This window comes from Kogia breviceps, chromosome 7, assembly GCF_026419965.1.
Source record: "Kogia breviceps isolate mKogBre1 chromosome 7, mKogBre1 haplotype 1, whole genome shotgun sequence".
In the NCBI taxonomy this organism is placed as follows: Eukaryota; Metazoa; Chordata; class Mammalia; order Artiodactyla; family Physeteridae; genus Kogia; species Kogia breviceps.
The window spans coordinates 47939897-48084075 of NC_081316.1; the positions used below are offsets into that span (position 1 = coordinate 47939897).

A 144179-nucleotide genomic window follows, 5' to 3' on the forward strand; every position below is an offset into this window, starting at 1 on the left:
CACTGGCTGAGTGTTGAAGCCTGAAAAAAAGGGAGAAGTCACATCTCACCTTCTTAGAAACAAAGCAGCTCCTTTGGAGCCACACTCAAAGGGAAAACTTACATAAAATCATGGATGCAACACATTCCCAAGTAAGAAAGAAGCCATGGGCTCTGTGATTTTCAGATAACTAGGCAGCCTCGTTTAGCAGTCTAAGGGGGTAGTTGGGGTCTTATTCTACTGTCACTGTCTATCAGCTGTACCTTGTCACTTGGTATCACTAAATTAGGGCAGATTAAACAGAAAGCAACCTCTCACTTTCTGCCCAAACCCTGATATGGAAGATATTGATACTCTGAAACGGAGGCATCTCCTAGCCAGAGATCACAAAATAATTGAAGCACTCCTAAGTCTTAAGATACTGTTTGTCACAAAGATTCAGTTCATATGTTATCTTTAACTTTTCTGAGATGATCCAATTTTGTTCTAACCTAAAAATTGCCACACATATCTGATTAAATAACATTATTACTTAGTCTAAGATGACTGGGTCACATGGGCTAAGGCAAAAGAGACAAACCTTGGTGGAAATTTAAAAAATATAACCGAAGAAAAGGGCCATTGGTTTAGTTCCCTTTGCCCAGTGTGTTAGTTCTGGTGTGAAGAAGTTAAGAGAAAACCCCTTTGTTTTAGTCACAGAGGAGTTATGTAGTCAACGGGAAACTGCTACTGGAGAGATGGAGAGAGTACATGATAAATAAATGTATACTGAATGAATAAACATGTTATGGATCCAAGGAAGATACACAGGTAAAAAAAGAATTCATGCTTTTTTTTGGTTGTTCAAAACTTTTATTTTTTTTTGGAATATTTATATTTATGCTTTTGTCACTATCCACAATGTGGCTTTTTAAAAAGGCCTGAGCCACTTTGCGGTTCTCACCCCAATATAATCATCATCCCCTCATTCTTAGAATTCCTTTTCCCTGTCACTTTGTCTTTGTGTGGCTTGTATAAAATGAGGACCCTGGAAAAGAACACTTCCTGTGAACTTGAGAGACTAGATGAGCAGTGCCCAGCTCAGCAGGACCAGGGAGGTAAAACTAGCTGGAGAGCAGATACGTTATGATCTGAACCAAGGTATATTGTGCGCATGTCTGAAGGGTCGTGCTGACTCACCAGCAGCATAAGGAATATGCAGGTTGACCAGGGTGAGGTAGGATGGTCCACAGGATTGTGTGGATTGTGGGAGGGGGCAGTATATAAAATTCGTGGATTAAACACCTACCTACTTCCTGAAAATGGCCTACGTTCTAGAAAACAAAGATCTAGGTGTCTTGATTTTTTTTTTAATTTACGAAGATTCAAGACACTAATATGTTCATTCTTACAGTTTACAATGAAAGCAGATGGCTATGGTGATGCAGAGAAGACAGCTGAACTGCACCAGTATATTAAGACTTTTAAATGAAATTCTGAGTTACCTGACCTTATAAAAATACACATTAATATACTAAATACTGCACAAAGATCTAGGATGGGGGAATATTTAAAAATACATTTCTCTTGGATCAGCACCAAAAATATCATTAGTTTTCTGTACAACTTGTGACAAGTTTTTCAGTATAGGTAAGTTAAAATGATTTGATAAAAACCACAAACACCACGGAACTCATTAAAGATATATCCAATCAACTTTCAAATACATTTTGACATCAAGGTCAGGCAATTCACTTGGAAGGATATTATCGTGAGTACCACTGAATTACTGTCATAAGATTTTTGATGTCAACTTTGTATGATGGGGACATTTCACATCTCACACAAAGGAGGCACTGGGACTTAGAAACTTAAGAAAATTATTAGAACCATTAAGACTGAGGTGAAGAATTTGTGCAGCCTTCCACAATTTCAAAGAGGTAGTGATAGATGCTTGTCCTCCTGGCGATGTCAAATGCAGTTTCCTCCAGGTTGTTCTTCAGACCTGCTTTGATGTAGCGGTTCATCAGGAGGAGTTCAAGGGTATCTTTGCTGTCTCTGTTCCCAGCAGCAAGATGTAAGGGGGTCAAGAGGCCTTTTGTTTGGGCGTTGATATCTGCATCATGCTGCAGTAAGAAAGAAGCCACTCTGGTGTTATTCCACTTACAGGCACTGTGCAGGGGTGTCCAGCCATCCACAGTCACCGCATGAACATCTGCCCTGTGTGCAATCAGCTCCCGGACCACGTCTAAGTGTCCGCTGTAGGCTGCTCGATGGAGCGGGGTGTACCCATCTTCATCTCGAGTGTTCACGTGGGTGGCCTTTTCTGAAAGCAGTCTTCGCACTGTGGTCAGCTGAGAAGAAAATAGATCTTTTACAAACCCAACTTGAAATGAAACAATAAGCAAAGAAAATTAAACCGTTTAGTGGTGTTAGATTCAATTAAGTTAAATAAAAACTTCTTTGTTGGGCTTCCCAGTGGTGCAGTGGTTGGGAGTCCGTCTAACGATGCAGGGGACACGGGTTCGTGCCCCGGTCTGGGAAGATCCCACATGCCGTGGAGCGGCTGGGCCCGTGAGCCATGGCTGCTGAGCCTGCGCATCCGGAGCCTGTGCCCCGCAATGGGGGAGGCCACAACAGTGAGAGGCCCATGTAACGCAAAAAAAAACAAAACAAAAAAACCCACTTCTTTGTTAGCAGATGACTGTAAAATAAAAAATAAGATTTTTTTTGGGGGGGGACTGATTTAACAATGAACAAGTCAGTGTTAACCATAAACTGTTGATCCTAAGAATATGATTCTCTGAATACCAAACCATACATTTATTCCTGGTCCAATGAAGGCTTATTGTATAAAAGTTATAGTCCTAGATGAATAATACAGGCTAGAATTGTATTAATATTTGATATTTCATCTGCGAAGAAAACATAGTAATGGAACAGACTGATCTTTCTGTAGTAGGATTACCACACCAATATACACACTGTATAAAACTTTAAAAAATACCTACTGTATAGCACAGGGAACTCTACTCAATATTCTGTGATAACCTAAATGAGAAAAGAATCTAAAAAAGAATGAATATACGTATATGTATAACTGAATCACTTTGCTGTACATCTGAAACCAACACAACGTTGTAAATCAACTACATTCCAATTTTTTAAAAAAACTTCTTTTAACAGTAGAATACAGTGGTAACAAGGAAGTCGAGATTAAGGAGCGCAATTCCTTCTAACTAAAACAACCTCAGATACATGTTTTCAGGAAGTGATTTTCAGTTTGGTCTGCGGACCTCTGGTGGGATGCAGTCTGCTCTTGACGTAAAAAGTTATCCAAAAATGTAAGACCATTTAAGTTATTAGTTTATTAACACAGACATGGAGGAACTTAGTAAAATAAGATGCAAATGGCAAAGTGGGAAGAACAGACTTTGGCTGTTAAGCAGGGTCATCCTACTTGGACGATCTTGGGCAAATTAATGTTCCTGAATCTCAACTTCTTACTCTGTAAAAGGGAAGAATATGACATATCTTATAGGGATACATGAGGATTAAATCAATAATGTAGCAAGGCACATGGTATAGTTGGCATTTAATAAATGTTAATTCCCATCCTCTTTACTAAATGATACTTGTCTTTAGGATGATCCTAATGACTTAATATAAATGATTTAAAGATATAGATGATTGCTTGCTCTCTTTATAGTTAATTATTCTTAAAGCTCCCCAAAATACCCATATGACACTTCGTAGCTTACTATGTGTTTCCATGTACATTGCCTCTGTATAAAACCCTGTTATGAAAGAAGCAGGTATTATGATGGCCATTTTTACAGATAAGAAAATAGAGGTTCAGAAACAGTAGGATTTGCCCAAAGTTACAGACCAAAGCAAGATTCAGGACAGGTCTTCTGGCTTCCAATCTAATACTTTTCCTACTAAATTAAGGTTTCCTCTTTAACTGTTCTTTTTTTTTTTTTACCCGATTTTTTTCAGCAGCCCAAAGAAGCAATTTGCTTGGATTTTTTTCCATTTTTTTTTCTTGCAATTGATACCACTCTTCAGTTTTTTCATCTTGCTCTTCATCTTCATCAGAATTCCCTACCCAGAGACTCTGGGTGCCAGTGGGAATAAGGTGTCCATGTGTTTCTAATAACTCAAGTTGGTTAAAGTGTTCAGAAAAGTCCAAGGAGTTCTCTGGGTCTGGTTTTCCATCATCATTTACTTTCTCTTTTTCCATTTTTACTACTATTCTAAATACAAAGCATTTCAAACGCCAGAGTATAAATAATCTTTCCAGAGATGAATTATGTCTGCTTTATTTTATTCATCAAGATCTGAAACACAAACACAAAAATTAGGAGCAAAATGGTTAGAGGCTTTATCAGTAGCATAGATGTCTTGCAAATACACACAAATAAACCCTGTCTAAACTTTTTTGGTGTTTATTAATACCCTTCACATTCATTAAATATTGGAACTGATAGATTTCAGTTACCTTTATTTTTAATATTGTTTTTTCTACTAAGTCAGTGGTTATAACTATTTTGAATCTATTGGTTCACATACTATATTGCATTATGCTAACAGTGATTAATGCTTGAAGCTTTTAAATTATAACTAATAAAGATAAGCACATTCATGATTTTTATAGACTAGACACACAGAAGCTATAAAGCAGGAGCAAAAATTTTTAGTTCCTTAAAAACTACTTCCAAGAATCAGAGATTCTTAGAGATGGAATAGCCCCCAAAGGACATGTGTCCCAATCTCTCATCAATGCAGATATTTTTATCATGACATCTGTAATAATCAACCTATTTCTACTTTAACAGTTTCAGGCTTAGGAAAATTCATTGCTTTAAAAAGTAGTCCTATTCATTGACGGACAACTATAGTTCTTAGTTGGCTTCTTGTTTTGAAACAGAACTTTGGCTGTCATTTACTCCTTCATTCAACAAAGATGAATAGAATGCCTGGTATGCACCAGTCTCTGGGTACCGGGATTCAATAATGAACAAGATCCACGTCTTAACCTTAAGAAGCTTCCTGTCTCATCAGGGAGATTAGCAAAGACAGTGCTTAAGTACTAATGATAAGACCATATCTAGATATGATGAATATACAGGAAAGTCATAATTAACCCAGTCCTCAGGGAGTAGAGAAGGCTTCCTGAAGGAAATGATATTTATTCTGCTAGGCTGCCATAACAATTTATAAACCGATATCAGCTTAAAGAGTTATGCAGCATATTAAACTTTAACCAATTAAACAAAATGAGAATAATAGATATTTAAAAAATATTTCTCAGCTTCCCAACTATATTTGTTGAAACCTTACCAGTCTTTCATGACTCTTCTCAGATGTTGCCTCCTTCATTAAGTCTTTCTTGAGCCTCCAAATTAGATCTCTCTCTAGTTTCTACTTTTTTGTGTGCTACATACTGTTTTATTTCACCACTAATTTTGTTCTTGTTTTAGTCTCTTAAAAGATTGTAAGCTTAAGGATAGGGACTATATGTAACTTACATTTATGTCCCACTTATATATAGCAAACATTAAGAAATATTTGTAGAATTAAACAGAATTAAAGCCCTATCACTTGATTTTGCTTGGAAGGGATTCTGAGAAATTTGAGAGTTAGTCGTGTACCCCTAAGATACTGATTTCTTTCTACCTAATTTTCACGAGCTTTAATTGATACAATCCTAATGCATCATTAGATTTTATTACTACTGCCAAGAGCATTAAAGTCAAGTTTAAATTTATCACTCATGACCAGTACCTTCTCTGGACCTGTTACTTTGTTGCACAATGAAAGGATTGTACTAAAGGATTTCCAAAGACTGTCCAACTTTACAGAGTCAATCGAGAAACCCTATCAGAAAGGCTTTATGTTCTAATATTTTCACTTTTCTCAAACTATTCTCCGAACCTTGCGATGCAAAAGTGATCACAAATCTACTCATTAAACACTTTATTAAATAAATACCAGTAAATACTGTATAGTTCACTTGTCATTTGTATCAACCACAGTAACATTATAGCACAGATCTTATACCCCCCTTTACTTTTCATAAAAACTCTTTTTATAATTTAAATTTACTGTTCCAGGTAAAATAAATTACATATAAAAATTTCTTAATGGATTTAATTTAAAAAGTCAACCCCAGGTGCATCTCCCTGATTCAGGACTTAGTAAGAGCTGATCAAGATACCTACTTGATGATACTCCACCAAGAACTAGGGTATGTTTTTTAAAGATCACATTCCATAAGAGATCTAAACTATGTTAACTCTTAACAACTCAGTGACAGGTGGGGCCGTAAACCCCATTTTACAAGTGAAGGCGCTGAGGTTCAGATAGATTAAAACAACTTTCAATGGAACTAAAAGCCCAAATATTCTAATTCGAAGTTTCACATTGTTTTTTAATGCACTCTATTTTACTGCTGTCAGCACAAAGCAATGCAGATGTGCTGAACCCGGGATCCAGGCAGACAATAAGGGGACGCAGGGAAAGGCTTGTAAACTGGAGTCCGAATGCTCAATCTCTGGGGAGTGGAGGTGAGGGAGAAGACCATCAGTCCCGGCCCTCCAGCACCAGCTGGTCACTTCACAGGCCCGGGAGTCGCGTCTGCGGCCTTCCGAACTTCTAAGAGCGAAGAAGCTGCTCCAGCCCTACTTAGGACCCACGACGCGGCCCAATTTGCAGGGCTCGGCAGGGCTCGACAGGGGACCCGCCCCTTTGGGCCCAGGAGTTCTTAGGTGGCGCCAGGCGACCAGGAAGCGTGGCCCCGGACGAGAAAGACCTACCCACCTTAGAGAGGGGAAAATCGCCGCCGGAAAGCTCGCTTCCGGGGTTCGTCCCCCGGGCTACTCAGGATTGGCTCCTGTATGAGGGCGGGTCCTCGCTGCAACTTTTCCTGTTACCTTACGGCAGTCGGCAGCCAATGAGAGGAGTTGAAGCGCCTACGTCGTTAATGAGGTATCGCGAGAGAAGGTGGTGCTTTTTCTCTCCCGCTTAATTCAGGTTTATGGCCAAGCAGCTCCTCTGTCGGTAATGTTGCTTTTCTTCTCACGAATCTCCCTCCTTCTTCCTGGGTAAAAGACAGCCTCGGGTCCCAGGGTGGGGCTTTGGAGAGTCCAGATGTGGGGTAGTTTAGGAGTAGCTTTCTGTATCTGCAGGATCGCGGGCGGAAGCCCAGAAAGGATTGACTCTGGGCCGAGTAGGCTCGGGAGAAGCCTGGGAGGTTTCCGCGTTGCGGTTTCTGAGGGTCCGGTGGTGCGGGACTGCTGAGGCTTAGAATCCCCACCGAACCAGGAATCCGGACGTGGGAGGAGTCGTTCCGCGGTGGCAGCCTCTCCTCCCCAAAATCCTGGACATTTTCCTTAAACCACGTGTTTCTGCTTATTTACACTAGCTTTATTTTAAACTTGGACCCAAAACAAGCCCATTCCTTTAAAAAAAAATTGTGTTTAAGCAGGAAATACAGGGTCGCCTCATGCTCCAGAGTAGCCCATGCATGCAACTTAAACATTTCTGCACATCCAAAGTTCGTGTGCTAAACCAGAACTATTGGGTGTGACCCTTTTTGCCCATTCATTTAACAAACATTAGCTTCCCATGGGGCATAGGAAGGGAAACAGGAGAGGAGCTTAATCATAATGGTGAAACTAGAGTGTCAGTGGAGATATTTTTTTGTTTTTTTTAAGCTCTGAAAATAAAAGTATAGTAGGTGCTTAATTGAAAATGACACTTCCAAAATTGCCAGTCTGCTTTTAAAAAATGTGTTTTAAATAATATAATTTTGTTTTAGAATTTGGAATCGAGTGAGTTTTCTGACGTGTTTGAGCACAGGACCCAGGGGTACTTGGAGAGAGAAGTGGTCCTGGAGGAACTGGACTGATCATAGAAATGAGTCCTGCAGATGCTCTGTAAGCACCTGTCTTCCGAAGTCGTCTTTGTTGCTTTGGGTTTCTACAGTCTATCAACTATGATAACCATAAAAGAAAACTTATTTAATAAGTTATGAGTAAATAAAGACCTTGCCTCTGAATACAAGTGTTAGTCATCAAAATGAATATATTGAATGGTTTACAATTCATGCTATATGTTTCTTAACTAAAGATAATATGCGGCTGTAGATTGGGGTTTTGCAGTAGGTTGGCATATTGCTATATAAGTTTATGTTCTTACGTTTTGTCTTAAACTATTGAAGCTATAAATATGCTTGAACTAAGTCTTACTAGCTAATGCAAGGTTTTTTTTCTTAATTTATTTTTGGCTGCGTTGGGTCTTCATTGTTGCGGCGGGCATTCTCTGCTTGGGGCGAGTGGGGGTTGCGGTGTGCAGGCTTCTCATTGCCGTGGCTTCTCTTGTTGCAGAGCTCGGGGCTCTAGGTGCGCGGGCTTCAGTAGTTGTGGCGCATGGGCTTAGTTGCTCCGCAGCATGTGGGACCTTCCCGGACCAGGGCTCCAACCCGTGTCCCCTGCATTGGCAGGCGGATTCTTAACCACTGAGCCACCAGGGAGGTCCTAATGCAAGTCTTTTAAAGCAGATTTTTAAAGAAGTAAATTGCTTTAGTACTGAATAAATTGGAAATGAATTTGACTAAAGTGAAAATAAATAAAAGGACTAGACAAAGTTATGTGGAAAAAGCTTCAAACTTGGAATCTTTCACCCTTGTTTTAATTTCTTTTTATCTATCTGTCTAATCTATCTAGGCTGCACTGGATCTTCGTGGCAGCGCACCCGGTCTTCCTTGCCGTGCATGGGCTTCTCTAGTTGCGCGCTCTAGAGCGCGTGGGTTCAGTAGTTCCGGTATGCGGGCTTAGTTGCGGCATGTGAGGTCTTAGTTCCCCAGCCAGGGATTGAAGCCGGGACCCCTGCATTGGGAGCGCAGAGTCTTAACCACTGGACTACCAGGGAAGTTCCCTTAACTTCTTAATTAGTATTGTGTAACTTTGGACAAGTTAGCAAGCCTCTAAACTTTGTCTCCATTTCTTCATTTGTATAATTGGATTACAAGTGATTTTCAGGGCTTCCCTGGTGGTGGCGCAGTGGTTAGGAATCCGCCTGCCAATGCTGGGAACGTGGGTTCGAGCCCTGGTTGGGGAAGATCCCACATGCCACCAAGCAACTAAGCTAAGCCCATGTGGCACAACTACTGAGCCTGCTCTCTAGAGCCCATGAGCCACAACTCCTGAGCGCACGTGCCACAACTCTGAAGCCCACGCGCCTACACCACGTGCTCCTCAACAAGAGAAACCACCAGAATGAGAAGCCAGTGCACCGCAACGAAGAGTAGTCCCTGCTCTCTACAACTAGAGAAAGCCGGCACCCAGCAATGAAGACCCAATGCAGCCAAAACTAAATAAATTTTTAAAAAAATGACTCTCAGATTAATTCTCATATTTAAGTAAGAGTCCTCAAGGGAAAATACCTTACAAATTACTATGGAAGTCTGGGTAGTAATGTGATCTGAAAGTATTCTGACTTACCTGTATGTATATAGCAATCAGAACTGTGCATATCATTTTGAAGTTTCTGAAGAGAAATTTTTTCTGGAAAATTCTCTTATGTATAAAGATTTGAATTTTGGAGATATATATAAAAATTTTTTTGAAGTTTGTATGGTTTAGTGAAAACAGCCTGAGTGTTAATACTGGGTTTTAGTTCCATTTCTACCATTTTGTTTCATGATAAATCAGTTAATTTCTCTGTATATAGCTTTCTAGTTTTTCAGAGATAACAATACTTAACCTGTTTACGTGTGGGAGTTGAGATGAGATCAGGGATACCAAAATATTTTAAAGACAATTAAAAGTTATATTAAGTTTAAGAGAGAATTAATAACTCATATTGCTGCTTCACATGAAAGTACTTTTGAATACGACCAAATATAAATGGCACTGTAAATTAGTTTTGTTACTTGGCCAAAGTTATTAATGAAAAACTAACTTTGTATGGAGAGCAAGCTTGCTCTTCAGGGGCCTGGATGTAAGTTACTAGTATATTAGGATAAAAATCTACTTATAAAGTAAGGGGAAGAGCTTTTTAAATTAACCAGTTAATTCTAATTTTCCTGGGAAAGTGCAAAGTAGATAAATAACAAGTTTAGATACTGGGATCAAATCCTCTTGGATTTTTGTTGTGGAACAGAGCAGGAAAACAACCAAGCTTTCAAATCCAGGTTACATATCAGTTTATGAAACTGGTTGTAATGAGGTTATACATTTCTGAAGCAGTTACAGAACCTTTAAAAAATGTGTGTACATTTGTTCTGCTTTGTATTAGTGGTAAGAAAACTGTGACGTTAATGGCCTGTTGAATGCTTCAAATTTTTGAACCTAGTTTAGGGCTAGAAAAATGATTTTACGTCATAACTGCTATTATTTTATAGATTTAGGTTTCAGTTTGCTTGAACATCCTTTTAATGAATTATATTGATGTGTTTCTTCTTTTTAAATACAGTGATGATGAAAATACATTTAAAATCTTAGTTGCAACAGATATTCATCTGGGATTTATGGAAAAAGATGCTGTCAGAGGAAATGATACGTTTGTAACACTTGATGAAATTTTAAGACTTGCCCAGGAAAATGATGTGAGTTTAGTTTGCATTTTTGAAATTTCTACCAAGTTCCCTTACTCAGCTTGCTCTTTTTCCTTTTAAAGATAGAGGTTTGTTTTATAGGCACCTGTGCTCACACTGCCTGCTTAAATATCAGTATACTGAAGGCCCAAAGCAGATTTTGTGTGCTTTATTCCCTGAATTCGAGTAGGAGCTATTTTTGTAAATAGTCTGTAAAAATTTACAAATATTTACAGTGTTTACTGAGTGCAGTATCCTGTGGCAGTTTCTATTTGAAATGTAAAGGTGACCGTCATAGTTTCTACTTTCAAAGAACATGCAGCAAGCAAATCAGTATGTGAGATATGATAAATGTCAAAAATGCTCAGATGTAAGAGCCATAGATTATAAACAGCATTTCCTGGGAGTTTGGAGGTAGAAGAGATCACATTTAGATGAGGATAGCAAGATGAGGTGAATGAAGTGGCATTTAACTTGGGCTTAGAAGGCTGGTAGGCTTTTAATGAGTGAAGAGCAAAGAGAGTGTACACCTCCCGTGAAGCAGTAGGAAGGGCACAGAGGTGAGATGATTGGTCCATTAGGGTTAGAGCAGCTGTTAGGCTCACTGGTAGGTCGCGTGTTAGAAAGCACGCTGAAAGACTAGAAATGTGGTTTGAGCTGCATCAAGAGCTTCAAATACCAGATTGAGGAGTTTGTATCCAGTTTAATAGAGAGTCTTCTGGCAACAGAGTACAGTATGAAGGCAAGATAAGTTGGAGGCTTTTTAAAAGTGGTGCCATGGAATGGAAAAGAGGAAGAAGTGAATGCAGGAGATAATACAAAGAGAGGATTTGGATACTTTGATTGGTTCGTCAGTCGTAGGGGGTGGGGATGAGGGTGAAGGGGATGACGGTGACTCTGGAGTGTATTATGTTTGGGTAGATGGTGGTATCAATAATAGAAGTAGGTTTTAAATAAGGAAGATTTCTTCCTTCTTTTCATACTTCCTTATAACATCCTTCTTTATGTGGGAAGGTGATGAATTCTGATTGAGACCATTTGAGTTGGAGATTCCAATAGGACATTCAAGGAAACATTCCAGCAGACAGTTGAAATGTCCATCTCGAGCCCAAAAGACAGTTGAGGAATAAACATAAATTCTGGGGACTTGCAGACTTCAACCTTGACTTTTCCTCAGAGTTCTCTTCAGTTTTTCTGCAAGTCCTTTGATTCTTATTCCCAAATGTATACAAGTGGAACCTCTCTACTATTTACTACCTTCATGTCTGTAAACTTAGTCCAAAACTTTTGTCATGTTTTGCTGGACTGCAGTAGCTCCCCTTAGGTTTTTTCACTTCCATTCTTTCTACCTACAGTATTCAGCATAGCAGCCAAAGTGAACTTACAAAAATCATGTCAGATCATGTCACTCTGCTGCTTATAATCCTCTAAGTGGCCTTCCACTGAATCTAGAATAAAAATTAAACGACAAGGTTCAGTGTGATCTGGCCCCTGCCAGGAGACTTCATCTCCTTCCACTCTGCCTGGTTGGTTTGTGCTTCATCCATACAGAGATGTTTGTTCTACTCTGGTACCTCTGCATGTCTGGTTCTCTTCCTGCTCAGAGCACCTTGATCTTGCCAGGGTTGACTTCTCAGTTCTCAATTCAAGTTTTACCTTTTGGGGGGAGGTCTTCCCTGATGTCTCCAAGCACTCTTATCACATTACTCATTTATTTTTTTTATAGCACCACCTGAAATAATTTATTGAATTATTTACGTGTTTATTCTCCGCTAGAAGGTGAACTCCATGAGAATGAAAAATCTTTTTTGTTTGCTCATGTGTATCCTAGTACTTAGAAAGGATCTGGTAAGCAGTAGGCACTCTTATAAATGTGTCTCCTTTTACCCTGAGGGCAGAGAAATTTACAAAGGTCTGTTTCCTGCCAGAGAATCCTGTCCTTTCTTTTCTAACTCTTAGGTGCTGCAGTATTTCTTTCCCTGAGCACGAGCTCTTTTTTTTTTTTTTTTCCTTTACCTTGTCCTTGCCTTCCCTTCCATTTCCTCCTGTTTCCCCTTCCTGCATCCTTTAATCTTTTTTTTTTTGCGGTATGCGGGCCTCTCACTGTTGTGGCCTCTCCCGTTGTGGAGCACAGGCTCCGGACGCGCAGGCTCAGCGGCCATGGCTCACGGGCCCAGCCGCTCCGCGGCATGTGGGATCTTCCCGGACCGGGGCATGAACCCGTGTCCCCTGCATCGGCAGGCGGACTCTCAACCACTGCGCCACCAGGGAAGCCCCATCCTTTAATCTAAACTGCCCCCTCCCACCTACAGCCCCATACTGGTATTTCCAAATGCATGTTTACTTCCCCCCATCATTTGTGTTTATTATTTCTTCTTATTGAAATCTAAATTCTTCCCAATATTTAAGTCCTCTATTTTGTGGGCCTGTGCCATCTAACCAGCCTTATTTCTACTCTCTAGTTCTTTGGAATCTTTTTTTTTTTTTTAACTTTTAATGTTGAAACAATATTAATCTTACATAAACATTGCAAGAATAGTACAAATAATTCCTTACCCTTCAGTGAGATTTTCCTACAACTTTACTACATTTGATTCTTCTCTCTTCGTAAACACACACACGCACTTTTTCTGAACCATTTGAGAGTAAATTACATATGCAACCACAGTGCACTTATCAAAACCAGGGAATTATGTTGATTCAGTACCATCATGTAATTCTAAGATGCTGCCAGTTGTCTCGACAAAGTCTGTCATAGCAGTTTGGGGGCAGGTCAGTGGTGTCCAGATCCCAATCCAGGATTACATTTTGCATTTAGTTGTCATGTCTCTTGTAATCTGGGATATTTCCTCTGTCTGCCTTGTCTTTCATGACCCTGACATTTTTGAAGAGTCCAGGGTAGTTACTTTTGCAGAATATTACTCAGTTGGATATGTCTGATGTTTCCTCATGAGTAGATTCACTTTGGGCAGGAATACCACAGAAGCAAGTTGTGTTCTCAGTGATCCCTGGAGTCACAAACCAGTTTTTAAAACTATTAAAAAAAATTTTTTTTTGCTTGTGGTAAAATACACGTACCATAAAATTACCATCCGAACCATTTTTAAGGGTACAGTTGAGTAGTGTTAAGCACATTTGCATGGTTGAGTGACCAATATCCAGACCTCTTTAAATCTGGTAAAAGTGAAGCTATATCATTTAAACAACTATTTCTTTTCCCCCCCCTCCCCTGTAAAAATGTTTGTTTGCTTTGTTGTTTTTTGCGTTACGCGGGCTTCTCACTGTTGTGGTCTCTCCCGTTGTGGAGCGGAGGCTCCGGACGCGCAGGCTCAGCGACCCTGGCTCACAGGCTCAGCCGCTCCGCGGCATGTGGGAGCCTCCTGGATCGGGGCACGAACCCGTGTCCCCTGCATCGGCAGGCGGACTCTCAACCACTGCGCCACCAGGGAAGCCCTGCTTTGTTGTTTTTGTTTTGTTTCTTCTATGCCTTGGATTATGATCATTTTCTCCCTTTACTCAAATCATGTTTAGTTTTAGAGACCTGGCTTAAATCCCACATTTTTATTGAAGTCTCTTTGACTGTTGTCAGGGCAGAAGTCTTTTCCTTCTTCCCTTCTAAGTTCCCTGGCTGGTCTAATAATTAAGTTGACGTAAGACAGATTAACAGGGTAAAAACAATTTTCATATGTATGGGAGCCCCACAAAAATATGAGACTCCTCAGCAGTGAAGTAATTGAGGCTTATCTGCCATCCTGAGCTGAGGAGAAGGGGAAAGGAGTCTGGGGCTTTAAAAGGGGAGGAAGACAATGCACAGGAAGGTGAGAAGATCACATGTTTGGTAAACAGGTTTTTGCCATGCCATGCGATGTCTTTCTGATATCAGAAATTATCTCTGGTAATAGCTTTCTTCCTGGCACATGCCCCGCATCCAAATTCTTTTAGGCAGTTTAGAGAGAGGTAAAAAAAAAGCTTTTCCTGACTCTGCTGGGTCTGAATTGCCTTCAGCTCAAAACAGTCCACATTGCCAAAGTGGTCCATTTTGTGGTGACATATTCTGCTGCCCTCACTACTGTAGCCCATGGTGATCTGTATTGCTGGGTTCTTTTGTATAATTAAAAACTTAATCAAGTTTCTTTAAGTAGATTGTGCACTTTTGAAAGTGTGTTGGACTTTCTTTCTGTGTGATTTCCCTTCTCTCTGGTTGTTCCTGAATGCTCTTTCTCGAAATCTTGTTTATCCTTCATGGTGCAACTCACATGCCACCATGTTAGCCCATTCTTCCCGGACGTTGTCCTCAGGTGAAATTCCTCCTCTCAGGTGGAATTAATTGTAATGGCATCTCTACTCCTGGTTTGTTTATATGTCTGTTCTAGTGTGTGTCAGAGTCTGACTTACGTTTAGATGCTTAGCAGTTTGTCTCTCCCATTAGATTTTGAACATATTTAGGATAGGGAGCGTATTTTATTCATCACACTCAGTATAGGGTATGGCATGTTGTCTGTATTTAATGAGGGCAGCGACATGATATATTTTGTAGATTGCTATTTCCTTAGCTGCCAGTGCCTGTAGGGACTCTAAATAATTGTTGAATGAATCAAGTGAATAATTTGGATTGAATCTGCTATCCCTTCCATAGGTTTTATTAAAGTGCTAAGTTTATGTTTGATTTGGATAACTTTTTAAAAAAGAAGTATGATCACTTTGGGTAGTGTGAGTTAGAAACTTGGTGTAGTAATTTGAAGATGGCCTTTTTGAAGGTGGTCTAGGAACCTAAGCTGAAGTCAGATTAATAACCATATTGAGAGGCCCTTTAACTAAACAAAATATGAAACTTTAAATCTCCACACATAATAGTATCTTTTACAAGATTTTTTTTCTATCTCTTTGTACTATAGTTTAAAAAACTTTAACTATAAAACATACTAATTTTCATACTATTTTCTGTTGATTAGGTGGATTTCATTTTGTTAGGGGGTGATCTTTTTCATGAAAATAAACCCTCAAGAAAAACAGTACATAACTGCCTCGAGTTATTAAGAAAATATTGCATGGGGGATCGTCCTGTACAGTTTGAAATTATCAGCGATCAGTCAGTCAACTTCGGTTTTAGTAAGTAAGTATATTTAAATGCTTAAATGAATGTTTCCTTATGATATTGAATATTACATGTATGTATAATATATAATACTTTCTGTATAAGACACATGAACACGGTAACAATTAGCCATTTTACCTTCACTATAAGCTATTTTCCTTGGTAAATGTAGTTCTTTGAATTTTCTGTACATTGTTGTATTAAATTCTATTTCCCTAATTAGACTGAGTAACTTCTCAGATTTCTTTTGTACATTTGGTATCTCTTCTGTTCATATCCTTTGTCCATTTTAAAAATTGGGATATTTTTGTCTTTTCCTATTGAATTTGTAGGAGTTATTTCTAGATATTAAGCCTTTGTTAGGCATGTATTTTTTCCCAGTCAGTGGATTGTCTTTTGACTTTGTTTACAGGGCCTTTTGATGACAGAAATATTTAATTTTGATGTTCATAGTCAAATACGTTATTTTTTTTCTTTAATATTTGTACTTTTGGGACTTATTTACAATATCCACCTAGAACCCCATGTCATAAAGGTACCCTGTTTTTTCTTAAACATCGTACAGGATACCACATTGCATTTAGTTGAAATGGTCTCAAAATCTCCTTTTGCCTATGCCAGTCTTTTCCAGACAGACACTGACACTTTTGAAGTGTACTGGTCAGATATTTTGTAGAATGTCTCTCACCTTGGGTTCTTCTCATGATTAGACTAGGGTTATTGATTTTGGGGAAAGAATATTCTTTATAGGTGAAGTGCCCTTCTTAGTATGTAAGGAGTAAATGCTATCAACATGGCCTGCACTGGTGAGGTTAACCTTGGTCACTTGGTTAAGATGGTGTCTTGCAGGTTTCTCCACTGTCGAGTTACTATTTTTCCCTTTCCATATACTGTTTGTTAGAAGAGAGTAGCTAAGTCCAGCCCACACTCGAAGAGAGGGCGTTAGGTTTCCCTTCCTGGAGAGAGGAAAGAGTATCAAAGAATTTATGGGCATGTTAAAACCACTACAGTAATTAGTAAATATTTTAGGGGAGGCTATGCAACTATTCTGTTTCTCTTTAAAGTTTGTCCAATAATTTTAGCATTCGTCAGTGGCTCTTGCCTACAGCAGTTTTAACTGTGGTGTCCTAATGGTGATTTTCTAAACATTTCCCACATTCTTTCTGCATTTATTAATTGGGATAGTTCTGTAAAGATTTGTCCCTTGTCCCCCATTTCTTTATTTTAAAGATTTGTCCTACTGTCTATATCAGTAGGAATCTATTCAATTGTTTATATCAGTATGAACTCATTTTTTTTCCTTTGAATTGTAATTTAATACTATTATAATCTATTTTGTTGCTCAAATAAATTGTTCCAGCTTTAGCCATTGGGCACTCTTTCATACCACCTCTTGGGTCCTTTCAACATGCTGTCATCTTTTTTCCCCCCTTTTTGGCACTGTAAGATGCTCCAGGCTAATTTTGTATTTTCTTTTCCCTAGCTTTAGACTCATCCATTTCTTCAAGGAGTCTTGGTTCCTTTTGGAATGGTATTTGGAAGCTAGAATCTGGATGCTAGGCATGCACATGGCTATTGTCTTGTCACTGCTTCTAGGCTCTCTCAGTGCACAGAGCTTAAATACACACACACACACATTATACACGCATGTATCCATGTAAATGTAAAAAAATATATATATACAAAGTAACCCCTGAAGACAGACATAGCTATATTTATTTCATATCTATTTGTATATATATTTTTAAAAAATGTGTTTATATTGGGAGGTAAATTTTTTGAGATTTTTTTATGTAAGAAAATGGCTTTTTTTTTTTTTTGCGGTACGCGGGCCTCTCACTGTTGTGGCCTCTCCCGTTGCGAAGCACAGGCTCCGGACGCGCAGGCCCAGCGGCCATGGCTCACGGGCCCAGCCGCTCTGCGGCATGTGGGATCTTCCCGGACCGGGGCCCAAACCCGTGTCCCCCGCATAGGCAGGCGGACTCTCAACCACTGTGCCACCAGGGAAGCCCAAAAATGGCTATTTTTATCTTCGGATTGATAATTTGGCTGAGTATAGAATTGGATTTTAAAAGATTCTTGTAATCTTTAACATATGTCCTTGTTTTTAAGAATTCTGATTAGTCTTTACCCGTCTTCTATTCAAATCTAAAACTTCATTATTTTTAAATTGCTTCACCCACCCCATAGATTTGTTAACCTATTTCTTTGCTTACTGTTGCTGTTTCTTATGTTTCATTCCTTTTGTCTAGATTCAGTTTGCTTTCTGAAGTAACAGTTTTTAGTAGTTTTTCACTGCCTGTCAGTAAACTCTTATTTTTTGGTGCTTTTGAGGAGTCTTGCTATCATTTTAGTTGCTGGAAAAGCAGTATAACATAGTGCTTAAAAGCATGGATTCTGGTATAAGACTGTCTGAGGTCAAATTCTGTATCTGCCCTACCTTAGTTTCATTATTATAAAATGGGAAAAGAATAGTGCTAATCTTACAGAATTGTTAGGAGTAGCAGAGTTAATAAGAAAATTTCTTAGAATAGTAGCTGGCATAAAGAAAGCACTCAGGTAACCATTAAGTTTTTCTCATTGCCCTTAGCATTTTTCAGTCTTACTGTGACATATTTAGTTGTGAACTTAGTTCTATTTATCCTGTTTGGGCTACATGCATTTCAAACTAAGAATTTTTTTTGCAGCAATTTTGGAAAATTCTTATCCAGTATGTTTTCTGTTTCCTGTTCTTTTTCTTGCTGAAAATGATTTATATTTTACCCTGTTTTTAATATTCCCTATAACTTTATCTCTTTGTACTATATTTTGGATAATTTTCCCTCTGGTTTACTAGTTCATGTAAAAGATAGACCAAAAAAAAAAAGAGATAGGGAAACTCTGAGAAAAGAAGACTACTAAGTAGTGACTAGCTCAATTCAATCCCTATCAAAATTCCAATGGCATTTTTCACAAAAATAGAACAACCAACAGGTACGTGAAAAGGTGCTCAACATCACTAATCATCAGGGAAATGCATATCAAAACCACAATGAGATATCAACTCACACCTGTTAGGATGTCTATCATCAAAAAGATAAGGGAGAGGGCTTCCCTGGTGGCGCGGTGGTTGAGAGTCCGCCTGCCAATGCAGGGGACACGGGTTCGTGCCCTGGTCCGGGAAGATCCCACATGCTGTGGAGCAGCTGGGCCTGTGAGCCGTGGCCGCTGGGCCTGCATGTCCGGAGCCTGTACTCCGCAATGGGAGAGGCCACAACAGTGAGAGGCCCGCGTACCACAAAAAAAAAAAAAAAGGGAGAACAAGTGTTGGAGAGGGTGTGGAGAAAAGGGAACCCTTGTGCACTGTTGGTGGTAATGTAAATTTGTGCAGCCACAATGGAGACCACTGTGGAGGTTCCCCCCCAAATTAAAGATAGAATTAATATGTGATCCAGCAATCCTACCTCTGGGTGTATATCCAAAGGAAATGAAATCGGATCTCAAAGAGATAATCCGCACTCCCACATTCATTGCAGTATTATTCACAATGGCCAAGATAGGGCAATAACATAAGTGTCCATCAATGGAAGAAGGGATAAAGATGTGATTGATATATATATATGTGTGTGTGTGTGTGTGTGTGTGTGTGCAGATATATATGCACACACACAGCCATGTATATATATATATATATATATATATATATATTCAGCCATGAGAAAGGACATCCTTTCATTTTAGACAACATAGATGGACCTTGAGGGCTTCATGCTAAGTAAAATAAGTCAGACAAAGAGACAAATACTGAGTGATATCACTTATACAGTGTATGGAATCTGAAAAAGCTGAACTCATATAAATGGAGACTAGAATGGTGATTACCAGGAGCAGGGAGTTGGGGGAAAAGGGGAGATGTTGATCAAAAAAATATATAATTTTCAGTTTAAAAATGAATAAGTTCTCAGGATCTAATGTACAGCATCGTGGTTATAGTTAGTAATATTGTATTTTATACTTGAACATTTCTAAGAGAGTAGATCTTAAATATTCTCATTACTAAAAAGAAATGGCAATTATGTGACATGATGCAGCTGTTAAACTAGGTGTGTGTGAAGCTTGAAGTGGTAAGTAAGCTATAGTGGTTATCATTTTGCAATATATGAGTATCAAATCAACACATTGTATACCTTAAAGTTATACAATGTTACATGTCAATTATATCACAATAAAGCTGGAAAAAAGAAAGTATATTATAATGCTATAATAATTTAAAAAGTGGTGTGACTCATGAATTGATAGGCAGATAAGTGGAAGAGTATAGAAATTCTAGAAATAGCCACAATACATGTGGGAATTTAGTATTTGATAAAGGTGGTATCTCATATCTCCACAAAATATATAACTTATTCAATAAAAGAACTAGAAGAAACTGTTAGACATTTTAAAAAAAGATCTGGATGTGAAAAAGACTTTTCTAAGTATTAACACAAACCCAGAATCCATAAAAAAAAGATGGATATGTTTGTCTTTGTAAAAGTAAATTTCTGCATGGCAAGAGCCTCCCAAAGCGAAGTCAAAAGTCTGCGTTCGGGCTTCCCCGGTGGCGCAGTGGTTGAGAATCCGCCTGCCGATGCAGGGGACGCGGGTTCGTGCCCCGGTCCGGGAGGATCCCACGTGCCGCGGAGCGGCTGGGCGCGTGAGCCGTGGCCGCTGAGCCTGCGCGTCCGGAGCCTGTGCTCCGCCACGGGAGAGGCCACAACAGCGAGAGGCCCGCGTACCGCAAAAAAAAAAATAAATAAATAAAAAAAAAAAAAAAAAAAAAAAGTCTGCGTTCAACCAGGAAGAATATTTGCAACTCATGGCAAATTACTGTCTAATTTTCCCAATAGTTAATAGTTAAGTAGTTCTTTCAAGTCAATTAAAAAAAAAATCCATGACTTAATAAAAATTAGGTAAAGAATATGGACATAGTTCATAGAAAAGGAAATAAAGTAGCATTTTAGCATATTAAAAGAATATGAAAGATGCAAAATGAAGTACACTGATGTATTTTTCTCCTATAAGATTGATATAGATCAGTAATTCTCAGTCCTGGGTGCACATTATCGTTCCCTAAGAATCTTAAAAAATACTGATGCCCAGTCTCCTTGTCATTTAATCTCTCTGAGTGTGTCTTGGACATTGGTGGACCTTCAAAGGTTCCTAGAAAATTCTAACATGCAGCTAGGGTTTAGAACCACTGGCATAGATTGAAAAAGCTTGATAATGTAGTGGGTTGCCCAAAAGGTGCCTTCAGTTTTTAAGTAAAAGTAAAAGACACATTTTTCATTTGCACCAAGAACTTTATTGAACAATGTACTCACCCTTTTGTTCTACTACCTTCTGCTGTTTTTCAGGCAACTTCATAATTACATCTTCCCCAACCTTTTTTTTTTAACATCTTTATTGGAGTATAATTGCTTTACAATGGTGTGTCAGTGTCTGCTTTATAACAGAGAATCAGCTATACACAGACACACGTTCCCATTATCTCCTCCCTCCTGCCTCTCCCTCTCTCCCACCCTCCCTATCCCACCCTTTTAGGTGGTCACAAACCACCGAGCTGATCTCCCTGTGCTATGAGGCTGCTTCCCACTAGCTATCTATTTTACGTTTGGTATGTATATATGTACATGCCACTCTCTCACTTTGTCACAGCTTACCCTCCCCACTCCCCATATCCTCAAGTCCATTCTCTAGTAGGTCTGTGTCTTTATTCCCATCTTACCCCTAGGTTGTTCGTGACTTTTTTTTTTCTTAGATTCCATATATATGTGTTAGCATACGGTATTTGTTTTTCTCTTTCTGACTTACTTCACTCTGTATGACAGACTCTAGGTCCATCCACCTCACTACAAATAACTCAATTTCGTTTCTTTTTATGGCTGAGTAATATTCCATTGTATATGTGCCACATCTTCTTTATCCATTCATCTGTTGATGGACACTTAGGTTGCTTCCATGTCCTGGCTATTGTAAATAGAGCTGCAATGAACATATTGGTACATGACTCTTTTTGAATTATGGTTTTCTCAGGGTATATGCCCAGTAGTGGGATTGCTGTGTCATATGGCAGTTCTATTTTTAGTTTTTTAAGGAACCTCCATACTGTTCTTCATAGTGGCTGTATCAATTTACATTCCCACCAACAGTGCAAAAGTGTTCCCTTTTCTCCACACCCTCTCCAGCATTTATTGTTTCTAGATTTTTTGATGATGGCCATTCTGACCAGTGTGAGATGATATCTCATTGTAGTTTTGATTTGCATTTCTCTAATGATTAACGATGTTGCTCATTTTTTCATGTGTTTGTTGGCAATCTGTATATCTTCTTTGGAGAAGTGTCTATTTAGGTCTTCTGCCCACTTTTGGATTGGGTTGTTTCTTTTTTTTGTTATTGAGCTGCATGAGCTGCTTGTAAATTTTGGAGATTAATCCTTTGTCAGTTGCTTCATTTGCAAATATTTTCTCCCATTCTGAGGGTTGTCTTTTGGTCTTGTTTATGGTTTCCTTTGCTGTGCAAAAGCTTTTAAGTTTCATTAGGTCCCATTTGGTTTTTTTTGTTTTTATTTCCATTTCTCTGGGAGGTGGGTCAAAAAGGATCTTGCTGGGGCTTCCCTGGTGGCACAGTGGTTGAGAGTCCGCCTGCTGATGCAGGGGATACGGGTTCGTGCCCCGGTCCGGGAAGATCCCACGTGCCGCGGAGCGGCTGGGCCCGTGAGCCACGGCTGCTGAGCCTGCGCGTCCGGAGCCTGTGCTCCGCAAAGGGAGAGGCCACAACAGTGAGAGGCCCGCGTACCACAAAAAAAAAAAAAAAAAAAAAAGGATCTTGCTGTGATTTATGTCATAGAGTGTTCTGCCTATGTTTTCCTCTAAGAGTTTGATAGTTTCTGGCCTTACATTTAGGTCTTTAATCCATTTCGAGCTTATTTTTGTGTATGGTGTTAGGGAGTGTTCTAATTTCATACTTTTACATGTACCTGTCCAGTTTTCCCAACACCACTTATTGAAGAGGCTGTTTTTTCTCCACTGTATATTCGTGCCTCCTTTATCAAAGATAAGGTGACCATATGTGTGTGGGTTTATCTCTGGGCTTTCTATCCTGTTCCATTGATCTATATTTCTGTTTTTGTGCCAGTACCATACTGTCTTGATTACTGTAGCTTTGTAATATAGTCTGAAGTCAAGGAGCTTGATTCCTCCCGCTCCATTTTTCGTTCTCAAGATCAATTTGGCTATTCTGGGTCTTTTGTGTTTCCATACAAATTGTGAAATTTTTTGTTCTAGTTCTGTGAAAATTGCCAGTGGTAGTTTGATAGGGATTGCATTGAATCTGTAGATTGCTTTGGGTAATAGAGTCATTTTCACAATGTTGATTCTTCCAATCCAAGAACATGGTATATCTCTTCATCTATTTGTATCATCTTTAATTTCTTTCATCAGTGTCTTATAATTTTCTGCATACAGGTCTTTTGTCTCCTTAGGTAGGTTTATTCCTAGGTATTTTATTCTTTTTGTTGCAGTGGTAAATGGGAGTGTTTTCTTAATTTCACTTTCAGATTTTTCATCATTAGTATATAGGAATGCCAGAGATTTATGTGCATTAATTTTCTATCCTGCTACTTTACAAATTCATTGATTAGCTCTAGTCGTTTGCTGGTAGCATCTTTAGGAGTCTCTATTTAGAGTATCATGTCATCTGCAAACAATGACAGTTTTACTTCTTCTCTTCTGATTTGGATTCCTTTTATTTCTTTTTCTTCTCTGATTGCTGTGGCTAAAACTTCCAAAACTATGTTGAATAATAGTGGTGAGAGTGGGCAACCTTGTCTTGTTCCTGATCTTAGTGGAAATGGTTTCAGTTTTTCACCATTGAGGACAATGTTGGTTGTGGGTTTGTCATATATGGTCTTTATTATGTTGAGGAAAGTTCCCTCTGTGCCTACTTTCTGCAGGGTTTTTATCATAAATGGGTGTTGAATTTTGTCAAAAGCTTTCTCTGCATCTATTGAGATGATCATATGGTTTTTCTCCTTCAAGTTGTTAATATGGTGTATCACATTGATTGATTTGTGTATATTGAAGACTCCTTGCATTCCTGGAATAAACCCCACTTGATCATGGTGTATGATCCTTTTAATGTGCTGTTGGATTCTGTTTGCTAGTCCAAAACTTTTTATCTTTTTGAGCAAAGAACTGTTCCAGGTGCCTTTTACAGTCTTCCAGGGAATTGAAATTTTTTCCATTAAGAGAATTTTGTAAAGATGTAAATAAATGGAAATCCGAAGGTGCAGTGTCTAGTGAATGTGGCAGATGAATCAGAACTTCCAGCCAAGCTGTAACAGTTTTTGCCTGGTCATCAAAGAAACATGCGGTCTTGTGTTATCCTGATGGAAGAGTATATATTTTCTGTTGACTAAATATGGATGCTTTTCGTCCATTGCTGCTTTCAGTTGGTCCAGTTGGGAGTAGTACTTGGTGGAATTAATCGTTTGGTTTTCCAGAAGGAGGTCATAATAGAGGACTCCCTTCCAATCCCACCATACACACAACATCACCTTTGGATGAAGACCGGCCTTTGGTGTGGTTGGTTGTGGTTCATTTCGCTTGCCCCACAATTTCTTCCCTTCCACATTATTGTATATATCCACTTGTCGTTGCCCATCACAATTTGTCTTAAAAATGGAACTTTTCCTTACATTTAAGTAGAGAATCACATGCATGTGGTCAAGAAGGTTTTTTTCGCTTAACTTGTGTGGGACCCAAACATCAAAGCGATGAACATAACCAAGGCAGTGCAAATGATTTTCAATGCTTGTTTTGGATATTTTGAGTATGTCAGTTATCTCCCATGTGGTATAATGTTGATTGTTCCCAGTTAATGTCTCTATTTAATCGCTCTCAATTTCAACTGGTCTATCTGCCCAGGGAGCATCGTCCAGTGAGAAATCTCCAGCACGAAACATCTCAAACCACTTTTGACACATTCGATCAGTCACAGCACCTTCTCCACACACTGTACAAATCTTTTTTCTGCATTTCGGTTGCGTTTACTTCTTGAAATAATAAAGCATAATATGCCGAAAATGTTGCTTTTTTTCTTCCATCTTCAGTATTAAAATGGCTACACAAACCTTCACCAATTTTCATAAGTCTTTTTTTTTAAATGCATGCTGATATGACAGCTGTCATATACAATCTAACAAAATTGTTTCAAATGAAGTCAAAGACAACTAAGTGCTACTAGAGCCATCTTAGGGAAAAAACTGAATGAACCTTTTGGCCCACCCAGTATGTTGGTGGAGTAGGGGTAATTAGTCTCATGGATTGCCATTGTAGTATGAGTAAATCACACAACCTCTGTGGAGGGAAATTGGCAGTAGTTATCAAATTTACAGATGCACGCATTCCTTTTGACCTGACAGTTTCCTTCTAGATATTTTCCTATACTCTCACAAGGGCAACTTTGTACAAGATTACTCATGTAACAATATTTGTAAAACAAAAGGCTGGAAATAGTCTAAGGGTCCATTGATAGGTAACTACTTAAACACATTATAATAATCCATGCAGTGTCCAGCTAAAAAAATCACAAGGAAGCTCTTTATGTACTGATATGGAATGATTTATAAAGTATGTTATGTGATAAAGGCAGGGGGCAGAAATCTATATCTTGCTACCATTTGTTTAAGAAGGAAGATGTATTTATTTGCTTTACAGGTATAAGATATTTTTGCACAGATACACTAGAAATTCCTGTTATTTGCCTCTGAGAAGAGAAGCTTGGTGACTAGGGGCAGGAGTGGGTGGGAAACTTTAAGTCATCCAAGTAGTGAGTGATAGAGCTGGAATTTTTAATCTAGGTCTTTGGATTCCAGAGTAGATGTATTTCTTCCCCTTCCACTTCTACAAATAAAAACCTTTTATAAAGGCTTTCAAAATTTTGAAAGCCTATTTCCTATTAATCAGATATTCAGATCTTTCATACAATTCATAAGCATCATATATTTGTATGGTTTTCTTTTAAAGTGTAGTACTTTGAGATCTTTTGAAACTTGAATTGAAATGAACTGCTGCCTAGTATTTTATTTTTTTAAAGCTCCAAACTAGTGGTCATTTGCCAGCTTAGATCATCCAGTTTGCCTATAACTGTATTAATTTTTTGGAGGAGGATAACGGGGGAAACAGCTTTTGTCTCTTATAGAAACTTTTCTTTCTTTCTTTTCTTTTAAGGTTTCCATGGGTGAACTATGAAGATTGCAATCTCAACATTTCAATTCCTGTGTTTAGTATTCATGGCAATCATGATGATCCTACGGGGGTAATTATTGGGTTCTTAGTTTATTGAAATTTTAGAAACGATCAGTTTAGTTTGTCTTTGGAAAGCGTTCTTTCACTTCTTCCCAGCAATTTGTAGTCAGATTGAGTCAAAAGTTCAAATTGACTTTTTATCATTTATATAAGTTTTTATACTGCTTTTTTGATGATTTTTAAAAATCTGGAATAATAAATGGCATGTGACATACACATTTATTTCATAAGTGTCAAGGTTAACAATAAGTGACCAGGAGGAGGAATAAACACCTAACATTTGTATAATGCTTTTCAGTTTACCAAGGGCTTTTGTATCTCTTATCACATAAATCTCACCTGTAGGAAATGAGGGTTTCATGAACAGTTTTAATCGAAATTAGATCATCTTATTTTCTGTTTGATATGAAAGTACAGACTGTCCCTAGTTTATGAGCGTTCGACCTTAGATTTTTCAACTCTACAGTGGTGTGAAAGGGATATACATTCAGTAGAAGATGCACTTCGAAGTTTGAATTTTGAACATCTTTTTTGGGCTAATGATACATGGGAAGATACTTTCATGTGATGCTGGGCAAAGGCAGCGAGGCACAGCTTCCAATCAGCTACACGGTCACGAGGGTAAACGACTGCTACACTTACAACCATTCTGTACTTATACAGCCATTCTGTTTTTCACTTACAGTACATTATTCAGTAAATTACACAAGATACTCCATATTTTATTGTAAAAGTATTTATACTTTTGCCCAACTGTAGGCTAATGTACGTGTTCTGCACATGTTTAAAGTTAGCTAAGCTAAGCTATAATTTTTGGTAGGTTAGGTGCTTTAAATTTAAATTAATTTAAATTTTTGGTAGGTTAGGTGCTTTTTCGACTTAATGGTATTTTCAGTTTACAATGGATTTATTGGGCCCTAAACCTATTGTAAGTCGAGGAAGGTCTTTAATAATAGGGATCCTAAAATAATCTCAAAATATCTTTTTGTTTTATCTGGTCATTAATGTATTATAAATCACTACTTAGCTAGTCTTTTTTTCTCACCTCTTAAGAGGTCTCCTTAATAAGACAAGACACTGATTTCATGGCTGTTTTTCATTTTTCAGTGGACAAGACATCATAAGTTTTGATGAAAGGTTAACTTTGCATTTAGCATGTGTTTCCAGTCGCAGTGGGTCACTTGTAATAGAAAAAAGATAGCGAATACTTTTACTATTGTAATTTTGTTTTGAGAAGACATTATCCTAATCTAGGTTTTTGTAACTACTATATAAAATATACTTTTAATAAGTAATGATAGCAGATTACTTATTTTTAGATATACATTTATATTATTTGAAAATATTTTGCATAGGCAGACGCACTCTGCGCCCTGGATATTTTAAGTTGTGCTGGATTTGTAAATCACTTTGGACGTTCAATGTCTGTGGAGAAGATAGACATTAGTCCGGTTTTGCTTCAAAAAGGAAGCACAAAAGTTGCTCTATATGGCTTAGGTAAGATGGTTTTGTTTTACTATTTATGTCAATAAATGTTTAAGCATCTAGGAAATCAAATTCTGGAGTTAACTTTGCTGCTGTTTGGGGAAAATTGAGGCAAATCTAATTATTCCTTATGGGTGACTTAAAAAAAATGATAGAAGGTTTTGGTATAAATTTTTTTTAGTATTTTATAAGCACCAGTAGTCCTTGATACTTATTTTTAATAGCAGTTTTGGTGAAAAAATATTTTTCCTTTAGTATCTATTTAATTGTTTATTTTTTCTTTCTTTTAGACTCAGATAAAAATCCTGAACATTAGCATTTATAGAGTAATTAGAAAAACTGCATTTTGATATCTTGGAAGTCTTTGAAAGTTCTAAAGTTTCACTGTCCAATACAGTAATCATGTAGATACTGGGCACTTGAAATGTGGCTAGTCTGAATTGAGATATGCTATAAGTATAAAATACACATCAGAGTTCAAAGACTTAAAAGAAAATGTAAAATACTTTTGGTATTTTGGGTTGAATAAAATATCTTAAAATTAATTTCACCTGTTTCTTTCACTTGTTTTTAATATGGCTAGTAGAAAATTTAAAATTACATATTTGGCCTGTTTTAGTTGCTCACATGATATTTCTACTAGACAGTGCTAATCTAGAGCTATCATCTACAATGCTCAGAAAATTTGCTTTATCAGCTTCACTATCTTCAATTTATTTAGCGTCCAGTAGGTAAAAGCTTGTTTTTGCTAGGCTTTATTCCATATGAATGGAAGACTATTTTTAGAGTGCATTCAAAGGCTACTTTTTGTGTCTTCCTTGGACTAAGTTCAGTTTGATTTGTTTTATGGATGCAATCGTTTTATTGATTTTGTTGTGTATAGAGTATTATAAAAATTATACTTCATGTTAAACCAACCTTAAAGTACTCCAAGAGAAATTGAGAAAAAATTTCATGCTGTAGCCTCGACATAGTTTTTATTATTTTTTGAGTGACTTTAGTATAATAGAAGCCTTAGAAAATCTTATTTACCTCATTTCTCTTTGTGTATGTTTTTTAAAGAATAATTATGATGGTTTATTTAAATACTTTCTCTAGGAAGCTTCTCTAGGAAGCTTATAGCATTTGCCCAATTTACATAATTTCGCCAACAAGTAGAAAAGCATGGTGGCTATCTATATTTTAGAGATATGGAAAATGAGATTGAGGAATTATGTCTGATTTTGCAAGTGATAGAGCAGGAAGTAGAATATGCTTTTTTTAAAAACTACTAACATGTATTTTAATCACTGTAATGTTAGCATTCATATCTGCAGAAAATGGTTGATCCTCCTACTTTCAGACTAAGGACAGATCCCATTATGCCTCAGTCACTGCCAGAAGCAAACTGCTTCAGTCATCGATTTTCTCCCAAACTCTCATCTCATCCTGTTCTGTTTTCCTTAACTGGACTCTGTCTTTACCCTCCACCCACTCCTCTCACCCCAGCTCTGTATGCTCTAGAGCTCTTTTTAGTTAGCAAATTCCCTCATTTCATCAGTCTCTGAATGCTGCCTGTACTCTAACCCTCGGTGAAACTGAGTGGCCCCTGAAGTTGCCGTGTCCCACATAGTTCTCTCATGGCCTCTTATGGGCTTTAGGGCAGAAGGGGTGGAGGGCAAGTCAGTGTTCTCCTTGTTTCCTACTGACACCTTCTTTCCTGCCTGCAAAGACCCTTAAAGCTAATTGCCAACTGGCTAAACTGCCTTCTCCATTCCCTCAATTTTCTTACTTGCCTGCCTTCCAATTTTGTCAGTGTTCTCAGTGCTTTGACACCCAAGTAGATCAACCTTCTAATGCCCTGGATTTTTTTATGTCTTGGCTTTTTGTTCCAGTTATATGTTCTGCATGCCACCATCTATTTCATTGGCCACACTAGGAATTCTTAGAAGCTAGACATCTTCTAGCTCTCATACTTATGTGGTGTTGGCCTTTCTTCCCAGGCCTTCCCTAATCACTCCATAAAGTAGCAACCTTGTCCTCCCAGTGATAATGCCCATCTTAACATCCTGACTTTTTTCCCTTTTATAATATTTAAAATTGCAATTTTCATGTTTGTTTTTGTTGGCCTCTTTCACTAGACTAAGGTGATCCTTTGGGGAATAGTTATTTAAAAGTCATTAAATTATTAAAAAGCAGAGTATTTTTATTTAAAAGCATAATATACATAAGACTGTTATTATTATTATTTTTTGCGGTACGCGGGCCTCTCACTGTTGTGGCCTCTCCCGTTGCGGAGCACAGGCTCCGGACGCGCAGGCTCAGTGGCCATGGCTCACGGGCGTCTCAGCGGCGTGTGGGATCTTCCCGGACAGGGGCACGAACCCGTGTCCCCTGCGTTGGCAGGCGGACTCTCAACCACTGTGCCACCAGAGAAGCCCAAGACTATTATTTTTAAATACATTTTTAACCTCATCCCCTTTAATATCTCTTCCTGTGTATTTTACAATGTATATTTTAAATCAAAAGTACATATATACTTAGAATAAATAAAGGGAGAGTGGAAAACAATATTATTAGAAATTTTAATAAGAATTTGAGCATAGAAAACTCAAATTTTTATTCCACATTTTCCACATCTTGAAAGTATATATGCTTGACCTGGAAAACATTCTTCAAATGCAACTAACTGCTTAGTAGCTGTCAGGCATGAACCTGGAACATGTTCATTTGTAAATAATGATATCAGATTTCAAATATCTCTCTAATAGGAAAATGAAATACTCAGAGAAGCACATAATTTAGAAGCAAAACATATTCATTTTTTAAAACCGAGTAAGAAACCACTTTTAAAATAATGTAATATCCATTTCAGGATCCATTCCAGATGAAAGGCTCTATCGAATGTTCGTCAACAAAAAAGTAACAATGTTGAGACCAAAAGAAGATGGGAACTCTTGGTTTAACTTATTTGTGATTCATCAGAACAGGTAAAAGTAATCTCTGAAAATTTTTGAGTCAAGTATTGAGGTTCCCCAAATCTCTGTTTCCAAGCTTACCTATTTCAGTAAAATGCTCCTTATGCTTTGAAAGTTGTCAGTGCAGGATCAGGCAAGACTTCGATATTGCATTGTGTGACTACATCTTGAAATTGTTTTCAGTGTATATTCATACTTACAAAGAATATTTCTAGCATATGGATAAGGTATACGAAAAACCATAAAATGAATAATCCTAATTCAGAAATAACTGGAACATTACCAGTACTCTACCCCATGCCCTTCCCTGACCACATCTTTTTCCACAAACTCCAGAGGAAGCACTATCTTCAATTTTTATTTCATCTGTCCATAGCTTTTCTTTATTGTTTAATCACATACACATTCATTGTGAGTATTTTTAATTTAGTTTTGGTATAACTGGAACACCATACTTTATATTTTGCAGTTGGCTTATTTTGTTCAACATTATGACATTATGTTACTAAGATGCATCCATTTTGATGCTTAAAAGTGTAATTCATTTTCACTGATGTATACAGTTCAGCTTTCTCTCCTCTTAGTGAGTGTTTTGTGTTATTTCCAGATTTTTGCTTTTTTAAACCTTTTTGTTAGGAACATTCTTACAGATTTTTCCTGGTACATATATATAGGTGTTTTTCCAGAATATTAAATATAGCTAGATCAGCTTTCTTTTGTTAGTAGTTTTAAGAAATTTAATCTGTTGGCAGGGTGTAGGTTTGATTGAAAGGAATAGAGATTTGAAGAAGCAAGATTTATTATGTGATCATTATAGTAAAAAAAATGTGAGATGGTAACAGTGATGGTAGTGAGAATGATATGTAAGGGACAAAGCTGAGAAGTTATTAAGGAAGAATCTAAAGAGATTTGGGGCCTGATTATATAATTTATTATTTATTGAACAGATATTTATTGACAGCAGAATACTCTGGTACTTACTCATCACTGGTACTCAGTGAAAGAAAGGCTTTAGGGGGCAGTCTTATGTTGCCTTATGTGTATTCTTGAATAAACGGTGTGAGTTAAAGGAGGAGCAGTCCAGAGTTTTGATATGTGTGGTCTCCATATAACAAACTGGGAGTTTGTTCCTTCTCTTGTTGAGGGCTTTCCAGTTCTGCTACACTTTGTACTTTCCGAAGGTAGGGATAAGTCAGAAGGAACAATTATCAGCGCTTCTAAGCCAGAATGAAAGTTTGGAATGGCAGCATTGGTAAGGGGAATGGGTAGTATAATGTTGGTATGGCTGGTTGCTGGTGATGTTAATAATCTTGATCATTCAATTAAGGTGGTGTAGACCAGGTTTCTCCCCTGTAAAGGTCCCATTTTCTACTTTGTAATTCATAAATATTTTGGGAAAAATACATTGAAACTATGTGAACATCCTGTTTCAACTTAAACTTTTGCCCACAAATTTTAGCATCCATTGGTAGATCTTGTTTCCAGCAATCAATACTGTGGTGGTGTTTCTGATTTTTTTTCCCCTCATTCTTTTTATAATCATTAATTGAAATTCTTCTGTTAGGAAAATTTGTCCCTTCTCATTTATTTACTTATTCATTCATTCATTTATTTATGTTACTGTGGACTCAAGGATGTTTATTTCGTTCTTTGAGTTACAATCCAATACTTTAATTTTTTGATGTTGTTGTTTTTGTTGCTCAGATTGTTTCAGCTCTGACCACTGGGAGCTTTTTTACATTGGCTTCTATGTCCTTTCAGCATGCCCTCTTCCTTTTTTGTTTTTTGAGCATGTCCTTAACCTTCTAGTACCACAAGATGCTCCTGGCTCATCTTGTATTTTTCTCCTCAAGCCCTGGAATCAACCACTTCTCCAAGGAGCCCTAATTGCTTTTATTGGAGAGTGGTATTTAGAAACCCAGATGTGGCCCCTAAATGTGCTTATTGCTACTGTGGGTCTCTTAGCCCTCATAACTAGAGTTAAAGAAGTATATGTATATTCACTAATCCATGCATACATGTCTGTATGTATACATGTGTTAAAAAAAAAAAAAAAAAAACAAGCACGAGTTCATACTGATTCGAATCCAGCCCTACAGGATTCATCTTTGTCTTTTCTTATTTGTGACTTCTTTCTCTAACAGTTAGAAACCTCAATTGTATTATCTATGGTATGTTTACTTATTTTTTTCAATACTGGTTGACATAACAAAGTAATTTCAAAATTGCTGACCCATAGCCCTGTGAGAAACAAATTTGCCAGCTAGGGTACAGTGTTTGTATGTTATTTTAGTCCTTAGCCTTACTATATCTAGTCAAAAACACCACTTTCTAAAGTTACTTCGGTCAGTTCCTTTTCCCTTACCCCTTCATTGTGGTTATAATAGTTTTTTGGTAATGCTGTTAGGTTCATTTGTCATCCTCTGCATTTTTAGGTGCTTCTTTTGTTACTGTTTTCAGGGTCTTATAAAAAACAGGTTTTCTCATATTAAGCGAGAATTCTTGAGCCTTTTACATTTTACTTTATTTTCCATTTGTTTCTATACGTAGACCAGTTTCTTTCTCTTGCAGCAAAAGAAGGTAAACCCTGAGCAATTTTGTCATGCAAAATATTTCCACAAAGATGTTTTGATTAGCTTCTAGGTCACAAATCAGAGTCAGCCCACCAGCATAATCTTCCCTTTTCCAGCGCTCCATTAAAGCATAGTTACATCATGTCGTATTTGAGTTATTCTGCATTTCTTCAGTGATTGTGATAGGATCATAATGTTTTTTACATAAAAATGTTTTTTACGTAACTATTCCTAGATACATGAACTTCTCTGATTTCACTTCCTGCTCTTCCTTGCATTCATTCTGCTTAGCCACGCTGGTCTCCTTGCTGTTCTTGAACTCACTGAATACATTCCCACGTCAGCACCTCTGCCATCAGCTTATCCCTCTGCCTAGGACTTTCTTCCCAGGCAATCCTGATCCCTCCTCTAAGTTCTCTGCTCATTTGTCTCCTGTCAGAGATGCCTTCCCTGACGACCCTTTGTATAGTAGTAGCCTCCCTTTTCCATGTAATTTTTCCCTTTATATTTCTTTATAGCAACTGTCACTACCTGACAAATTATATATATATGTATGTGTGTGTATGTATGCATATATGTAAACATATTGTATTATTGCTAATGTCCCCCACTAGAGCAAGGACTTTGTTCATTGCTATGTCTTCAGTATCTAGAAGAGACCTGGGAAACCTGACACATAGTAGACACACAGTAAATATTTGTTCAGTGAATGAATGTCAGTTTGCCTTAAGTGAATGCTGGTTGAAGTATTTGAACACTTTTACTTAAATTCTCAGTGATATCAATCAGTATTAGGGAAAACTTTTTTTTTTTGTCTTCCTCTCTTTGGGTTTTCACATATCTTTTAATAATAGCAGTTAATCTAGGTATAAAATGAGAGTTTGAAAATCACATATTCATACTATATTTTATTTAATATTGAAAACTCTTCTCTGTGTAAGACTGACATTCTCACTATTTTTATAGTCAGTAAAAGAAACATGTTAAAAAAAATGATGGAGGGCTTCCCTGGTGGCGCACTGGTTGAGAGTCCGCCTGCCGATGCAGGGGACACGGGTTCGTGCCCCGGTCCGGGAAGATCCCACATGCCGCGGAGCGGCTGGGCCCGTGAGCCATGGCCGCTGAGCCTATGCATCCGGAGCCTGTGCTCCGCAATGGGGGAGGCCACAACAGTGAGAGGCCCGCAAACTGCAAAAAAAAAAAAAAAAAATGATGCAACATATTTAGAGTTTTGACTTTATTTTACAAAGCTTAGACTAAACTCACTTCCCATTTTTTCTGTACTCTGGTATACACTCAGACCAATTTATAGGTTTTTAGTATTTTTTTTTTTTTTTTTACGGTACGCGGGCCTCTCACTGTCGTGGCCTCTCCCGTTAAGGAGCACAGGCTCCAAGGCCATGGCTCACGGGCCTAGCCGCTCTGCGGCATGTGGGATCTTCCCAGACCGGGGCACGAACCCGTGTCCCCTGCATCGGCAGGTGGACTCAACCACTGTGCCACCAGGGAAGCCCGGTTTTTAGTATTTTTAGAGCTCATGCTTTTCTGACTTTCCCATAGGGGGAGTTACTCCTCTCTAAAGCCTTTTGTGATCTGCCTCTGTATGTAGAATTGACTGCTTTCTCTTTTGAGGCTTCTACTTGTCAGTGTCCTGCATGTTTGTAAACCCTTTGAGGGCAGGAATTAGATACTGTCTTTGCATCCCCAATCCCTTGAATGTTTCTGGCATATAGAAGGGATGTAATAAATCTTAGGTTAATGGAGAAACAAAGATCTATACAGACTTATTTATTATGATGTTTTTCTATATCTCTGGACATTTATAATATTTATTTTTAAAAATCTTGGCATAGGAGTAAACACGGAAATACTAACTTCATTCCAGAACAGTTTTTGGATGACTTCATTGATCTTGTTATCTGGGGCCATGAACATGAGTGTAAAATAGCTCCAACCAAAAATGAACAACAGCTCTTTTACGTATCACAACCTGGAAGCTCAGTGGTCACTTCTCTTTCCCCAGGAGAAGCTGTAAAGAAGTGAGTAATTATTATAGATTTTAAATCAATTTTAAAAAATTTGCTATGATAGTCTAACCATCTCTTAGGCTCAAGGTACTGATGATGCTGTTATTTATATGATAGATTTATTCATAAAGATTGATCATTCAATACAGTCTTACTGTTTGCCCAGACTTTAAGCTATTTTCAACAGGAGAAGATCCCAGTGGTATTAATGATTTTGTTGCTCATTAGGCCAATTCAAGGCTAATGTTTTCATTAACTAAATTTTAAGTTAGAGTGCTATAGGAAAAATGATGTATGAATGGATTTTATTTTGGGGAAGAAGAATGTTTTTTTCCTGTGATACATTAAGATTAAATTACTAAAAACACTTTAAGGGTGTTTTATAAATAATTTGTAGAAATTTAGAAATATGATAGTTTTGATGTGCACATTTTCCTGAGGAAGTTTGCAATGTGACTGTGCTTTCATTTCCCTCCTCATTTCAGACACGTTGGTTTGCTGCGTATTAAAGGAAGGAAGATGAACATGCAGAAAATTCCTCTCCACACAGTGCGGCAGTTTTTCATGGAGGATGTTGTTCTGGCTGATCATCCAGACATTTTTAACCCTGATAATCCTAAAGTAACCCAAGCCATACAAGGCTTCTGCTTGGAGAAGGTAATTCTTCTAGATAAAGGTCAGTGAGATCTACTTTAGTTGAGAGGTTATTTACCTTGAATTAAATACTTCAGTAGAGTAGAGGGAAGTCATTATATTTGTTACATTCTCATGAAGCCCATAAGGAACCACTTTGTTTTATAAATGAGTTCAGTTGTATCAAATTTTTTTCTTTTTCTTTTTTTTTTTTTTTTTTTAAATAGGGACTTCCCTGGCAGTCCAGTGGTTAAGACTTTGCCTTCCAGGGCAGCGGTAGTGGGTTCCATCCCTGGTCAGGGAGCTGAGATCCCACATACCTGGTGGCCAAAAAACCAAAAACACAGAACAGAAGCAATATTGTAGCAAATTCTATAAAGACTTTAAGGATGGTCCACATCAAAAAAAACCCCCCGAAACTAATGTCTTCCAGAGGGAGGAATTGTTATAAATAGAAGAAACTTTGTTTAATTAAGCCCCTCTCCCAGATCCTTTCCTCCTTCTCAAAAACGTATTTGTAATCTTTTCTCTCTTTTTATCCTGATTCAATAATTTGTTCATTTTATTAATGAAAGCAGGCAGTGGCTTTGATTGGAGAATGGCAGGATGTTATGGTAGATGAGGAGAACCTTAGCCTCTCTGATAATCTCTATCACACATCCCTTTCACCCTGAAGTCTCCCTCCAAATAAAATCTTAAAATGTGTGCTATGCACCTTGTCACTTCAGTGTAAGTCCCATACCTCCCACCATGCAGATTGCCATCCCTAAACCACTGTGGAAATTCTAGAGCCACTATGAAGTTGGGTGAATGAATTTAATAATATGGAACTTGACAGCTTAATAACATTAATTACTGACACTTATTCAGTTCTTACGCTGTGTAGACTCTTCTGCTTTGCGTTTTATTCTTATAAAAATCATAATAATGATAATGATAATTATCACTGATATTCATTGGTGGCGTATATATTCTGGACACTGTTGACAGCATTTTGCATTTAATCCACTGAACGATGCTATAGGTAAATAGAGTCTACCATACACATTTTATAGAAAGAGGAGCTGAACCTTAGATAAAGTAACTCACCCAGTGTCACAGCTTACTAGCAACATGTAACTCATATAACTGGAAAGTTTAAGAGTTTGCTGGTTTCAGAATGACTAGATCCAGAAACTCAAATTAAGACTGTAGTTTTCTCTGTTTCTGTGTGTAGTTCTGTGCCACCCAGTCTGATGGTTTCTGTCTTAAGCTTCACTGTAAGCAAGGCATTTTCACGTGGTGGCCCACAGACTTACATTGTCCTTACAGCTGAAAGAATCATTTTTTCCCAGTAGTTCCAAACCCCTAGCATTGAGTTTCCCTGGACTGAGGTCATGTACTTGTCCCTGAACCCCATCTCTGAGGCCAGGGAGGTGAGAAATGAATGGATTGTCTTGGCCTAGTCAGGGAGCCCAGGGTCTCTCAATCTTGGCACAATTGACATTTTACTGGGTAACACTTTGTTGTGGGAGCTTGTTCTGTGCATGGTAGGATTTTTACAAGTCCTCTCTGACCTCAACCACTAGATGCCAGCCGGTAGTACCTCTTCCCCCTAGACATGACAATATCTTTATTTTGAGATTGAAGAAATGCTTGAAAATGCAGAACGGGAACGTCTGGGAAATTCTCGACAGCCAGAGAAGCCTCTTATACGACTGCGAGTAAGTCCTCTTTAGATAAATTCAACTTTATGGATATTCAGAGGAGAATATTGTACAGTTTACATGGATTTTTTTGCAAAAGTACCAAAGAGAGTACGTATAGTAAAAAGAGCAGTCATCATTGGTGGAAAAAATAATAAAGCAGCCAGGATTTGATTTAATCATAGTTTCATTTTGATACGTTTGTGGTTTTTTTCTCTTATTTTTCTTATTTTCTAAATAGTCTATTGTACTTGATACGTTGGCTGTGCTCTCTGACTTCATCATTTACTGTTCCCTTCTCTCCCTCCCTTCCACACACTTGGCCTTCTTGTAATTTCTCAGATGCATCAGACATGCTCTCACCTCCTCCAGATCTGCTCAGATGCCACCTCAGTGGGCCCCAGCCTAATTAAGATTGCAACCCCCATACCCTCTCTCCAACACTCCTGATTTCACTTCCCTTCTCTACTTTTTCTTTTCTTTATTTCCCACAGCACATCCTCCTAACCTACTATACCCAATTTATTTATTTTGGTTATTTGTCCTCAGTTACAAAACTATCAGCTCTGTAGAAGCACGGAACTTTGTGAATCTTCTTAACTAATGTATCCAAAGATCCCAGAACAGTTCCTGACACATAACAAGTGCTTGATAAATATGTGGAAAGAATTGATAAGTACTTGAGAGTATTAGAAAAATCTAAGAAATTGAAGTGTTTCCTGTGCCTATAAGCCTGCTTATCTTTTCTATAATGATATATACAAACAAATAACAGACTTTTTTTTTTTTTTTGCCCCTCTGCCTTTCCCTTCTCCTAGCTCCTGCCCTTTCTGATTTTCTTTCAAAAAAATACATTGTCTGTATTGCTCATGTAATATTCTCTTCCTCCATCCACTATAGTCAAGGCTCTGACCCCACCATCTCAGGTGAAAAAGATGACCTTCAGTTGTCAAATCCAGTAGATTTTTGTCATCTTACTGAATCACTCTTTGGCATTCTCTACTATGAATGATGTTTGTCCCTTCCTATCTTTCAATTAGCCCTCTGTTCAGTCTAGGCATATGGTCACCTATAGAATGACAACTCCCAAATTTTGACCTCCAGCTTAGACCTCCTTGTTGAGGTCCAAGAGTCCTTCTAAAGCCTTGTACTTAAGGGGTGCAGCCCTCAAACCAGCAACATTGGCATCACCTGGAAAATTCTTAAAAATACAGAATCCCAGGCTCCACATTAACCCCACTGAATTACATTTTAAGAAGATCCCCAAGAGATTTATATGCACGTTAAAATTTGAGAAGCCCTGGGACATAGCGTGTGAAGGTAAAGAGTACATTCTAGAACCAGACTGCTTGGGTTTGCTTCTGGCTCTGCCACTAGCTATATGACCTTGAGCCACTGGGTCTCTTGTCCCTTGGTTGTACTTCATAGATTTACAAGATCTAAATGAATTTAGTAATCTGGCCCCTTCTCTCTATCCCGTTGTCATTGCTGTAGCTGAGGCCTGATTCTTACCTGGCCTGTAGCCGACTGCCTGACTCTGCCTCCAGTTTCCCCCTCTCCCCACCTCTAGCCTCTCCACACTAATGCCAAGATCATCTTTGGAAAATACGAGCTTGCATGTCTTTCCTGCTGAAAACAACTTAATGATTTCCTAGCTCTAACAGGAACAAGTCTATAAACTCTTGCGTGGCATTCAGAGGGTTTACATGACCTGGTCTAAACCCACCTCTTTGCTTCAACCTCATTTCCTGCCAGCACCTCCTAAGCTCCAGTTATACTGGACTAAAAGTTGCTGTTTTCCTAGGCACAGTGGAGTTTATTTCATTCTTTGGAATGTTCGCCCATGCTGATCCTGCTGCGTGGGATGCACTTCTCTCCTTCTTTCATAATATCCCCTTTAACACCCACTTAAAGCTTCCCCTATTCAAAAGAAGCCTTTCTCGACTTCCCTTCAGAGTCGTTGCTTCTTCCTTTGTGTCCTCAGTCTACTTTGTGCATACTTCTTCTTTTTTTTTTTGAGTTTGCCAAGAAAGAGAATGGCTTTATTACATCTCACTATCAGATGTAATAAAATGTTATATGTATGTATATATATATATATAATAATGTTTTATTAAATATCTTTTTAAAGTTTTTTTTTTTTTTTGGCTGCACTGCACGGTGTACATACTTCTTACAGCACCATCACATTCTGCTTGCAATTACTTCTTTACATAGTTTATCTTCCCAGTCAGCTTGTGAATTTCTTCACAACCAGGCTGCTGTTTTACTTATGGTGGTACCACTGGCCCTTAGCAGAGTGCCTACACATTGTGGACACTCAGTAAAGTTTGCTTAGTGAACGAGTTTTGCGACTTTTAGGAGCAGAAAATTACAGATAAAACTAGGCTGGAGCACAGCTGTTAAAAATGTCTGAAGAGTTTTGGGGAGGCCCAATAGCTTGAGCATTTGGCATTTTCTGTTTTAGAACATGGCAGCAGCTGTAGAGATGGTCTGGGTAACAGAAACATAGTTGCTTCAGGGGAACCACATAGTTCTCTTTATCAGGGCAGAAGGTCCCATGTGCCTCATCTATGTCTGCCTGATACCATTAGAACCAACCAGACTTGAATTGAAAATTGGCATTCCTTTTTCTAAACACACTAAATTATTAATTCATTAAGGAAACAAAAGAACAAATATTTTCACGTAAGTAGTATTCCAGAAGTACATTGTGTTGGCTAGAGGACGCTCACTGATTCACTAATACCGTGAACAAATGTATGTTGAGTACCTTCTTTCTGCATCCTGGTGGGCGGGGAGGAGGGCCACAGTGATGGTAAAATAGACGAGGGTTACTGGAGGTGGAGGTGTGAGCAGAGACACAATAAACAAATAGCGTATACATGAACAAAATCTTAGCTAGTGCTAAGTGTGATGAAGAGTGTAAGTGGGGTGGAGGTTAGGAGTAATCTGGAAAGGCTGGTGATGTGGTACAATGCTGATTCCCAGAGCATACTTTGAGAACAGCTAGTTTAGGAGAACAATTATATCTCTTAGAAAGAGATGTAGTATTTTTCTTTGTAAAGAGCTTGGTACCACCATAGACTTTTTTACAAAGAGCCTGCCTTGAGAGCAATTATTAGTTGTTTTATAAATAGAAACAGGCCCTCTGTACCTGCACTTCTGCATCCATGGATATGGAGGGCTGATTGAACTCTGCCATTTTATATAAGGGACTTGAGCATCCACAGGTTTTGGTGTTCTTAGGGATCCTGGAACCAATCCCCTGTGAATACCGAGGGATGACTGTACTGTGTTTTGAAGGAAGGTGATCATTTCTCAAAGCTCACAGACTAGCTTCTTTTCCTCCATGGATTTTCCCAGCATTTATTTTTGTCTAGTGTAAAAGCTTATCCCTACATGATAGACCAATTAACAAATGCATCTAGGGCCAGCATTTTGTTTTGGTAAAGAATCTTCTGGGGCTTCCCTGGTGGCGCAGTGGTTGAGAGTCCGCCTGCCGGTGCGGGAGACGCGGGTTCGTGCCCTGGTCCGGGAGGATCCCACGTGCCGCGGAGCGGCTGGGCCCGTGAGCCATGGCCGCTGGGCCTGTGCGTCCGGAGCCTGTGCTCCGCGACGGGAGAGGCCGCGGCGGTGAGAGGCCCGCGTACCGCAAAAAAAAAAAAAAAAAAAAAGAATCTTCTGTTTTAAAAGCTTTAAAAATTTTGTTTATAAATTTCACATCCTTTTCAGATGATATTCCTGGTACCTAGACTGCTGGTTTTATCATGGGGAGATGTAATTTTCTGACATTGTGGGAATTCTTACTGTATCTTGATTCCATCAAACAATGTTCTGCGTAAGCGTAAACCTTTGAAGTTTTATTTTCTCAGTAGAATAAATGGTATAACATCATCATGATCTTTAAAATGAACTGTGGAACATTAACGTATTAACTTAAAAGTATTACACATAAACATGAATACTGAAATTGGTGATCTGTTGTTTCCTAGCCTTCATAGCTTATTCTGTATTTCCAGGTGGACTATAGTGGAGGCTTTGAACCGTTCAGTGTTCTTCGCTTTAGCCAGAAATTTGTGGACCGGGTAGCTAATCCAAAAGATGTTATCCATTTTTTCAGGCGTAGAGAACAAAAGGAAAACACAGGTAAGCTAGTTATCTTTACAAATTAAAAAATGCTCTTATAGGCTTCACATAAATCAATCTCTAGTAAAAGTATAAAACAATAATGGAAAATGTTTTATTATGATTCTAATATCTCAGACAAACTGACAGTTGAAATAATTAAATCTCTTCTAAAAATTAGATAGCAATCATTTGTAAACTTGTGGATATCAGTAAAGAAATGAAGCTTTTTGTAGTTTTTTTAAAACGTGCTGCTGATTAACAACACACTTAAGAGATAAAGTGTTTAAATATCTATTATTTACTATGCATTATTAATGTTCAGAGAATATACTCTCAAATTTTGCAGGGCTAAATATTTCAACTTTGCAGTGTATAGTGATTTAAGAAGACTCCAGTCTTTTGAAATAAGAGGTGTCCCAGAGTATTAAAAAGATATGTACTTAAGGGCTTAAGTTTGATGTTTCTGATGATCAGATAACTAATTTCCAATTAAAGTTCATAGAAACGAATTGCCCTTATTTTAGCATTTATCAAAAACAGGTCATCTGGGCTTCCCTGGTGGCGCAGTGGTTGAGAGTCCGCCTGCCGATGCAGCGGACACGGGTTCGTGTCCCGGTCCGGGAAGATCCCACATGCCGCGGAGCGGCTGGGCGCGTGAGCCATGGCCGCTGAGCCTGCGCGTCCGGAGCCTGTGCTCCGCAGCGGGAGAGGCCACAACAGTGAGAGGCCCGCGTACCGCAAAAAAAAAAAAAAAAAAAAAAAAAAAAAACAGGTCATCTGACTGAAACAGTGCTTCTTCTTAAGAAGTATTGGTCCTTTTAAATACAGAGGCTCATCTCCTTAGAGCTATCGAGTCAGAATTTTCATAGAAAAATATGGCCCTTGTTTACATGTATGCTACCTTGATTTTTATTAACCCTGATTTAATGGGCTTCTGTCTTTCATAGTGAAATTGTGATCACAATGGTGTGTGCTGTTAATTCAGCCTGAAACAGTCATTTGGATGTTTAAATGGAGCTCATAGAATACTGTTTTGGGGGGGAAAATCCGTATCATAGAATGATATTTTTATGCTATGAATTTTAGCTGGTTACTTACTGATGGTGATTTACTTTAATTGTCCATCCTTATCAATTCCTTAAATTTTGGGGGTGTAGCATTTGTGAGAATGTGGAGTATAGAACCTAGTACCTTATGTTACTTGAATTTCATCCATTGTCAGTTTTGTTCTGATGATCCCTTTTTTGTTTAAACATTAATTGCTGAATGGAAACAATGACCCTTTTGTATATCTTATTGAAAGCATGAAATTGTGGTTTTGGCCCACTCTGCTACTTTAACTCCATGTGTGACATCATGCAAAATACTTAATCTCTGATGTTTTGTTTTCTTGTCTACAAAATCAGGATAATAACTGTGCCTGCCTCACAGGATTGTTATGAGGATTAGATGATAGACTGTATGTAAATGGTCTTAACATAGTGTCTGGCATAGTAAAATATAGTAATCATATTTATGAAGTAATATTAATTCTCCTGTCTTGAAATTCAAAAAAGATTTCTATTCACTTGTCCTCACCACTTTGTAAGAGGCATACTGAACTTTGTGCCTCTTTACCCCCTAAGCCATTGCATAAACTTTCCCTCTGCCTGAAATACTTTTTCTTTTTCCTTTTTTGCTTAGTAAGTCTTATTCATTCTGAAAGTCTTTTGTTTGTTTGTTTGTTATTTATTTGTTTTTATTTTTGGCTGTGCCGGGTCTTAGTCATGGCACGTGGGATCTTTGTTGCAGCAGGCAGGATCTTCAGTTGTGGCACGCGGACTTCTTAGTTGCAGTGCAAGTCTTGAGTCAAATGATAACTGTGTTTGCTATCTGCATGTTATTTTCAGCCTTCTTTGAGAAGAATTAATTTATTTCTTCTCTGTGTGTCATATTTTCTGTTCTTACCTCTGTTGTAGCACTTACCATCTTGTATTGTAATCATTTGCTATTATGGGCGGCATCCTGTCATTTTATCATTGTGTTTTCCACACCAGGTCACACACGCGCTAGACAGTTAATATTCATTTCCCTGAAAAAGGTTATGAGCAGAGCACCTACTGGACCCTATGCTTTTTGACTTCTTGTCCAGTATTCTTTTTATTCTGTACCTGCTGTTTTTTGAGACAACCATCCTGCCTAGGAATGCAGCAAATGTGCTTTAAACCTACTTCCCATTTGTCTCACAGAATATTAAAAAGATATGTGTTTAATGGCCAAGATTTAATTAAATTAGTAATTTCTGCTGTTTCATGAAGGACATTCTTATGTGAAACTGGCTTTTTGTTTTGTCTTGTTTTGAACTGTGAGTACGAAGTGATAACTCAGTAGAACTCAGAGACTCTGCCTTGACTCATCCCAAGGCACCAGCAGTTTTACCCATGACTGCTTTTGTATCATTGGTGCAAATATCAATACGGTGGAAGAGGTAAATAATGTCTTAGTATTATTATGAAAGTACGTTTGACCTTAAGCCCCCTGAACCAGTATGGGGGACTCCCAGAGATCTGTGGACCACTCTGTGAGAACAGCTCCAAGAGACATACTACTTGGAGATTTGGAAAAGAAATACAGGCTTTGGGGAAATAACTCTAGATATTAGCAAAAATGACATGTTTTTGCCTCAAAATTTACTGGGTTGAGCAAACTGACAGTTGATAAAGTTTGGCCATACCTCCTTCACTGAGAGCAACCTTCAGTGAGTTTGGGCACGTAACATTAAAAGAGAAACTGCTACTTTTTTTTTTTTTTCATGGACTTCTTTTTTCTAGGAGAAGAGATCAACTTTGGGAAGTTCATCACAAAACCTTCAGAAGGAACAACTCTAAGGGTAGAAGACCTTGTGAAACAGTATTTTCAAACCGCAGAGAAGGTAATTTCTTAGTTACAGTTCTCAGTTTGGATAATGGCTATCTTATAACAACAGATTTTAATTTAATATATGTGTAATTGATAGTTTAAACAAAATGAATCCTCAGAATGTCTCCATGAAGTAAGCAGGGTGACAGTTACATTCATTTATAGTTATTACGTATCAAGAAAAATAAGTACTTAATTAATGTTAGTCATTCATATTGTTATTACTGTGTCTATTATTGTCAGTGTTGCTATCCTTCTCTCTTTTTATCACTACTACCTAAGTCTGAATCCAGGATTTAATTTTCTTGTATCTGGATGTAATTTCAGAGTTACTTTATTAATAAGCCACTGGATGGTGAAGCTATTCTTATTTTTGTGGGTATACACCGCTTTGAGATCCTCTGGTTGTATTAGCTTCCTATAGCTGCTGGAATAAATGTCCACAAACTTAGGGATTTAAAACAACACAGGCTTATTACCTTATAGTTTTGTAGGTCAGAAACCAGACACTGGTCTCACTGGACAAAAACTGAGGTGTTGTCAAGGCTGTGTTCCTTTCTGGAAGCTGTAGGGAAGATTCCATATCCTCATCTTCTCCAGCTTCTGGAGGTACCTTTGTTTCTTGGCTCCGGGCCCCCTTCTTCCGTCTTCAAAGCAAGCAACGCTGGATCTGTCTGGCCGTCGTTTCCCCGGATACTTCTCTGTGACTCCCTTCTTCAGTCTCCCTTTCTGTTTTCAAGGATGCTTGTGATTACACTGGGCCCACCTGGATAGTCCCTGATAATCTCCCAGTTTTGTAGCCAGCTGCTTAGCAACCTTAATTCCATCTGTAACCTTAATTCTCCTTTGCCATGTAACATATTCACAGGTCCCAGAGATTAGGATGTGGACATCTTTAGGGGCCATTTTTCTGCCTACCACACTGGTTAACCTGCTGTCTTTGTCATCAGCTGCTATTTCTGGACTCTATGTCCCAGCCTCTCAGGCCTCTGCATTTTCACAAGTCCTGTACTCTACTCCTGTTTCTTGTTTTTACTTTGCTTTTTCTGGCCCTTAACATTTATCAGTATGCTTAATTACTGTCCATTGATTTATTTTGCTTTGCTGTGTTTTCCCTCCATAACTAGATAACTTTTTTGTCTTTTTCTCTGGTAAAATTATTCTGTAATTTTCCTTGCTTATACAGAAGTGTTTTGTAAGGAAGATACTGCATCCAGTGATTTATATGTCTCTTACAGAACGTGCAGCTCTCACTTCTTACAGAAAGGGGAATGGGTGAAGCAGTACAAGAATTTGTGGACAAGGAAGAAAAAGATGCCATAGAGGAATTAGTGAAATATCAGTTGGAAAAAACACAGCGATTTCTTAAAGAACGTCATACTGATGCCCTAGAAGATAAAATCGATGAAGAGGTGAGTAACTAATTTGGGTTGGAAAATCTATTATTTAGATAGTCTCTCCTTAAGAGTAGCTCTGAGTTTCTTTCTGGTAAATCACTAACTTCACTGATTTGTTTAGTTTCCTCATCTATAAAATTGAGATCATTAAGTGAGGATTAAATTAGAAAATGTCTAATAAGTGTCTAGAACACAGTCTCAAATATGATTGATACCCAGTGAATGTTAGTTTTGTTCCCCATAGCTAGTATATTCTCTTGAAGATCATGAAAGTGCTTTAAAATGAACCTCATAGGGTGAAAATGTCTGCTTATCTCAATTTTTTATTAAGTTTTGATTTTGAGATTTTGAATTTCACCTAGGAGATGCAGTCCCTCTGAGCATAAAAGCAGAGGAAAAGCTCTTTAGATTTGACTACATAAATTTTTTAAATGTTTGCATGTCAAATTGTCAAAAAACAAAACAAGAAGTTATCGACATGGAGAAAATATTCGTATGTGGGCAGAACAAAAGGTTAATATTCTTACTACATTAAAGGGCTCTTATGACTCTTAAGAAGAATATTAAACATTTCAACAGAATAATGAACAGAGGACCTGAATCGGTGGTTCATAAAAGAAATACAAATGGCTAATAGGCATATGAAACTGGTATTTAACCTAGGATAATCAAAGAAGCTCAAATTAAATGTATTTTTTTAATCTGTCGAAGTGGCAACAATTTGAGAAAGATACTTCGTACTCTGCTGATAGGAGTATCAGAGTTTGAACAGTTGCACTGAAAAGCATTTTTGCCTTCTTAAGCATGTCAAGAAGCTTAAGATTTGTCCTTTAACTCAGCTCTGGGAGATTTTCCTAAGACAATAATGAGATAGAGATTAGAATGGGGAGTAATTTATGTCAGTGTTATCTGCAGTGGGGAAAAGTTGGAAATGTTTTGGTAAAATAAATATTGGCACATACATAGTATGGAATACTATGCAGCTATTAAAAAATTACACTTTTGAAGAACATGGAAAAGTATTTTCAGTGTTAAGTGGGAAAAGAATTCCAAAGAGGTAAAACTATACACAATGTGATCCCAGTTATTTTTATTTTATATATGAGTGGGTACGTGTATGCAAAGAATGAAAGAAGATATTCCAAACATTATCAGTGGTTATGCTCAGGTAGTAGGATTGTAGGGGATCATTTTCTGTATTTTCCAAATTCCCTCTGAGCAGAAGAACAAAATGTTATTTTTAGAACTCATTCCCTTTTGCTTTTATTTTTGTGCTTTTAGTCATTTAACAAGATTCTTTTAAAGCCTTATGGTGTCAACTGTTGTACAACCAGTAATATTAAATGCCAGATACTTTCACAGGGAAGACAGATAATCCATACTCTAAAACCACTTACTCTGTGGCTCTGGATGTGTTAAGTTCATAAACTTAGCATGGGTGGATTTGTCAGTCAAGTGCCATAAATATAACATGACCATACCCCCTAAATGTAAAAATGCAAAACTGTAAAACTCCTAGGAGATAACATAGGAGAAAACCTAGATGACCTTATATATGGTGATGACTTTAGATTCAACATCAAAAGCACGATTCATGAAAGAAGTCATTGATAAGCTAGACTACATTGAAATTAAAAACTTTTGCTCTGCAAAAGATAACGTGAAGAGAATGAGAAGACACGCCACAGACTGGGAGAAGATAGTTGCAAAAGACACATTTGATGAGGGATTATTATCTAAAATATACAAAAACTCTTAAAATTCAACAATAAGAAAATTTTAAAATCCAGTTAAAAAATGGGCAAAAGACCTTACCAGACCAAGGAAGATAGTCAGCTGGCAAGTAAGCATATGAAGAGATGCTGTACATCTTATGTCATTAGGGAAGTGTAAATTAAAACAAAGAGGTATGCCACTAAACACCTGTCAGAATGGCCAAATTCCAGAACACCGACAACACCACATGCTGGTGAGGATGTGGTGCAGCAGGAACTCTTAGATTGCGAGTGGGAATGCAAAATGGTGCAGTCACTTTGAAAGGCAGTTTGTCAGTTTCTTATAAAAGTAAGCATACTCTTCCCATACTCTCCAGCAGTCGTGCTCCTAGGTATCTACCTAAAGGAGTTGAAAACTTATGTCTAAACAAAAACCTGCACATGATATTTATAGCAGCTTTATTCATAATTGCCAAAACTTGGAAGCAACAAAGATGTACTTCAGTAGGTAAATGAATAAGTAAACTGTGAAACATCTAGACAAGGGAATATTATTCTGTGCTAAAAAGAAATGACCTATCAAGCCATTGAAAGACATGGAGGAACCTTAAGTGACTATTACCAACTGAAAGAAGCCAATCTGAAAAAGTAACTTAATGTATGATTCCTGCTATGTAACATTCTAGAAAAGGTAAAACTATGGGCATAGTACAGAAATCAGTGGTTGTCAGTGGTTGGGCAGGGATGGGATAAGGGGATGAAAAGGTGGATTCACAGAGGATTTTTAGAACAGTAAAACTACTCTGTATCAAACTGTAATGGTGGGTTATACATGTATACATGTCATTATACATTTGTCCAAACTCATAGAATGTACACCACCAAGAGTGAACCTTAAGGAGTTTAGGTGATATGGAGTATCGAGTGTCAGTATCAGTTCATCAGTTGTAACAACTGTACAGTTCTGGTGGGAGATGTTGATATTAAGAGGGGAGGCTGTGCATGTATGGGACAGGGCTATATGGGAAATCTCTGTGCCTTCCTTTTAATTTTGCTGTGGACGCAAGCTGCTCTAAAAAAGTAAATAAATAAAACAAACCCTCCTTCCCACCCTCCATTCCCCAAATTGATCATCCACACCTGGAGTGACATCATGACTTTTGAGAGAGAGAGAGGGAGAGAGAGGGAGAGAGAGAGAGAGAGAGAGAGAGAGAGAGAGAGAGAGAGAGAGAGAGAGTGTGTGTGTGGTGTGTGTGTGTAGCATGGTGGCTAAGAGTATGGGCTATAGACCAGATGACCTTACTCACTATGGAACCTTCAGTGAAGTATTTAACCTCTCTGTGCCTCAGTTTCCTCATCTATGAAATGGGGATAATAGAACTTCATTCAAGGTTGTTGTGAGGATTAAAAGAATACATGTAAGCCCTCGGTACACTGGCACATAATGCCTGCTCAGTATTTTTACTCTGATGCTCATTTCTCTTCTGTGAATGACTCAGTGCTTTTGATATATCACATGCCACCTTGAGCACTGTTACATGCTGTGCCGTCTTTTAAAAAATATATTATTCCTGTATTTTTTCCCTTCTACTGAATCTTAACAAACATGCTGCTATTTCTTTCAACAAAACTCTGGAGCCTAGATCCTATATCCCTTTCGCTGTTATTCTATTTCTTTTTTCCTCTTTTATAGCAGAATTGCTTCACAGAGTTTTCTGTATTTGCTGCCCAGATTCTTTGCCTTCGTTTTTCTCTTAAATCCATCTCTTCAGGGGTTTTGACCCCCTCTTTCCAGTGAATTTACTCTTGTCAAAACACCAGTGACCTCCAGTGCTAAATCCATTGTCCATTCTCCATCTTAAATCTCACTTGACCTCTTCTTAAAACCTCTTTTCCATTGGCTTTTAGGGCTCTACACTCTTCTGGTTTTCTTCCCAGCTCATCGTCTGTGTATTCTCAGTCTCTGTTGTTGATTCCTCTCACCTCTCCAGCCTCTTAAGTTGAAGTCTCCAGAACTGGGTCCTTGGACCCCTTCTTCATCTACATATTCCTTTTGTATTCTCACCCAGCTTCTTGGCTTTAAATACTGTCATCTGGTGATGACTTTTCAAAATTCTAGCCCAAACCTCTCCTCTCAACTCAAGACTTAAGTAGCCAACAACGTGCTAGACCTTCCACTCGGATGTTTAATAGACCTCTCTAACTTCCAACATTCCCAGTCTGAATTGCTGAACCTTAGCCCCTGCTTTACTTGTAAGGTTCTCGTGGAAGCACAATTCTTTCATTTGCTCAAGCGATAAGCCTTGAAGTTATCCTTGACTCCTCTTTTTCTGTCACCTATATGCTGTCTGGAAATCTTTTAACTCTACTTTCAGAATATATACAGAATGTGACTATTTCTCAGCACCTTCATCTCTATCAGTAGTCCAAGGCCTGGCCATTTCTCACTTTGATTACTCCTGTTGCCTCAAACTGGTCTCCCTGTTTCTGCCTGTGCTTTTCCTCCACACTCTGTTCTGTCCTCAGCTCAGCTGAGCTGTTGGTGATCCTAACATAGTTTAGATGAAGTCACTCCTGCCTAAAAACAAAAGTCCTTACAGTTGCTCCCAAGGCCTTACTCAATGTGGTTTCTGTTACTTCTTCATCCTTATGTCTGCTCCAGCCCAGCGACCTCCTTGCTGTTTCTTCAACATACCATGCTTCTGCCCCAGTGCCTTTGCATATATTCTTTCCTTTGACTGGAATGATTTTCCCCAGTTATTTGCAAGGTTCATTCCCTACCTTTTAAAATCGTTGCTACCTTCTTGCTTTGCTACTTTCTCCGTGAGGCCTTTGATGATCATCCTGTATGTAGCCTCTCCTCAGCATTCTCTGTCCCTCTTCCTGCATTACTTTTTTCTGAGCACTTAACACCTTTTGCAAAGATTTCACAGGTTCACATATTTGAAAGGACTCATAAGACTCCACTGAACATACTCACTTAAAGTTTTTATTTAAAGGCAACTGATAACAGTACAGCAAGAGAAGGAGTACAGGCAGGCATTAGGGATCTGAGATACCAGGTGTCTGTTTCTCATGTCCTTATATGCACACAGCAAACCTGGGACAGAACACCAAGATCTGTGCAGAAGTTTCCAGGGAGTCTTTTATGCCTCTCTGGTCACATAATCAAACCATGCTGTCTTACTGCTCATGCAGGTTGAAATCCATCAGTAAATAATTTGGCCCTGGGACTGCCAGAGGCTCCTCAGAGGTAAGGATGGAGCTTTCTCAGTCTAGCTGTAAATTAAGTTGATCCTATACACTTTCTAAAATACAACATAACTTTTTATTTTGTTTCTTATTTTGTAACACACTTGCAAGCTCCATTGTAAGCTCACATTGTAAGCTCCATGGAGGGCAGAATTCTTGACCACTTTGTTCATTATTGTATTCTCAGTTCCTACAATAACACCTGGCACATAGTAGCTTGACTCAGTAAATATATGCCGAGTAAATTATTAAATAAATGGAGTTTATTTCTAGCTACATAACTATATTATAAGAGTTTTGTGAGCAGGAACCAGTAAAAAAGGAAACTTTGTATCCTTCATGGCACCAGGACCAGGATTGGCAGACAGCAAACATTTGGTGGTTGACTGTTAGCAAAATGGATCTTCAGGGGCCCACCCACTTCAGGTACCATTTCAGAGAGCGTCCTGGATGACTTGCAGCCAGGTGCCCAAGAATGATTTGAGCAACGGTTTGAATAATTCAAACCTATTAAAAGAGAGGTTTTTGTTTTTAGCTCTTTTACTGAAGTATAACACCCATAGGACATTAGAATTTTTTCCTCTGCAGTCCGACAGGCTGTTTTTCAATGACTTGGAGCATTTGGTCAGCAGGTAATATCATTTTTCTTAGGGCCAATTTTTCTTAAGAGTACATTTCTGAATTTTTAATGTAAGTCACTGGGGAAATATGACTTCTTTAATCTTTTGTGAAACAAAACTATACTTGAATTTCCGAATTTTATGTTGTCATGGAAAACATCAGTTAATCAGTTTTATATTTATATAACAGACATGTTTGTAACATGTTTGTTATTTATTCTGTTAACAATCCAGGTACGTCGTTTCAGAGAAAGCAGACAGAAGAATGAAGAAGATGATGAAGTTCGAGAGGTAATTTTTCTGAAAATTCCTTTATTATATGTCAGCTTGTTAAATCAGAATAACTAGTAGGTTTATTTAGAGTAGTCAGTCCACAGGATCTCTGTTGGGTGGGTAGGACTGAGCAGGGGTTGGCTGAGGACCGCTGCCTTTGACTTATTCCAATTCGGCCTACAGGTATTCATTCGGCTTGCTGATATTCTCCTTTTTTCCTTTTGCTCTTGTCGAAAACTTACTTAATTGCGCATGTGTGTATGTGGTGGGTGCGGGCATGGAGGGGAGGCGCAGGAATAGTAGCCCGAAGAACTCTTTTTAATGAAAATAATTCCCAACTGCTATTAGAGCATCTTATCAGTATAAAATCTTACCCTACTGAGCTGATATTGTTTGGGCAAAAAGAAAGAAACTTAGTGTTTTGATCAGCAGTGTCATCATAGGTAAATACACACACAGTGTCCACTGGGCTTTCTAAAATGTTAAAATTAGCCTGTTCACCCTCATCACTGTCTTTTCAGTCACTTAGGAGATTAGGGACTTGAGGTTAGCAACCGTTAACTTAAACTTTGGGCCTCTTTCTGATACTTGGTGAATTCATGATTGAAATATATTTTCCTGTTTTCTAATTGTCCTTAGTGATTGATGATTGCTGTCTAGTACTTAAAAATTATGTTATCAATTATTTACTTTTGGGCTTTTGTCTTGATTGCTTTCCTTCAGCATTTTGTATGGTACCTGTTGTGGGTAGCCATTCTGTTTTTTATTAGGAATATAAATATGAAAAAGGTATAGTCTGTGTCCACCAGAGATTCTCAGTTTAGTAGGTGAGACAGATATATGTAGAAAGAAAATTTTAAACATCCTCACTGAATTCATACAACTGTCCATTTTCGTTCCCTAAATACTTGAGAACTGTAGCTGCCAGGCGGTGAATTGGAAAGAGTTGAAACGTGACATATCCCTCAGATTAACTTTGACAAGTCCCACTCTCTGCTCTGCTACAATAAAAAGGGGATAAATAGGAGCCCCCTCCCCCCTTTTAAAATATTTTTTGCCTTTGTTTAAGCACACTCCTTAGGCAAAAGTCAAGCCCTGAGTCACTAAGGAGAGGAGGAAAAGCACCCTTCTTAAGGAGAGGGAGACTCTCAATTTACTCTTTTCCCCCATGAATTCTTCCAAAGGAATCCTGTTTAGTAGTTGACTACTAGGTAATACCACAGCCTTTAAGGTCAAGCAGTTTTAGACTCTGATAGGAAAAATCGGCTATCAAATAATTCTTCTGTATCATCTTTAGAGGTCATAAGATAGACTCTAGGTTTTTGTGGGATTTTTAAAAAAATTTTAATGAAACTTCCAAGTCTAAATCTGATTTACTTCATCATCTGACATTCCATACTTGCTATTTAGGATTTTTAACTGATCCAGTAATGCCACTTACCTGGAATTTTAGGGAATAGGAAAGTGACATTTTTGGTGTTGTGGGTTTTTTCTTTTCTCTGTCTTACTATAGAAGTTTGATGTTCTGGGACACTCCTTCCCTCCAAATTGTGTCCCACTTCATTAGAATATGAAGAAATATGAACAGTATAGTAACTCAGTTAATAACCTTACTTTAAAAAGAATATGCTAGGATAACCTTCTAAATGTCTAGTTGTAATAGGTTTCACAGATAACCTTTCTCTTATACCACTTAACACTATCCATGTAATAAGATAGGAAATTTTGCAACATAAGCTAACATTACCAGCAATAGTACCAGTATTGCCTACAGTGTTTTCCCACACCATGTCTTTCATTAATAGCCTTCAGTAATTGATTACAGAACTAAAAGCTACCACCATCCACAAATTTCACACTCAACATTCCCAATATCAAAGTCATTCTCCTAAATAAATGTATTGGGAAAAAATAGAACTGGTTACCTATTTGACTTTATTCATTACTGTTTTCAAGGGGAAAAGGGAAATAGTATTTATTAAATTTTTGCTATGTGCATTACTTATACTAATCTCAGTTTCCATTATACAAATGAGGAGACTGAGACCAGACTTAAGGTCACATGGTGGGGCTGGATTTTTAACCTGTTCTACCTCCGAGTCTGGACTTTTCCACCATACTATGTCCTATCAGGGCTTTATATTATAATAACATTAATACAAGTTATGGCCAATGAATGGCTAAAAATTTAAGACTTCTAAAATCATGCAGCACATGAAAATCACTTTATAATAAGCATAGAATCAGTTGCTTTTTAAATTTTTTTACAAGGTGATTTTTGGAAACGAAGAGGAGAAAGCTATAGATTAGGGATCCCCTACCACATTTATTATATTTGTATTCATCTTATATAGAGCACCCTTAAAGTAGAAAAGAAAGTTTGCCAAATGGTAAGAATGAATGCTAGAAAGAAATGATTCCTGGTTCTTAGATTATTTGACTTAAACTTGATTAACTTCTTTTTTGTTTTGTTTTGTTTTTTAGGCCGCACTATGCGGCATGTGGGATCTTAGTTCCCCAACCAGGGATTGAACCGGTGCCCCCTGCATTGGGAGCGCAGAATCTTAACCACTGGACTGCCAGGGAAGTCCCTTGATTGACTTTTTCAATTTCACAGATTACATAAATATTTCTTTATAATGGATACTTTATGTTTGAAATCACTAATATCAGTTTTTCATTAGTCTTTTAAAGAGTAAGAGTGAACATTTTATTCAAGGATAGTAAGGAGAGGGTATTAGAAATTTCATATGGGAGTTTTTCAGAAGAAAGAATTTTGGAGTTCAGATTTTCAGCTGTATTTTAAGACTGTAACAGGTAATCAGGGCTTCTTAGGTAATTTTTTAGTATGCCATAGGGTATTATAAATTTTTTCATTCTCAGCATTCTATTTAGAACTTGACTAATAGAGTTTGGGACTTTCCCAAGCTGTGGTTCACAGTTTTGCAGAATTATTTAGCTCAGAATATGAATCCCAGTATCATACTTAAATTATTTAAACAGACAAACAAAAACATTAGTCCTTCCAGTAGAGAAAAAACATGCTTTAATGTCTTTTTGTTCACATAGAAACACTCTCAAGTATTTTCTTTAATTATAAGTTCATATTTAAATAAAAGGCCAAATAGTAAATATTTTAGGTTTTACAAGCCATATATGGTGTCTGTCACATATTTTTTTTTACAGTCCTTTAAAAATGTAAAAACTCTTCTTAGTCTGATCCATAGTCCATAGTTGGACTGGGCCTCTGATTTCTTTCTTATGTTCTATCTGAATTTGAGGCAGGGTTGATACCCTCTTTTAAACTGTAATACCAAGTGCTATTAACAGAGTGAAGAGGCAACCAATAGCATGGGAGAAAATATTCGCAAATCATATATCTGATAAAGGATTAATAACCAGAATATATAAAGAGCTCCTAAAATTCAACACAAAACAACCTAATTTTAAAATGAACAAAGGGCTTGAATAGATATTTCTCTAAAGAAGAAATACAAGTAACCAGAAAGCACATGAAATGATGCTCAACATCACTAATCACTAGGAGATTCTAGTCAAAACCATGAGATACAATTCACACCCCTTTGGATGGCTATTATCCAAAAATTAAAAAGTAACAAGTATTGGCAAGAAAATAGAGAAATTGGAACCCTTATGCATTGCTGGTGGGGAGATAAAAGCTACTGTGGAAAACAGTATGATGGTTCCTCAGAAAATTAAACATAGAATTGCCATATGATCTAGTGATTCCACTTCTGTGCATTTACCAAAAAAAATTGAAAGCAGGGACTTGAACATATATTTGTACACCAGTGTTCATAACATTATTTACAATAGCCCACAGATAGTAACGATCCAAAGTCTATCAAAAGATGAATGGATAAATAAGATGTGATACCTACATCCTTTGGAATATTCTTCAGCCTTAAAAGGAATGAAATTGAAGTATAGAATGGTACATACTATATCATGGATATAAACATTATACTAAGTGAAGTAAGTCAGATATAATAGAACAAATACTATGTGATTCCACTTACATGAGATACCTAGAATAGTCAAATTCATACAGACAGAAAGTATAGAAGAGTGATTATCGGGGTTTGGGGGGGGCGGTTAGGGAATGAAGGGTTATTTAATGGGTATAGAGTTTCAATTTGGGATTATGAAAAAGTTGTGGCAATGGGTGATGGCAGTGGTTGTACAACAATGTGAATGTACTTAATGCCACTGAAATAACACACTTAAAAATGGTTAAAATGGTAAATTTTTATGTTACGTTTATATTACTACAAAAAAGTGCAATAATACTAGGATAGTATATTTTTAAATCTCGCAAAAAGTATATGGAAACATTGTCTTGCCATTGGCCCTATGCCTCCACTCATGAGGTAAATTCATAGAAGTAATTTAGTTCAAAGATATCAGTAAAGTCCATAGTCTGTTATACAGAAAGATAAAGTATTATCTGAGTATAATGTTTGAGATGCTAAAATGAAGATTTAGTATTTAGACAAAGGCAAAGTATGAAATTTGGCAATGATGATAATTCATTCAAAGAAGTAATAATCATAAAAAGGCATATGTGTTTTAAATTTTGCTAGATTCTGCCAAATCACTCCAAATATTTTACACTAGTTCCTCTCCCCACCCATAGTATTAGGGAGTGCTTATTTCCCTGCATCCTTGCGGTCATGACATATTACTACATCTTTTGATCTTTACAAATTTAAGTGGTGAGAAATTATTTCTTACTGTTGCTTTTAACTCATACTACTTGTATTACTAGCGAGTCTGAGCAATTTTTTAATTTTTTTAAATTTTTGTTTATAAGTTTTATTTATATGAAACACCTGATCATGTTCTTTGCATAGAATATCTTTTCTTTTGGCTAGGGCATTGGTCTTTCTCTAATTGGTTTATAAGAGCACTCGGGTGAAAGTGTGTGCACACTCTGTATGTGTGTTTGTGTAATAGCAGAGTTAGGGTTTTTGTTATGTAAAAGAAGTATCCACTTGTTCCTGAGAGTTTTTTGTTTAAATCCAGAATGGGTAATGAATTAAGAGCTTTTTTTGGCATCTATGAAGATAAGCATGCAGGTTTCTTCCTCCTGTGTTCTGTTAATATGGTGAATTATATTATTTTCTATCCTATTATTGACCCAACCTTAGTATCACTTTGTGAAGCCCCTGTTAATAGGTGTACTGGTCTTTCCATGGGCCCCGGGGTTCCTTTTGTTTGCTTTGATATTCATGAGTAAGATACTGTAATTTTCCTTTTGTACATGCAGTCCTTTGTCAGTTTTCAGTACCATGTTATGCTGGCTTTATAAAAACCAGCTGGAAGCTTTCTTTCTTTATGCTCTGTTCCTACTGAAGTAGCCATGGAATCATCTGTTCTTTGAAGATTTGGTAGAACTTACCTGTGAAACTTTCTGGTTGTGATCCTTTTCGGGAGTGTAGTTCTTTTAAGAATTTTCTCAAAATGTTGTTAATTAGTCTACTGAGACTGTCTATCTTTTTTGATTCAGTTTAGGTCATTTATTTTCCAAATTACTTAGAATTGAGCAGAGTGTTTTATCATAATTCTTTTAATTTTCCTTAGGTCTTTTTTTCCCTCCATTCTCCTTTCTTTGCTTTAATTTAACAATTCATTTTTAAATTGTTTCATGTGTTCTGATATGCAGTATTTTTATTATCATTTTCTAGGTATTCTACAATTTTTGTTTTGTTTTGCAGTTTGGAGTCCAGGCTTTTGTCTTACTAATTTCTAATTTTATTGCATTGTGATTAAAAAGTATGATAATATTCTTTTTACTATTTAGAATTGATGTTTTTCTTAGCATTCCATTACATATTGGGTAAAACATTTCATGGGGTCTTGAAAAGAAGTATATTGTTTATTTTCAGAGTACAGAGTTCAACATGTATGTATCAGTTAGATCTACCTTATTATGTAATTTAGGTCTCCTTTTTTCTTTTAAATATATATATATTTTTTATTTTATAAATTTATTTATTTATTTTTGGCTGCATTGGGTCTTCGTTGCTGCGCGCGGGCTTTCTCTAGTTGCAGCAAGCTGGGGCTACTCTTCGTTGTGGTGCGTGGGCTTCTTATTGCAGTGGCTTCTCTTGTTGCGGAGCACAGGCTCTAGGTGCACGGGCTTCAGTAGTTGTGGCACGTGGGCTCAGTAGTTGTGGATCATGGGCTCTAGAGTGCAGGCTCAGTAGTTGTGGTTCATGGGCTTAGTTGCTCCGCGGCATGTGGGATCTTCCCAGACCAGGGCTCGAACGCGCGTCCCCTGCATTGGCAGGTGGATTCTTAACCACTGTGCCACCAAAGGAAGTCCCTGTATGTATATATTTTAATGTAGAGCTAGTTCTTGTTATTCATCGTAGTTGTATTCTATAAAGTCACTGTAAACACTGAGTGAACACTAAACTGTTGCTCCTAGGGGAAATACAGGAATGGGTTCCTGCCAGCCACTGGTTACATTTTTGTTAACTGATTAATACATAACCCTTTCCATGTGTGTTTCTGTTTTAAGACCTTACTCAATATATATCATTGATTCATTAGCATTGGACTTGTGGCCCATTCAGCGCATGCCTTAATGAAGCGTATATGACGCATGTGTTTCCTCCATAAGGCACATCACAGCTTCTTGCACTTAGGAACCCTAGACAGCACTTCAGCAGTACACTGGGGGCCATTTTAAAAGTCGAATCCCCAGCTGAAAGCACAAAATTGTGAACACAGCACTAAAGGAACGTACTGTGAAAAGGATACTCGTTTAAAGAAGGCTGAGTGTCACCTCGTTCGACCTCATCTGGGAAGGTGTGTGTCAGGCGATTCAGAATTTGCGCCTCTCTGCACGTGTCCATGAATGACCACAAACGCATCAGGAGTTAGAAATAAATTTTGGCAAGTAGGTGAATTTGCATATACGGAGTCTGAAAATTATGAGGACTGACTGTACTTCATCTGGGGCAAGAAAGATGAATTGAAATCTTTTTCAACTATTTTTTCTCTGTATCTTTTTGGTTGTATTCCCTAAAGTTTTGTTCTTTTGGAGTTGTAATGCCATGTTGAGCCGTTCCCATAGTGACTTAGCTGTTGTTTCACTTCAGCAAGTTCATCAGCGTGAAGCTGAGTTACCTACACCTCCCCCTACCCGCTGCACTCCTGCTTCTGCCCTGCCTGCTCTGTGCTTATCTCCTCATCTAGCCCTGTCTCTCCATATTTTATGGCACCACACAGATCTTAGAAAAGCTCTAGATGCCTATTCTTAGACCCAGAACTAGTCATTCCAAGCAAGAGAGACTGTTGTCATGGCCTCTTGGCATGCGTAGATCAATTTTGGAGCTCTCTACACTGTTGGAAACTCTTCTCAACCTTCTCCCTGGATAAGGCCAAATATTCACTATACCCATTAACTCTTTCTCCTAGGTTTTGTGTTTTGTGGGTGGAGCAATTTTCTAATTTTATTCAAAAAGGTATTTTTAAAATTTTTGTTCTCCTTGTTACATTTTGATAGGTTTGAAGGAAGAGATCAGGGTAGCATTGCTCTTATTCTGTTTTTAATCAGAAAATCTATATTCATTTCAGAGTTAGGATATTTCATTAAGTCTCAAACTTGTCTTTTCTAGACAGTTTCTTATCAAATTAAAATTTATTAAGTTGAAATCTTGGCCCTCAGGTTTTTATTTTCCAGGCTTTCAATTGTTTTGTTCTACCTAATTCTTTTTACTATATATTTGTAAGAGATTATTGCTTATGTTTTTCTGATTATAAAAGTAATATTTTAGAAAACATACATTGTAGCAAATTTGTAATATTCAAGAATAATGAAGAAAACAAAAAGAACCCTAAAATTTCATCACCCAGAGATAGCAGCTATTTTTGGTGAGTGTTTTTCTTTTTTTTTTAATTTCATGAAAAAAGGAATCACTATCTTTTATTTAAATCCATACACCTAAAACAAATATCATAATATCACTTATATGTGGAATCTAGAAAAATGGTACAGATGAACTTATTTGCAAAGCAGAAATAGAGACATAGATGTAGAGAACAAATGTATGGATACCAAGAGGGGAAGGGAGGGTGAGATGAATTGGGAGATTAGGATTGACATGTATACACTACTATATATAAAATAGATAACTAATGAGAACCTACTGTATAACACAGGGAGCTCTACTCAATGCTCTTTGGTGACCTAAATGGGAAGGAAATCTAAAAACGAGTGGATATATGTATATGTATAACTGATTCACTTTGCTGTACAGCAGAAAATAACACAACATTGTAAAGCAACTATACTCCAACAAAAATTAATTTTAAAAAAAATCCATACACCTGTTCTCAGTCTTCCTCTGAGTTGAACTCTCAGCATCTTTTAAAATAAAACTATTTTTCAAAAAAAAATTAAGAAAACAAGTCCATTTACAAGAATATCAAAAAGAGTAAAATACTTAGGAATAAACCCAATAAAAGAAACATAAGACTTGCACAATAAAAACCATAAAATGTTGCTGAAAGTAATTTTAAAAGTCCTAAAAAAAAAGTACTAAATAAATGAAATGATATCCCATGTTCATGAGTTGGAAGACTTAGTACTGTTTAGATGACAGTAGTCCCCAAACCCCATCTGCCTTTTTTTTCTTTTGGCAGAAATTGACAAACTGATCCTAAAGTAATGGTAATTAAAACAGTGTGGTACTGGGATAAGGCTAGACAAATAGATCCATGAAACAGAATCAAGAATCCAGAAATAAACTCTGACATTTATGGTTAATTGGTTTTCCAGAAGGGTGCCAAGATAATTCAATGGGGGGAAGAACAGTCTTTTCAACAAATGGTGTAGAGACAACTGGGTATCCATATGCAAAAGAGGCTGGATCCCTATATCACACAGTATAAAAAAATTAGCTCAAAATGGATCAAAGAAGGGGAAAAAAAGGATCAAAGACCCAAATATATGCACTAAAACCATAAAACTCTTAGAAGAAAATATAGGAGTGGATCTTTGTAACTCTGGATTAGGCAATGGCTTCTTAGATATGACACCGAAAGCTCAAGCAACAAAAGAAAAAAGAAACTGGAATTCATCAAAACTTAAAACTTTTGTGCTTCAAAGGACGCCATCAAAAAGGGAACAGACAACCCAAGAAACGGAGAAAATATCTGCAAATCATATATCTGATAAGAGTTCGATATTCAGAACAAATAGAGAACACTTATAACCCAACAATAAAAAGACAAATAGCCCACTTCAAAAATGGTCAAAGTATTTGAATAGACATTTCTCCAAAAAGATACACAAATGAAAAGATGCTCAACATGATTAGCCACGAAGGAAATGCAAACCAAACCCACACTAATACACCACTTCATATCCATTTGATCTTTTGTTGGGTCTTCATTTCTGCGTGTGGGCTTTCTCTAGTTGCATCGAGCAGGGGCTACTCTTCACTGTTGTGCTCAGGCTTCTCATTGCGGTGGCTTCTCTTGTTATGGAGAACAGGCTCTAGGTGCGTGGGCTTCAGTAGTTGTGGCTCATGGGCTTCGTTGCTCCGCAGCATGTGGGATCTTCCTGGACCAGGACTTGAACCCGTGTCCCCTGCATTGGCAGGCAGAATCTTAACCACTGCGCCACCATGGAAGTCCACATCCATGTGATCTTAACGCTTGGAACATTCTTTTTGGGTGGCATGGGGTTCATGACACAAGATAATTTTTCTTTCTCTATAGATTCAGTTACTTTAATTGGTTTTTCACTAGAGAAACAAGAATCTCGTAATTGGTTCTCATTACTTGCTTGTAAAGCTCCTCTGCCATGCCTCTAGATTCCACTATTCTTGCTTGGAGAAATAAACGGCCACATCCTTGAAAGTCAGAGGTAACAGAGCTGGCTTGGCCATGGGCCCTTGTTGTCCCACCCGGCCCCAGACGGGGTTATGGCCAAGCCAGGTGTCCCGGCTGCCCGCAGCACCGCCCCTGCGGCAGCCTTCTGCTCCCCACCGACCTCGAGTTTTTTTTCTTGTTATTTATCAAGAGCCCATTGTACAAAGTAACTCAAATGATGACAGTCTCTTACAAATGGTGGTGTTGGATTAGGGGCGATTGCCAACATTCCTCCCAGTTCTGAAACTTTTGATTCTGTGAAATTTTATGGTTCTTTTTTTTTTTTTTTTTTTTTTTTTTTGTGGTACGCGGGCCTCTCCCATTGCAGAGCACAGGCTCCGGACACGCAGGCTCAGCGGCCATGGCTCACGGGCCCAGCCGCTCCGCGGCATGTGGGATCTTCCCGGACCGGGGCACGAACCCGTGTCCCCTGCATCGGCAGGCGGATTCTCAACCACTGCGCAACCAGGGAAGCCCTATGGTTCTTGATATACATTTTTCAAAAGGTCTCATTTTACAGATATCAGTAGTATTGTAAATTGATCTAACAATTCGTAGGCACTGAATTTGATTGATGGGAGAGAGCTTCTCCTGTTTTACATTTTTTAGCATGATTAGTGAAAAATAATAGTTTAGACAGTTTGGCAATATGAAATGTCCATCTGAGTGACTGGATTAATGACTTTTAGGCTGCTGCATTGTCTACTGATGTGTATTTTTCTCTTGTCATCCCTTAGGCCATGAGTAGAGCCAGAGCCCTCAGATCTCAGTCAGAGGAAGCTGCTTCTGCCTTTAGTGCTGATGACCTTATGAGTATAGATTTGGCAGAACAGATGGCTGATGACTCTGATGACAGCATCACAGCAGCAGCCAACAAAGGAAGAGGCCGAGGAAGAGGCCGGAGAGGAGGAAGAGGGCAGAATCCAGTGTCAAGAGGAGGATCTCAGAGAGGAAGAGGTTAGCATTGAGCACAGTCTTTCTTATACATTCACACTTGGCAGTTGTGTGGGAAATTCAGAATTGTGTTCATCTTGGCAGAATTGAGTTACACAGTCCTTTAAAAATTTATTTTTATAATGCATAAAAACAGTCTTTAATGTAGTTCCAACATGTACATTTCATGTAAATAAATTCTGAATGGCCACATGCACATATAGTTTGAATAGTTCTTAACACTTCTTTTTAAAAGAATTTCAGGGCTTCCCTGGTGGCGCAGTGGTTGAGAGTCCGCCTGCCGATGCAGGAGACGCGGGTTCGTGCCCTGGTCCGGGAGGATCCCACGTGCCGCGGAGCAACTAAGCCCGTGAGCCGTGGCCGCTGAGCCTGTGCGTCCGGAGCCTGCGCTCCGCAACGGGAGAGGCCACAACAGTGAGAGGCCCGCATACCGCAAAAAAAAAATAAAAAATAAAAAAATAAATAAATAAATAAATAAAAGAATTTCATAGTGCTTCTCACACATTGGGAACATTTAATAGACATGTTTACTCTCACATGTACAAAGTAATAGTGAGGCAAACACTTAAGGAAATGTCTAGCTAATGCCCACTAACAGCAGGAAGAAAACTCCAGATGATAAAAATTATTATTTTTGAAAACTGCCCCTATACAATTTGATTTTTTAAAGCAGTCATTAAATTAATTGCCATCATTGTGTCTAATGTGATACTATTGTCATTGAATAGTCCAAATAATAGAAGATAGTCATCTGGTGACTTCCTGATGCATTATAGAAATCCATCCCTAGGAATAGTTTAAATTTTTTTTTTTTATTAAATATTTATCTGTCGGAATTTTAAGCTGTTAAAATAGGTAGTACTTTAGTTAAAAATCTCCCAGGAGAGAAATTCCCATCTTCTAGTGATAATTGTTTTCATTATCCTTACATTTATAAATTTTTTCCTTACATTGTAATTGGAACAATATAAACCAAGTGTGGTGTAAGAATAGTCTCTGAAAATTGATTGATCAGACTCTAGATGTTTCTTCTTATATATATCTTTGACATTTTACACATAAACTATGTTTTGACATAACTTTATTTAGTGGTGTTTTTTTTAAAAAACAAAAACCTTTGCTACTGATGGACTTGTATACTGACCGCTCATTATTCTAACAGCAGGAGCTGCTCTGGAGACTTCTACTCGAGGCAGAAGTTCAAAGGCCACTATGTCAACATCTAGAAATATGTCTATTATAGATGGTGAGTATAGACTGCAAAAGATCACCTAGCATGTACTTATAAATTCCAACACAGGAAGACTCAGGAAACCCCATGAGTAAACCTGACTGGTTTGTGTTGAATCACAGGATAAATTATGCTGATTTAAAAGACCTTTTCCATTCATGGAGGCTACTGAAGAGGGTGGGCTCTAAAAATTAATTTTTATATCCTACTTTAGACAAATTTGATTATTTCCCTTTTATAGAGGGATCACTAAGACATGGAAAAGGCAGTTGGTCAGTGTATCAACAATGATTAAGAGAGAAGGAACTGCTCCTTAATATACTGTAAACTTTCTTTCCTCATGCTGCTTTTGTCCATCTCTATATAGAGTCATGTGAGCTGCATTTAAGGAAAATTATAGTTAGGATTCTTTGACTTGATTTTGTGTATGTGCTGTGGTCTAAAAATTAGCTTCAAACTAAGGGAACCTATTTTTATAAACTATTTTAATAATAATCTAATATAAAAATTTAATGAACTATTTTTAATATTACAGTTTATGAGATCAGAGGAAGTTGTAAGTCAGATCTGTGAAAATATATGTTAAAATAGGTGGTGATATTTTTTCTCCCTACCATTCAGAGTATATCCATATGTATTTTATTTATCTTATTATTTGAGATTAATTTTTGGCAGATTGGAGAGTTGAACTAAATCTCACAAGATTAAATTTATCAAGGGTAAATATAAACTGTATTTATGTCCAAAAGGACAGCTGCACAGAGAAGTATATGATATTAGCAGGGAACCAAGTAAGAAAGACTTAGGTCACTAAGGTTGTGCAGGTTGATCTAACTGTCCAAATCTAATGGTGCCTTAAGCACTATTAGTAGAAGTAATGCTTCTCTACAGCAAGGAAGTTCTCCCTCGTACTGATTGGATGTATCATGCCAAGAATACTGTGCTCATCTTTTGGAACCATATTTCGAGAAAGATGTCAACTTTATATGATCATTCAGAAGAGAAACCATATAATATTAAAAATTTGATAAAAGGAACTTAGGATATCTAACCTGGGAAAAATTCAAGTCTTTACAGAAATTAAGTTCTGTTATGTCAAAGATCGAATAGACTTGATTTGTATAGTCCTAAAGACAGTGGTTTTAAATCTACTTTAAGTTATGGATGCTGAAAGCTATGTCTCCTATCTTTAAATAAGTACTCATATGCAATTGTACTCCATTTCAAAGGGATCAGGGACCCCCATGAAGCCTATCCATGGGCTCCAGGTTAAGAACTACCAACCCAATGAGGATAGATGGGAAAAGCTAATCACATCACAGATTTAAGTTTATTATGTGATAAAGTGGACCTGGAAGGCTGAAGAACAATTTCACCTACTCCCTGTTTTATAGATGAGGGAATTGAGCTAAGTAATTTGCCCTAGGTTGATAAAACCACTAATAGTACTAATAATAGCTAATACTTATGAGACGATTACTGCAGGCCTCTCAACAGCTCAGTGGGATAGGCACTTATTATTTCTCTGTTTTACAGAAAAGGGAACTGAGGCTTTGAAAAGATAAGCAACTTATCCAAGGTCTCACAACTCGTAAGTCCTAGAGCTTGAATTGATCCCACATTCTCTGGCCTTCAGAGTGAGTAGGTAACCACTCTACTGTTAGTTTCCAGAGCAAGAGAAGATTAGAAGTTGAGCTACTGGCTCTCAATAGAGAAGTCTTTGCATTATACGGAATAATCTATCAACCAACATAAAGATGGTGTAAGCTGCCTCAGAAGGAAGTGAGTTGTGACTCCATCAGAGGAAGTTTTCAGTATTTTCTGGATGACAGATAACATTGGAGAAAGGATACAAACATCAGCTTTATTAAATGATTCTTAAAGAACCTTCTTATCAAAAATTCTGCTGCTGTGTTTTTATTCAAGGATTATTCAGTACTTGAGTAGGGCCAGCTGAGATCCTTATCTTTTGACTTTCAAAGTATATTGTCTCTGTTGCCATTTAGAAAATGGCATTTAGAAAGATGCTGTGACATTCTTGGAAGGTGTAAGATAAAAGCAGAGAGGAGAAAAGGAAGTGAAAAAAGGCAGCACGGTAAGCGATCTGGGAGATCTGGGATGAGTTCAACATGTGAAAAGCTTTGTGACTTTGGACAAGTCACTCGCTCTCCTAGTTTGTTTACATGTGCGTTGGGAATAATCTTGCCATATTGGATTACTCTGGGGATTAAAAGCAAAAAGCTTGGGAATTCCCTGGAGGTCCGGTGGTTAGGACTCCACCGAGGGCCCGGGTTCAATCCCTGGTTGGGGAACTAAGATCCTGCAGGCCGCGCAGTACAGCCAAAAAAAAGCCAAAAGCCTGGAACATAGTAGGCTTTTGTGAAATGTTTATATATATATATATATATATATATAAAAGAGCTATTAAAAAGAGAAAACAGAGGGAGTTAGAAAAGGATCGTGAGTAAAGTATGAACACTTCCATGTTAAACTACCAAAAGTTGGTCAGCATGCAACACAGAGGCATAGACTTTGTAAATTACCTGCCTTTACCTTAGCCCAAACTGCCTTTTATCATCATGGCTTTGTTGTTTTATGTGAAACTTTTCCTTGACACCAGTGGGCAGAATTAATCAATCAGATTGAGTCTTCAGGTTTCCATTGTTGTCCTTAAGAAATCAGCTATTAGTTTAGCTTGTTGCTTTTTTTAAAGTAGTCTGTTTTTCCTCTGCTGGCTGTCTTTGGTGTTCTGTACTTTCACTGTGATGAATCTAGATATGTGGTTCTTTTTTTATCCTGCTTAGGATTTATGGGGTTTCATGAAACTGTGAATTGGTGCCTTTTATCATTGCTAGAAATCCTTTGCTGTTATCCCTTCAGATATTACCTCTGTGCTATTCTTTTTCTTTCCTTCTAAGACTTCAATTAAATAAATGTATGACCTATTCACTGTGTCCTCCCACTGGAGGAGGAGTACTAACTTCCCAGAGCAGTTATAAGTGTTAAATGAACTATGCATAACCATTACTGAGCACAGCACTTAGAAAGAATCCAATAAATGACTGCTGCTGTTAGTATTAGTGACAGTGTTTACAATTAACTCATGAAAATGGATGTTTCTATAAATCAGTCTAGATTTGTCTTTTATGCAGTTGATTTGGTCCAATGGTTTTGCAGTTTAACTCCAACATTGGCCTTTTTTTGAGAAACGAAACTGACTTTTTAATATGGTCTCTGACAAAATAACCATGGAGTACTAACTATAAGTTTGGGACAAAAGCAACTTTAAACTATAGCTTCTGCATTCGTATTATAAATGGAGAAGTGAAGAGATAAATAAAGGTTCAATCCTATTATAACAAGCTCCATGGAGTGTAAAGATTTGTACAGTAGTACTGGAGTTTTATTGGGAAAGGTAGATATTACACTTATAGCCAGCGGCGGTTGTGAATGAGAGTTAACAGCCCAGGCTTTTCCACTGAAGTTTGTCTGCAGAGGATAGTGACTAAGTTAATAAAAGAAGCCTCTGTCTTTGCATTTAATTTACCATGGTTACCACTGCTGCTACTCCATCCACTATTACTAGCGAAATCATTTGAATACCTACTACAGCTAGGCGCTTGCCAAAACAATTTACATTAACTACCTCTTTTTATCCTGTCAACAATTTTCAGCATGAAGTATTATTAACACTGTTTTATAGGTGGGGAAACTGAGACTTGAAGGAGCCAAGGAACTTGGCCACAGTCACCCAGCTAGTGAGTCCACATGGCTCTAACTCTAAAACCAGAGCTTTTAACCCCCAATACAATATGTATTGCCTTCCTAACAGAACCGAGTGCTTAATTTTCCGATAATGTTAATTTATCACACAAATATTTATTGGGGATAAAAAGAAAGGAAGGCTCTTGTTTCTTCCAGGAGCTGAGAGTTTGAGGGGTCAATTAGTGAATAACGATTGAGCAGAAATAGTTTTTGAAAGAGTCACGATTGCTGGCCTTTTCATTCAGTTGCCCTCTCCAGCCTTTTGAGTAGAGTAGGATGTGAGGCTAGTGATTGAGTAGGGTGGGTAAGAACTCTGCTTCTGCCTTTCCTTTCTCCTCTCAGGTAGACATCCTAAGATTGGGGATAGAACCTGGAATAGGAAAAATGAGTAAATCATAAATTTAGGCTAGGTAGAAAGATTCCTGAGTTTTCTGACTAGGAGAATTTCGGACTTTGTAGGGTTCTTTGAGCCTTTGACTTCAAGTCCTCTGTTTTTATCTCCTCTTGCTCTGTTGTTTAGTTTGGGGGTTATCTTGGGGGAAACCTTTTTTTTTTTTATTAGGAAACTGGTAAGGTGTAGGAGAAAATTAAACCCTTAATTGGCTGTTTAAATTTTATTCTAGGTTTTTAATAATCTGCACTTAATTCCAGTGGGGGGTGGGGTGGGGGGTGGTTACCCACACCACCAAGCAGTCCTCAGACACCTGCTGGGTGTCCCGCAAGTCAACTCAATTCTGACACTACCTACCCAGAGACAGCATCAGATCCCACAGGGAAAGGACTCGGTTCCATAAGACTGCCCCCCTCTACTTCAGATGCCAGTCACAAGTCCAGGTTGTTCTCTGTACTTCTGGCTAATAGGCTATCAATCAGAGGTCCCCATGACTCCCTCCTTGGATTCAATTAACTTGCTAGAGTGGCTCACAGAACTCAGGAAACTAGTTTACTCACTAGATTACTGGTTTATTACAAAAGATATGAAAGGATATGAATCAATAGCCAGATGAAGAGATGTATAGGGCAAAGTTCAGAACAAAGGAGCTTCTGTCCTCGTTGAGTTTGGGGTCTAGGCATGGTGGCACGTGGAAGCATCTCGATTCACCCCCTGGAAGCTTTCTGAACCCCCTCCTTTGGGGGTTTTTATGGAGGCCCCACTACCTAGGAATGATTGATTAAATCATTGGTTGTTGGTGATTGGTTCAACCTCTAGCTCCTCTTCCCTCCCCAGAAATCAGGGATGGGACTGAAAGTTGGAACCCTCTATTCCTGGTTGGTTCCCTTGGTAACCAGCCTCCCTCCTCAGTTGTGGTCCCAAAGTTGCCTCATTAACATAACAAAAAGCACCTTGATAGCTCTCATTGCTTTAGGAAATTAGGGTTTTAGGGGCTCTCTGCCAGAAATGTGGATGAAGACCAAACATATTTCTTACTGTAAAATCAAAATATTATAGTTTTGGTCTTGGGAAAAATAAAAATTAACTAAACTTCATGTTTCTAACCAAGTTTACAAAGCTGAGAATGTAAGGATTCATAGGAAGCTTATCATGGAATGAAAGATAGGCTGTTTTCTAGCATTCCCTCTGGACTATTTCTTAGGTACTGAATATTTCTAACAAAGTAGAGGAGAATAAGGAAGCGCTTACTGGAACCATGTGGCTCCCACAGGGAAAGAGATCGCCAACTATAAGAGAAGGAAGACCTGAGGAAGGTTACTTTCACTATATTTGGAGTTCAGTCCATTAGGTGATCAGATTTTATCCTTCAGGTATTTTTCTATAAAATATTTTTAGTGTAGGTGTATTTATGAACACTGCTTACTAATTTATTTGAGTAAACCGGGAAATCATATGAGACTGGTAGTTAGACATATAATTCCATCTCCTGATTTTAAAGCATATTAAGTGTTTTATAATTAGTCATCATGGATTTTTGCAGATAGGACTTAGGAAACCTTCAGCTAAAGAAGTGTGCAAATTTTTCTAAGATTTTTTTAAGAATAACATAATGGATGTTTCATCTTTTTCATTATAGCCTTTAAAGCTACAAGACAGCAGCCCTCCCAAAATGTTGCTACTAAGAATTATTCAGAGGTAAGAAAAAAGTTTTCTAATTGTGTACCAATTTATGTTTCCTACATTATGATGGTCAATTCTTTGGTCTACAAAGTAAATAAAAGAAGAAAAAATATGGAACGTTAAAACTGCAGAGAACTTTACTGATTAGCTAGACTGAGGGCTTCTAGGGTTTTTGTGTGGGAGGAGGGTTTCTCTTTTTCTTTCTTTAATAATGGATCACATGATTGAACACTCATAAATGTATGTACCTAGTAATATTTTTAAGGATAATAACGTTGAACCAAAAGAGTCCATGCATGGAAAACCATGATTGAAGATGGGCGTTCAGTGCATAGAGAGGTCTTTTTTATTGCTGGCTTCCTTTTGATACTCTCATAATACTCTGGCTTGTGTCTTAATGGCTGAAGCCAGACTCAAGACAAGCTACAAGGTCTGAGTCTATGGACCTCTGTGTTCAGCTCTAGATTTAAAATGAAACTTCTGCCCTTCCTTTGGATTCCAAGAAGAGTCCAGATTGGGCTTGATTCTCCTGTTACCTCTCTTTCAAAACACATGTGTCTTACTTCCCAGGCACCATCCCTGGCCTCTACCTACTAGATGCCTGAGGTGTCCCCCCTAGTTATGATAATCAAAATGTCTCCAGACATGTCCAGATGTTTCTGGGATGGTGGAGGGGGGTTAAAAATCACACCTAGTTGAGAATTGTTGCTCTATATCATACTGCCCCACCAGCATTTTCTCAAATTTCACTCCTTCTTGATCTCTTGAGTATGTGACACAATTGACCACCTCCGCTTCCAGAAAACTTCTTCTCTTTTTTTTTTCCTCTCTTATAATTATACAATTATATATGGGTATACTGGTGCTAACTTTTATCCTGAGCTCCATTTCATTATTCCTATTCAACTATTGCCTGCTACGCTTCAAGATCATATCTGAAAACAAAATTATCATCATGTCCACAAGGTAGCTTGCCTTCTAGATTTTTCTTTTATAATGCAAGAACAAGAGTTCAGAAAGAGCAAGTCATGGTAACTTTTTCTTTCATTTTTTTGATTGAGGTGACATAGTGGTAGATCAGGGGAATGCTGAAGGCATTTGATTCCGTCAAGGCACTTAGGACAATCTCCTGATCGTTTCATGGACAAAATGCAGAAATATTGGCTGGATTCATAGCTATTTAGACAACTTCATTTAATGGTCTTTGATTAATAGTTCAATGTCAGCCTTGGGGATGGGGTGGGTCTCAAGTGCTGCTTTTTTCACTATTTTGTCTTTGGCTTTATCAGTTGGATGAAGACATGGCAAATGTGTCTATTAAGTGTCAAGATAACACAAAATGTAGAGGAATAGGTAGTAATTTGGATGATAGAATCAAGAATCACAAGTTATCTTTCATGGGGCTTAAAAGCAGCAAATGGTATTTAACAGGGATAAATGTAACAGAAAAACAGATATCTGGTACTTCCCACACAGTCTTATACCTCATTTAAAATTGGAGATGAAGCACCGATGGCCTAGTTTCTCGTTAGAACCCAAGAAAATCACAGGGCACTGTTTGCACATGACCCAATGTGAGTCATTCACCAATCTGAGTGCATGTTCCTTTAGGTATCGAGGCTGCCATGGTAGCAGGAGAGAAGTGAGCTCACACATGTTGTATAAAAAAACCATTTATAAATAAAGAGTGACATTAGTGGGGAGGTTAGGCAGAGCTTTAGTTTTCATGGTTATTGCTTACATGGTATCTGCCTCCTTTTTTGTAACGTTTTGTAAAAATATATATTTTTTGACATTAGTTAATGCATTTTTATTCAGATTTTCCATTCCCACAAAGACTATTTGCTGTTTTGTTTCTCCCCCTTAGGTGATTGTGGTAGATGAGTCAGATACGGAAGAAGACATTTTTCCTACCACTTCCAAAGCTGATCAAAGGTCGGTGCAGTGACTTCCTGCAAAAAGGAACATCTGAAAAAATTAAAAATTATCCAGAATTCAACATATATATTTCTCTATGCTACAGAAGTCTGATTTTTAAAAAAACTTTATGTATGTATGTATGGCTGTGTCGGGTCTTCATTCCTGCACACAGGCTTTGTCTCGTTGTGGCGAACGGGGGCTAGTCTTCATTGCGGTGTGCGGACTTCTCATTGCGATGGCTTCTCTTATTACGGAGCACGGGCTCTAGGCGTGCAGGCTTCAGTAGTTGTGGCTCGCAGGCTCAGTAGTTGCGGCACACGGGCTTAGTTGCTCTGTGGCATGTGGGATCTTCACAGACCAGGGTTCAAACCCATGTCCCCTGCATTGGCAGGCAGATCTTAACCATTGCGCCACCAGGGAAGCCCTGGAAGTCTAACAGATTTATTTTCAGCTAGTCACATACATACAAAACTGAAAAATAGACCAAGGTGTAGTTTGTGAAGTCAATGCAGCATTATTACAAGTATTTTCACTGAAAATTTGAATAACGTGTCATTCATTTCCTTTTGCCTTTATTACGCAGTGATTTTCTTGCTGGAGTACTATGTCCGCCCCAATTAACAGAAAATAGCTTTGTATTTTGTTAATATTCTGTTTCAGCTTTTAGCACTTCCTTTGTGTCATGTACCATTCTGAGCCTTTGTCTATAAATTAGCTTATTTGTTACTCACAGTCACTCCAGGAGGTAAATATACTTATAACTCTATTTTCCCCCTTTTACCTTTGAAGAAAGTGAGGCGTGGTAGTCTAAGTAACTTACCTAAGGTCACACAGCCAGTCATGGAGCCAAGCATTCTGCTCCAGGACTCCTCTCTGCTGCTGCTTCTTCTTTTTTTTTTTTTGCGGTACGTGGGCCTCTCACTGCTGTGGCCTCTCCCGTTGCGGAGCACAGGCTCCGGACGTGCAGGCTCTGTGGCCATGGCTCACGGGCCCAGCCACTCCGCAGCATGTGGGATCTTCCCGGACCGGGGCACGGACCCGTGTCCCCTGCATCGGCAGGCAGACTCTCCACCACTGCGCCACCAGGGAAGCCCTTTTTAAAAAAAATTTTATTGAAGTATAGTTGATTTACAGTGTTGTGTTAATCTCTGCTGTACAGCAAAGTGAATCAGTTGTACATATACGTATTCTTTTCCATTATGGTTTATCACAGGATACTGAATATGGTTCCCTATGCTATGCAGTAGGACCTTGTTGTTTATCCATCCTGTGTATCAATATAATAATTTGCATCTGCTAACCCCAAACTTCCACTCCATCCCTCCCCCACCTGCCTCCCCCTTGGCAGCTACAAGTCTGTCCTCTATGTCTGTGAGTCTGTTTCTGTTTTGTAGATAAGTTCATTTGTGTCATATTTTAGATTCCACATTTAAGTGATATCATGTGGTATTTGTCTTTCTCTTTCTGACTTACTTCACTTAGTATGATAATCTCTAGGTCCATCCTCTGCTGTTGCTTCTTCACATAATAGATTAAGCTCTCAGACCTCTGTGCATGTAATAAGAATCATTTAATTGACGAGAGAAGATTTAGAAACGAACATTTTGGCAAGAAATCTGAAATCAGCCTTGGCAGATTTGTGTTCCTGATGACAGCAACTGGGTGACACAATTTATGCTGTCTTTGAAGAATTGTTTAGTAATGGCATGGTTTGTGTAGTTATTTCACTCATAATTTAAGGTATTTAAGCTCTACCACTTACTGATTGTGGACCTTGTGCAAGTTTTTTTGACTTCTGTGTCTCAGTGTCCTCATTTGTAAGATGAAGATAATAATATTTACCTCAAAGTGTTGTTATGAGGCTTTAAAGTGAGTTAATATTTGTGAAGTGCTAAGTACAGTACTGAACACATAGTAACCCTCTAGAAGGGCTTACTGAAGAAATAACAGGCTAGGGATATAGAACAAGAATAATGGGAAGAATGGTAAGCAGTAAAAGCACTAATATTCTGGTTGTTGACTTTAAAAAGGAAAGAACTTCCAGCTGTAAAACTCCTTTCTGCTGGATGGGCAGTGGAAATCCACCCACTTTTCCCTGGAAAAACTGGCACCAAACTCTCCATGGTTGTACTGGGGATGAAAGGACCCTTCCAGATTTGATAGAGCTGGTGGCAGTCCTCCCCCCGCCCCCGCCAACCTTAAAACAGTGAGCAAGAGAAGACCTGGCCCGGGCTTCCCTGGTGACGCAGTGGTTGAGAGTCCGTCTGCCGATGCAGGCGACACGGGTTCGTCCCCAAGTCCGGGAAGATCCCACATGTCGCGGAGCGGCTGGGCCCGTGAGCTATGGCCGTTGAGCCTGCGCGACTGGAGCCTGTGCGCCCAACAGGAGAGGCCACGGCAGTGAGAGGCCCGCGTACCGCAAAAAAAAAAAAAAAAGAGAGAAGACCTGGCCCCATCAGGCCAGGTAGAGGAGGAGAGAGAGATGGAGGGGATTCTATTAAACCTTGCAGTGGGGGGAGCCAGCATTTTGGGGGCACCTTTTATGTAGGCCAATTTAACATGTTCTCTTATGCTTGTGATGCTGCTACAACTGACATAATTGGCTGAACATCTCTAGGTAGGAATTCTGACTTGTGCCTCCAAATTATATCTGTACAAAAATGGAGAAGACTTACAGCTCCTGGCACTCAATGTAATACACCCTGTCTGCCTTATTTTTGAGCCATACACAGGAAACTAATCCAATTAAATATTTTTTGACATCTAGGACAAGAACCCATTTATTTGACCTAGCAGTCAAAACTGTGTAACTATTCTTCCCTTCCTGCCACTGCTTTCTGAGTATAGGGGACCTCTCATAGACGGGATCTGTAGGTGTGTTAGGTCCTCTGGTGCAGAACTGGGGGCTCCTGCTATGATCAAATGAGCCAGCATCTGGTATAGAATGCCTGGCTTGTTTCTGGGCACCACTGGTTATTTGTCTGGGGAGACATCAGCAAGCAGAGTCAGGCCTCAGTGGGTGCTTCTTCCTATAACCCCCCTCTTTCCCCAGCTCTCACAGCAACAATGCCTCACCTGCTGTGGCTAGCCTTGGCACTGTGGCTTCATGCTTTTGATCTGCTTCTTCCTGTCACAGATGATGGAAACAAGTCAACAATGATCAGTTCCTGCTTAGGTCAAGTACAGAGAGTTGGGGACTTCCCAGGTAGATTGGTTGATAAATTCCTTGATCCTCTACCTCCAAAGCTATGTTGCTCCTCAAGTTTGCTTGGCAAATCCTCCTGTCCTTTACTTTTGTGCCTAAGAGCCTGTGGATTTTTCTGTTTCCTTCTGATGCATAGGCCTCTTGACTCACAACAATTTGTGCAGACAAGACCTTTAGATATATTTTGTTTGCTATAGTAACATCCCAAAGCATGGTAATAAATTGTTGGCTAAGAGTTTACAAACACTGCTTTTATTTAAGACAGGAGCCGGCAGACTTTTTTCATAAAGGGCCAGGTAGTAAATATTTTAGGCTTTGCAGGCCAAGAGGCAAAACTGGGGATATTATGTAGGTGCTTATATAACCATTTAAGTATACCCATTTCAAAATGTGAAGACCATTCTTAGCTCACAAGCTGTAAGGAACAGGTAGGCTGGATTTGGTCTGCTAGCCAAGTTTGCTGGCCCCTGTCCTAAGATGACTTAAAATTTTTTTAGTAAAAATACATAGGAATATGAGTTCCATCACTACAAGTTAAGCTTCATAAAAGTAGATTCCTGATTATCTTGCTTACTGATGTTTCCCAGGGCCTATCATAGTACCTGGCAGGAGTCAAGCACTAAGTAAATATTTGTTATTCGGACTGGACACAAATAATATTAACAGTGAGGCAACCCTAGAAAGTGGTGAGACTTTTCTAAGATCCTTTTATCCTGTTATAGAAACGTAACTGAGATTTGATTTAAAATATTTCAATATTGCCATAATTTTCAGGAGTAGAGGATGGTAGTAGATACATGTTAATATATGCTAAGAACTCTGATGTCAGCAAACATCTATGGCATGCTTCATGTGTTTCAGGCACTGATCAAAGTGTTTAAGTATATAAACACATTTAATCTTAAAAAAATTCTTATCATCCTCGTTTTACAGGTGAGGAAATTGCGGCACAGAGAGGCTAAACTGCTTGAAGCCATGTAGCTCCTAAATGGCAGAACTGGAATTCAGACCCTGACATCAGAGTCCTTTTCAATTGCCACTAAGCTTCTACTGCCTCTGATGTAGCTCGAAGGGAATGTGTTACGTTATTTTTATTCATGGCTGCTACTAAAATGAAAAACCTAGCTAGAAAGGCTTCTGTGATGAATTCTTTGGTTCATTTTCTGTTTTTCTCATATTTTGCCTCAGGTGGTTGAGCACTTCATCATCGAGCAAACACATGTCCAGGAGCCAGATCACTAAAGGGGTTGATTTTGAATCAGATGAGGTAATAACATAATACGTTAAGTCTTAGATAATTCTTAAATGTTTATAAAATCTGAATAGGGACTGCTAAGCTAGTTGGCGAAAATTATTTCTAAAAATAGTTTCATTGATCATCTTCCTTTGAACCATAGTTAATATTGAGTCAATGAGTGGCCTCTGTGGAGTGCTCATCGATGGAAATACCTCAGATGTGAAAGGCCTGCAGATCCTTAACATATAATATTCACTCAGCTCTTATTTAACTTGCCCAGTTAACAGTAGGATCAGAATAGTTTTTTCAGCTTCTGTTGTTTATGTTTGGAGAAATAGTGGTGATGATATCGTGAAAGCCTTTAATGTTACTTTACAACAGAATGTTTATTAAATGTTCACTATATGCTCTACACATTTCCTGTATATTTAAGGTGGTACATGGTGGTGTTTTTCAGTTGTGGTAGAAACACATAACATAAAACTTACCATCTTAACCAGTTTTAAGTGTACAGTTAGTTCACTAATATTAAGTATATTCACACTGTTGTGCAACAATCTCCAGAAGCTTCATGTTCCCAAACCAAAAATCTATACCCATTGAACCACATCTCCTCATTTTCCCCTCTCCTCAGCCCCTGGCAAGGGGCTCTTCTACTTTGTGCATTATGATTTTGACTACTCTGATACTTCATATAAGTGGAATTATACAGCATTTGTCTCTTTGTGCCTGGCGTATTTCACTGAGCATAGTGTCCTCCAGGTTCATCCCTGTTGTACCACATGACTCACTCCTTTGATTTTGAGCTTCACCTGCTGCCGTCATGTTCCCTGTGTCCCAGCTTTGGTTTTGAAACAGCTTGAAGAGAAGACTCCCCAGAACTCAGGCTGCAAAGAAAAATGGCACCATGAGCTCAGTCTGCCTATTAAATACTAGCATGTTGCCTCCAGGAGAGAAGTGGGTGGTTGTTGACCCGTTTGTTAATTCCAAAGCATCTAGATATACATGTGGTTATATGTTACTTACAGAAATTCATATAGTTCATGTTAGCTACAAAGGAAAACTATTAGCAAATTCTCTCCTATAGTTTGGATTTATCTCTGGTTTATTAACGAGTTCTGCCTTTTATGGTAGCAGAAAACGAATCAATAAGTGATAGTGAATTTGTGTTTCTCAAGGCATCCATATCTCACTAGAGATAGCTAATTTAGCGAACACTGGAACATGTTAATATCACCAGCAGAGCCTAACACCAAATAATTATCCCTTTTTATTAATGTCTTAAAAGAAACATAAATCAAAACTTTACAAATTTGCTTTCTCTTTTGAATAGTTAGTTATAGAATGTATATCAGTGATTTTATGTTAACCTCATCAAATTATGTATTTGGGGCTTATTGAAGGTTAAGCTTTCATTCTCTCTAATTAAATTCTTAGTTAACATCTGATATTCCTGCCTATTCTTACTATGCATATAATCTATGTCCCAGCAGCATGGGAACTCTTTGAAACTAAATAGTTCCTCTACTTATTTTTCCAAAAAAAATATTTTGAAAAATTGCTTTCCTAGGTTGTTTCTTGTACCAGTCTGAGAGTAGCTGTCTATTTCTAGCATTAAATGGGTAATGGAAATAAAAATTACAGCTATTTCTGAATTAGGTCATGTGGCTTCATTATTTTTTTGGCTCTGAATTTCCAGAACATCAGATATACCAGTTATAAAATGTAAGTGGGAAAAAAAAAAAAAACTTATTTAAAAACCTAATAGAAATGACTTGAAGAGTTTTTTTTGTTTTTTTTGTCTTGCCCATGCCTTATTTGCTTTTATTAAGGTGAATAGTTGAGAGAGATATATATGATATATATTATGGGCTTATATATACACACACATATAGAGCAGGATAAATTTTTATTTTTAATGCTTGCTAAGAATTTAGTTGGACTTTCATTGTTTTAACAATGAAATAGCTACTAAGGAAGGGAGGAAGAGGAAAAAATTGACCAACTATTCATATTTATAAAGGAAATAGAAAAATGAAAGTCTACCCCATGTGAAAGGAGAAAATGGCTCTTACTGGTATTGTTTTGCCCATAAGAACTTCTATCTTGTTTCAGTGAAGCATGGAACAGTCACTAATTTTACATTTGGATGTCATTCCAGGATGATGATGATGATGATCCTTTTATGAACCTTAGTTCTTTAAGAAGAAACAGAAGATAATATATTTAATGGCAGTTTGAAGTTTTCAGGATTCAGGAAAAATCGAAACGTTGCAAACTACGAGTTTACCAGTTGAAGATTTTTTGAGTATTACTGTTAACTGAAGAATTTGAATGATTCTTACTTAACAGAGAAACTAATGTATAAAAATTTATCTTTTTGAATATCATTTCCTGAACATGACTTCATTATTTGAGAAACTTCCCAGCTCAAGGGCATATAGAATAGCATTGTTTTTCCTTATTTTTTTAATCTGGTTGTTAACATTACCTGTTCTATAAATGCTCCATAAATCTTAGAATGTTGTTTTTCTGACATACATCAGTATATGTCTTACTGAGTGAGAGCTTTGCTTAAATACAGTCTTGAGTAAGGACTAAAATAAATCTACCATTGTACGTTTCTGCTTTATAATCAAAGATTGTGTCAGTATTTTAAGGTTATTATATTTAGCCAAAGTTGAGGAAAAGAGCTTATAGAATCTAGTCCTTTTTATAATTTTCGTAGTATCTAGACATCCTGGATTTCCTGCAGGTAAAACAATTTATATGAGACGGTGCCTAAGCTCACTGTCTGTTACTCAGTATATGTTCTTTTTCTAATGGTTGTGATAGTACAAGCCAGAAACTTTGAATGATTACATATACCCTATACTTTGAATAATTAGATATGTTTTTAATCAAAAAATAAAGTCTGTCAGAATTACTGAGTTTTTTATTCCAGTTGTAGCAAAGATTCCAGAGGATTATGTTCCCATTGAATGGTGGTAATTTTCTCCATTATTTTCTTTTTTTTTTTTTTTTTTTTTTTTGTGGTACGCGGGCCTCTCACTGTTGTGGCCTCTCCCATTGCGGAGCACAGGCTCCGGACGCGCAGGCTCAGTGGCCATGGCTCACGGGCCCAGTGGCTCCGCAGCATGTGGGATCTTCCCGGATCGGGGCACGAACCCGTGTCCCCTGCATCAGCAGGTGGATTCTCAACCAGTGCGCCACCAGGGAAGCCCTCTCCATTATTTTCTGTTATTAATGGTTCTCTCTCTCTCTCTCACCTGTTTCTAGGATGAAAGGGTTAAACTAATTTAACCATATTTTCTTAGAAGCTATTGAAGAGGTTTTGTTTTTTGTTTTTTTTTTTTAGATAGAGTGGTCACTTGAACCTTATGGTTATATTAGATAAACATATTGAAATATAACTTCTGTGGAATATCAATGCCAAGGTTTCTCATTAATAATATTTTATCTTAACATTGAGCATGGGCAATTCCAAAATCTTAGAGAAGCAGCTCCTGTTACATTTTCTTACTTGTATTCGAGGGACCTAAGAATTTGACCTCTTCAGATTTAAGTTCAATAATCCCATTCTCCTTTTTAAGACTCTGTTTAAAGACTCCCTGAGAGTATTCCTTCTTTTCATCTTACAGTGCAGCTATATATTCAAGACTCCTTAAGGAAGTTATAGATCTTGGTGGTACAACAGCCTGACATTTCTTTATATGTAGAAACAAACGCTAGACTGAGTGATATCCCTGATTATTGGCATATTCATACCTAGAATGTGTCAAACTATAAAAGGCAGCATTTGCTTAGTGGCTGCCTCTATATCAGCCCTTTTAATGGGTCTAGGTCAAGAATTGCGATGTAACCTTAGTTTCTTTAAAAATGTTTTCTGTGCCTCACTTGAACATAAGGATTATTTTAGCAAGTTGCATTCATTAACTCAGCAGAAGGCCTTGTCCTGTGAACTATTCTCAGGCACATCTGCTCCCATCTTTAATGTTCCCAGTATTTGAATGAAGCAAAGATGAAATCATGAGTAAGAGTTGCTTTCCATGGTGGGATGGAAGCTGCTTTGGGTGGCTGTCTGGGAAGACTCAGCCAATGGTTCTTCTCACCTGCCAATGAGATGTCACCTGCTGGGGTGAGGGTCATAGTGAGGGAGATGGTCACTAATGCGTCCTGACAGGTTCCTGAGAAAAAAAGAGTAAGGCTTTCTCCCTTCCTATGAACTGCTCCACGGTATGAAAGAGATACTAAATGTGATTCTGTTAGCTCCTAGGAGAAGTGATTCCATGGCAGTGAGAGAGGGTGAAACTCTGAGCCAATTCAGATCATTTTGTGAATAGCGTGTCACTTCCTGGAAATACAGTAAATTAGGAAAGAAAAACCTTTTTGATGAATATTGCTGCAGAGTTAAATATGCCACATATCCTTGATATTCTGTATTGATGCAATGAAGTCTAGGGTTTTTTGGACAGTTTTCAGACATGTTGGGATAGGTGTGTAGCGGTGATTTCCAGATAACTGCAGAGCCCCTACAGTTGCTCGAGGCTGAGAGTGGGCCTCAGTGAAAACGTTTTGAGGAAAAAAATCCTTCCATCGTTTACCAAGGAATATCCCCCTTTCTGGCATTTTGTTGTGTATCAAAAATACAATAGTGTATTTATGATTCTAGGAAATAAAACTGGTACTTAGAAAATTCAAGCATTTAGGCAATACGACTTTCAATTTGGGTACAAATTGGACATTTTTTCCCTAAACTTTTACAATTATGACCTGCAATAACAGAAAAGTCATGTGCTTTAACATTATTTGTTAAAGTGAGCTGATGATTCAGGTACAGCTACCCCACACTAATGCTTGAGTACCCTTGATCACAGTGCCTGTTTAATTTCAAGAGTTTCATGTTCGTTTTGTTTAAAAATCAGTATTTTCTCCACTATAAGCATATAAAGTGAGCCTCATGGCATTCTCTATACAGGTCAGGAAACAGAACTTGACCAATGCCTCAGAAGCTCACCAGTGTTCTCTCCCTAAAACTCGTCTTGACTCCTGCAATTCAGAAGTTCTTACTTGTGCCACAAGGTGGTGCTTCCAAATCTAAACTTAAGTCAGTGTAGTTTTGCAGTAAATTTGGAACCTGTGCATACTAAACTATGCAGTAAAACCAAAATTAGCTTTCTAATTTTATATGTAAGTAAATTGCTTGACATATTTCACCTGGCTCAGCCTGGTGAAATTGCCAGGAAATTGCCCGTGACATTGATAAATTTTACATGTGAAGGGTCAAGAAGAAAACATTTTGTTTTAATAAACAAAGAGGAAAAACTCTTTATTAGAAAAATGGAATAAAAAAGTCTCCCATTGTAAAATTTTTCTGTTGAAATGTACTATATTTAAAAATAACGGGACTTCCCTGGTGGCACAGTTGTTAAGAATCCACCTGCCCACGCAGGGGCCATGGGTTCGATCCCTGGTCCGGGAAGATCCCCCATACTGTGGAGCAACTAAGCCCGTGTGCCACAACTACTGAGCCCACGTGCCACAACTGAAGCCCGCAGTGCCTAGAGCCTGTGCTCCGCAACAAGAGAATCCACTGCAGTGAGAAGCCCTTGCACTGCAGTGAAGAGTAGCCCCCGCTCGACACAACTAGAGAAAGCCCACGCGCAGCAACGAAGACCCAACATGGCCAAAAATAATTAATTTAATTAAATAAAAATAACCATCCCCCATTGTAATCTGATGTCCTCTTTTGTATCTCTTATACATTTAATTCACAGTACTTTGTGGCTTTTTAAAGCTAACTACCATTAAGATTATTATAAAAGTTTTTATAGAATGAAGAGTTGGTTTTTTAAGTCCAAAGAGCTTCCATATTTTGAATGAAAGATATCCATATTTCATCATTTGCTTATCTCATTTTCTTTTAATAGTCTGAACTTAATGTTTAATAGCTAGGTCTGAAAATACTAGTGATTTAGCTTAATCTCTTAAGAAGTCAGTTCACTTAACTTGCTATTGCCATGACTGATAACTAGATCTGATTTTAGCTGTTTAAATCGTAAAGGCAATGCATATTTATTCTTCAAAATTCAGACATTGAAATTTTATCAAAACCTGTGTATTTCCCTATAATCCTCTCCCCAGACACAACCTCTCAACAATTATGTATATATTTCTCCAGTTACTTTCGGCATGACTACTAAAAAATTGTTGAATTAGAACCCCAAATTGTATAGTCAGATATTTTAGTCTCTGTGTCAAGGTATATATGTTCACCTTGGTATTTTTCTTGACATCCTGATTTTTCCATATCTTCTTTATCAATCTCTTTTAATTAAACCATCATTGCCTGTTTTAAGAGGTAATTGTACTGCTTTCCGATGTGTAATTTAAATGTTATCACTCAATAATAATTTGGGTCAAATAAAAGAATATTTAATCTGTGTGCCCTGACGTCGTAGGTTGTAAAGTGAGATTCAAAGGGCTCTTGGCTGGTGATTGCAAGTAATAGTTGATTAAATGAAAGAAGCACAATGGATATTAGGCTGGTTGGCCCAGGCCGCACTCTCTTCTGTCTGTCAGAGCCACTAGGCACTGCTGATGATTCAGGTACAGCTACCCAACACTAGTGCTTGAGTACCCTTGATCACAGTGCCTGTTTAATTTCAAGAGTTTCATGTTCGTTTTGTTTAAAAATCAGTATTTTCTCCACTATAAGCATATAAAAATAACTTCAGCCTACCTATGATTGCATTTGAACTGATTGCGGGGTGTATCTGGACTTTGTGCAAATGCTACTAGAGGCAAAAAGCCATTGCCTAATGGAATAAGAGGTGCAATTGCACGTCTGTTTTTTTTTGTTTTTTTATGTTTTTTTTTTTTTGTCTATTGGTCTTAATAGTCTGGAAATAGGACTTGTGAAATGACATCTATCCATCCATCATAGACATATCTGAAAACGCCCAATGGTTGATCACCCCAGTCTTGATTTCTGAGCTTTTTAGTAGTGCTTTAAAACCAGGTCATGTTTTTTAAACTTTTAATTTTGAAATAATATCAAATTTATGAAAAATGTGTAAGAATAATAGAGTACTTTTTACCTTTTACTCAGATTCACCCATTTTTAACATTTCATCATTTTAAAAGTTATTCTCTGTGTTCCACACATACATATTCATATACAAGCATGAACATGCACACTTACATATACTTTTTTTCAATCTTTTGAGAGTAGGTTGCAAGGGGTAATGCTTCTTTACCCCTTATTATTTTCTTCAGTGTATATTCATGTGTCCTCAAATCTTACTCCTTTCCCTGTTGCCCCATCCCTTTCTCCTCTTTCTGCTCTATCCATTGTAGGTAAACAGTTTCATTCTTGTTTATCCTTTCTGCATTTCTTTTTGCTAAAAGTGGATATGTGTATTTTTATTTATTTTATTATTATTTTTGCATTACGCGGGCCTCTCACTGTTGTGGCCTCTCCCGTTGTGGAGCACAGGTTCCGGACGCGCAGGCTCAGTGGCCATGGCTCACGGGCCCAGCCGCTCCACGGCATGTAGGATCTTCCCAGACCGGGGCATGAACCCGCGTCTCCTGCATTGGCAGGTGGACTCTCAACCACTGTGCCAGCAGGGAAGCCCAGATATGTGTATTTTTAATTTCCCCATTTTTCTTATACAAAAATTTGTATGCTATATATATATTCTCACTCTGAACAATATATCCTAGAAATTATTCCCTACAATTTTATAAAGGTTTTTCATAGCTACACAGCACTCCATTGAATTTAAATACCATGGTTTATTCTATCATTCTCCAACATATGGGTATTTAAGTAGTTCCAGTATTTACAATATATAAATAATGCTGCAATATTAACCTTATTAGTATTTTCATATTTTTGGAAGTTTATCTTCAGAGTAAATTCCTAGAAGGTGGGATTGCTGGGTAAAAGGGTGAATGCATATGTAGTTTTGCTAAATACTGCCAGATTCCCTCCAGAGAGTTTGCATCGTTTTGTATTTCTGCCAACAATGTGTAAGACTACCTATTTCTCCATATCCTCACCATCAGAATTTATTGTCAAGCTTTTGATTTTTTGCCAATCAAGTGGATGATTATCTCCATGTAGTTTTAGTTTTCATTTCTGTTATGAATGAAGTTGAACTTGTATATGTAAGGGCCATTTTTGGTGCATTGCTTGTTCGTGTATTTTGTCCATTTTTCTAGGATTTTTAGTCCCTTCCCTCCCAAATTAATTTTTTGAAAACTTTTATATTAAGGATATTGGCCCTTTGTCTATAATGTATTGCAAAGTTTGTTTTCTTGCTTTCTTTTTGTGCTCTTATAGTTTCATTTCTTTGACATTTAGAGCTCTGATCCATTTAGAGTTTACTCTTGTGTAAAGTTGTGAGAAATGGATTTAATTTTATCTTTTACAAATGACTATCCAGTTGTCTGTGCATCATTTATTAAAGCAGCCTCTTTGCCCCAGCAATGTGCTAGATTTTCATATGTAGTGTGGTTTATTTCTGGACTTTCTATTCCATTCCATTGGTCTGTCTCTTTATGCACTGATAGCACAGAGTTTAAATATGAAGGCTGTGTAATATGGTATAATGTCTGACAGGGCTAATCACCCCTCATAGCTTTTCATTTTCAATGTTTTCTTAGCTATTCTTTTATGTTTGTTTTTCCATATGAACTTAAGTATCAATTTTTGAAGCTTCAGCAACAAAAAAATTTTTTAGTTTTTTTTTGGAGGAATTGCATAAATTTATAAATTAGGAAGAACTGACATCTTGTATGGATATCAAGTCTATTTTATATGTTTCAGAAATGTTCTAAATGTTCTTCATAGAGGTTTTGAACACTTCTAAAATTTAATCTTAAGTATTTTGTCTTTTGTGCTGCTATTGTGATTATAGTTTTTCTCTTCCATTATATCTTTTTTTAAAAAATTTATTTTTGGCTGCATTGAGTCTTCATTGCTGTGCGCGGGCTTTCTCTAGTTGCAGCAAGTGGGGGCTACTCTTCGTTGTGGTGGCTTCTCTTGTTGCGGAGCATGGGCTCTAGGCACGTGAGTTTCAGTAGTTGTGGCATGTGGGCTCAGTAGTTGTGGCTTGTGGACTCTAGAGTGCGGGTTCAGTAGTTGTAGTGCATGGGTTTAGTTGCTCCACAGTATGTGGGATCTTCCCCAAACAGGGCTCAAAACTGTGTCCCCTGTGTGTGTGTTCTTAACCACTGTGCCACCAGGGAAGCCCTTCCATTATATCTTAATAACTGGTTATTTTTATATATGAAAGCTATTCATTTTTGCATGATAATTTTATATCCTGCTAACTTGCTGAATTCTATCGTTTAAATTTGTTTTATCTTTGATGCGCTAGGATTTTCCAGGTATAATTTTATGACCCACCAATAAAGATATTTTTTCTTCTTGTTTCAATTCTTATGCCTTTAATTTTTTCTCTTATCTAAGTGCATTGGCCTCCACCTCCATGTTAATATATCAAAAAAACTGGCAAAGTGCAGACAGGGAATGTAAAGTTTTTTCTATACACTTTGGTGGAATGTTACCAAAGTTAAACAACTGTAACTAAAAATAGCTCGGAAAATTCTTCTCCAGGCAAATTTTATAAATTTACCAAATAATAACTTCACTCAAGTGGAATTATACAATGTGTACATTATTGTGTATGAATTCTTTCTCACAGTGTGATGTCTGAGATCATTCATGTTGCAGCATGACTCTGTACTTTTTCATTGCTGATAGCAGTTTCCACTCTCACCAGTCCATATCCTTGCAAAATATTTGGCATTTTCAGTCTTTTTAATTTTAGTCATACTGATGGATATGTAAGAGTATCTTCTTGTGGTTTTATTTTCATTTCTCTGATGACTAATGATGTTAAAGAACATTTCATAATTTTTGTGCAAATTTTGATGTCATCTTTTGGGATATATGTATTCAGATATTTTGCCCATTTTTGAATGGGTTGTCTGCCTTTTTCTTACTGATTTCTGGGAGATATATTTTATACAATTCCTTTGTTGAGTATATGTATTGCAGAATCTTCTCCAGTGGCTTACCTTTTTGTTCTGTAAATGATGTGTTGTTGAACAGAATTTCTTAATTTCAACAAAGGTCAATTTATCAATGATTAATGTTTCTGTGTCCTGTTTGAGAAAACCATTCTCTAAGATCATAAAGAGATTCTTCTGTGTTATGTCCCAGAAGCTTATCTGATTTGTGTTTCACATTTAACTCTACAGTCCAGCTGGGAGTTGATTTTTATGTGTGGTCTGAGATAGGAATCATATTTCATTCTGTTCCACATGGAGATGCACTGGCCTCAGCACCATTTGTTGAAATGACAGTCCTTTACCCCTGCTCTGCAGAGCTATCTTAGTCATTAATTAACAGACCATATATATACAGATCTATTTCTGAAATCTTTATTCTGTTCCATTACTCTATTTGGAATTAATTGCTATAGTTTTATAATGAGTTTTATAATAAGAACAAGTCTTCCATCTTTGTTTTTTTCCCCCAAGGTTTTCTTGGTAATTCTTGGCTCTACAAGTTTTCAAGTAAATTTTGTAATTATATATGCTGCTTGTGAGCTAATATAAGGTCTTAACAAAAATACCTGTGTGGTTTCAGTTTGGTTATAATTTTTTTTAATTGAAGTATAGTTGATTTACAATGTTGTGTTAATTTCTGCTGTACAGCAAAGTGATTCAGCTATGTGTGTGTGTGTATATATATCTATTCTTTTTTTTAAATATAAATTTATTTATTTTTGGCTGCGTTGGGTCCTCGTTGCTGTGTGCGGGCTTTCTCTAGTTGCAGCAAGTGGGGGCTACTCTTCGTTGCAGTGCACAGGCTTCTCATTGTGGTGGCTTCTCGTTGCAGAACGTGGGCTCTAGGCACGTGGGCTTCAGTAGTTGTGATGTGGGCTCAGTAGTTGTGGCTTGTGGGCTCTAGAGCGCAGGCTCAGTAGTTGTGGCGCACGGGCTTAGTTGCTCCACGGCATGTGGGATCTTCCTGGACCAGGGCTCGAACCCGTGTCCCCTGCATTGGTAGGCGGATTCTTAACCACTGTGCCACCAGGGACGTCTCTACATTCTTTTTAAATATTTTTTTCCATTATGGTTTATCTCAGGATATTGAATATAGTTCCCTGTGCTATATAGTTGGTTATAATTCTTAACTGTTGTCAATTACAGTTGATTTAATTTAAACCTTGATCTTATTCCCAGGCTTGACTAGATATTTCCTTTGGTAGTCAAAGAAACCGATTTTGGTTGCCAAAGCTAAAGTTTGCTGGGTGAGATTAGGAAAATATCCTGTTCTTGCTGGTATCTTCCTGTTTCCTACCTGAAATGTTATCAACCTCATCTACCTGGCCTAATGTTGCTTTGCCCATTGGTGGCATAGCCCAGTCAAGAGAGGATAATAATGTTTCTTATACCCCCACCTCACCCACCTTCCTTTCCTCCAACTTGTTTAAAGCATGTGCTTTTTTCCCCTCCTCTCCTGAAACGCTTCCTACATTTACAAAACAGTCAATCCGGGCTTTCTTCCAGTTCTGATCTTCACTACCCAACCCCCTCTGCCTCTCCACCCACTAGTTTCCTTCCATCTTCATTTCCACTTCCTAATACGCATCTCCTTATATTCTGTAGGGGTCCCTTCTCCTCATCAGATGCAGCAGGTGCTACGAAGGGATTGAGGAAAGGAGGAAAATGAGGGAGAGAACTGTTTATTGAGTTGCTCTTCCATGCCAGGCCCAGGTGTATATACACATTGTCATTATTTAATTCTCATAACACTACATAGTAGGCATTATTACCCTTTTTTAAATAGCTTAAGATCACACAGCTAATAAATGTAGGGCTGATATTTAAATCTAATTCTATCTGAATCCAAATCTCATTCTTTCCACATGACCACACTACCTCCCATGAACTGAGGCATGTCCTGACTTACAGTTTAAAACATTAGTCCCAAATCCTAATGCATCTTTGAACAGAGACTATACAGAAAAGAAGGGCAAAGTCCAAAGTAGAATGTGAGCTAGATCTCAAGTTGGTGACTGGCCCAGACGGGGTGAACACCCAGAGGAGAGCTTTCCCTTGGAGAGAGACATTTCAGGTGGTTACAGGGATTCATATTAAACAATGAGCAGTAAATATGGGTGACTCACTGACCAAGTTCTTATGATTATTGAAAAGTAAATGGTTTCCAATTGGTCCAGATAAAATCTATAATAGATGATAGACAATAGACAGAGAATGGGTGACCACTGAGATTCTCAGGATTGATTCAGTTAGGTTTAATGTGTCCACCAACTAAAAGCTTGTTTAATAGTAATTTCCCACAGGAAGTTTTTCTATTTTGGGGTTTTTTTCTCCAAATCATATTTATCATTTTTTCTCTGATTATTAAAAAAAAACTAGGAAAACTAAAAAGTACTAAACAGCACAAAGAAAATATATATAATTAATATATAAATATATGTATTTGTGAATATAGCTGCTTTGTTTCTTTAAGATAAATTCTTAGATGTGAACTTTTTGGACATTAAGTATGGGTCGTATTTTCTGTTTGTTTTCTTTTTTTTTTTTTTTTTTTTTTTTTTGCGGTACACGGGCCTCTCACTGCTGTGGCCTCTCCCGTTGCGGAGCACAGGCTCCGGACGCGCAGGCTCAGCGGCCATGGCTCACAGGCCCAGCCACTCCGCGGCATATGGGATCCTCCCGGACCGGGGCACGAACCGGCGTCCCCTGCATCGGCAGGCGGACTCTCAACCACTGCGCCACCAGGGAAGCCCTGTGGGTCGTATTTTAAACACTTGGTAAAAACCTACAAATTCCCTTGTTGAATGGCCAGAGGACATGAATTTTAAAATGACAGACTGGAAATGCAAATAGCTAATAAGCCTGGGACTTTATTAGTAAATAAATTAACTTAAGCGACATATCATTTTTAACTATTGAAATAGAAGCTTTTCATTCATGTGATTTTTTTTTTTTTTTTTGGCTTCAGGACAGGTTTAATTAATCCAGTTAAGGATAGAGAGATAGCACCTAGAATAGTGCTCCCAGCCTTAAGGATTCAATAGAACACTGACTTTCATTAAGGAAACTAGACCAAATATTGCTAATACAGAGCCACTGCGTTTTTCAGGCAAATCAATTAGGAAAGCTCCTCCTTGAAAACGAGTGAATAGTTCTCAGAAAAAAGAGGAGCCATTATTCCTCTGAACCACCCATGAACATTCCAGAGAAGAGTCTGATAGAGAGTTAGATTCTAGAAGAGACGGCAGCAAGGAGCTAGACCCTTACGCAGGTGGCAGTGGCCAGCAGAGATGGTGCAATGAGCCCCAGGTCTCCCTGGTCCTAGGAGAACACTCTGGACCAGAGGTCTGCAAGAAAAGGCTGGGTAATGCCACCAGTCTTCACAGACAGACAGGCCTCCTCTGGACTGTAGCGCAGCTAGGGCTCCTCTTCTTTATACCAGCACTGTTCACCGAAGTCAAGGGAAAAGGCTGCAATCTCTCTAGTGGCTGAAACCAGTCTGAGCCATGGGTTGTGTTACAGGTGTTGGTGAGGCCAAAACTCCCATGAATTGGATGGCCCCAGGGCCACGTGGCATGCTCAAAACACTCTGGTGGGTCCCATCCCTCTAGGTCCTCCAGATCTGGATGGCATCCTTGTGGGGGAGGATTTAGGCTCAGATTGGCCCACTAAACTCCACCAGCTGCTGAGAGAAAAAAATGCCCTCCACGTTCTTGGTACAACTTCTGGCAATCTTCCTTTTCTGCACAGAAATTCTCTCATTCGTACAATGAGGAACTTGTTACTCTGAATCTGCTGATGAACAGCCTTCAGAATCAGTGGGTGAACAACTGCAGGCTTGATCAGGGCCAGAGTGAGGTGGAGAGCTTGAGGGCTCTGCAAGATCGAGGTCATCTGTCTCCTGTCATCAGAGAGCCTGATAAGAGACCCATCAGGGCTGCACTCCCCACCCTTCCTACTCTGGAGACCTCATTCATTCGATATTGAGTGCCAGCGATGCATTGGACACTGAGCCAAGGCAAAAAACAAAAACAAACAAAAAGCAAAAAAAAAAATCCCAAATAACAACAACCCACAATAGACATGCCTTCATAGGACATTTAGTCTAATATACATATACCATTTATTGAATTCTGTTTGCCAGGACTGTGCTAAGCACTTTATAAACATTACATCTAATCACCACAAAACTCTATGTGGTAGTTATTGTTACCAACTGAATGAGGAAACAGATGTTCAGAGACTGACTCAGATGTCACATGGCTACACAGGCTGAGGATTGAATCTCAACTTTGACTGACTCCAAAGAGCTCACCATTAGCTTCTGGATGAAGAGGATTTTTCAGAATGCATTTCAACAAACCAATTCAATGACTGGGTGTTGGTTAGGGTGCAGGGAAGTGGTGTTCTCATGTTGCTCGTGGGAGTATAAATGGATATATCTTTTCTGCCAAGCAATCTGGCAAAATTATCGTAAGCCTTAAAGAGTTTTCATCTTTACCTGGAATTCCATTCTTTGCATTCTACCCCAAGGAGAGAATCAGAAATGTGATCAAAGATTTATGTACAGACATACCTCAGAAATATTGCAGATTCAGCTCCAGACCACTGCAATAAAACAAATATCATGATAAAGTGAGTCACATGAATTTTTTGTTTTCCCAGTGCATGTAAAAGTTATGATTACACTATACTGTGGTCTATTAAGTGTGCAATAGCATTACGTCTAAAAAAGAGTACATTCCTTCATTTTAAAGTACTTTATTGTTAAAAAATGCTAACCATCATCTGCGCCTTCAGCAAGTCATTAATCTTTTTTCTGGTGGAGGGTCTTGCCTCGATGTTGAAGGCTGCTGACTGATCAGGTGGTGGTTGCAGAAGGGTGGGGTGACTGTGGTAATTTTTAAAAATAAGACGACAATGAATTTTGCCCCATCGATTGACTCTTCCTTTCAGGAACAATTTCTCTTTAGCATGCAATACTGTTTGATAGCATTTAGCCCACATAGAACTTCTTTCAAAATTAGAGTCAATCCTTTCAAACCCTGATACTGCTTTATCAACTAAGCTGATTTAATATTCTAAATCCTTTGTTGTCATTTCAACAATCTTTCCAGCATCTTCACTGGAAGTAGATTCCATCTCAAAACACTTACTTTGCTCACCCGTAGGAAGCAACTCCTCATTGTTAAAGTTGTATCATGAGATTGCAGCAGTTCAGTCACATCTTCAGGCTCCACTTCTAGTTGTCTTGCTATTTCCAACACGTCTGTGTTTACATCTGCCACCGAAGTCCTGAATCCCTCAAAGTCATCCATGAAGGTTGGAACCAACTTCTTCCAAACTCCTGTTAATGTTGATATTTTGGCTTCTTCCCATACATCATGAATGTTCTCAATGGCATCTAGGATGGTGTATCCTTTCCAGAAGGTTTTCAATTGACTTTGCCCAGATCCATCAGAGGAATCACTATCTATGGCAGCTGTAGTTTTACAAAATGTGTTTCATAAGTAATAAGACTTGAAAGTCGAAATTACTCTTTGATCCATGGGCTGCAGGATGGATGTTGTGTTAGCAGCATGAAAACAACACTTATCTCTTTGTACATGTTCATCAGAGCTCTTGGGTGGCCAGATGCATTGTCAATGAGCAGTAATCTTTGTTTCTAAGCGGTAGGTCTCAACAGTAGGCTTAAAACATTCAGTAAACCATGTTGTAAACAAATGTGCTGTCATCCAGGCCTTGTTCTTCCATTTCTGGAGCACAGGCAGAGTAGATTTAGCATAGTTCTTAAGGGCTCTAGGATTTTTGGAATGGTAAATGAGCACTGGCTTCACCTTCAAGTCACCAGCTGCATTAGCACCTAACAGAGAGTCAGCCTGTCCTTTGAAGCTTTAAGGCCAGGCATTGACTTTTACTCTCTAGCTATGAAAGCCCTAGATGGCATCTTCTTCCAATATTAGGCTGTTTCATCTACATTGAAAATCTGCTATTTAGTGGAGCCGCCTTCAGTAATTATCTTAGCTAGATCTTATGGATAACTTGCTGCTGCTTCTACATCAGCAACTTGCTGCTTCACCTTGTACTTTTGTGTTATGGAGATAACTTCTTTCCTTAAACCTCATGAACCAACCTCTGCTATCAAACTTTTCTTCTACAGCTTCCTCACATCTCTCAGCCTTCAGAGAATTGAAAAGAGTTAGGCCTTGCTCTGGATTAGGCTTTGGCTTAAGAGAATGTGGGAGCTGGTTTGATCTTCTATCCAGACCACTAAAACGTTCTCCATATCAGCAATAGGCTGTTTCTCTTATCATCTGTGTGTTCACTGGAGTAGCACTTTTAATTTCCTTCAAGAAGTTTTCCTTTGCAGTCACCACTTAGCGAACAGTTTGATGCAGGAGGCCTAGCTTTCAGCCTATCTTGGCTTTCAACATGCCTCCCTCATTAAGCTTAATTATTTCTAGCTTTTAATTTAAAGAAAGAGGTGTGGCTCTTCCCTGCACTTGAACACTTAGAGGCCACTTTAGGGTTATTAATTGGCCTAATTTCAATATTGTTGTATCTCAGGGAATAGGGAGGCCTGAGGAGAGGCAGAGAGATGGGGCATGGCTGGTTGGTAGAGCAGTCAGAACATGCATATTTATCAATAAAGTTTGCCATCTTATGTGGGCATGGTTTGCAGCACCCCAAAACAATGACAATAGTAACATCAAAGATCACTGATCACAGATCACCATAACAAGTGTAATAACAATGAAAAACTTTGAAATGTTGTGAGAGTTACCAAAATGTAACACAGAGACAGAAAGTGAGTAAATGCTATTGGAAAAACGGCGCCGATAGACTTGCTTGACACAGCATTGCTACAAACCTTCAGTTTGTAAAAAACACAGTATCTGCAAAGTGCAATAAACGAAATGCAATAAAATGAGGTATGCTTGTACAACAGCTTGAATATTTGATAATTAAAATGAGTATATATATATATAAAATATAATCTATGTAATATACTCTAATACATATTATTATAATTTATAATAATATATGTAAATATATAGAGAGTATATATACAATTATACTTTATTTAAAATATCAAATTAAATGACATAATGATATAATGTCTGGAATTTGCTCCAAAATAATCTGGACCGGGGAGGAGAAATAGATCGAAGCTGGGTGATGGATACATTTAAGTTTATTATATCATATTTCTATATAAAAAGACAAGATATTTATAATAAAAGATGATTCCATCAAGCATTATTTATTACAGTGAAAAATATGCCGAGACAAAATATACAGCCGTTAAAAGATGTTTTTGAGAAAACTTTAGTAACATGGAAAATGCTCTCAGAATGATGTAATCAGGACACAAAACTGATAAAATTTCATTTCAACTATGTAAAAAATGTAAAGGAAACACACCAAAATGTTAATAGCAGGATTATGGTGATTTTTCTTTTCTTATTTATGTTCTTTTGTATTATTTTACAAATACCATTTATACTCAGAAAAAAAAAAGTAATGTACTGAAGAAAACAGTCAATCTTTAACTCTAACAGGTCCCTTGCTGTTGTCACTGTCGGAGATGGGTCATTGGTCTGATCTGATTGGTCACATCTGAGCCCATGTGACCTAGGTGGTAGTTTTTGGTTATGTGTAAAGGAAGTTGTTGGAGAGGAAATAAAACAGCTGGCTTTGTCATTTATACCCTATGTTTCTGCAGGACACAGGCAGTTGTGTTTATGAGAGATATTTCCATTGTCAAGGAGTGATGGTCAAATTAACAGCTCTGCTTTAGTTCTGTAAGTGTTTTGGAATTTTTTGTCTTTAAAAACATTCTATTGATGTTTTCATATATACATTCATTAAGTATTTAGTAAGAGCCTGCTCTGTGCCAGGCACCATGCTAGGTTTGGTTTAAAATATGAAAAGAGCAGAGTGCCCTCACTGAAGGAAGTTCAGTCTAATAGGAGAAGCTGGTGGAGACAGTTACATTATATAGAAAAGGCTGAGGTAGAGGTAAGCTCGGGATGAACCGTCAAACCGAGAAGTCACTTGCTGCTAAGATCTTTCAGTTAGCAATTAAACTTTCGGTATCGTATAAATGGTATGGTCTTTTTCCTCACACAATTTAGATTAGATATTATTACTCTGCCCTTAATTTCAGGCTTCTATTATATTCCTAATGTGATTTTTTTTTTTTTTTTTTTTTTTGCGGTATGCGGGCCTCTCACTGCCACGGCCTCTCCCATTGCGGAGCGCAGGCTCAGTGGCCATGTCTCACGGGCCCAGCCGCTGCACGGCATGTGGGATCCTCCTGGACCGGGGCAAGAACCCGTGTCCCCCGCACTGGCAGGCGGATTCTCAACCACTGCGCCACCAGGGAAGCCCCCTAATGTGATTTTTTAAAATAGTCTGACTGGTTGGCCAGGATCTGACCTTTACATTCCAATCGTACATGTTTACTCCACCGCAAATAGTATTTTTTTCCTCAGAGAAGTATGATCATCATATTTCAAACACCACAACCTTCCTTGGTTCCCTTGCCTGCAAGCTGAATTTTTGACTGTAATTTGTCTTTATTATAGCATGAACTTTATAAAATAGAAGTCAGGGTAAAATTAATATGAGAAAAGGTGGCTTTTTAAATTCTGGCACTCAAAACCGATGGCTTCAATTGGTAATTTTTTTTAAAAAGTCTTACGGAAGCATTTTTCAAAAGAGTGTAAGATCAGTGAAAGCTATTGCTTATATCCTGCGAAAATGAGTTGCAGATCTGGTGATGCTTTCTAGAAATAGCATTAACAAAATTTTTATTTGGTATTGCTATAAAAAAACCACTAATCATCATTCCTCCCTCTATAATGCAATATTAATCAAGTGGCTTAAATATCATGCTAATAATCCTCTTTCACTTTCTGAGGATCTGATTTGAAACAAAGCACACAGCAGAAATTAAAGAGAAGGAGGAAAAAATAGCTCAAGAGCAATTAAGAGCATTAGAGCTGATGCTAAGAAATATGACTCAACCTGTAGGATTACAGAAAATCTCCTTGTAACATTCATTCCATGGCTCTACCCATAGAAGAACTATATTTTCTTCTCTTTGTCTCCTCAGAGATTTACTGAAGAAATCATTTGAAGTGGTTAACCAGCAATAGAACCAGAAAATACAGTTATTTTCTCAGAAGGCAGATTTTACATTGAGTTTAGAGGATGCAGTTTGTATAATTTTAAATGCTTAAATTGTAGATATGTCCCTGGACCCTACTAGATAGAAAAAGAAGTATTCAGAAAAATTAAGATTTGCATCCTGGGTTGTCTAATTCCATGTTCAAAGCCTCTGTCACAGTCCTGCCCATTTCCCCTGTCTGGGTACTGGGCTAGGCTCTAGGAGGTAAGAAGATAAGAACAAGATCAATCTTAGCCTGGAAGAGCTGACAGTTTATTTGGAAAGACAGATAAATTGCAGACTGACTACCACAAGGGAAAGGTAACCTCAGAGAACAGATCACATGGTATGGGAGCAGTTTTATTTATTTATTTATTTATTTATTTCAATCAGATTTTTGCTAGTTTATTTTTTTTTTGTCACTGAAATCATTAAAAAAAATTTTTTAACATCTTTATTGGAGTATAATTGCTTTACAATGGTGTGTTAGTTTCTGCTTTATAACAAAGTAAATCAGCTATACACATACATATATCCCCATATCTCTTCCCTCTTGCATCTCCCTCCCACCCTCCCTATCCCACCCCTCTAGGTGGTCACAAAGCACTGAGCTGATCTCCCTGCAGTATGGGGCTGCTTCTCACTAGCTATCTATTTTGCATTTGGTAGTGTATATATGTCCATGCCACTCTCTCACGTCGTCCCAGCTTACCCTTCCCCCTCCCCTGGGAGCAGTTTTAAATGAGAAGATTTGGGGGCACTGACTCTGCTTGTTCTGGGATTGTGGCCGCCAAGGGAGTCTGTGAATCTTCACAGGAGAGACAGCAGTTGAGCTGGGTCTTGAAGAAGGAAAAGGAGCATTTCTGGCCTTGGGGGTGGGAGAGGGGATGAGTCTAGACAGAGAAATAACAGCATCTTCAAATAGATAGCACCATAAAATTGCTGGGCTGTGACAAGACCCCAAGATTCTAACCCTAGCAAACGGATGAACAAGAAAAGGGGCTAATATAAGAAAATGAGGGAAGAGTGGGATACGGTGAGTTTAGTTTGTAGCTGGTTGAATTTTAAGTATTCCAGGTGGAGATGTCCAACCAACAGTTGAATATATAATGTTGATCTGGAGCGTTCAAAAAGGTAGTAAGTAGAGGTACAATTTGGAGTGATTGGTGAGTGGTAATGGTTCAACCAGTAGAGACAGCTGAGATCACGCAGGGGGACATTTAATTCAAGAGGAGCAGATAGTGAAGGATGGCACCCTAGATCACCAACACTAAAGAGCAGTCCTGTGGTGGTTACAACAAATGCTACTATTTATCTACATCATGGGTTAAATGGGCTGTTATGAGCTGGTCCAGTACCCACGCCACCATTTATAAAGATTGCTATATAAAAGTGCAGAGTGAGTTCAAGCAACTTACAAAAAAACTGGATCACAAACTGTAAGTTGCTTGTGTGTACTTCCTTTTACTTATCCTAAATATACCATTTTACCCCATGGCTCCAGTGTCCTGGAACTTGGAAATGAATTCCAGCCAACCAATTCCTGGAAATGAATGACCTGCCCACATGCTTTATGTTTTTATTCCATTTGAGACTATCTTCAGCCATAGCTTATATTTTAGCCCTACTTGGTTCATCTGTAGCTCAAGAAAGATGACATCCAACTTTTGCCATTAAAACAAACTCTGTGTGACTGTCATGTACTGGCAATGGTGCTACGTGCCCTTTCTTTCTCTCTGCCACTGTGATTGTCACCCAAGAAGGACTGTGGGAGTGGTGACTTTTTAAATCAAGTAGGGCTTTTTAGGAAACAATATTGGTATTCAGTGAGCAATTGCTTATGGTGCCAGGAATCTTGGTGTGGTGAGACTCTCAGAAACACCTTTCTAAGACCTCTATGTGATATTGTTATTCTATAATTCTTTGTCTAGTTTTTATTAAAAATACTCGTGAAATGCTTTGCTATCTTTATTTTTTGTTTCAAGTCCATTTGAAAGAGTTAAACACTAAACTCTGTTCTCTGGTTTCTTTAACATGTGTGACTATTATTAGGGACAGAAATATAATTACTATTTGGCACTGAAGGGGTTCAGAATGAGCATCCCTGAAATATGCCACTTTGGCTTATGGACTAATTTGAGCTGAAGTCAACTAAGGCCCAAAAGATTCAGGAAGAGCTGTTGTTGTTACTGTGGTTTTACCTCCCCCTTAACTGCCTAAAAGAATTTAGACAGAGGGTCTGGTCCAGGAAGAGAACTATCACCAGAGATAACTACAGAGAGTGTGGGCTACACGTGGAAAGCTGGGGGAATCCAGCAGGACCTATCTGTTCAAAATCCTCTCTGTTCCGCTGTCTCTGCATAGCATGGCAAACACTTGTTTACCAGACATTGGCTCCTCCCATTTTCCTGTGAACTGTCTTCCTTCCCTTTGAAGCCCCAGACCCCTACTGCCTTCTTCTTAGTTCAGAATATGGCATCTCAGCCTCAACTGCCTGACTTTCAGGGAGACTCTCACTGTCTGTTGGGATCCCATACGTATGTGATTAAATTTGTTTTTCTTTTGTTAACTTAGTTACTAGGCCAGCCAAAAGAACCTAAATGGGTAGAAGAAAATTTTTTCTCCCCAACAGCACATACTGACTATACACAGTGTCCTTGGTTCTATTCAGAAGGCACAAAAGAAGGAGCTGCTTCATTCTGGAAGCTCTGTGTCTTCCCACATCTCTTTAGTTACTGCAGTAGTAATGCTACAGAACTGATAAAGCCTCTGAGGAAGGAACTTCTCCTAATAAATTAGTCTTAATGTGAGGGGGTGAGGGGTGAGATATGTTCTTTCATTAAGCACTAGGCTGTTCCAGCAGTTCAGGGTTAAGTCGAGGATGGTGGTGCTTGGCTGGAAACTCAGGAGGCCCAGGCCTGGCTGAGCAGAGAGCCAAATGCCTGGAGAAGAAGAAGAAGAAGCGATTCTAGAATTTATACGTACCCCTGTATATTGTGAGTACCCCCAACCCCTTCAGGGCACACCAGTCCAACTTCCACCTGCAATCTGAGGGCCTTCTCTGGCCTCTGGAGCCCCCTTCAGCTACCTACTTGGCAAGCAGGGAGTGTAGGAGAAGTACCACATCCCCGGGAGCAGCCTTCAACCAGTGATTGACAGGAGGTGGTATGGAGACACCCCAGCTCCCTCACCTGGACAGCTGACGTGTATGCTTTATACTGGCTTTCCCAGCTCAGTTGCCCACAGTGGTAGCTGGTCTGACAGTACATTCTTTGTCAGCCACCTTCCCTTCCCTGTCTCACTTGTCCTCCTTCCCTACTCATGTTTGCTTTCACTTCCCCAATAATCCCTTGCGCTGGAAACTCTGGCTCAGGATTTACTTCTGTGGAAAGGTGAGAACTAAAATATGTCACCTCATCTTTCAGAGAGAAAGTTTCAAGCCCCTGGCACAAATGCCCTCACACCTACAAGGTGGGCATGGTGAGCAGGAAATCAGCGTGAAGGCATGAGGTGCTCCAGATTCATGTGCTGTCCAGAGCACCAAGCAGGGTACTTAGACGACAGAGCTTAGAAGGGCACTGCTTACCCTGGGTTTCTTTCTCTTTCTCTGTGCTCGATGCTGAGTAGCCCTCTTCTGCCCATACGTTCTTTCTCAACACTGCGATTAATTCAACTAACAAGGGTTCCGTTTTCTAAATCGCCATCACATTCGAGCCTTGCCTCTCTGAGATGCTGCCAAGTCATCCTGATGGAGCATCCTATCCACCCAATGTCTTGAGTTACATGTTCACAGGCAGTATCTTGGTTTCTGTCCTGTAGCTAAATATCTATTATTTCATGTGCCTGGCACCCCTGTCCCTTCTCCTAGGATCAGTCACATAATCCCCTATTCCAACCACATGATTCTGTGAGACCCACCAGGTCCATCAGTAGAATCGAAGGACATCTGCTCATCACCTTCTCCTCCCAGACACAGTTGTTGAACGAAGGAATGTAAGGTGATGAACTGGAGACAAGAGTGGACGTCTTTGAACTTCTGATAATGGAGAAAGGTAGGCTCAAAGCCCTGGGAGGGGCTGAGGTCCAAGGAGGATCTTTGGTGTCTTTTAGTGTTTGATTTCGAACACACCGAGAACTTGACAATCATCCTTGCTTCCTCCCTCCAATCTCTGTCAACCCTGCTCCTCCCGTTGTCGACACCTGGATCCAAGTCTTCCCTCTACTCCTGGATCACATGAACAGCCTTCAAACCTCCTGCCTCAAGCCCCAGCACCTCTATTCTCCCGTTGCTAGACTGTTCTTTCTAAAATGCAGATCTGATCTTCTCGGTCTCTACCTGTAGCCCTTCTGTGAATTCCTGTTGCTCTCTGGAAATCATTCAAATCTTGATGAGGATTTCAAAACGGATGAGACACTTCTTGTTTGGGCCCCTGTCCACCTCTCCAGCCCTCTCTCTCCACTCAACTCTTTGAACAAAAAAACATGTGTTGCCTGCCATGTCAGCAAACAAAGACTGTTGCCCGCCATCAAGCCATCTGCCACTGCAAACCAACCGGAGTGCGCCCTGAGGAGAATTCAGGATGGAGAAAAACAGGACACTGGCCCTAGATAGTTAAGATGCATGTCAAAGGAATGATTTCAAGGAGCACAGACTCTTGCATCTTCCCATACACAGAAAAACACTAAATTCATTAACTTGAGATGTGTGGTTTTTTTGATTAGCAGTCATCTTTTGGTGTTTGTTTGTTTTTATTTTAACAAAAACTCCTCTGTATTGTGGATCCTCCCTTACCCCTCTGGAACAGTTCCTCAGAGCGATCTGAGAGGCTATCTACTGGGCTATAATCTTCAGTGTGGTCCCTGAATAAAACATAACTGGCAACTTCTAGGGTGTACGTTTTTCTTCAGTTGATAGCTCTTTGCGTAACCCGCTCTAGCTCTTTCCACTCCTGTGGTTGTCGAATGAGCTATACTTACATTCATCTCGGCACCTTTGCATGTGCCATGATTCCCTCCTTATGGAATTCTCCATCTTCTTCCCTCTGCCTCCTCCTCTGTGACCTAATGTCTCTTGCTGGTCCCTTAGGACTGAGCTGAAGTGTCACTTTCTCTGGGAAGCCTTCCCTGATTCCCTCTCACCTAGATAAGTGCACCTTGTACTTTAGTATGGTGACACTTTTCAAACCATTGTCTAATTGCTTATTGACCTGTGTCCCTGGAGCTCAACAGGGTACAGAAGCTGATGTCTAACTTTCCTGAAAAATTTCCAAAGTGAAAGGTGGCTAGGCTTCCCCTCAAGGCCCATTGAGAAAAGAGGACTTTGGTGGGAGGGGTCTGTTCTCCAGGGTTTAGGTGGGACAAAGGTGCAGGATTTCTCCTGAACCAAGTGGACACCTCAGAAGGTACCTGGGCTTGAGTCATTTGATGGAGTCCAGCCTAAGGGCACTGCTCAGCAAGGTGTGATGACAAGAAAGAGTCTACATGGGGTTTGCCAATAGGACGGGTGAGGGGGCAGTTATAAGCAGTCGACCAGTTACTGCATATAGCACCCGAGAGTAATGTGGTGGGAGATCCCTACCCAGGTCTCTGAAAACCTCACTTACAGGAAAAAGGAAAACTTTCCACCAGGGCCAGAAAAGTTAAATAACTTGCTCAGGATTTCACAGCTAGGATGTGATAAAACTGGAATTTGACTCTGATTCCATGGGATCTGTTGAGGTGGATGGCGGGCCAGGGGTGACTGGGAGAGACTTCACAGGGGGGCAGTGAAAGCACAGGTCAGCAAGATAGCAAGATTTCCTGGAGGAGTAGGTGGGGAACAGAAAACAACGTGGGTAACATCCCTTACAGATACAGCTTCAAAAACTCCCAGGGCAGAAAACTCAATTACCCAGGAAGAGGGCACAGAGCTATTGATCTCCTTTGATTCTTGGATCACATCAGGAGAACTGCTTTGAAGTGTTTCCTTGAAAAACTATGCGCCCACCACCCCCCTCCCCACACCCCGCAACACACACACATATTGAGTCTTAGTGAAGGGAAGGAAACAAAACCTGGCCAGCCTCCCAGGACATCTGAAGTCTGATCACTGAAGGCGCTTGGAGAAAGCCTACATCGATTGCCTTGTTCGCCTTGTGCCAGAACTGCCCGGCCCCAGTGACCCACCCCAACCTGCAACCTGCCAAGCCTGACGCTCACACTGGACCAGAGTAGCCCCGCGCGGAACAAGGGGTTGCCTGGAGAGGGCGGCCCCAGTCCCTGCCGCGCGCCCGCCGAAACCCCAACCGCCCCGGGGCGCCTTCCGCCCGCTCCCTTTCTGATGGCGAGGCTTAAGCAGAAAGCAGGCGGATGAGTGTTTTTAGGGAAACAGCTCTGACGCCTGGCTGGAGTTTTATTTCTAGAGCAAGAGCGGGCTGGGGCCGGGGGTGGGGAAGCCCGCCGAGCCGGAGCGCGTCACGGTCGCCCGGAGAGACGCCGCGCCGCCCGATAGGCAGAGGAACTCGCTCGCCCGCAGCCGGGGGGCGCAGCGGAGACACAAAAGTGAGGCCGGCGGCCCGGAGCGCGCCGATCGCGGGCGGGAGGCCAGCGGGGAGTGGGCGCCGGCCGGGCGCTGCGAGGCCGGGAGTCCGTGCGCACACGGCCCCGCGCGCTCCTCTCTCCGCGCCCGAGCGCACGTGCGCGGCCTGGCGGGACGTCCCGCCCGCCCCGTCCCGTCCCGGGCGCGGAGGCTCCTGCAAAGATGATCCCTCGGTGCGTGCTGCTCTGCCTCCTCGCAGTGGCGCGAGCCGCGGACGAGCAGAGCCCGGAGGCGGCCCTGGTGGGGCCCAACGCCTCGCACTTCTTCTCCTGGAACAACTATACCTTCTCCGACTGGCAGAACTTCGTGGGCCGGAGGCGCTACGGGGCCGAGTCCCAGAACCCCACGGTGAAAGCCCTGCTCATCATGGCTTACTCCTTCATTATCATCTTCTCGCTCTTTGGCAACGTCCTGGTCTGTCATGTCATCTTCAAGAACCAGCGGATGCACTCGGCCACCAGCCTCTTCATCGTCAACCTGGCCGTCGCCGACATAATGATTACGCTCCTCAACACCCCCTTCACTTTGGTGAGACCGCGAGGGCTGGGCTGGCGCTCCGCTCTCTCCTCTCTCTGTGCTCCTCTCTCTTGCTGTCTCGATGTCTCTCTTATATCCGTTTCTGCCTCTCTCTGCGTCCCTCTCCCTCTCTCCACCCGATTTCTCTCCTCATTTCCCTGCCGGTCCCCCTCTTCTGCCTGTCTTCATCTTTCTTAGTCTCCTCTCTCTTGCCCTCTCATCTCTCATTTCTCATCTCTCAACACTCTCCTCTGTTGGTCTGTCTCTTAGTGTGTCTGTCTCTGTCATTCTTTGTTTGTCTTTCTGCCTGTCTGTCTCTCGGGGGTCTGTCTCTCTTCTCTGTCTCTCGGTGTCTTCATCTTTTTTTCCTCTCTGCGACTCTGTCTTTCTCTGTCTCTGTCTCTCTCCCATCATCTTCTGAGCCCGCGCTTCTGCAGCTCATGGGATTGGGGGTGGTGGTGTCAATGATTCGAGTGTCTGCAGCCAGCTGTGAACAAATGACCATTTCCTGTTGAATGTCACTGACCATGAACCTGCTTGATGATGGTGCAGTAAATCAAAGCCCCTTGAGATTCCAGCATAGATTGTTAGGTCAACGCCCCCCACCTCCCAACCTGAGTACAGCCCATTAAATGCCCCAGCATGGGATGCTGCTTTGCACCAAGCTGAAATATCAGACAGTTGCTAGTTGTTAATGGAACCATGAGTGAATTTTCCTAAACCACTTATTTAAATTGCATTTGCCTTCTGTGGTTTGACAGCGAAGTCTGTGTGTGAAGACGGTGTTGTGGAAGAGATGAGGGTGAGATGGGCTTGGGTTCCAGAGCTGGGGCAGCCTGGGGGCATTCGCATAAGGGTGGTTGGTTATCCCCCCTTCTCGCTCCCACAACCTCCACCCAGCCCTGACTGCTGGGCCTTAGTGGTGTCACTTCTCTCCCTCCGTGACTTGGGACTGAGGTGCTCATGGGTGATTGATTGAGACTGGGAGGGCTATGACCAAGTAATCATCATGACAGTTACTTGTATTTCTGCAGCATGAGTTACATTTTTTCAATTTCTGGAATAATCTTGTTGATACTTGAGTTATTACCAAACCATATCTGTTCATATCTCTCTCTCTATCTCTTTCTCTTTCTTACACACACACACACACACACACACACACACACACACACACTTGACCAGAAATAACAGACAAGCAAAAAGAAGATTGTGAACTCCCACAAGCCTATCCACCTGTGTGAATGTCCTTCCAACCCTTATGTTTAAAAACGACATTTTCTCTCGTCCTCACTTATAAGAACTTCACTCACATTTTGCAGATGAGGAAACTAAGGCACAGAGAGGTTCAATACCTTGTCCAAGGTCACTTGGCTAATAACTGACAGAGCCAGGATGAGAATTACTTCCCCTGACTCAAGTGTAGCCAGAGGTCTGTCCACTAAGCCACTCAGCTGGGACCTAGGGGGCAGGGCACCCTTGGACCACTAATCCAAACCATGGACTTCTCCTGCTCTCCTTCCTGCCTACATTTAACAGATTCCTGGTTACTCAGGATGTTCTGGGGACTAGCCAAGGACAAAGGGACTTCCAGATACCCCACACACACACATACACACTCCCCCTCTGCTGCCTTAAAGCACAGGACAATGCATCTCTGGCTCCTCCTGCATCCCCCTTGGCTTCTGACTTGACAATCTGCAGTGCTGGGGTTGGACTGGGCCACCCAGGATGGGAACTGGGAGGCCCCAGGGCATGGCCCTATGCTGCTGCCCACAGCAGGATGCATGGCTGGATCTGCAGCAGACACAGGCCAGGTGGGGAGGGAGGCCGGTCTGCGGCTGAGATCTGACAGCCCCTACCCGGAGGATGTCCTGCAAGAGAGGGGATGTCAGGGTCCTGAGAACCCAGCCTCCGCTCCCGGTTGATCCAAAGCAGCTTGGCCTTCAACCTGACCCATGCAACCACCCCAATCCAAATTCCTGTCAGAGCTTCCAAGGCTCTTGCAACCATGGGCGGGGCTTCTAAGCCCTCAGCCAGGCTCCTTGAAGGGGTAAGATGTCCTGCCCTTGGGCTGGTTGGTGATGATATCCTTCCTCCCTGGTCTCCCTTTCTGTCCACTTTACACTCTACATCGGCATGAAGTCCAGCTCTGGTCATTGAGACAAAAGCAAACAGTTATTCACAACTCCCACGGCAGAGCCAAACACAGAATGCGGTGGAGCCTGGAAAAGGCGATCGTTTACTTTGACCTGCCAGAGTCCCACGAGAGGCTCAAAGGAGACTTTTCAGGGCACGTGGCATTTCGAAGGGGCCAGGATAAGTCGGCATTTCCCAGGCCTAGATGAATGTTCATTGCAGACAGAGGGACCCGGGAGAACAAAGGCAAGGGTGTCCAAGTTCACGGTGTGTTGAGGGAATGCTGAGCGGTTCACTGTAGCTGGAGCAGCGGAGGCAAGAAGGCCAGCGGAGGAGCCAGCAGGGCAGGGGAAAGCAGAGGTGGCCAGAAAGAAAGGCTGGGGCAGGGCTGCGAGCGGGCCTGGGTGCTCGTAAGGCATCTGGCTGTCTCTTGAAGGCCATGATGATTCTAAGCAGGCGTCTGATTTTTGATTAACAAAATGCTGTCAGCAGCGCGAAGGCTGAATTACAGGGGGACAGACTAGAGGACAAGGAAAGCTGTCTGGAGGCTATCATGGTCCAGGTGAGAGACGATGGGGGATTCCACTTGGGCCACGGCCTTGGGACTGAAGAAGAGGGGATGGATTTGAAAACCCTTCGAGGTAGCACTGGTTGGCTTTGGTGATTCATTGATTGTGGGAGGTGAGAAGCAGGGGTAGCTAAGGATTTCCTGCTCTGCAATGTTACTGGGCTGTTCCTCCCTGCCTATTCCAAAGAGAGTAGTGTCCATGGTCTGCTGTCCCAGGTTCATGATCAGACCAGACTTGTCCCTCATGACTCTCATCCACACACTCCAGCCAAACAGTTCCAACCCTTGTTCCCCAGACAGGTCCAGGGATTTCTGACCTAGTGCCAAGCCCTTTGTTCTTATCTCCCCATGGGCAAATCCTACCTATGCTTTCATCTCAAATGTCTAGTATGTTATAATAATGGCAGTTAATAGTGTTAAGTACTTGCTATGTACTAGGCACTGTCGAACCTGCTTTACCTGTGTTATCTGCTTTACATGTGTTTGAGTTTCATAACAATCTTGTGAACAAGGGTTAGTCCCATTTTACAGATGAGGAAAATGAGGCTCATTGGGCCTAAATGCCTTGCCCAAGGTGGCAGCTATCACTGTGCTATAAATCACTACACGATATTCTTCCTCTCGAGCTGACCTGCTCTATTTCTTTCGGTGTCTTCTCTCGTTCTCTCTGCCTCAGCGCATTCCCACCCCACGTGGTGGCCCTTTGTCTGGGCCTTCTGTGGGGCGCTGACTACTTTCTGTCCTGCATCTGAGATACCCGAGTCCTCCTCTGCCCACATTGGAAGCTCCTTGATCAGAATCAAGGCCTGATCTCTCTTGGGCGTGGGGCATTACTCACAGGAGCTGAGTGAGTGAGCAAATAGCCATGGAGGATGTGGGGTGAGGCCTAGGTCTGCTCCCTGGACCCCACATGCCCTGGGAGCTTGTCTTCTCTCCCTGCCCAGATGCTGGTCCCTGCTTCCGCCTCTGCAGGCCCCTGGGACTCCTTCCCAGATGACGTGTCACAGGCCTGCTTAACTAGGGCTCCAGAGCACAGCCCACGGGCTGTGTTGTGACTCTTCAGATGTGTCTCCTCCATGAGTCTGAACTCATATGAGCCCAAACTGAATTTTACTATTACCATAAAAATGACTACTATTTATTTCTAATCATATCTTTCTAGCAATCTGCCAGACGTGTTCCACACTTTGTAGCCTTTTAAAAGTTATTTTATTTTTTAATTTTTTATTTACTTACTTATTTTTTATTAAGTAGTTTTTTTTTTGGCTGCATTGGGTCTTCGTTGCTGCATGTGGGCTTTCTCTACTTGCAGTGAGCGGGGGCTACTCTGTTTCTGTGCACAGGCTTCTCATTGTGGTGGCTTCTCTTTGTTGCACAGCACCGGCTCTAGAGTGCAGGCTCAGTAGTTGTGGCGCACAAGCTTAGTTACTCCACGGCATGTGGGATCTTCCTGGACCAGGGCTCAAACCCGTGTCCCGTGCATTGGCAGGCAGATTCTTGACCACTGCGCCACCAGGGAAGTCCCTGTAGACATTTTGTTTTTTAAGTCGATCCCTACAATAAGATACAAGGTAGAGATTTTTAAGCCTTTTTTTTTTGGTAAATGAGTAAACTGAGGTTCAGAGAGGTTACCTACCTTGCCCAAGGTCACACAGCTAGAAAAAATTAGAGGTGGGAAATCTAACTCCAGAGCCCATGTCCTTCCCACGCTGTCCTGGCACTGAACAGGGCCCAGCCATAACAGCAGGGTCAGGGTTTGTTGAACTGAATGATAGAGAATGAGTCATGCTGGAGAAAAGCATGTGTGAGCCACAGTCCAGTAGTGCAGAGGAAGGAGGAGGGGGAGAAGGCTCCTGGGGGATGCTCCTCGGAGACCACAGGGAGTGGGTGTCAGCGTCAAGGCCTGTCTGTCTCCTGATGTTTGTGGACTCATCTCCAGGTCCGCTTTGTGAACAGCACGTGGGTGTTCGGGAAAGGCATGTGCCACGTCAGCCGCTTCGCCCAGTACTGTTCCCTGCACGTCTCAGCCCTGACGCTGACAGCCATCGCCGTGGACCGCCACCAGGTGAGGGCACCCACCCCCCCGATGCCCTGTCCTTCCCTCCCCGGCTTTGCTTTCCAGGGGGCTGAAGGCAGTATTTTAGCCCATTTTTCAATGAGCATATTTGTCTTCTTATTGACCACTATGAGCATTAAATTAGGCATGTAGCTCCTAAAACAGGGGCTAAAATAGGCATATAGCTCCCTTTGTGCCGGGGCTGCAAAACATTATTCCACGTTTTTTGCTCCAGTGAAGGCTCACTGCTGGCATTTTGTGTGTCAGAAATGAATGAGTTTGTTTTGGGGGATTGAAAAGCAGATCTGGAAAATCACGGATGAAAAGAGAGTGGCAAATGCAGGTCCGAGGCAAGGCTCCTGGCTGGGAGAAGAGATGGATATTTCTGGACCCAGGTCACTGAAGAGGTAAACAAGCTGGAGGGGGGCAGGCAGGTGGAAGGAGCAGGTGTCGGGTGGGGTAGGGAGGCCCAGCTTTCTGTCCTGCTCCATCGGATTCACGTGGGCCGATGTGGTGAAGGGAGCTGGAAAGGACCTGAGGCCGCCCATCCTGGAGGAGGGCAGCTCCACACAGCGCCTCGCTCATGCTAACTCAATGAACCACTGTTGTACACTGGGTCTCTGCTGAGTCCAGGTGTGCAGGCTCGGGAATGGGCCTGCCTAGCTTGCCCAAGATCACATGCCTGGTGATTGATGAAGGTGGGAATAGGATTGAGGTCTGTCTGGCTCCAGGTTCATGCTCGGATCTCTAGGAGATCACTAGCCTGCTCTGAGAAGACGCAAGGGCACCTACAAGGCCGGTAGTGTAAGGGCCACCAGGACAAAGAGAGAATTTATTCTAAGTAGCTCCAAGAGGTACAACAACGACCAAGGGAGAGGAAGCTTCTAAGATACAGACTCAAAGATGCAGCTCAGTATGAGGAAGAGTTTTCTGATAGAAGTGCCTGAAGGTGGACAAAGCTACCTGGGGGGTGAGTTTCATGTCACCAGCCATATGTAAGCAAGGCTTGGATGAGCGCTTGATAGGGATGTTTTAGAGGACATTCATGCATCTAATGGGGAATTGGACTTGGCAAACCTTGAGATCTCTTTAACCCCGAAATGCCGTCATTTTGGCATTTATGTTACAGATGTTTAGGTGCAAAGTGTGAAAAGGTTGCGTACAAATATTTCCTGCCTTTTCTTTTCTTTTCTTTTTTTTTTTTTTTTTTTTTTGCGGTATGCGGGCCTCTCACTGCTGTGGCCTCTCCCGTTGCGGAGCACAGGCTCCGAACACGCAGGCCCAGCGGCCATGGCTCACGGGTTTAGTTGCTCCGCGGCATGTGGGATCTTCCCGGACCAGGGCACGAACCCGTGTCTCCTGCATCGGCAGGCGGATTCTCAACCACTGCGCCACCAGGGAAGCCCTCCTGCCTTTTCTTAACCTTCTCCCCTAATTCAACAAGAGGGACTCTGGATCACCTTTACTTGGACTGTACCCACCTCATTTAACACAGCTAACTGAGGGTTGACCCTTGGGCCAAAGGCAGGTCTGAGGAGCAGGGGGGCAAGCCTTGCCCACACTGGCCACACTGCTGTGACATATACCCACACATGGGATCCCGTCCCAGAGTCTACAGGTTTTTCAAGTGTCCAGGGCCTCTGACTGAGGCTTCCACTCCCTTTATCAACCTGAACCACAATGGCGTGTGAGGGGCAAGGATGGCAAAGTCCAGAATGGAGATGTGCTGGGCAGCTTCTAAAGCCTAGTCCGTTCCTCCCATAAAACCTTAAAAAATTGGGAGAAGACTTTGGGAGGACACAGCAGAATGTCCAGTGTGTCCTGGGATGGCATCCTGAGACAATGGCAGCTCTTTATGACCTCTCTTTCTGACCCGACTCACCTATCCCCAAATGGCTTTTTCAAGAAATAATGATTCTAATCTTGCAACCTAACTGTTCACCAACAGATGAGTAGATAAAGAAGATGTGGTATGTATGTATAATGGAATACTACTCAGCCATAAAAAAGAATGAAATTTTGCCATGGATGGATTTGGAAGGCATTATACTAAGTGAAATAAATCAGCCAGAGAAAGACAAATACTGTGTGCTGTCACTCATATGTGGAATCTAAAAAAATACAACAAACTAGTGAATATAACAAAAAAGAAGGAGACCCACAGATATGGAGAACAAACTAGTGGCTACCAGTTGGGAGGGAATGGGAGAGGGGCAATATAGAGGTAGGAGATTAAGAGGTACAAACTATAGCTTATTATAAAATAAGCTACAAGGATATGTTGTCCAACATGGGGAATATAGCCAATATTTTATAATAACTATAAGTGGAGTATAACCTTTAAAAATTGTGAATCACTATATTCTACACCTGCAATTTATACATTATACATCAACTATACTTCAATTAAAAAAAAAAGGAATAATGATTCTAATCTTAAAAAGAGGATTCTGTTAAATTCCCAAGTCTTTATTGAAACCTTTTAGGAGAATTGATTGGCATACAGTAGCAATCAATTCCAAGATGTTTTTCAGCCCAAAGCCTCTAACAGTGGCTTAACTTGGGGCTTGGGAAAGCTGGGCCCCTCTGCAATTTTAGAAATGGCTTTCAGAGACAGTGTGGTGAACCCCCAAATAAAGGGCAATGCAGCTTCCCATGATAAGTGGTGAGAGTCTCCTCTTGAGGTGTGTCGCCCTCAGACCCCTCGGAGCCCTTTGTAACTTAAAGGATCTGGAATCATGGGCAGACGAGATGAGATCCCGAGGTGTCACGGCTGCTCCTGTGCCAGCCTCGCTGTGGGTGTCGTGGGAACAGACCTCCCCCTTCACTGCTCCCCCATCCTCTCACTGCACCCGGCTTCTGCCACGCATGACCTGCAAGAGGCATTTTTTAAAATTAATTAACTTATTTATTTTTGGCTGCATTGGGTCTTTGTTGCTGCGCGAGGGCTTTCTCTAGTTGCAGCGAGCAGGGGCTTCTCTTCGTTGCAGTGCACGGACTCTAGGTGCGCAGGCTTCAGTAGTTGTGGCTCTCGGGCTCAGTAGTTGTGGCACGTGGGCTATAGAGCGCAGGATCAGTAGTTGTGGCGCACGGGCTTCGTTGCTCCGCGGCATCTGGGACCTTCCCAGACCAGGGCTCGAACCCGTGTCCCCTGCATCGGCAGGCAGATTCTTGACCACTGCGCCACCAGGGAAGTCCTGCAAGGGGCATTTGAACTGCCTGGAGCCTCTGAGTCCAGATGACACCCTTTCTGTACCCCCGTGGGCTGGACGGTGTGGTGGCACAGCTCAGGGGCTCGATAATGAGTTAAGGGGTGCTTGACTCTAAGTAGGACCTACCTGCCTCATTGTGGCAAGTGAGCTGCATCGTCTGGATTTCTTAGTTGCTTCAAACTGTCTTCAGCCAGTGATGCCCAGTTTACTTGTCTTCCAGGTCATCATGCATCCGTTAAAACCCCGGATCTCAATCACAAAAGGTGTCATCTACATTGCAGTCATCTGGACCATGGCGACGTTTTTTTCACTTCCACACGCTATCTGCCAGAAATTATTTACCTTCAAGTACAGGTGAGATGAACTAGTGGGGAGCAGCCTGGGTATCCGGAGAACCTTGACAGAGGGAAATCTGAGCCCCTCTGAATCTCAGAGTTACCAGTACCTGCTGCGCTGAGCTGTTCTCTCTGTCTCCTTCCTTCCCATCCTGCTGCTCCCAGGCCTGTGGGTATCCTCTGCACTTTTTCTGCTTTTTGTCATCTTTTCCTTGCAACACTTTTAGCTTCCTCTTTAGTCTCTGTCCCTTTGTCTGTAAGGTCAAGGCAATAGCAATCAGCTTCTGCCACTGGGGACAGGTACTAACCCAGACTGAGATTCAGAATCACCCAGGCCCTGTTTAAAATGGTGATGTTTAAATTCTCTCGCACAACCTACAGACAGACATGTATATCTCTAAGTGTCTCGGGCAGGATGCTCTACCCCCCTCCCCACTACCTGCCATTTATCATATGCTTTGTCCTGTGCTCTCACAGAATGGAAAGCACTCAGTGTCTTAAAATTTAAACACTCGTGTGTGCTGCTAGTCAGCTAAAGGTGATCTCCCCTGTTAGACTGTGAGGTTGCGGGGCGCTGGCCCCATTTCTGCTTTTGCCGTCTTGGTGTCCCTAGCATCTATATTACTGCCTTCACATCACGAGCTCTCTGTATGTAGTTACTGAATGAATGAATGAGCTTAGAGTGATCTTCATCAGTTCATTGTTTCAGCTGAAGTTCCATAGAAACAGCTCCTGAGATAAAGGAAGGTGCATGTGCCTGGGATTTTTAAGAAAGTGATGCCGGGGTAATGGGTAGGGCAGTGGAGAAGCTGGACAGGAAATGGGGAGAGAACAAGGGAGGGTGTGGTTTGCAGGGGGAGCTCTGGAGCAGACTGGTAACACAGTTTGCCCGCTTTGAGCCAAGGGAGCTGGGCTTTCGTATGCCAGGCCTTCCTGGGGACAATGGAGATACCTGGCCACTTCTGGCTCATAATGGATCTGTGGAAAGTATCCTCAGTGGCCTTAGGGTAGTCCTAGGCCCCTAGAAGATCACGGCTGACAGCTGTGTCTTGTCGGGTGGGCCGGAGCTGGGGGCCTGGTGCTCCAGACCAGTAAAGGGGATCTAGGGGTGCATTGCTGGCAGGTCTTACCATGTGCTGCCCCACCTGAGACATACATTTACATACACTCCTGTGACATAAGCGGGGTCCAGAGAACAAGCTCTGAAGGCCAATTTCAACTAATTTATAAAGTCTCAGTCCCCGAATTCTAGGCTGTTGAATGAATCACATACCCACCCCTTCCCAGCATTCAGACTCCCCAGCTGCTTTCATATATGGAAGGCTATTTCTTTTTTCTGCTAACAAAAGCGAAGAGAGTTTTCTTTCTTTCACTCGTGATGGCCACCTGCACGTATAACAAGATCAACAAGCTACATGGTATGATGGGAAAAAAAGTAGCAATTTTGAGTTGCTGCTCAGAGATTTTACAGTACAAAAACCCTGCTCGCACCCAGAGTCTGGACATTTAGATAAAGACCCGAGCTTAGGCTTCCTGCCACAAGTTCCCTCCTTGCTTTTCCCGGGGCATCTTTTAAAATGACCACTTGTGAAAAATTAGTGACCTCTGCCCCAACCACCTTATAAGTAACAGGTGCTTGCTACCCTGCCCTCTGTCTCTCCTGCTCACCGGTGACCTCGGAGGGAGGAATGCCCTTCTCCTGGCTCATAGTGTCCCCATTCTGGGATGTAAGTCATAGCCTTGTGGCTTCCGTTGTGTGAGTGTACTGAAACGGCCCCTGGGTTTTCACTTCCCCAAAGTGGAAGGAAGCTGCTGAGGGAGCTCCCTGCCACCTCATTCAGCAAATCATAATCCGCATATTCTTAACTCACCAGCTCTGGGTTTTGCAACATACACAGATGTCCCTAAAAAATTTGAAGAGGACTGGGTACATTGCATAGAAAATAAGTACTTTTTGTCTGAGTGGCTGAAGGTGTATGAGTTCAGGCATTGCCACTCATATTCTCAAGACCCATTTCTTTGCCCTATTCCTTGGGTCCCCTCTGGAATGGGAGTAGGTAGTACAATGGGAAATTCCAAGATTTCCTGAATCCATCATGCTCCCAAGATGAGTTAATTCTAAGACTAGGAACACCAGTGTTGCATTCATTCATTGAACAAATATTTATTGGGTGTCTATTCTGGGCTAGGAATAATACAAAGTAAAGAGGACACAGAGTGATCTAGGTGTATTTCTCTTTTTAAAAAATTGAAGTACAGTTGATTTACCATGTTGGGTTAGTTTCAGGTGTACAGCGAAGTGATTCAGTTATATATATATGTGTGTGTGTGTGTGTGTGTATAAATTCTTTTTCAGATTCCTGTTGGTTATCTATTTTATATATTGTAGTGTGTATATGTTATCCCAAACTCCCAGTTTATCCCTCCCCCCACCTTTCCCCTTTGGTAACCATAAGTTTGTTTTCTATGTCTGCGGGTGTATTTCTATTTTGTATATAAGTTCGTTTGTATCATTTTTTTTTTTTTAGATTCTACGTGTAAAGCAATATCATATGATATTTGTCTTTCTCTGGCTGGCTTTCTTCATTTAGTATGATCATCTCTAGGTCCATCCGTGCTGCACATGGCATTATTTCATTTTTTATGGCTAAGTAATATTCCATTGTATATATGTACCACATCTTCTTTATCCATTCATTTGCCGATGGACATTTAGGTGTATCTCTTACCTATATAGAATGCCCAGCCTAGTGGGAGAGCTGAAAATGTAATCAGATAATTAGGCTGCTCATCACATGTGCTGCAACAGACAGATGTACCAGGAGCCAAGTGGAGGGAGAGGCCAGTGGTTCTTGGGATGGGGCTTATCCACACTAATTTCACACCCTCCTTCTCTATCCCTCTCCCTCTCTGTCTCTCTCTGTCTGTCTCTCTCTCCCCTGCCCCCAGTGAGGACACTGTCCGTTCCCTGTGCCTGCCAGACTTCCCTGAGCCAGCCGACCTCTTCTGGAAGTACCTGGACTTGGCCACGTTCATCCTGCTTTACATTCTCCCCCTCCTCATCATCTCTGTGGCCTACGCCCGTGTGGCCAAGAAGCTGTGGTTGTGCAACACCATTGGGGATGTGACCACGGAGCAATACCTGGCCCTGCGGCGCAAGAAGAAGAAAACCATCAAGATGCTGATGCTGGTGGTGGTCCTCTTTGCCCTCTGCTGGTTTCCCCTCAACTGCTACGTCCTCCTCCTGTCCAGCAAGGTCATCCACACCAATAATGCCCTCTACTTTGCCTTCCACTGGATCGCCATGAGCAGCACCTGTTACAACCCCTTCATCTACTGCTGGCTCAATGAGAACTTCAGGGTCGAGCTGAAGGCGTTACTGCGCATGTGCCAAAGGTCGCCCAAGCCTCAGGAGGAGCGGCCGCCCTCCCCGGTCCCCTCCTTCAGGGTGGCTTGGACAGAGAAAAGCAGCGGCCGCAGGGCTCCACTAGCCAACAGCCTCCTGCCCTCCTCTCAGCTCCAGTCTGGGAAGACAGACCTGTCGTCCGTGGAGCCTATCGTGGCAGTGACCTAGAGGAGGAGGGCAGGAAGGGGTGGGGGCGGGGCTCTGTCTCCAGATGAGGCTGGGAAAGGGCCTGAGGACAAAGCCTGGAAAACAGCCTGTCCTCACACCCCTTCACATGCTGGAAGCAGTTCCTGAAGAAGCCCAAGGACGTCTGAGTGCCTAGGCAACTGTGCCCAGGCTCCTCGACCCGTTAGATGGGAAAACGAAAAGACGACTCCCAGCTCGACACGTGTTTGTGAATTCCTGTCTGAGACATGCTGGTTCCCTGAGCCAGGGGACCCAGGACAGCTTCAGCCCCCATGGGGGCTGAGTCAGTCCACTGCCTACACCTGTCAGGCAGCTGCCTTACAGCCCTTCCACCACTGAGCACCCATGAAGGACCCTTGAGTCGGACGTGCGGAGTGGCTGACCCAGATGCACAGCTCTGCTTGAGAAAGGTCCATCGGCCGGTGAAAGGTCAGTGAGCCAGAGCCGGCGTGGAGGTGTGTATGTGTCGCTTTCTGAAGTCGCTGGAGCAGGCTGAGTCCCAGTTCTGTGGTGGCCCGACACGTGACAAGAAAAGACCGACTGGGTTCCTTAAAATAAAGAGGAATTACTGAATTTCCTTAAAACAAAGAAAAACTATTATTGAAACTTTGGAACATTCAGAAAAGCACAAAGAAGAAAATAAAAATCACCCCCTTCTCCCACCAACTTCTGATAAGTTCTGTCAAAATACTGTGGCTTTCTTTGCAACTTCTTTCCGTGTATGTGTGTGTGTGTGTGTGTGTGTGTGTGTGTGTGTGTGTGTGTGTGTGTGTCTATGATTTTCATTTCATGCTGAATTACACTTTTCCATTTAGAAATAAGCAAGAAACTGGGCATAGCTGAGAACTCCTGAACCCCTCTCCCAGGAATAGCGTCCACCGGAAGAGTTCGAAAATGAGGTGGGAGAAGATCCCAAGGGGAACACTGTCCCAGAGCGGACAGACTGCCTTCATCCTGCAGCCAGTGGTGGCAAGGGCCTGTCTAAAGTACCTCTCCTCGGATGGTGGCCATTGTGATGAACCAGGAATAAAACTCATCCAGGAGGCATAATTCCTCCTCTCCCGCAAGCACACAGATCAAGAGGTGGTGAAATACTGCCCTGCTTTTGCAGGAGATGAGGTAGCAGGCTTTCCAACATGCTGGAAATATCCATGCTTAGACAACTCATCCTCCCAAGCTCTCTAGTCAGGCCATTTCTCCTCCATGTCATCTGAATAATAAGGCTTCTTCACGCCAATTCTCACAAGACGACTCACTGTCAACATCACTCTCTCATGTGTCACTTTTCAAACCCTATGGCATCGCGATGGTCCTTAGTGACTCAACTTGCCAGAGAAATCTCATTCCAGAGACTATGAGTGTTTTCATCACCTTCCAGCTGGCCCTGAGTGACTCACTGTGTCATCCAGAAGAGAGACGCATCGGGCAGAAGAGAGCTTCATTCACCAGCCCTAAACAACTGCCGCTCTCACACTGGTTTGAGGTTTCTTTCCAGCACCAGAGAGATCCTGAAAGCAAAGCATGGTCATGGAGCTGAGAGGGAAACTGAGGCTCAGGGAGAAGGGGTTTGTCCAAGGTTCACTTAGATCTCTTGGCTGTTAATTGAACCTGAACTTGGTCATATCATCTGCTTCTCTGTAAGGAACCATGGGGGTTCATTATCTTATTCTCTCTATTTACGAGGATGTTTGAAAATTTTTGAGGTGTAAAGTTTAAAAAATAATCTTCTGAACAGTGGATAGAAAAGTGACTTTCATGGGACAGAGAGAGCCTTTTAAGCCCATAGGGATCCCCAGGTGGATTTTTTTCAGACCAAGTGGCTCCCAGGCCTGTGTGTATTTTCTCTTAATGCTGCCATGGAAATTCTTTGAAAGAAAACAGGCGACAGGGTTACAGAAAATTTGTCCTGCTCTGAAATCGCGGGGAAGGCTTCACTTTGTTCCTTCCTCTCTGGGGGCATCTAGAAATTCTGCCAAGTCACAGAGAAGGCTCTTCTCTGGTGGAAGACACTCCGCACTGATGGCTCATTAAGTCTGGGTCTCCCGTCAGCTCCCTGTCTCCCCGCACCCTGCGTTCCCTGTGTGCCTCAGAGCAGAAGTGATTTGTGTTTGTGAATGTGGCATGTGTAAAACTTGAATCTTTCCACTGTGCTGTCATGAGGACTTTACTGTAAATTGCTCCAGTCTCAATAAAATACATAGTGGGTGTGTGGCCTGTGCTTCCTGGACTTGTGATTAGGCCACAGCTGATGACCTTTAAAATAGGGATCCACAAGGATTAGATGAAGAGAGCGTGGAGAGCCTCGGCCCTCACCTCTACATTTTACAGCTGAGCAAGCACAAACACTGAGCGGGTAAATAGCCAGTTGAAAACCTCTGGTTAGTGCCTTCTTCCACGGAGCTGGCTATGAGGCCCCTCTTTTGTGAAATCTGTGAAATGAATCTGTGCTGAGTGATTCAAGCCTGGACTCCACGTGTTCCTTGGTGATTCAGGAGGAGGCAAAGCTGCCGCTCCCACGCACAGGGTACAGTGGGTACCACGTTCCTGTTCACAGGGTTTCTGCCCCCCTGGACCTGGACTCCCTTTGTCCGACCAGCTAAGCTGGGTAGGAACCTCTTTAAGCGGCTCTTTGCAGGAAACTGCCCTCAGCAGGAAGCCCCTTTTCTTATCACTTTATCAAAGCTATATTGTAACTAACTCTGAGACCAGGCATCCGCATGCTCTACTCGTCTCTGGCCCAAGCACACCTTTCACATCTTTTCGTCACACAGTACCTTGCCTAATGTGTTGGTTCTTTTGTAGATCAAAGAAGTAGAAATGAAGAACAAGTAATTAACAGATGACCAAATCTCTTCCCTAGCTTCCCCTTCAGTAATCTCGTGAACAAGATAACATCTAGTGTTTCCCTGGTGGCGCAGTGGTTGGGGGTCCGCCTGCCGATGCAAGGGACACGGGTTCGTGCCCCGGTCCGGGAGGATCCCACATGCCGCGGAGCGGGTGGGCGCGTGAGCCATGGCTGATAAGCCTGCGCGTCCGGAGCCTGTGCTCCGCAACGGGAGAGACCACAACAGTGAGAGGCCCGCGTACCGCAAAAAAAAAAAAAAAAAGATAACATCTAGAGGAAGATCACGAGGAGTCGATGAGCCTGCACACAGTGGGGAATGTCGACGACTCTGACCCCCTATCTCAATGATTAACTGAGGTTACTTCCCTTTTTCCCTTTAAATCTTTCATGGCCAAGCAGAATCTTTGGAGGTGGTTTTTGGGGACACTGAGTCTACCATCTCCTCAGATTGCCAGCATTCTGATTAAAAGCACCTTTCCTTTCTACCAACAGTTGTCTCTCTCCCTCTCTCTCATATTGACTTTTTTTTTTTTTTTTTTTTGTGGTACGCGGGGCTGCCACTGTTGTGGCCTCTCCGGTTGCGGAGCACAGGTTCCGGATGCGCAGGCTCAGCGGCCATGGCTCACGGGCCCAGCCGCTCCGCGGCATGTGAGATCTTCCCGGACCGGGGCACGAACCCGTGTCCCCTGCATTGGCAGGTGGACTCTCAGCCACTGCGCCACCAGGGAAGCCCTCATATTGACTTTTTTTTTTTTTTTTTTTTTTTTTTGCGGTACGCGGGCCTCTCACCGCTGTGGCCTCTCCCGTTGCGGAGCACAGGCTCCCGACGCACAGGCTCAGCGGCCGTGGCTCACGGGCCCAGCCGCCCCACGGCACGTGGGATCCTCCCGGACCGGGGCACGAACCCGCGTCCCCCGCACCGGCAGGCGGACTCTCAACCACTGCGCCACCAGGGAAGCCCCCCTCATATTGACTTTTGAGTGGTGAGCAGACAGACCTGATTCGGTAACACCTCCACTGCATACATGATTACCCTGATGCCATCCAGAGCCCAGGAAATCAATGTTAAATAATTACACAGTAGGGAATTTACTGTGCCTAGGGGAACATTTGAAAGAAAATGAAAGGCGATGGAGAAAAGAGGGGAACTAGGATTTGCTCATACCTCCTATGTGAGACACAGCGCTAAATGTCTCTGAGTCTGTGAGCTCATTCTCCCTCAGTATTTCTCCAAGGTGGGCATTATTATTTCTACACTGCAGATGAAGAAACTGAGGCTCAGGTAAAGATCCCAAAGCCTAATCTTGAGATTAGGTTCTGAGAAGCCTTGTAGGAAAGAACCTTAATTTGTTTGAATCTGATGTTCTATGAATTTCCTTGATTATGGGGCACTTTGGGGGGGTAAAACCTGTTAACTGTCCCCAAACCAGTGCTTGAGTTACATGCTTAGGGAAATGCTTCACTACATAGGTTTCAGGGCCCCTTGCAGCTCCATGGTCAGTGAATCCATGCTTCTAGAACAAGTAGAATCTCATGCTGCCTTGTGGGCTCACCTCTGGCTAGAAGCGTCTTGCCAACAAACTGTTAGCGATGCCTGAGTGGCCAGTGCCCTGCTTGACCAACTATGTCAGGTTGCCAAGGTTAACAGCTGTCTCACAGCTGGCCGGGGCCTCAGGGTCCCCAGACAGCACAGGCAGAACTTGGCTAAACCCTCACTGCTCCAAGCTGGTTGGGATGTGCCTCCAGGGCCCCTAGAGTGATGGAAGCTATGCCAGAGTGCCTGGGGCCAGGGAAGACTGGGTGTCTTGCAGCATCCACTGGGGGAACATGCTTGTCCTAGAGTGTTGCCCAAAGACGGTAGAAGATACTCCCACTGCTGTGGGATCAGGTCGTCAGCATCTTGCTTTGGCATCTCTGTGTACCCTCCCCACACCCTCACCCCGGTGCCTCACCTCTCCTTTCAAGGTGTAGTTAGGGAAGGAACAAATACAATACATGCAATGCTGGAGGCATTTGGGGAAAAGAATAACCAGTGATATTTAATGTGAGAAAGCCCTGGGGTTCAGGTGTTAGAGCCTCTCTTGCTGAGAATAAGCTATTTGCTGCTTCATGGTGACAAAGTGCTTGATGTCAACAGCTCCTCCTTGCCTCTTGCCTCCTTGTTTTTAACCTAGCAGGGACCCTGTCCTCAGACTGGTCATGAATGTAAGTTGCTCAGCGTCAATATGAGGAAGGCAAAGGAATTATGAACACAGGGTTCAGGATGTTGATTACCTCAGGTGGAGAAGGGGTAGGGGTTGGCACATAGGGCGATGGGAACTACGGCATCCAAGCTCTCTAAGCTCTCTCTGCTCGCCGCACGACAGACCAATGAATCGGGAGACAAGGTGCTGAGGCAAGGAATACGACTTTATTTGGAAAGCTGGCAGACCGGGAAGATGGCGGGAGTAAAGTCTCAAAATAACTATCTTATCAGGATTTGGATGCCAGCTTCTTTTATAGCACAGAGAGGGGGAGGAGATGAGGAAGTAAAGTAAAAAGGCCATACTTTTTGCAAATATCCCCTGGAATGGCCAGCCTCGGGGAGGGGATGTGTTAATTTCTTCTTTCTTGCAACTAGTCCACAGGTGGACAGGGTCAGGATGTTTCCCTGAACAAAGGCACTTTGGTTTGACATTCAAGCAGAGGGGCAGCGTTTCCCTGAGGCAGGCCATTGTGTATAGAGAGTGTCCTTTTAGTGAACAAAAGCAACGGGAAGCAAAGGTTAAAGCAAAAGAAACAGATCCAACATGTAGTCTGATTTGGCTTTTCCCTGTTACAGAACCACTTGGCTGTAAATAATTGTCGAGGTTCTAGCTTTCGTTTTGGGCAGTGGGTTCTTACTACCTGATTAAAAATCATGAATCACGTAACTAACCAAATAGCTAAAAGCAGATGGACCAACATTAAGAGTGTGCCATAAGCCAAGGATTATAGTTCATCCAATTCTGTGCCTCTGCAGTCTCTACACAAACAAGCAGTAAGCCAACAGAAATGGAACCTAGAGGTCCAAGCCTTCACTTTTCTTCCCTGCATCCTTCCAATCTAGTTACATCTATATTTGTATTATTAGAATATGCAAATAGAGTTCACAGCTGAGACAAGTAGGATATGACAATTATATTTCTTTTTTTAAAACCATCTTTTCTGGGATTTAAAACTTGCCTCTATTTCTTTGCTTTTGTTTTCTATATCACAATCACTACTTCTGTCCCAATTTTGCAAAATAGTTAAAACCCCTTTGTGAGGTGGCCACACGCATCCTGGCCTGCCAGTAGCCCTCCCTCTCCCACACCTCCTGGGCCATCGGAGCTGCTTCTCCTGGGCTAGTTGATCTCTGTGTTTACATATCTCTATGTCAGCAGAGGACCTGCTTTCCCAGGACTCCCCTTCTCCTCTCCCTAGTGGTTAGATCTTCCAATTTCCTAGATCCATTTCTTCCTCCTTCTTCATTTACTCCTTACTTTGGAAGAGCACATCTTCCAGCCATTGCCCACCAAAGAAAAATTTCCTTTGAGACCTTTGTATGTCCCGAGATGTTTTTAATTCACATGTAATTAGAACTGCATCTGACTGAATATAGGGTAATAGATTGAAAATCACTTTCTCTCGGTATTTTGAAGGCATTTTTATTAGTTTTCTGTTGCTGCCATGACAAATTATGACCGCCTTAGTGGGTTAAACAGCACAAAAGTATTATCTTACACTTCCGTAGGTAGGTCAGAAGTCTGACACAGGTCTCATAGGGCTGAAATTAAGGCGTCAGCATGGCTGCATTCCTTTCTGTAAGCTCTGGGTCTCATCCGTTTCCTTACCTTTTCCAGCTTCCAGAGGCCACCCATATTCCTTGGCTCATGGCCCCTTTCGTCCAGCTTCAAAGGCATCAACATGGCATCTCTCTGACCTTCTTTAGCTTCGTTTCTCCATCTCTTCGTCTGTGCCTCCCCTCCACTTTCAGGATCCTTGTCATGACACCGGGTCCACCTGAGTAATACAGGATACTGTCCCATCTTAAAGTCAGCTGATTAGCAACCCCAATTCCATCTGCAACCTTCATTCTCCTTTGCCTGAATATGTTCACAGGTTCTGGGATTAGGAGACGGACGTCCTTGGGAGGCCACTATTCTGCCGACCAGCATTGCTCACCTACCTTCTTGCACTTCTGCTGAGAAATTGGATGCTTTTCTGATTCGCAATTCTATGCATGCAACCCAAGGTTACCTACCTTAGGTAGAGGACAAACAGGTGAGTCAAAAGGCTCTAATAAGAATCACTACTTCTGGGAATTACCTGGTGGTGCACTGGTTAAGAATCCATCGGCCAGCGCAGGGGACACGGGTTCGAGCCCTGGTCCGGGAAGATCCCACATGCCGCGGAGCAACTAAGCCCGTACGCCACAACTACTGAGCCCACATGCCCCAACTACTGAAGCCCATGCGCCTAGAGTCTGTGCTCCACAACAAGAGAAGCCACTTCAATGAGAAGCCCAAGCACTGCAATGAGGAGTAGCCCCTGTTTGCCACAACTAGAGAAAGCCCGCGTGCAGCAATGAAGACCCAAAGCAGGCAACAATTTTAAAAATGTTTAAAAAAGAATAAGTCTCTCTTTTTTTTTTTTTTTTTTTTTGGTGGTACGCGGGCCTCTCACTGCTGTGGCCTCTCCCGTTGCGGAGCACAGGCTCCGGACGCACAGGCTCAGAGGCCATGGCTCACGGGCCCAGCCGCTCTGCAGCACGCGGGATCCTCCCGGACCGGGACACGAACCCGTGTCCCCTGCATCGGCAGGCGGACTCTCAACCACTGCGCCACCAGGGAAGCCCTAACAACTTCTTATGTAACATAAGAATCAGAGATCTTAGGAATCAGAGGCTTCTAGCCTTGACAGAGCACAGGTACTCAACCCAGACATAGTCACTTCAAAGAAAGCTAGCTCTGTGTAGCGCTGAACCTCAAAAATGCTATGTGTGTGTTTAGATCTTACACACTCAAAGTAACTTGATCAGCCACAGGCTTGGTTTTCTTTCTGAGGGGAGCTGAAATCTCTTCGCTCCCTTATTACACAAAGTTTTGCTGATGTGCTTTTTCTCACCTAAATTTTTGTTTTATTAAATTTCCTTACCTCTCCCAGGCCCTAAGGGTATTTGTTAGGTCATCACTTTAGAACTTCTTGTTCCTTCTTTCAGATCCAGGCTATAGAAAACAATTTTTTTAAAACTGAAGTCTCATCCTGCAACCATGCTAAATCAGTGATTCATTCTAGTAGATATTTATATGTGTGTGTGTGTATATGTGAATATATATATATTAGATGCTTTAGAATTGTCTATGTACAGATCATGTCATCTGCAAAAAAAGACAGTTTTACTTCTTTCTAATATATATGACTTTTATATCTTTTCCTTGTCTTGTACTAACTAGATTTTCCTGTACAATAGTGAATAGAAGTGGTGAGCATGGATTTCAGATGTTGTATTTTCCAGTTTTAAAATGTTCACTTCCGGATTTTGGCCATTCAAATAGGTGTGTAGTGGTAACTCTCATTGTAGTTTGGGTTTGCATTTCCCTGATGACAAATGGTTTGGAGCATCTTTTCACATGCTTATTTTTCATCTGCATATCTTCTTCGGTAAGGTGTCTATTGAGGTCTTTGGCCCAGTTTTTAATCGGGTTGTTTGTTTTCTTATTGTTGAGTTTTAAGAGTTTTAACAGTCCTTTATCAGATGTTCTTTTCAAATATTTTCTCCCAGTCTGTGGCTTGTCTTCTTATTCTCTTGACATGAGCTTTTGCAGAGCAGAAGTTGTTTTAAATAATTTAGTCCCATTTTAATAATTTTTATCTTCAAGAGCAATTGCCTGAACTTTTTATACCACCAGTACAGATATCCCATCCTTCTCCTATTTGATTGTTTTTTATAATTTCTATTTGTTTGCTGAGATTATCAATATGTTCATTCATTTTGAGTATATTTTCTTATAAAATGATTGAGTAATTATAATAATGGTGGCTTTAAAGTTCCTTGTCTGCTAATTCGAACATCTAGGTCATCTCAGAACTGGTTTCTTTTTTTTTTTTTTTTTTTTTTTTTTTTTTTTTTTTTTTTTTTTTTTGCGGTATGCGGGCCTCTCACTGTTGTGGCCTCTCCCATCGCGGAGCACAGGCTCCGGACGCGCAGGCCCAGTGGCCATGGCTCACGGGCTTAGTTGCTCCGCGGCATGTGGGATCTTCCCGGACCAGGGCACGAACCCGCGTCCCCTGCATCGGCAGGCGGACTCTCAACCGCTGCGCCACCAGGGAAGCCCCAGAACTGGTTTCTAATGCCTGATTTTTCTCTAGCACATGGGTTACATTTTTGTTTCTTTGCATTCTCATTGATTTTAGATTGATTGCACACTGGATACCATGATGCTATGTTGAAAAGACTCTGATTTTATGTTTCTCTGAAGGATATTATTTTTCTTATTTTGGTCTAGCAGGCAGTTAACTTGCTATACCCTGTGGTGGGCAGCAGCTGAAATCTTTTCTCAATCCCCCCAACTCCCACCCACTGCTTATCAGCTGAGTTCTCTGGGGCCTCCCTAACACATGTATAGTTTAGTGGTCTGCCAAGAATTTTGCCTCAGTTTATATTAAGATTTTGTGGCTCACGCCTTCTGCAGCTTCTTCTCCACAGTGTCTCCCCCTAGCTTTCCAGCCACTCCACAAGCTCTGAGCTTTGTCTTGTGCTATCTCAAGGAGTAAGGCTCTGGCTTTCTGCCACCCCAAGCTTCCTGCATACTGGGGAATTTCTGTAGACAAAAAGCCTCAAGTTTCCAAATCACATCATTTGTTAATTGTTGTATTTTAAGAGTGGACCCTTGTCCAGTTTGTACATGCTTTTTGTCCCTTTCCAATTCTTTCATATAGATGTTTCAAAATATTTTCCCAGATTTTTAGTTGTTGCTAAGAAAGATTAATCTAAGCAAGCTATTACTGCCATAGCCAGTCTGAATGAGTTGCTAAGGTTGTTTCTCAGCCTAGGCTTTCCATACCCTAAGAGCAGTATGAATGTGGCCCCATATCCAGGTATAGAGCTGGGTTAGATTTCTAATTTCTTGTAACTCTATTTTCTACCCATGGTCCATAAGTGGGAAGCTTCTATAGCACTTCCCCTGGCCAATCAGTATTCTAGTTCCACTTCTACCATTCAGCCTGATAGCAGCCACTTATAGGCTTGCAGCGTTAGGCAGAAAGTTCCAGCCCTGAGCCACCCCCTCCCCTGCTCCATGAATGCGGCCTTCATATTCACAAAGGCAGTACAACTTCAGCATTTAAAATGTCTATGCAATCTTTTTCTTTTACTTTTATTTATTTTTTGGTTGCATCGGGTCTTAGTTGCGGCATGCGGGATCTTTCCTTATGGTGCACAGGCTCTTTGTTGTGGCGCGCAGACTTCTCTCTAGTTGTGGCATGTGGGTTTTCTCCCTGTAGTTGCAGAGAATGGTGCACAGGCTCCAGGGTGCTTGGGCTCTGTAGTTTGGGCACGTGGGCTCTCTCATTGAGGCACACGGGCTCAGTAGTTGTGGTGTGTGGGCTTCTCTCTAGTTGTGACACGGGCTTAGTTGCCCCGCGGCATATGCGATCTTACTTCCCCAACCAGGGATCGAACCAGCGTCCCCTGCGTTGAAAGGCGGACTCTTTACCACTGGACCACCAAGGAAGCCCCCGTAAAATGTATATTCATTCTTGATGCCCCTGTGGGCAGTTCTAAATCAACTCCTACTTACCAGTTTATCTGTTCATTTACTCCTTATTTATAGAATTTAGATTTTTTTCATTTCTTAGTTTTAAGCAACATTCCTATGTGTTGGTAGTAGGCATGGAGCATCTTGCGTAAGCCCGGTCACACATTTTTAACAAAAGCCCAATAATTCACTTCGCATAAGGATGTCTTAACGTATTTTTTAAAAATTCAGCTTCGGGCTTCCCTGGTGGTGCAGTGGTTGAGAGTCCGCCTGCCGATGCAGGGGACACGGGTTCGTGCCCCGGTCTGGGAAGATCCCACATGCCGCAGAGCGGCTGGGCCCGTGAACCATGGCTGCTGAGCCTGAGCGTCCGGAGCCTGTGCTCCGCAACGGGAGAGGCCACAACAGTGAGAGGCCCGCGTACCGCAAAAAAAAAAACGACAAAACTTCAGTGAAAAATGAAAACTTAATTAACTTAGATTGTGAGGTTGTATCTAGGAAACATATGACTTGAGTAAACTGTAATTTGGCGGGCAGTTAGGTGCCACTATAAACATTTTCACAAAGGTCATTCTGAGGGTTTTGTCAAAGTCTTGGGAATAGCCCTTGAAACTGTCAAGGATTGCTGTCTTGTGTCAGTGAGACCTGAACAGCTTGTTTTTTCTTCTTTTGAAGGAAAATAATCAAAGTTCAGTATATGTTGTTTGGTGAATATTTGTCATTGGAACCATATGTTGCTAGAAATAGGCATATCTGTGGATGTGCAAGATGCAAGGTTGCCCTCAAACTTCAGCATGAGAAAAAAAAAAGTATAGCAGTTAGAAAAGAAAGTACAAAGAGAGGAAAACAATAGCTTGGAGAGCATGCTAGATTTTTTTCTTGTCCCCCCACCCCCCAAATTCTATTCAAGGAAACATAGTTTTGAGCCTCAGTCCCTTGGCAATGAATAATTTTTATTTTGCTCCCCCCCCATTTATTTTCATGAGCTGGAGCATGATCTTGAAAATAATGAATGAATCATTGCTGCCAAGGAGTCCAAGGAAAGGCGAAGCTGTTTCTGATGACTGATGGTGACATAAGTATTTTGAAATAGCACTGTAATTTCATTTTCTTCTAAGTCTTTTTGAATAAATTAAATAAGAGTCCATGAGTTGAAATTACAGCAAGAAGCATTTAGGTTTTGATGGAAGAGAGAAGTTCTTGGGGCAGTCCCAGGGTGAGGCTTTAAGACATGGAACTGTTTCCTCAAGAAGGCTGGGACGTCTCTCTCCTCGGGGGTACTTGTCTGGGAAGTAGGGCTCAGTGAAGAGTCCTCTGCTGGGTATTTGTCTCATCCTGTGATTCTGAAGCCAGGAGGGGCAGGAGGGTGTGCTGGTTAATGTCCTGGCTCTGCTGGGGTTTGACAAACCAGGGCTTGATTCCATATCAGCCATGTGTGCTCTTGGGCAACTAAATTAACTTCTCTGAACCTCAATTGTATGACCTGTAAGATGGGCCACTTGACAGGATGAAACAATGCATGTAAAGTGCTTGCCCTGTTGTAATTGTTCAATAAATGGCAGCTGCCATTATTATCTGTAAGGTGCCCTACAGAGCTCAGAAAGGAAGGGTGAAATGAATTGACAGCGGTGGAGCAAAGACTGTGGCTGGTACCATATGCTACCAGGACCTCCCACTCACTCTCTCACTTAATTTTACAACTACATTGCACGGATTTATTCTTTCCATTCTTCATTCCGATGTGTTCCTATCCTTGAGGCTTTTGTTTTGGTTTGTGATTGGTTTATTTAGGGGGCATCACACTAAATGAGTTTGAAGGCCATTGCCTTGGCACACCCTGTGGGCACCAAGGGGTTTAGACTCTTCTGAGCCTGCCTTGGGCATGGATGGACACTGCCCTCCTCATCATGACTTTGGCTCTTAAAACTAAGCTACTCCTACACTGAGGTGCCACCATCTCCTTTCTGATAAACTTGCTTCCACATTACAAGAAAGAACAACTCTTTCTCCTCCGTTGTTATGACCGTCTCCCAAGAACCTCCTCCTGAGCAGTCAAACCCACTTTGTGCACCACAGGAGAAAAGAACGAGCTCTTTTTGTCACACTCTTGGGCATGTTTATGTGTGCTGTCGTGAGCTGGGCACATTAGAATTTCATTTTTAGTAAATCCTCCTCTAGCTGTAGGGTTCCTTTTACAAAAGCAAATGTCTCAGTGCCACGTGAATGATCAGTTATTAATGCATGAACTCCTATTTGCCACCAGAGCTTGGACTAGGGTGAGCCAAGTGAGGTGTTGAGGTCACAAAGTTTAAGGAGGCCCTTGCATAGCCCCGAGAGTGAGTACCTTCTTAAGTTTTGCAACCTTTGTACCTTGTTTGCCTCATTCTGGTTAACCCAGTGGTCTGGGAACTGGCCTGCACCTGCTGGTCTTGTCCCCTTCAATTAATTCTTCATGCCATGGGTTAAGGTGACTCAGCTGAGCCTGTCATCTCCAGATTGAAACTCCTTAAAGACCCCCATTGCCTGCAAAAGCCTACCTACCCATGTAGCCTCACCTCTCCTCTCTTTCTGCCTCAACTCCTGCTGGGCTGAACTACTAACTTGAAGTTCCTATGTGTTCTGGACCTTTGCACAGCCAGATCCTCTTGCCTGGGAGTCCATCCACCCTTTATTTACCAAGAAATTCTTTTTTAACTCCGCTCTGTCTTTCAAGTATCATCTGAGGACCACATCCCCACATCCTGACTGCCTAGTCTAGGTTAAGAGCCCCTCTTCTGTGAAAGCACAGAGCCCTGGTCTTCCTCCAGCCCCCCTTTTTAAAAAAAAAATCAGAATTGCTTCTGTGCTTGTCTGTCTCTCCCATTAACTTGGTTGCTGTCTGTGGAAGGAAGTTAGACTTCTCTTGAGCACCTAGAACAGGGTAATTGGGAATAAATGTGGGTCAGATGTCTATGTAGCACAGGTAATATTTTACAAATACTGCTGTGTTTCTCCACCCCCAACAAAACTTAAGACATTAGAGTTAGGCCATGAGACATACTGCCTCAGAGAAAAGGGTTGTAAATACCACCTAGAAGAAGACCACCAAGTAAAGAAGAAGGAAAATATGATGTAAAAGGGAGCTCCTTCCACATAGGAAAAGGAAGGAGAAAGCCACTGGGGTGCCGGGAAGAAGAAAGGGAGAGAGAGTGAGAAAAGAGGAAGAAGAGGAAGAGCGAGAAGGAGGAGGAGGAGGAGGAGGAGAAAGTGTCCTCCCAACTCATGTTCCTCTCCCCAGACCTTGAAGGGGTTGAAAGTAGAAACATCTGAACAGGGCTTGGATGCCCTGCCTTCTCAGATATGGATTGAGGAGACTTCGTGCTTCACAGAGAGGCATGTGCCTTGTAAAACACAGCAAGGGAGCAGTAGAGCAGCAAGGACAGAGTGAGGGTGGCTCTGTGTGAATAGGATGTACATACTTAATTATTTCTTATCATGCCACAGGTATTTCAGTGGTGGCACTTGCTCCTTAGGGTATCTGATCTCATTATAAACAGTGCCATTCCATTTTGGGGGAAAAAACAACAATAGGGAACAGTGCCTGAGAGATGCTTAGAACCTGTGAACTCATCAGCTATTCAGCTCTCATGTCCTACCAGTCATTTCTCATTAGGATACAGAGCCGAGAGACACACACAAGTTAAACTCCTGGGTAGCAGGGAGCCTCTGTTCTTCAGCAAAAAAAAAAAAAAAAAAGAAGAGCTGCTATGGTAGAGTGGAGCTTGTGTGGAGCAATTACCCTGGTCTGTGCAAGAAAGAGTGAGGCAGAAGGAAGGCATCAGGTGGAAACCAAGGGCAGAGAGATGAGAGCACGGAACAGAAGGGTCACACACCCACTTATTTATCCATGAGCTCATTTAATATGGACTGAGCACCTATATTTGCCAAGCACTGTGGAAACATAAGTAAAACTGATAAGGTTGAATCTTTTTCTTTCTAGTTGAGGAGATTTTAAAGTACATAAATATATCACTATACAGTGTATTTTGAGATAGCACAGAAGAAGGAGGAGTTATTCTCTCCAGAGAGGGAAAGGCATCCAAGAAGGGGTAAATCTGAGTTGGTATTCAATTTCTACTCCTACTTGCCTAACACCAACTGGGTGTACTGCAATTCAGGTCCTACACTACCTACCCAGAGTTAGCACAGACCACACAGGTTCAGGACAAACTCCTCCACAAGGCTATTCTCACTTGAGATGTCAGCCACACGTTCCAGGGGCTCCCAGGCCACCTGTACTTCTGACTGCCTGGCTACAAATTCAGGGGTTCCCATAACTCCCTCAGGTGGGATAAATCACTAGAAAGACTCATAGAACTTAGGAAAGCACTCTACTTAAGATTACAGTTTTATTATTATAGATACACAGAGTGAGGTATGGGAGGGGTGCAGGGCTTCTGTGCCCTCTCCCTGTGGAGTCCACCCTAGTGGAATATGGATGTGTTCACCAATTATGAAGATGTACTGAGCTTCAGTGTTCAGAGTTTTTACTGAAGTTTCATTTCATTATATAGGCAGGATTGATTACATCTTTGGCCATGCAATCTCCAGCCCCCTCCCATCCCTGGAGGTCAGTCTGGCCTAAAGTTCCAAGCCTCTAATCATGGAGAGCTGGACTCTGGTGATCAGCGCATCCATCCTGAAGCTATCTAGGGGGTCCACTGGGGAATCACCTCATTAGCATAACAAAGGCATTCCTATCATTCAGGAAATCCCAGGACTTTTGGAGCTCCCTGCCAGGAATTCCTGGACAAAGACAGACAATTCTTCATCAGAGCACAGTTGGGTTTAGAAGGTTGACCAGAAGCTCAGTAGATGGATATCCCAAGTGAGTCACCAATTTTTTATGTGACTGAGGAGACACTGCCAACCGTGGCCTCCAAACCATCTCTCCTCACCCTGCATGATGCAGGAACTGTAATTTCTACAATTATGACCACTACTCAGGAGTAAGTCATTGACAGCTCAGTCTGTCAACCTGGAGAGGAGGTGAATGATCAAAGACCAATTCAAAATCAATTATCAGGTTCGTTCTGGTAGAGAGAAAGATCCCAGGAGGATCAAGTTTAGGAGGTTTGGGTTTAAACCTTGCCCTGGTAACTTAGACGTGAAATCTTGGGCAAGTCACTTAACCTCTCTGGGCTTCAATCTCTCTTATCTCTAAAGTGAAGGTTTAGGGCCACATGCCCTCTAAAGCCTGTGGCTGACAGTACATGGAGTCTAACCCAACACCCTTTTGAAAAGGCCCAGAGAATCTCAGAAGTGCTGGCCTAAACCGCTGAACCTAAGCCAGCCACCTACTTCCCTGAGAGCAAAACATTGTCATGTGAGCAAAATAAGCCCTATTTATCTGAGCACAGTTAGTTAGATTTTCTGTTCTATGCATTTGAACCTCTTGCTAACTGATACCAGGTTCCTATAGGTCTGGAATTCTAAATACTTATTGAAGGCTGATAAGGCATAAAGTACAGTGTGAGGTGCACAGATAATCATTACATACAGTCTTGCCTTCCAGGAATGCACAGCTTCAGGGGAAGAAGGTCTGGGGGTGGTCCATGGGCACTTTTCATCCTCTTTGAGGTCAGACTGGTTTGAATTCAGGCTTTATCACTTTTGGGCTCTGCAACCTCTGACCTCCCAGGCTTGTAACCTCATTCACCAAATGGGGATGATAATGCCTTTTTAATGTGTACTACTGTCTGGAGGCTGAGAGTTTATCTTTACAGAAGCCTATTTCCCAGCACAGTCGGTCTTTACTGCCCTAAAACAAAACAAAACAAAACAAAACATTAGAATATGCTTACTCTCCACTGGTGTTCTGATTTCTAATGAGTGATTTGGCAAATCTGGTGAGTCACATTTTCCCCAAGGCCAAACAGCTCTTAACTACTTTGTTTATGTAGTTACCTTCCTTTGTTATATTCTGTATTTCCTCTTAATCTGCAGTGTTTTATGGCCCTCCTGATAGGAAATTGTTTCCTTTGTTGAATAGGTGGAATTTTAAATACAGGAACCCCCTGCTTTTCACAAGTTCACTAAGCACTGCTTCACTACAACCTGTTTTCACTAACCGAAAGAAATCCAAGTTGTGAATGAAAAATGTCACCTGCCATATTAGTAAACAGAGGATGTTGCAGCCATCAAGCCAGCAGCCCCTGCAGCAGCCCCCAACTGTGCACCCACTCCAGATGGAGAAAAGCAGGATACTGGCCCGAGATAGTTAAGGTGCATGTCAAAGAAATGATTTCAATGAGCCCAGACTCTTGCATCTTCCCATACATAGAAAAGTGCTAAATTCATTAACTTGAGATATGTGATTTTCTTCAATTAACAGTAATCTTTTGATGTTCTAGTTGCCTGGGTTTTGTTGCAAAAACTCCTATATATCCTGGCTTCTCCCTTATCTCTTCAGAGCAGTCCCTCAGAGCAATCTGAGAGGCTGTCTTCCAGGCTCAAGTCCTCAGAAAATCCACCAAATAAAACATAATTCTTGGGCTTCCCTGGTGGCGTAGTGGTTGAGAGTCTGCCTGCCGATGCAGGGGACACGGGTTTGTGCCCCGGTGTGGGAGGATCCCACACGCCGCGGAGCGGCTGGGCCCGTGAGCCATGGCCGCTGAGCCTGCGCGTCTGGATCCTGTGCTCCGCGGTGGGAGAGGCCACAGCAGTGAGAGGCCCGCCTACCGCAAAAAAACCCAACCAACCAAACAAACAAAAAACAGGATTTTCATTTCTACAAAAAAAAAAAAAAAAAAAAAGGCAAAAATTGAAAATAGCATTCAACATTTGTTTTCGGGGAGCCTTAATAGAGGCAGCACACATGCCAGGAGCAAAAGCAACACCACCAAACTCCTTTCCCAGGAAACACATTCAGCATCAAGCCGCCATAGCTTTGAACTGTGTCTGTGAACATCCATGCTTTATCTCCACTTATTTTGTGCATGTGGTAGCAATATGTATCCCCAGGTAATTGTTTCTTTGCTTTACACTATTTCGGCTTACAAAATGTTTCATAGGAACGCTGTACTTTCAGATAGCGGAGAAAACCTATGCTACGGTGAGTGCCAGAAAGTTGGGAATTGTTGGAGAAGCAGAGAAGTTATTTGAATATCAAGGAGTTTCTAGAAAGCTGTGGAAAGAAGCTAAGAAACTCCTCAAGCAGCCACATATTGTTACCGTGTCCAAGCTCGCTCTGCTTGCCACACGACAGGCCAATAAATCAGGAGACAAGGTGTTGAGGCTAGGAATACGACTTTATTTGGAAAGCCAGCAGACCGAGAAGATGGCCGACTAATATCTCCAAAAAAACCATCTTATCAGGGTTTGGATGCCAGTTTCTCTTATAGAACAGAGAGGGGGAGGAGGAAGTAAAGTAAAAAGCCCATAAGTTTTACAAATATCTCCTGGAATGGCCAGCCTCGGGAAGGGGATGTGTTAATTTCTTCTTTCTTCCAGGCATTCACAGGTGGACAGGGCCAGGATGTTTCCCTGAACATAGGCACTTTGGTTTGACATTCAGGCAGAGGGGCAGAGTTCCCTGAAGCAGGCCATTGTGTATAGAGAGTGTCCTTTTAGTGAACAAAAGCAACAGGAAGCAAAGTTTGAAGAAAAAGAAACAGATCCAACATGGAGTCTGATTTAGCTCGTCCCCGTAACAATATCAGAAATCTCCCTGCTGGCCTCTTGGGTTTGCTATGGGATGGGAGGAAGTTGTATTTGATCGGAGAGAAGTAGTCTTGATAGAAAGTTGCAGAAGATTCTTTCATGACAAGGACCGGATATGTACAAGTTTTGTGAAATTTCCCTTCTCTGAGATGGACTTGAGACTTTGCATAGCCTGTTCCCAAAGAAACTTTGACCTTCCCCCTAACTGCCTAAAAGAATTTAGAGAAACAGAAAATCGGAGATTCTATAAACCCAACACAATGTTCACTTCTCCAGTCTTGGTTTTTACAGATAAAAAATGGAAAGTGCAGGAACTGGCAAAAGTATATGGGTCACTCAGCCTGCAGTCTAGAAATTATTTATAAATAATAGTAATACAGTGAAACAAGTGAACAGCAAATAGATCCCAAGTGGTGAGGGGCAACTTGAGTTCATGGCCCAGAGGTGGGGGGTTGGGGAATGGGATGGTACAGAGCCAGAGCAGGCTAAAGAGGAATTTAGGAGATAACATGGAGAAAGCATTTAGGACACTGTTGACACCTACAAGTGCTCAATAAACATTTTCTCTTCTTATTTTTCCTTTCCTTTCCCTTCTTCCTCCCCATCTTGCCTGGGCTGCAGAGGCAAAACAAGGGGGATTGGCTTCCCTGGCAGCAGCCCCATGTTGGAAGCAGGAGGGATGGGAGTGGAAATGATGATGTTGAATTTGACCTGAGCCCTGTGATCCTGGAAAGCAGGGAAGGTTAAGAAATCTCCTCACCCTTTGTGCTCTGGGAAATGGTTTACTGCAAAGACCTACCCTTCCCTATATGACTTAGATAAGGCTCAGGGGAACCCCCCTTGTTATCCTATGACAAGGCCAGACATAGACATTTCAAACTCCCATTCTTGGCCTCAAAAATGATTAGATGGGGCTTCCCTGGTGGCGCAGTGGTTGGGAATCCGCCTGCTGATGCAGGGGACACGGGTTCGTGCCCCGGTCCGGGAAGATCCCACATGCCGCTGAGCGGCTGGGCCCGTGAGCCATGGCCGCTGGGCCTGGGCGTCCGGAGCCTGTGCTCCGCAATGGGAGAGGCCACAACAGTGAGAGGCCCACAAAAAAAAAAAAAAATGATTAGATGAACTGTTTGGCCTCATTGATCAATAGGGACAAAATGCTGTTAGCCAAACTTTGGTTAAAATTATCTCATTTCTGAAACGCTGTATGTTAAATATATCTTATGATCATTCACAACACATATTAGCATAGTAAAAATTTGTAGTAAAGAAAAAAAATTTTTTTTTAATTCTCTCATTTCCTCAGGCCCCTGACCTTTGGCCCACCTTCAGCTTGAGCCAACATATAGCCCCTCATTATGGTTTCTTTTGGAAAAGAGGCTGGCCTCAGGGTAAAACATTCTCTGAACTACTGCGTGGGGCCCTTTCATCCCCCTTCACCCCATGGGGTCTTCCTAGCCTTGTATACTCTGCTCTACAAAAGAAAACTCCTTTCCCCCACACTCTTGAGATGCTTGCTGATCTTTTGGACAGTGTTCTCCTTATATAGTTCCTCTCCCCACCTTGCAATAATCCCTTTTAATAAAATCTTACATTTTTTTTTTGACAGAATGTTGTGATAGACAGCTTCCAAGATGGTCCCAATGATCCCCACTCCTGGAATTTGCTCTTCACTCTTGTATAATCCCCACCCCTTGAATGTGAGACGGACCTAGTACTTTGCTTCTAATGAATAGAATACATGGCAAAAGTGATTGGATGTCCCTTCTGAGATTAGGTTGCAAAAGACTGATTTCTGTCTGAAATCAAATTTTCTGGCTGATATCTGTCACAGCCTCTGGAACTGTGAAAAACAAATCTTTATAGTAGTTTATAAGCTAGTCAGTCTGTGGTTTGTTATTATAGCAGCTCAAATGGACTAAGACATGAGTGATACTGTTTCCGGTAAATTTAAGGTTCTCGCTTCGTCCTGAAAGAATTCAGAGACGAAGTGATGGGCAAGAAGTGGATTTATTTAGAGAGAAAGACGCTCCACAGACAGAGTGTAGGCCATCTCAGAAGGCAAGAGAGCCTCAAAATATAGTGTGGTTATTTTTTATGGGCTGGGTAATTTCATAGGCTAATGAGTAGGAGGATTATTCCAATTATTTTGGGGAAGGGACAGGGATTTCTAGGAATTGGGCCCCTGCCCACTTTTTGACCTTTTGTGGTTGGCCTGAGAACTGTCATGGCACTGGTGGGTGTGTCATTTCAATGCTAAGGTATTACAATGAGCATATAATGAGGCTCAAGGTCCACTGGAAGTCAGTCTTCCACCATCTTGGACCCAGTTGGTTCTAACCAGTCTTTGTCATGTCCTATGGCTATACCATTCTTTTAAAGGTTGTGCCCTGCCCCATTCCCTCCTGTTTCAATACCTTTGTAGGGGAACAAAATTTGCTACCCCAAAGTGTCTCTTTGGCATGCAGATTATTTCAAGCTGAGAACAGTCAAGGCCCAAAAGACTCAGGAAGAACCTTTGACCTTCCCCCTAACTGCCTAAAAGAATTTAGATAGAGGGCCTTTTCCTAGAACAGAGCTATCACCAGAGATATCTGCAAAGAATGTTGGTCAGGTGTGTTGGGGAAAACCTCGGCAGCGGCTAGAGATCAGAGTCCACTCTGTGTCCCATTGCCTCTGTACGGCCCAGCAAACATTTGTTTATCAAACATTTGCTTTCTTATCTCCATGGGAATTGCCTTCCTCCATTTTGAAGTCCCAAACAACTACCCCCAACATCCTCTTTGGTCTTTAGCTGAAAATGGTATTTAAGGTGATGGTTTCAGCCATTTTGGCAAGTTACTCAGTTTTCATGGGGCTCTCCTATATATACATGTTATTAAACTTTTGTTTGATTTTCTCCTGTTAATCTGTCTCATGTCAACTTAATTCTTAGACCAGCCATAAGAACCTAGAAGAGTAGAGGAAAATTTCTTCCTCTCAACACCTGATTTCATCCCTGTGAGAGACCCTACACCAGAGGACCAGCTAAGCCACACTTGGGTTCCTGACCCACAGAAACTGTGTGGTAATAAATGTATTAAGACACTAAATATTGGGAGTAATTTGTTGCTCAGCAATAGATAACTAATGCAAAGTTGATGATGGGAGCCCACCACAGAGGTCTAGGATCTGAGGACAAAATGTCAGCCTCCTATGGGTGGTCCCTGAGTAGCTGCAAGAAGACAGACCAAGCATGGTGGTTAAGTGCTGAGAGACTGACTACACAGACAGACAATGGCCAGACCATACCTTACAGTAGAACTCTGCAGCTACAAGTCCTGGAAGCTCAATCACAACCTCTGCACAGTTGTCCCAGAATGGTGAGGACTTGACCAATGAGGGCCAACTTTCTTATTTTTTGCTCCTACTTTCAACTCAGGACCAAGCATAAAAAGCCACATATGTTCCCCAAGTCAATTACATAAGATGTTCCCCTTCTGGGACTCCTGCTTCCGCGTGCCAACAAACTCCAGTCAAAACATCCAATCCTGAAGCTATCCCTACAATTAAAAAAAAAATTATTATAGAGCTTTCGCACTCCCTCCTTGCCTTTGAAAGGCAAATGGCAAGTGATTGTGGCTGACTCCCTTGTTATAGCAAGCTTGGAGTACTAGCCTCTGTTTGATCTCATTTGGATGGTCTTTGTTTATATCCACAGCATTCTCTTCTTGTAATCGCATGTGTTCTGCTGCCTCCTACTGGACACCTGTTCTAGACATCCCTGCAGACTACTGTAGGAGCAGTAACCAAGCTGGCTCATGACCAGCCATCTTCTTCCTCCTCCACTCTATATGTTAACATTCACTATGGGTTATAATGTGATTAATTGCTTATTGACTGGAGCCTTTAATTTATCCAGGTTAGATGGGAAGGTGTTGATAGAATGAATTAAAACTTCCCTTTCTTCCTCACTCCAGAGCTCAAAAGAAACATAGGTTCAGAATGAAGTTACGGAGCCCTCATGGCCAGACAGTGAGAGAAAGCTCTGGATTGTAACCAGGGTGGGGAGGGATGGTCTCTATCCATAGCCTGGGTTATTGTTTTCTAAGAAATAAGCCAAAAGAAGAAATTTGAACTTCTCTAATTTCCCATATTGGGAATAGAAAAGTCTAAAGAAAGAAATGACTCTGGGTGGTGGTAAAATACGTTTCATTTCAGATACTTTTGGGGGGAAAAACATCTGCAGCTCAGAGTGTAAAACTCACCCTACCCCCACTGTTCTTCAATCTTCCCAGCATTTGACTGCCCCAAAGCTCCCTTGCTCCACTCCCTTCTTTCCTAGCAGATCCAGAAGATAAGAAGATCAGAGTTTATCCCACAGTTCTGTTAAGCCAGATAAAGCCACTGACAGTCATCAAATGCCTGTAACTATGGAATTCTGATGTCCAACAAGGGTACTAGGGATTGATTATTTTGAAGGGAGGGTCAGGCAGGTATTTGAGGTGTGAAAGAGAGAGGATTATGAGAAGCAAAGAGAAGAAAAAGTTAGGAAATCGTATAGATTTTGAAGCTCCAGACAATAAGGTATTTTTTTAGAGTGTCTCTCTCTCTCTCTCTCTCTCTTTTTTTTTTTTTTGGTTTTGCTTTTTTAAAAAAATTGAAGTATAATTGATTTACAATGTTTCAGATATACAGCAAAGTGATTCAGTTATACATATACATATATATATATATATATATATATATATTCTTTTTCAGATTCTTTTCCATTATGGGTTATTACAAGATTTTCAATATCCTTCCCTGTGCTATGCTAGGTCCTTGCTGTTTTTCTATTTTACGTATAGTAGTCTGTATCTGTTAATCCCCAAATTGCCAATTTATCCCTCCCTGCCCTTTCCCCTTTGGTAACCATAAGTTTGTTTTCTATGTCTGTGAGTCTGTTTCTGTTCTGTAAATAAGTTCATTTGTGTCATATTTTAGATTCCACATGTAAGTGATATAATATTTGTTTTTCTCTAGGTAGATACTGTTAGAATTGAGTAGAATTGTAGGACATCTAGCTGGTGTTGGAGAATTGCTTGGTGGTATGGAAAAAACTCCACACACACATTGAAATTAGGTCCAGAACCAGTAAGGTCATATTATACTGCTTCACTATGGTATAAGAACCTTAAAATAATATACTTCAATTTCTCCCCTTTCAGCCTTTATACTATTGGGTTGGCCAAAATGTTCCTTTGGTTTTTAAGTAAAAATATAAGACAAATTTTTCATTTTTACCAAGAACTTTATTGAACAATGTATATACACTGTTTTGTTCCACTACCTTCTGCCATTTTTCAGGCAACTTCATAATTCCATCTTCCCCAAACTTTTTATCTTTTTGAGCAAAGAACTGCTCCAGCTACCTTTTACAGTCTTCCAGGGAACTGAAATTTTTTCCATTAAGAGAATTTTATAAAGACTGAAATAAATGGAAATCTGAAGGTGCAATGTCTGGTGAATACGGCAGATGAATCAGAACTTCCCAGCCAAGCTGTAACAGTTTTTGCCTAGTCATCAAAGAAACACGCAGTCTTGCTTTATCCTGATGGAAGATTATGTGTTTTATGTTGGCTAATTCTGGACGTTTTTTTTCAAGTGTCACTTTCAGTTGTTCTAATTGGGAACAGTACTTGTTGGAATTAATCGTTTGGTTTTGCAGAAGGAGCTCATAATAGAGGACTCCCTTCCAATCCCACCATACACACAACATCACCTCCTTTGGATGAAGACCGGCCTTTGGTGTGGTTGGTGGTGGTTCATTTCGCTTGTCCCAGGATCTCTTCCATTTCACATTATTGTACAGTATCCACTTGTCATCGCCCATCACAATCTGTTTTAAAAACGGAACGTTTTCATTATGTTTAAGTAGAGAATCTCCTGTGGAAATAGAGTCAAGAAGGTTTTTTTCACTTAACTTATGTGGAACCCAAACATCAAAGCAATGAACATAACCAAGCTGGTGCAAATGATTTTCAATGCTTGATTTGGATATTTTGAGTATGTTGGCTATCTCCCGCATGGTATAACGTTGGTTGTTCTCAATTAATGCCTCGATTTGATCACTATCAACTTAAACTTGTCTACCCAACCATGGAGCATCATCCAGTCAGAAATCTCCAGTATGAAACTTTGCAAACCACTTTTGAAATGTTCAGTCAGTGACAGCACCTTCTCCATACACTGTACAAATCTTATTTTGCATTTCAGTTGCATTTTTACCTTTTCTTGAAATAATAAAGCATAATATGCCGAAAATGTTGCTTTTTTTCCTTCCATCTTCAATATTAAAATGGCTACACAAACATTCACCAATTTTGATGCTTTTTTTAAAAAGTGCATGCTGATATGACAGCTGTCATGATACAATCTAACAAAATTGTTCTGAATGACGTTAAAGACAACTCAGTGCTATTAGAGCTATCTTACGGAAAAAAGAGCCATCTTACGGAACTTTTTGGCCAACCCAATATTTTTGTCATACATTAGACTTTTGCATATATTACAAACCCCAAATTACATTTATTATTTTGTTTAAACAGCTGATACTCTTTTAAAGAGATTTAAATAATTTTTAAAGCTCTCGTATATCTACTCATGCAGTTAATCTTTCTGCTGTTCCACATTCCTTTGTATAGACCTACATTTCGATTTATTATTTTCCTTCTGCCTGTTTAATATTTTGTATTGTGTGGGCCTGCTAGTGATGAATTCTTTCATACTTTGTATATCTAAAAAGTCTTATTTTGTCTTCATTTTAAAAAAGATATTACATTAGTTTTCTAGAGCTGTCATAACAAAATAACCAGACTGGTGTCTTAAACAACAGAGATTTATTTTCCCTTATTTCTAGAAGGCAGAAGTCCAAGATCAAGGTGTTAGATTTCTCCTGAGGCCTCTCTCTGCCTTCTCATTTTGTTCTCACTTAGTTGTCCCTCAGACTGAGTCTGTGTCCTAATCTCTTCTTCTATTAAGGACATCAGTTATATTGGATTAGGGCCCATCCCTATGACCTCATTTTGTTTTAATTACATCTTAAAAGCCCTGTCTCTAAATACAATGACATTCTGAGCTACTGGGGGGTTAGAACTTCAACATATGAATTTGTAAGGGTGGAGGGCACAAGTCAACCCAAGACAGATATTTTTTCTAAGTATAGAATTGTAGGTTGACAGTTTTCTTTCAGTGCTTTAAAGATGTTGCTCCCCTATTATCTCACTTGCATTGTTTCCTATGAGAAATATGCTGTCATCCTTAATTTTGTTCCTCTGAACATACTGAATCTCTTTTCCTCTGGCTGTTAGATTTTCTCTTTATCTAAGATTTTGAGCAATTTTATTATGATTTGTTTTGGTGCTGTCTTTATGTTTCTTGTGCTGGGGATTCACTGAGCTTCTTGGATCTAAGGGTTTATCATTTTTGGTCTGAAGCAGAAGTGATCTCTTAGGACTCTTCATAGAAATAGAATTGTGGCTCAAAATATTTGAAAATTTTAAATTCTGATGCTTTTTACCAGTTTATCATCCATAAAATGTCAACCAGTTTACATCCCCACCAGCATACAGTATCACATTCTTTTTTTTTTTTTTTTTTTTTTTTTTTTTTTTTTTTGCGGTACGCGGGCCTCTCACTGTTGTGGCCTCTCCCATTGCGGAGCACAGGCTCCGGATGCGCAGGCTCAGCGGCCATGGCTCACGGGCTTAGTTGCTCCGCGGCATGTGGGATCTTCCCGGACCAGGGCACGAACCCGTGTCTCCTGCATCGGCAGGCGGATTCTCAACCACTGCGCCACCAGGGAAGCCCTCACATTCTTTATTGTCAGTCTAATTGGTTAAAAAAGTTCTCACTGTTTTAATTTGCTTTTCTTTGATTACCCATGGAATCAAACCTTTGTTCATGTTTATTGATCATATTTGTTTCATTTTTCTTCATTCATTCAGTCATGAGCTTCTACTATGCACCAGGAAATGTTTTATGTGCTGGGGATACTGCAATAAACAAGAGATAGGTGGCTCTTCCTTTATGAAGCTGGTCTAACGGGAGTAGGGGGAGATGAAGTGCACGTGAACACACACACACACACACACATATACAATTTCAGATATTGATACAAGCTATAAAAAAATAAGACAAGGTGATGTGATGAAGAATTGAAGAATGACTTGGGATGGAGACTTTCCTATACTGGGTAATTGCAGAAGATGTCTCTGAAGATGTGATTTTTGAACTATAACCCAAATTATGAGAAAGAGCTAGGTATGCAAAGATATGGGACAAAAACATAACAGAAATAGGAAACAGCAAGTGTAAATGTTCTGAGGCAGGGATGAGTGTAGTTCATTTGAGGACTAGAAGAAATCCCATGTGGCTAGACAGTGGTTAGCAGGAGAGAAAGTTTAGGAGCTTAACTCAGAGAGCTAGGCAACAGAAGATCTGTAGAAGCTATAAGGCCATAGTAAGGCATTTATATTTTATTTTAAATGTGAATTATCTATACAAATCCTTTGCCCATATTTTAATTGGAATGGTCACATTTTTAAACTGATTTTTAAACATTCTTGTTGTATTAGGAATATTAACATCTATGTGTATGTGTTGTAGATATTTCCCTCTGTTTTTCATTTGTCTTTTAACTTTGTGTACAGCGTTTTTAAAAATCCCTTTCCCTTTCTTTTTTACTTTGCTTTTTAAATATATTAGTAAATCTATGAATTTTTACTTTATAGCTACTGGTTTCAGAAAGTTCTTCTCACCAAAATTATTACAATATTCACTCAAATTTCCATCTTACTCATTACTTTCACACATCATCAATTTTTCAGTTATTTTTAAAAATTATTAAATCATGTGCAAGACAAATATTGGTCCCTCCAGAGGTCCACCTCTGGACCTCCTTGGAGGGACCAAGGCTGAGAAATGGGTTAGAACTGGGTGATGTTATACCTCTTACTTAATAACAAAACCATAGCAACATATATTACTTAATGTCTTGCTATAGCTATTTTGATGCTCTTGGGGTGTGGGGGGGAGCACACTGACTTATGTCCATAGAGGATAAACTCTAAACTTAGCCACTGATGAGAAATGGGCCCCTTCTGTCTGCTTCCCTTTGTCCCCATCTATTATCTAGCTTCCTGGAGCTCTTTGCTAAGGCACCAGGATCCACCCCAGGGAAAATTGCTCCTTCCTTCCAAACTTCACCCTTGAATCAAAGTAATCAGAGCATGGTAAGTTCTAGGTTCTTCTTCCACAAAGCAGGAGTCAGAGGACTGGAGCCCAGCAGTTTCAGTGGCTATTCTAGGACAGGGAACCACAGCCCCTGTCTCTATAGACAGATGCAGAGCTCAGAAAAGGCTGGAATGAATTTAAATTTTTGGCTTTTTCATTGCTAATACCAACTCTTAGCCTCTCTACTCATGAAATGTCCTGGCCCTGAGAAAAATCCTGTCTCAGTTTTTTGAATCTCACCCTTGAGTGGATTTTGATCCTCTGGAAACTTTCCACAGATGGTATGGGTAAGAATACATAAGCTGCCTGAGCTGGGAATTTGGAGAGCAGGAAGTGCAGAGCAGCTGCTCAGGCATCACACTTTGGCTGGAATACTCCCACTAGCCCAGGGGTTTGAGCTTCTAAACCCCCAGAAGGTGGCAAAGCCCCTAATCTTAATTGATTCAATGGTTTATATTTGAAGCATTTTATTTAATTAATTAATTTATTTCTTTTAACATCTTTATTGGAGTATAATTGGTTTACAATAGTGTGTTTCTGCTTTATAACAAAGTGAATCAGTTATACATATACATATATCCCCATATCTCTTCCCTCTTGTGTCTCCCTCCCTCCTACCCTCCCTATCCCACGCCTCTAGGTGGTCACAAAGCACCAAGCTGATCTCCCTGTGCTATGCAGCTGCTTCCTACTAGCTATCTATTTTACATTTGGTAGTGAATATATGTCCATGCCACTCTCTCACTTTGTCACAGCTTACCCTTGCCCCTCCCCATATCCTCAAGTCCATTCTCCAGTACGTCTGCATCTTTATTCCCATCTTGCCCCTAGGTTCCTCATGACCTTTTTTTTTCTTCTTAGATTCCATATATATGTGTTAGCATATGGTATTTGTTTTTCTCTTTCTGATTTACTTCACTCTGTATGACAGATTCTAGGTCCATCCACCTAACTACAAATAACTCAATTTCATTTCTTTTTATGGCTGAGTAATATTCCATTGTATATATGTGCCACATTTTCTTTATCCATTCATCTGTTGATAGACACTTAGGTTGCTTACATGTCCTGACTATTGTAAATAGAGCTGCAATGAACATTTTGGTACATGACTCTTTTTGAATTATGGTTTTCTCAGGGTATATGCCCAGTAGTGGGATTGCTGGGTCATATGGTAGTTCTATTTTTAGTTTAGTTTTTTTTTTTTTTAACTAAAGTCATTAATTTATTTTTTTAAATTTATTTATTTTTTTTACATCTTTATTGGAGTATAACTGTTTTACAGTAGTGTGTTAGTTTCTCCTTTACAACAAAGTGTATCAGTTATACATATACATATGTTCCCATATCTCTTCCCTTTTGCGTCACCCTCCCTCCCACCCTCCCTATCCCACCCCTCTAGGTGATCACAAAGCACAGAGATGATCTACCTGTGCTATGTGGCTGCTTCCCACCAGCTACCTAATTTACATTTGGTAGTGTGAACATGTCCCTGCCACTCTCTCACTTTGTCACAGCTTACCCTTCCCCCTCCCCATATCCTCAAGTCCATGCTCTAGTAGGTCTGTGTTTTACTCCCATCCTACCACTAATCTCTTCATGACATTTTTTTTTCTTAGGTTCCATATATATGTGTTAGTATACGGTATTTGTTTTTCTCCTTCTGACTTACTTCACTCTGTACGACAGACTCCAGGTCTATCCACCTCATTACAAATAACTCAGTTTCATTTCTTTTTATGGCTGAGTAATATTCCATTGTATATATGTGCCACATCTTCTTTATCCATTCATCTGTTGATGGACACTTAGGTTGCTTCCATGTCCTGGCTATTATTGTAAATAGAGCTGCAATGAACATTTTGGTACATGACTCTTTGAATTATGGTTTTCTCAGGGTATATGCCCAGTAGTGGGATTGCTGGGTCGTATGGTAGTTCTATTTGTAGTTTTTTAAGGAACCTCCATACTGTTCTCCATAGTGGCTGTATCAATTTACATTCCCACCAGGAGTGCAAGAGGGTTCCCTTTTCCCCACACCCTTTTCAGCATTTATTGTTTCTAGAGTTTTTAATGATGGCTAATCGGACTGGTGTGAGATGATATCTCATTGTAGTTTTGATTTGCATTTCTCTAATGATTAATGATGTTGAGCATTCTTTCATGTGTTTGTTGGCAATCTGTATATCTTCTTTGGAGAAATGTCTGTTTAGTTCTTCTGCCCATTTGTGGATTGGGTTGTTTGTTTTTTTGTTATTGAGCTGCATGAGTTGCTTATAAATTTTGGATATTAATCCTCTGTCAGTTGCTTCATTTGCAACTATTTTCTCCCAGTCTGAGAGAGTCTGTCTTTTGGTCTTGTTTATGGTTTCCTTTGCTGTGCAAAAGCTTTTAAGTTTCATTAGGTCCCATTTGTTTATTTTTGTTTTTATTTCCATTTCTC

General features: G+C 40.6%; 3 protein-coding genes and 1 pseudogene across 7 annotated transcripts; 2 read left to right on the forward strand and 2 right to left on the reverse strand.

The window, feature by feature from the left end:
- Positions 1-816: 816 nt before the first annotated feature.
- Positions 817-6859, reverse strand: ANKRD49 (ankyrin repeat domain 49). Of its 2 annotated transcripts, none has more exons than XM_059069025.2 (3): positions 6781-6859; positions 3944-4298; positions 817-2312 (listed from the first exon to the last, which is right to left on the reverse strand). In XM_059069025.2, exons 2-3 carry the CDS (start codon positions 4199-4201, stop codon positions 1851-1853), a joined length of 720 nt encoding a protein of 239 aa, XP_058925008.1. In that variant the 5' UTR covers positions 4202-4298; positions 6781-6859; the 3' UTR covers positions 817-1850. The 2 variants fall into 2 exon arrangements, with proteins under 2 accessions (XP_058925008.1, XP_066894376.1); XM_067038275.1 differs by having other exon boundaries at positions 6183-6783.
- An 81-nt stretch (positions 6860-6940) lies between these two features.
- MRE11 (MRE11 homolog, double strand break repair nuclease) lies at positions 6941-78311 on the forward strand. 4 transcript variants are annotated; one of them, XM_067038274.1, is made up of 21 exons: positions 6953-7020; positions 7781-7898; positions 8688-8784; positions 10438-10570; positions 15511-15671; positions 25904-25991; positions 27337-27478; positions 30321-30435; positions 34850-35035; positions 35509-35680; positions 37279-37359; positions 41364-41490; positions 44283-44383; positions 45609-45782; positions 51589-51645; positions 62274-62493; positions 63653-63736; positions 69517-69575; positions 71428-71495; positions 75874-75952; positions 78084-78311. In XM_067038274.1, the coding sequence occupies exons 4-21, from the start codon at positions 10493-10495 to the stop codon at positions 78141-78143; spliced, it is 2052 nt and encodes a 683-aa protein (XP_066894375.1). In that variant the 5' UTR covers positions 6953-7020; positions 7781-7898; positions 8688-8784; positions 10438-10492; the 3' UTR covers positions 78144-78311. The 4 variants fall into 4 exon arrangements, with proteins under 4 accessions (XP_066894372.1, XP_066894373.1, XP_066894374.1 ...); XM_067038271.1 differs by lacking the exon at positions 8688-8784 and having other exon boundaries at positions 6941-7020; XM_067038272.1 differs by lacking the exon at positions 8688-8784 and having other exon boundaries at positions 6941-7020; positions 78087-78311.
- An 11077-nt stretch (positions 78312-89388) lies between these two features.
- Positions 89389-89902, reverse strand: LOC131760295 (nucleoside diphosphate kinase 6-like; annotated as a pseudogene).
- An 11851-nt stretch (positions 89903-101753) lies between these two features.
- GPR83 (G protein-coupled receptor 83) lies at positions 101754-116389 on the forward strand. Its single transcript, XM_059069015.2, has 4 exons — positions 101754-102288; positions 106923-107048; positions 110472-110605; positions 113536-116389. The coding sequence occupies exons 1-4, from the start codon at positions 101923-101925 to the stop codon at positions 114158-114160; spliced, it is 1251 nt and encodes a 416-aa protein (XP_058924998.1). The 5' UTR covers positions 101754-101922; the 3' UTR covers positions 114161-116389.
- The last annotated feature ends 27790 nt before the right edge of the window (positions 116390-144179 follow it).

Excerpts from the sequence above, each read along its gene's own strand:
- GPR83 (XM_059069015.2), top strand. The coding sequence starts at position 101,923 with ATGATCCCTCGGTGCGTGCTGCTCTGCCTCCTCGCAGTGGCGCGAGCC. Across the intron at positions 102,289-106,922 it reads TCAACACCCCCTTCACTTTG|GTCCGCTTTGTGAACAGCAC; the intron begins GTGAGACCGCGA and ends ACTCATCTCCAG. Across the intron at positions 107,049-110,471 it reads TCGCCGTGGACCGCCACCAG|GTCATCATGCATCCGTTAAA; the intron begins GTGAGGGCACCC and ends CTTGTCTTCCAG.
- MRE11 (XM_067038271.1), top strand. The coding sequence starts at position 7,879 with ATGAGTCCTGCAGATGCTCT. Across the intron at positions 35,681-37,278 it reads AAGGCTTCTGCTTGGAGAAG|ATTGAAGAAATGCTTGAAAA; the intron begins GTAATTCTTCTA and ends CTTTATTTTGAG. Across the intron at positions 69,576-71,427 it reads CTACTAAGAATTATTCAGAG|GTGATTGTGGTAGATGAGTC; the intron begins GTAAGAAAAAAG and ends TCTCCCCCTTAG.
- ANKRD49 (XM_059069025.2), bottom strand. The coding sequence starts at position 4,201 with ATGGAAAAAGAGAAAGTAAATGATGATGGAAAACCAGACCCAGAGAAC. Across the intron at positions 2,313-3,943 it reads GGGCTGCTGAAAAAAATCGG|CTGACCACAGTGCGAAGACT; the intron begins GTAAAAAAAAAA and ends TTTTCTTCTCAG.